Source organism: Lissotriton vulgaris, chromosome 10 (genome assembly GCF_964263255.1).
Source record: "Lissotriton vulgaris chromosome 10, aLisVul1.2, whole genome shotgun sequence".
Classification (NCBI taxonomy): domain Eukaryota; kingdom Metazoa; phylum Chordata; class Amphibia; order Caudata; family Salamandridae; genus Lissotriton; species Lissotriton vulgaris.
The window spans coordinates 57,564,855-57,701,962 of NC_141698.1; the positions used below are offsets into that span (position 1 = coordinate 57,564,855).

A 137,108-nucleotide genomic window follows, 5' to 3' on the forward strand; every position below is an offset into this window, starting at 1 on the left:
CTTTCATGCTGACTTGCATCTGAAACTCAGCCATAGTAATGTCTACATCATGTTTATTACTTGTTTTATTTGAGAAAATATTATTTTAGTTTCTGCGATACTTCCTGGTAGTTATAGTATGACTGAAATTGTATTAAATTGTGGATTTAAGGTGGTAACCTAAAAAAAGAAGCCAATTCTGTACACATGGTAAGTCAGTGGCCACAATTATATAATACGATGGCTATAATAAAACACCAGCCTGGGTCAAGGCAGTTTATCTTTTCTTTATTCACAACATAATAAATTGCGTTTATACAGGGTTGGATTGGTAAGGTGGGCACTCGGGCAATGCTCGAGGGGTCGGTATCCGAGTTCCAGCTGTGGGCTGCTTTATTGGGCAGCCTGTGGGGCCGATTTGAGCGGTGTCTGTGTTGCTCATATGCCGCCAGCGGCCCAGTGGGTGTCTGAGTGGCATTTCTGGAGGCAGAGGGGCGTCCTTACCTCCCTTTTATGAAGGTGCAGAGGTGTAACTCCCTTTCTCTCGCTGGGCCGGCCCATTAATGGATGCATATTGAGCCGGGGCAGGGGGCCTGAGCAGAAGTGGCCTCACTTGTTTTCAGGTGGGTTTCACCAGTGTGAACTAATCTGTGCATTATTTTGAAATCTAAGTAAAGTTAAGAAAACATGCCTCTGTCAGAGGGATCACTGATATAATATTGATTACACTAATATGGAATTATACAAATATCGAGGATAAAATATTGAATACAAAAATATCGAATTCCTATCTACAAACAGGTAAGTACAAAAATATTGAATCAAAAATATAGTTAAAAAAATATAGTTAGTCAAAATATCGAATTTTTGTAAATGTCTTAAAAATAATTTAAAATTAATTAAATATTAAAAATAATTAACTAAAATATACTTAAAAATACTTAAATAACCTTAAAATTATAAAATAATTAATTTAAGTTATAAAAAACCATACATTTTTATATTTCAAAACATATACATCTATTAACATAATATTAATAAAGAAATATACAATATTTTTACCGTAGGACAGCGGGAGGGTAAAATTTACTATTACCACTCCAGTGAGTACAACAGTAGGGAAAGCGTTGGATAGCGTAGGGGTAAAAATTACTATTCCCACTCCAGTGAGTGCAACAGTAGGGAAAGCGTTGGATAGCGTAGGGGTAAAAATTACTATTCCCACTCCAGAGAGTACAACAGTAGGGAAAGCGCTGGATAGCGTAGGGGTAAAAATTACTATTCCCACTCCAGAGAGTGCAACAGTAGGGAAAGCGTTTCATAGCGTAAGGGTAAAAATTACTATTCCCACTCCAGTGAGTGCAACAGTAGGGAAAGCGTTGGATAGCGTAGGGGTACAAATTACTATTCCCACTCCAGAGAGTGCAACAGTAGGGAAAGCATTGGATAGTGTAGGGGTAAAAATTACTATTCCCTCTCCAGAGAGTGCAACAGTAGGGAAAGCGTTGGATAGCGTAGGGGTAAAAATTACTATTCCCACTCCAGAGAGTGCAACAGTAGGGAAAGCTTTGGATAGCGTAGGGGTAAAAATTACTATTCCCACTCCAGTGAGTGCAACAGTAGGGAAAGCGTTGGATAGCGTAGGGGTAAAAATTACTATTCCCACTCCAGTGAGTGCAACAGTAGGGAAAGCATTGGATAGCGTAGTGGTAAAAATTACTATTCCCACTCCAGTGAGTGCAACAGTAGGGAAAGTAAATACTTCATATATTATTAAAAAAAATATATATATATCTATATATATATATATATATCTATATATATATATATATATATATATATATATATATATATATATATATATATATTAATACCAATAAAAAATTAATTAAAAGTAATTACCAATTTAATATAATATAATAATTAATAAATTAAAAATACAAACAAAAATGAAGTATTAAAATTCAGTAACTATTAATGCAAATTAATAACCAATTAATAATTAATTAATTAGCAATTAAAAATTAATTAACAATTAATTCACAATAAATACCAATAAATAAATTACAATATTTAATTAATGACAATTAAATTACTTCCCACCCTATTCCCCTATAAACCCACAACCTGCTATGGGAAATACATTTATAAAATTAACATAATTATCAATTAATCAATTAATAAAAATGTATTACCAATTCAAATGTAATTAATTACCAATTAAAAATTAATTAACAATTAATTCAAGATAAATACCAATAAATCAATAAAAATATTTAATTAATTATAATTAAAGTACTTCCCACCCTATTCCCCTATAAACCCACAACCCGCTACGGAAAATAAATTAATAAAATTAACATAATTATCAACTAATCAATTAAGTCAAATTAATTGCCAATTAAAATTAATTAATTACCAAATAAAATTAATTAACAATTAATTCAAAATAAATACCAATAAATAAATTTAAAGATTTAATTAACTATAATTAAATTACTTCCCACCCTATAAACCCACAACCTGCTACAGAATTAAATTACGCAAAAATTAAATAATATAAAATTCATTACTTAAAATAAATTATAAAATAAATATACACTTTTCACACATATACTAACATACAAAGCACTTTAAAAAAATCGATATTATTAAAAATTCGATATATTTAATAACTATATTATATATTTTTACGTTCTATATTTATGAAATTCGATATTGTATTACTTACCTTAAATTCGATTTTTTTGTTGACTATATTCTATCCATTCGATATTTTGTCCATTCTATATTTTGAAGTCGATATTTATGTAAGTCGATATTTTTTACTCGATATTTTGTGTAGTTACCTGTCAGAGACCCCTCCCCGCACCACCCCCCTTCTTTTGATAAAACTTTGCTGAAGCAGTGTTTTGTAGAAAAGCAATATGCAAATGTGGGCCACTTTTTTTTAGCGTGCCCGGGCCGATTTTTAATCCCAATCCAACCCTGCTTTGAAGGATGCCATCATGCTCCTTGTCAAAGAGGAATCGAGTGGCCTGGGGCACCAGCCAACCTCTGGAAATTGTTGAACAATCTGAAGAAGCAGATGGAACGCCTGTTCTTTGGTTCTCTAATGCAAACGTATTTAATTATTTTGAGTCTCTTGTAGGCATGAGTATGTAGCGAGAATTTTTTTTAAAAAATTGAACACTGTGTAGCCTACTTGGTTAAGTGGTATGATTTTTCTGAGACCGTCTACTTAACTCTGATAGAGCCTTGCTGTTCAAGAGAGAATATACTCTACATAGACAAAAACAACATGAACCATATATACTGTGCATATTATGCAAATGCTGAAGTAGTACTCTTTATCCTAGACAATGCAAGAATCAAAACGACATGCACCATAACATCAGTGCATATAATGCCAGTTAGGTTTGAGGAAACACCAACCATCACCACAGTATCACCATAAGCACATGGGTACATAGGTCACAAAACATCAACATAATCACATCAATAGTAGTGAAGAAACATGGATCCAGGAACACCTGCACCCCTACTAAACAGTATGTGATTATTAAGCATCCCCACGCAGGGCACAGGAGCACCTGTGCATCTACTATAGGTAAGAGGGTAATTCATTGGGTTCCAATAGCAACAACTTCCCCGGGGAAATTGTGGTCTCTGTCGAGGATCTGCCCGTAATGGGGAATCACAGGACAAGTGCCCCACAGAGCAAGTGTCCCAAGGTATGTTCCAATGGGGTGGGGGAGGCACCAAAGCTTGTGTTGCTCCCTGCAGCAAATGTTAGCCCTCACCACATGCTGATTAGGATTGCAGCGCCCGTAATTCCACAATTCTCCCCATAGCACAGGGAGTTATGCAAGCAGCACTGTGCATCGGTTTCACCTTCTGATGATTAATCCTCCCGTGCTGGCCAGCCCCCCCCCCCCCATGCTGGGGTCACCAGTCACAGAGTCCCACGGCAGGGGGCAGGCAGGGAGAAATCTTTATGTGGAACTGTGATTCCAGAGAACAGGGAGGGGGGAGATGTCAGCCAACAAGCCCCTTGAAAACACTGAGGGCACACGGGGAGCAGCAGGCAGGCAGGCCAGCACATACAGTGAACTTGAGCACAGTGGCAGTCTCTCCAGCAGCCCAGCAGGCAAGCAGGTCAGCACAACAAAGCAAGTAATTCCAATGATGGTTTCGCCTGGCAGCACGCAGTGTCTACAAACACGGGGTCATAGCCAAAAATGCCTTTGTTCAAGGGGTGACTTGAAAAGAACCCTTTCAAGTGTGCAACAGTCCCTTTCAACCCAGCCCTGGCTCCAGACGACAGTAGAGGGTAAATCAGCCCTTTTTGTAAGGGCAGGACAAAACCTATACAACTGTAAAGTGTGACCAACCTTTTATCACCGTTTATCTCCTAGCCCAGGAAGAATATCAGTATGCAGATGTAACCCCTGTCATGCACAACCCTTCCTGTGTTGTGGCTGGTTGGAAGGTATACACCAAGTGTAGCTGTCACCCAGGCTTAGATGTGGATTTTAGGCTGCAAAGCACAGAGTCATAAGCACAGAGGAAAGCCCACTTTATAAAAGTGGCATGTCTAAAATAATAATGTAAAATCCAACTACACCAGTAAGCAGGATTCGTCACCACTATTCTAAACATACCAAACATGGCAACACCACTCCTTTATGATAAGGAATTACCACTTAAAAATATGTAAGGGACTTTCCAATGCTAGCCTATGAGAGGAGTAGGCCTAACAGCAGTGAGAAACAAAATAGGCTGTTTGTCACTACCAGGACATGCCACACAATAAATGAGCATGTCCTACCTTTTGCTCCAAAGCACCCTGCCCTTAGGGCTACCAAGGCCCTACCTTACAGGTGACCTATGTGTAATAAAATGGGAGTTTAAGACTTAGCAAGTAGTTTTAAATGCCAAGTTAACGTGGCAGTAAACTGCATTTGCAGTGCGTGTAGTGGCAGGCATTTGACAGATTTGAAAGGCTACTTTTGTGGGTGGCACAAGCAGTGCTGCAGGCTCACCAGTAACATTTAATTTACAGGTCCTGGGTATCTGTTATACCATTGTAAAAGGGACTTAAAAGTAAATTATATATGGGAAACAGGTGTAAACCAATGATGCCATGTTTAAAGGGGAAAGCACATGTGCTTTAGCACTGATTAGCAGTGGTAAAGTGCCCAGAGTCCTAAAGACAACAAAAAGAAGGTCAGAAAAATAGGCGGAGGAAGACAAAAAGTTTGGGGATGATCCTGCAGAAAGGGCCAGGTGCAACATGGGTTAAAATAATTGGTTTTCTTTTACAACTCGTCTTGTTCTGAAAGCTAAGACTGTGATCTCAGCACAGCAGCCTTTTAGTTGCTGTAGTGTTTAGGAAAAAAACATACACCTTCTTCAGGGTCGTAGCTTCAGGGGGGTGTTTGGGGTGTTACACCCCTCCAGTAAATGTATTTCAGAGTGCCCTTGACCTTCTCTCCTTTGCAAGGTAACTGAGACCCCTGAGGTGGACCCCAACATGGCTACATTTTCTAAAACAATTGCTAAAGATCCAAAGAAGGGGCTGGACAGGGCCTGGCACGGGTGTCAGGACAAACATTTTGATGTGTCGGGTCCCCTCACCATAAATATAGATCAAGCTGTCAGGGCTAAACATACCACATCCCAAATCGGCCCGACTGAGATTCTCGAATGGGCGCAAAGAGCCCTGTTTTTTAGGCAATGATAACTGCACCTTTTCTACCGAGAGACACAAATCCTTTCTCAGGAGGATCAATCCGCAGTTGGCGGATTTAGCTTCCACTGAGGCAGGCGCTCTAGCCAACAGTCTTGTTTGGCATCAAATTTGTTAAGAACTTAGGAAAATATGTGTCTACATTCTCTGCTCTAGACAAATCCTAGACCTCTTGGAAGAAGGTTTTTCAGAGTGGCCTTTTTGTCTGCACTGGACGCTTTCGGGGTCAGGCACCTGGCCAGGGATTCTATCAGGCCTCAAGAGAATATGTGCCCAGAAGACGTGTTGGAACCTCACGATCCAACTTCTAACCCATCCGTGACCGAGGTGGCAGGGGTCGCACTGGATGTTACACAAGAGGCTACAAGAGAGGTGACACCTCCTATTCATTTAAAAGTTTTTCCAATTTCGGAAATTATGGTGGGAGGAAGGATAAGGTTATACCTGCACAATTGGGAAATCCTTACTCAACATCCATGAGTGCTTCAGGTGGTTCAAGGTTTTTACCTGGAGTTTTACTCTTCCTCATCCCACTGGCAATGACCAGGAACCTCTCCATTGTTGCCAAACAGAGAGCAATTTTATAGACGACGAGCTGTCGTCTCTAGTGCAGAATGGGGCAGTAACATAATTGATTCTGCACACTCATGGGTTTGTCAGCACAATATTTTTGGTCCCCAAAAAGGATCACTGGTTTCAGATGGTTCTCAATCTCAAGGACTTCAGTTCACGGATTGTGTGTGGCCACTTCAAGATGTAGTATTTATGAAAAAAAAGTGCTGACCATACGACAATGCTCTCCTTCTTTGGAGTGACAAATGAAGAATATTTCAAAATTTGTCTGGTATTATTTATTTTATACCTTTTTACTTCTCATTTTTTGTATTTGGCAATTCATTTGTACGAAAAAGACATACCAAGTCCGTTTGACATACACTTATTCAAAAACATACATACAAATAACATATCTCATATAAAAGACAGAACACTTATCTGAAATTTTTCATATATACATTAACACAAACATGTGCATCAACATCATTATTCATTATTTGCACTATCTTTCTCAAAATAAGGAAGAAATCAGATGGAGAAAACAATGGATGTAAAATTGATAATACAAGTATGACTGATGGAATAAATCACAACTTCAGTCCTAGAAAAACAACTTATTTTAACAGTTGTTATATACTTGTCTCCATTTGGCCAAATGGAGACAAGTATATAACAACTGTTAAAATAAGTCGTACAAATGAATTGCCAAATACAAAAAATGAGAAGTAAAAAGGTATAAAATAAATAATACCAGACAAATTTTGAAATATTCTTCATTTGTCACTCCAAAGAAGGAGAGCATTGTCGTATGGTCAGCACTTGTTTTTTTCATAAATATTATATATGGTCCAGCTGACCTCACGCCCCAAAAGGACCTATCTCCCTGTCATACAAACTTCAAGATGTAGGGCATACATCTGTTGAGAGATTTGTCACAAGAGGGAGACTGGATGATTCGTCTTGACCTCAAAAATGCTTATTTGGCAGTCCCTATCTTTCCTCCCCATTGGAGGTATCTGTAGTGTCAGTGGCGTCTTCGGTGTTTCGAGTTTACCACCATGCCATTCAGCCTATCCTTGCTCCTTGGTGCTTCACCAAGCTGCTCCGACCAGCAGTACAATATCTCAGAGAAAGAGGAGTACGGCTGATTATATATTTAGAAGATATTCTGGTCATGGCACAGAGCTAAGACTTGGTCCTGCTTCATCTCTCTTGGATGACTCAGCTCCTTCAGGATCTGGGGTTTGTCTTCAATGAAGACAAGTCTATCATGATTCCCTCTCAAATGGTAGAGTTTTGGTGGGGCTTCAAGTGGATTCAATCTTAACCCAACTGTTGTTACAGTTGAAAAAGTGGATCTGTATCAAGGTGTTGAGAAGAGCACTTGCCTCTCCGACTATATCACTGAGAATTTTGGCTCGCCTGGTGGGTCTATTGGCCTCCTCCATTCAGGCAATATTTTCGGGTCCACTTAACTATCGGGCCCATATCAGTAACGGCGGGAATATATTTTGGGCAGTTCCAGTGTGGTGATAGACTGGAACTCGCATTTCCTTTGGGATTCTAGCGATTGGAGGCTTCACCCCTGGGTCTTTCAACGTCTGGATTTGAAATGGGGCCCTTGCACGATCAACCTTTTTTTGTCCCGCCCGAACGCACAATTGCCTCCCTTTTATTGCTGGAGACGAGATCCACGAGCGATCAGCTCGGAAGCATTCCTACAGTCTTGGCCGACAGGTCTGCATTATGCTTTTCCACTGTTTGCCATAATTCAGCGAATACTTGCACAGGTGCGTAAGCAAAGGGCAGAGGTAATTTAGATAACTCCATATTGGAAAGCACAGTCCTGGTTCCCAGGAACGCTAGCCCTGTCTTGTGAACCTCCAGTGCATCATCCCTTGTTCCAGGATCTTCTTGCAAATCTGTTGGGATTACCACATCCATTGGTGATGCAGGGGTTGTTGCCCCTCGTGGCCTGGAGACTTTTCAGGCGAAAATGGCAGGTGCCTGGAGTTTCGCAGGATGCAATGTTTTTCCTGTCTCAGTCCTGGGCTACCTCTTTGCACAAGCGTTATGAATTAGTTTGGCATAGATGGGTTTGTTGGTGTTGGTGTGGTGACAATTTGTGGAGCTCCTGGGATCAGGTACCCATATGATTGTAAATGTCCTGTCTGATATTACAAGTCAGGGCCTGGCCTATAGGACGGTGAATAATTTCTGTTTGGCTGTTTCAGCAGGTCACCCCTATCTGGACAGTGTTTAGTTCTATGAAGGACACAGTGATAACTGTGATTGTTTTCCAACCACATTTGCGGTCGCATAACAATCGTACATACCGGTGCGAATTGCTATTAGGAAGGGACGCCCTTGGCACACCCCTTGCTAATAGCAACTCGCAAACCCTTTTTTTCGAGTTGGTATTAATTACTGACTTGCAAAATAGGGTTTGTTCATGCTACAACCCTTTTTAAGCAGTCACAAACTGCCCAATTTTACGTTTGCGACTGCGATAAATGGTCGTACATCTGACCCTATGTTACTGTAACAACATTTCACATGGCATCATTCGGGATTCAGTTCAAGTTGTGTGCTACACACTTAACAAATGTTGACATGCCTAAACTGTTATCATTCATGCATCTTTTAATCACCTCTAGTAAGCCACTGGCTGTCTGACCTTCCACCTCCAAAAAGCCCGGGAAAGACTCATGTATATTTGTGTCTTGGAGTTGCACTTTCATCTTCGTCAGTTGATCATTTCACTGAGCTGATCCACCTTATGAGCAGGGTTCATAATCATTTAAAAGAATGATGCTATGTTAACATCATCAACAATGTCTTTTTGGAGATATCAATCAATTAATTCTTAATATCTTGCCATTGTTCCAGAATCTTCACTGGAGGAAGGGAACTGAATTTACTCGGATGGTGCCTCTTGCTTGTTGACCCCACCCGCAAAGCCAGAGCCCACAGTATATGTTTCCTTACTAGAAAAGAGCCAGCATGCCTGAAGGTAAACGCTAGATTTGGCGAGTAGCAAAGAGAAGCATGTTGTAGTTTAACACCAGCTTGATGTACTTTCTCCTAATAGGTATTTCAACAGCATTTTGTTTTATAATGGACCACTTACAAATGGGCCTGAGGCCTGCCATGGACTATATGATACTATGAATTGCTTATCTTGATTACCAAGGGTATAACTGAAGTGTGTTATGTCATTGGGGCACTTTGAAGTGGCTACTTGTGCAGAATTCTGGTCACTAGTACTTTGCCCGCCTATGAATTTTCCATTGTTTCCTGATTCATTGCTTGTAAAAGCGCTATTCTATTTTCATCAAAATACCTAAGAGTGTCTTGATTTTTCCATTGGCTACTGGCAGATCCATTTATTTTGCATGTGGCTCGATGGATATCTTGGATAGCATCCTTGCAAAACTTCTCTCAATTCCATTGATTTTTCTCTGATTCAATAACAATCTAGAAATCTTTTGCATTTTTCTCATTTCTTCACCAATTTCTTTGTTGGGCTTTTGCTTAGCAGTGCCACAGAGTCTTGGATGAAGTGTGTATGGATACTCCTATGGTGTGTCCTTCTTGAGGCGAGACGCTGAGATAACTCAATAATCCAAGAGTCCTGGGCTACCTGGAGTACATATTCCAATGTGTCTGTATTTCCCATTGCCAGTCAGTTCAAGAGACATGTATGGTGTTTGTCATCAGACAGGTGTGGAGTCCTTTTCATCTCCCTTCTTAACAAGCCCTCCATATTGAAAATGCAATATAATGTGAAAGAGAAACCTCTTTTCATTGCTTGAAACACAAAACATATTACTGGAACTGGAAAATAAATAAATATACATTGATTGTAAACTAAATGCCTTATCAGTTCTTTGAAACTACAGTACTAGAGATTAATCTTGGGTCCCACATAACCGGAGGCCATGCTGCAGATTCATGGGGAGGCTGTCCAACGAAGCGGGCCTCACAGCGAAAGAAAACAATTATATTGTGTTCTTCAGTACAGTATAGTGATTTCTTCTGCAAAATCTACATTTTTAAACCTACCAAAAAAATGAAGCCTTCTTTATTATTCAAAATATGACCCGATTCTTTAACCTTCAAAAAATGCAGCAATTAGTCCCATTGCTTCTTAAAAAGAAGTTTAATTTTATAGCTAATGTCCATTCATTACAATGCTACAGATCACATATGGCACTGTATATTTAGAAAACTGAGAATATAATGTGTTAAGCTGCACTGACACAGGTCCTGCGTTCTACCTGGTTACTGTATTGTATGATGAATTTTGGAGCACATGACACATCCAAAGCAGCATGTGTTAAACAAACAGCGTCATACCATACTCCTATCTTATCGTATCGTCATAGCCCTGAAGTCAGGTGGCCCTGATTGAAAGAACTGATCCTCCTTTTACAATCAGTTGGCCCATAACTCTACTCAACAAAGGCCGGATTCTACATTCTTACCTTGATTTTTCTAAATCAATGATCAACAAGGAAAAGAGCTGGTGCTCCTCTAAACCCTGCACCTAGGAGACCTCAGTAATCATTAGAATCATCCCAAACAAGGGCTTATTGCCTGTGATTCCACTTTTGTTGAGGGTGTCGATGCAACTCATGGAGTAAGAGAATCCTAAGGGTGGGTGTTTCCTACTCCGAGAACATAGGAATCCCTGGGTTTCTCCCCCACTTTGCCATGCATGCACTGTGTGGGGAAGCTTACAGATACATGTAGGGCAGTTACAAGTTGATAGGAACTACCAACTTAGATGTAGACCAGTTCTCTGCAACTTACAGATTAACCACCTAAACTGTTTTACCAGACAGCATAGTTTTCTTGAACTCCTTTAGAGGATGCCCCTTTCCAGTTAATCGTTTAAGGAATCTAGGCATGATTATAAATTCCTATATTGTGATTTCTCAGCATTCACTAGTAAAGCCTGTTTTGCCATCTCAGATTTCTGTGGAGAGTCTTTACTTTTCAGACTTCTATCAGAGTTTTGATCTCCAATGTGCATTTGACGCTTCATTTTGAAAAGTTATTATACCAAGGATGGTCTAAAAAGCAAATTGCAAAGTTGTTGCAGATTTAAAACACTGCAATGAGGTCTTTATTTAGTTTGAAGAGTTTTGATTGTGTTTCTGATGCACTTTGCGAGCTTCACTGCTTGGCTCTATGCAAGTCAATTTATTGTAAGTCCAGCTGTCTTATGCACCGAGAGTTCTATGCCCAAAAACCCACCATGCTGGGTAAATGATTTTCAAGGTGTGTTCTTCAAAGGGCTTGGCGATCCACCAAGCATCACCTGTTTAAGGTACTCAGTTGTAGACTCAGGAGAGCAGGTGACAGAGTCTTTCAAGTACATGGTGTCCTGGAATTGAACTATTTTTCTTTCTACATCTATAGGGAACATGCCTCATGAATTTTCATAAACTGTTGAAGACTTTGCTCCTCACACTGTAATTTGATATCGCACATCTTTGGGGGTCATTAGGATGGCGGGAGGACTTTGCCCGCCTGCCATCCTCCCGGAGATTAGGACCGGCCGCCATAAGGGCGGGGGTCCCGTGGGGGGAATTAGGATGCGCCCGCCACAGTGGCTGGCGCATCCCGCATTTTTAACATTGCGGCAGGCGGTGCTGAAAGCACCGCCCGCCTCAATGTTAAAAATGCATGGCATGTATTTGCATACACAAAGCGGCAGGCACCGCGCAGTGCCTGCCGCATTGCGTATGCAAATGCAGGGGGGTACCACAGGTACCCCCCATGTGCACCCCCCAACTCGCCTTCACCATGGGGGCCCGCTGGGGGCCCCCAAAATAAAGACCGCCTGCCTTTCCGTGGCTGCATTGCCGCCACGGAAAGGCATCTCCCACAGCCCAGGGTAATATGGCTGGCGGTGTCTGATAGACTCCGCCACCATATAAACCCTTTTCCGCCCCGGCCGCAAGGCGACCGGGGCGGAAAAGCGGCAGATGGTGTTTCCGTCCGCCGCGGTCCCCCCCTGCCATAATAATATGGCGGGGGGAAATGGGTGGCGGGCGGGCAAGGATGTCGGGCGGATCGCCACCGCCCGCATGGTGGTGGCGATCCGCCCGACATCCTAATGGGCCCCTTTGTGTCTAAAATAAATATTGTGGCAAAAGTAAAATTCAGTGTGAACGTTGTGCTCTACATAATACCTAAATTTTCTTAATTATTATGAATCTGACCACCTAATGTAGGGTATATTATTTTTTCAAAAGCACTTGTTGGGACGACAGTGACGTCAAGAGACTGCCAAAAAACATGTGGAAAGGTCTCAACACTTTTAGTCTATCATGTACACACAGGACAATGTGTTAAACCCTTAATTTTAAAAAGAAAGGATGTGTGGACAATGTGACAGAGGTAATGATCTAGTAACTATGCTAACAACGTAAAGACTGGTGCCAGAATCTCTGCATCCCCACCTAACCAGACTGTGTTATCCTGGGCAAACTGTTTGATCTTCTGACTGAGAGACTGTAGGTAAGTAGGATCTGCTTTCATGGTCACCCACACTTTTTGCTGGTGTCATTATGTTTTACTGACTAGTCTGACTGGGATCCTTCTAATCAGGACTCCAGTCTCTGTGTATCTTCCCTAAATTGGACATGGTGAGTACTTAGGTAGGGGGGCGTGGCTTGGATGCCGAGGAGGTAGGCAGCGTGAGCCCGGAGCTCCGTGCCCGATCCCCGAAAATATCCTGAAAATCCATTCGAACCCCAAGATAAAGGACATAATCCGGTACTAGACGATGCTGCGGAGGGTCCGGGACCCGCGGAAGACGACACCGAGCATTCCCGCAGCAGTATCGTAACTTCGAAAGCTGAACTCGGCCGAGAAGTCGCGGACCCCAAAATGGCGGCGATGGCATGAGAGCGCTGGTGACGGAGACATCTGCCCGGAGACCCACTGAAGTTCGCTCCTGGACACGCTAGAGGTGTTGGCGGCCGTGTCGCGCCTCTCCCCCGGCACTGGCAGAACTTTTGGAGCACCCTTGGGCGGTGGTTGAGGACCGTCTCCTGACTGGGGCGACAACGGAGCGACAGTGCCTCGGAGACGAGACCCCGGATCTCGGGCGCAACTGGCGCTGGCCGAGCCACGACCGCTCGGTGCTTCCTGCCTATCGGTGACACTTCGAGACCTGAGAACCCGGCCGGAGGACGGTGCCCGGCGTCGCTTGGAGGGCGACCAGGAACGTATTCTGAGGACCGCCGCCCATCCCGGCCCAGATGGGGAAACCGAAGGGGAAGGGAGATGGCGCGACCGACACTGAGGCGGCGGAAGGAGCGGAGAGGGATCAGGCGGCGTTACAACGGATGCAGGATCGTATCCTGGAAGCCATCGCCACCACAAAGGATGCCCTGCAGCAAGATATAGCTCAGGTGGCGACGGGCTTGGGCCTCCTGAAGGCCGATCACGACAAACTGAAGGACAGGGTGAAATCCGTGGAGACCACGGTTAAGGATTTAGCCCCGGCCCAGGCAACGGTGAAGGCCCAGATGGCCGATGTGATGGACCGTCTGAAGTTACTGGAAAGGAGGGCCGAGGATGCAGAAAACAGGAACAGGCGCAACAACGTGCGCCTAGTGGGCCTGCCGGAGAAAATTGAAGGCGACGACATGGTGGGCTACTTGGATAACTGGCTGCGGACGGAGGTGGCACCTGAAGGTCTGTCCCCCTTCTTCTCCCTGGAGCGGGCGCATAGAGTTCCGGCGCGTCCGCCAGCTTTGGGCCTTCCTCCTCGCCCGGTGGTGTTCAAGTTGCTCCATTACCGGGACAGAGACTGGCTTTTGCAGAGGGCGAGAGAGGCAGGGCCCTTTCAGGTGGAAAACAACAGAGTCACCATGTTCCCGGACTACACGTTTGAGACTCAGCGACTTCGGGCAAACTTCTTGTCCCTCAAGCGAGAGCTCCTCCAGGAAGGCATCAAGTACTCCCTGTTGTTTCCTGCCAAACTACGAGTGGTGGTGGACGAAAAGTCTTTATTCTTCACGACTTCCGCGGATGCATGGGACTGGTGGGACAATTATAAGGCAGGAACGGACGGTGCCAAGGTCAGGGAGGAAGAGGCCAAGGCGGATAGGCCGATCAGACAGTCCCAACGGATCAGGAAGAATCGCAAGAGGACCGGGAAACCCTCGATGTCACAGACGGAGGCGGAGAGGCAGGCGGCCCTACAGGCGGTGGTGGACTTATCTAAAGCCGCCAGGACTCAATCTGGGAAGGGCACGGATTCGGAGGCCCCGGGAACGGGCTCAGTGACAGGACAATCGGAGTTTGGTGGAGCCCGGGGCCCTATTGTGACGCCGCAGACCTCGGGAGAGATACTGGAGGCGTGCTGAACTGGTTTGGCAGAATGGACCCGCTGGTTGGACACCGGGGCGATGGAACCACGGCAGTGGAAAGACATTGATTGAGGTTTTGGGGAACTGTAATGTGGGGATTGTGGGATGGAGCACGCGGGGCTGATTCGTTGGAGGTCTTATAGCATTGAGCCGCGCCTTGCTGGCCCCTAAGGTCATCGCAGTGGGGACTGCGAATATTATCACCTTTCATTGAGGGGTGGTCGGGAGTGTTGGTTTGGATGGGGGCACTTCCAGTTGCGGGGGGGCCTGTCCTGGGGGGGTGGGAGTTGCGGGCCGTTGGGGTTGCTCGAGGGGTTGTAGCTGTTGGAGGGGTTTGGCTTCCTGTTTGGAGAGGGTGGGGGGGAGGGCCCGTGGTCGCGGGACTTAGGCGAACACTGTTCTTCGTTGTGTGGTCCGGTTGTGTAGGAGGGAATGGCTAGTACTGGAGCATTGAAATGTGTTACCTGGAATGTGCGGGGCATGCAGTCCATGACACGCAGACATAAGGTTCAGGCATACCTCAAGCGTAGGGGGGTTCACATAGCGTTCCTGCAGGAGACGCACCTAAATAAGCAGGAAGGGGCGGCTCTACAAAGGCGCTGGAGGGGGCAGTTATTCTACACGACATTTTCAGCATTTGCGAGGGGGACACTGATCTGGATACGGGCGGGGGTCCCCTTCCAAGTCTCGAAGTCGTCGGTAGACCCAGAGGGCAGATATGTGGCTGTGGAAGGAAGGCTGAGAGGCAGGATGATATCGCTATGCAATGTGTATGCTCCTAATGTAGACCTGCCCGCTTTCTTATCTAACGTTTCGGGCAAATTGGCGGGTTACTTGGCAGGGCCGGTCCTCCTGGGGGGGGACTTCAACTCGGTTGAGGATGTACTACTAGATAGGTCCCATCCCCCGCTTCGCGCATCCCCAGCACATAGGATCGCCAAGCGTAGATTGGAATGGCAGGAGAGCTGGGCCCTCACGGATGCGTGGAGGGCGTTACACCCCACCACTAGGGATTACTCCTTTCACTCACACCTGCATGATTTACATGTGAGGCTGGATGCGTTTCTTTGTTCGGAATGTGTGCTCCCTGCGGTGGGTGGGGCGGAATACTTGGCAAGGACGATATCGGATCACAACCCCTTGTTGATGTCTCTGGAATGGATGGTGACTGTTAACAGCGTACCAACATGGCGCCTGCAACCTGACACCCTGGACGACTTGTTGTTCAGGGAGGCCCTGAGTGACCGTATTGAGAGATATTTTGAGGAGAACAGTGGCTCGGCTTCCACGAGGGCGGTTGAATGGGATGCTTTCAAGGTGGTGGTGCGGGGACACTGTATTGGGCACACGGCAGGGGCACGGAAGACTTTGTTGGATGACTTAGATAAGGCTGAGACGCGGCTGAGGGATCTTGAGAAGAGACGCCCGAATCACCCAGAATTGCAGGAGGGGCTTAGCGGGGCGCGGGAGGGGCTGGCGGTAGAGCTAGAGCGGCTGCGTAGCTTCGACCACAAGGCGTACGTGACGAGGGCGCATGCGGAAGGTGATAAGGCGGGGGCGATGTTGGCTTGGCTTGCTAACCCTATCCGGGGGGGAGGGCCGATCATGAGGATCCAGGTGCCAGGGGAGGAGCCTTGCCACTCCCAACCCGGGATCCTGAACAAGTTCCGAGCCTATTATGAAGGGCTCTATCTGAGTGGTGATACTGGAGGGACGGAGGAGCTTGAGGAGTTCTTGGACGGGCTGGAGTTGCCGCGAGTGGAGGACTCGGAGGCAGAGGAGTTGGGGCGGCCCATCTCCCTCGGAGAAATAGGTTGCGCTGTGAAACAGATGGCTAGAAACAAGACCCCGGGCCTTGACGGTCTACCGATCGAATTTTATGGCAAATACCTGGAGCATCTTGCTCCACGGCTACGCGAGGTATACAATGAGGCACAGGAGAAGGGCCGACTCCCGGGCTCCATGTGCGAGGCCCTTATGATCCCACTCTTGAAGCCGGGCAGGGAGGGTACGGCGCTGTCCTCGTACCGCCCGTTGTCTATGTTGACGACGGATTACAAAATCCTCAGTAAAATTCTAGCCAACAGATTGCTAGTGCATATGACAAGCCTGGTTCATGGTGACCAGTGCGGTTTCATACCGACACGCAACACCACTCATAATATCCGCAGACTCACGAGACTGATGGGTGTGGACTGGCCAGACACCATCTCCCCCTTTGTCCTGTCCATCGACATTGAAAAGGCGTTTGACAGCCTCGAATGGGGATACCTGTATGAGGTGATGCGTCGCTTCGGACTGGGAGACGGATATATACGATGGACCAAGGTCCTCTACACGGAGGCGGTAGCAAGGGTCCGGGTAGGTGCGCTGATCTCGAGACAATACTCGATCAGGCGTGGCACTAGACAGGGTTGTTCCCTATCCCCGCTATTGTTTGCGTTAGCAATGGAACCCTTCGCTGCGGTAGCCAGAATGGGCCGCCACTACGCAGGTTTGCCTTTTAGAGGGAGGCCACACCTCATCTCACTTTATGCGGATGACCTGTTAATGTTTTTGGCTGATGCCGGCGCTGAACTCCAGGGGGCACGGAGGCTACTGGAGCAGTTCGGTAGGTTATCGGGCCTGAGGGTCAACTGGCCCAAATCCTGTCTGTTCCCCCTGAGGCCGGGAGTGCCTTGCCCACTTACTGCTCAGGAACTCCGGTGGGAGCCGCGCTGCCTACATTATCTAGGAGTTTACATCTACCACACCTCATCCGACCTGCTGGATGGCAACGTAACTCGCTGTATTAACGCCCTGCGTGGATCTATGGACTTCTGGGCGACTCTACCGCTCTCTCTGGCTGGTAGAATTTCCCTGCTTAAAATGATAGCCCTGCCTAGGCTTTTGTACTATTTCCGGACACTGCCGGTATGGATCCCGAGTTCGATTTTCAAACGCCTGAGGTCACTGATCATACTGTTCCTGTGGGGCACGGGCAGGAGACGCATAGCGCTCGACACGCTGTTACGCCCCAAGGATGAGGGAGGTATGGCAGTGCCGGACTTCGAAGGATATTACCTCGCTGCCCAGCTGCAGACTTTTACTCAGGAGGTGGCGAGGGTGTATAGAGGTCCCGAGGGCGCAAGAGCCGAAGGCACCCCGCGACACGTTCTGGCGTATATCACGCTGCACCAGAAACTCCGAGTGGGAGACCTGACGGTTGAGGAGCAGACTTTCCGTCTATGTTGGGACCGGGCCCGTAAGCGGGCGGGTGTCCGCCTTATGTACGCCCCCGAAATACCGCTGGGTATGATCACTGCCCTCCCACATGGAGGTGACTGGTCGCGCCTGCTCGGGTGGGAGGAGGCGGGAGTACACGTGCTGGGTGACCTCTACGAAGATGGGGTGTTGCTGCCGTTTCGGGACCTACAAGAGAGATTTGACCTACCGAGGGGTGACTATCTGCTGCACGCGGCAGTCACAGGCGCCATGCGAGCCCATTGGGGGGAAGGGCAGCAGGAACCGGGTACCTCAATGGCATGCCAGTACGCCATGATGGCGGCGGGAACCTTTAAGGCCGTCACGTGCTTGTACTCGAGAATGCAGCGGGAGGCCTTGCAACCTTTGGCAGCCCTGAAGGCCAAGTGGGAGTTGGACCTCCAGGTGGAGATACCAGACACGACCTGGGGCCAACTGCTGAGGAGGGCGCGGAAGAGCTCGAGGAATGCCAGGTTCCAATTGATCCACTTTTATGTTGTCCACAGGGCATACCTCACACCCGGGAAAATCCAACAATACTTTGGGGCGGCCGACGCTGCTTGCCCTAGATGTAGTACAGCGGGGGCGGATCTTTGTCATATGCTGTGGGATTGCCCCTCTCTGGGCGACTATTGGCAGGAAGTTGGGCGGGCCCTTAACGAGGCGACGGATAGGGATATTCAGTATACTAAGGCAGTTGGCATCCTCCACTGGTTCCCACATACACCTAGAAATACGATGACGAGTAAATTTATAGATTTAGGGCTTATCTTGGCCAAGCGGGAGATCACACGAAATTGGAAGTCCAGAGTGGGGCCCACGTATAAAAGATGGTATGGGGAGTGTCTGAGATGGGCCGCGTGTGATAGCACCCTGCGATATCAGATGGCCTGGAGGTCGAATGACGAGAAAGCACTGGAAAGGGCGACTGCATGGGAGATGATGGTGCAGGCGCTCAGGGATGTGGGCGATGAGGAGCAGGAAGGCGAGAGCGAACTAGCAGGAGCAGACCCCAACACTATACAGGAGAACACACCTTAGCGATTGTTTGCTTCCTCCTGCAACACACCAGACACTGACACATGGTTACTCAAGCGCAACGCGACCACAGGGGAGGGTGGGTAGGAAGCTGATTTGGAGGGATGTTGGGGCACCAAAATTTGGGGAGGGGGAGGGGCGTAAACCAAAAAAGCATTCCAGGGTTATGTGCACGATGAAGTAGTCAGACAATGTAAGAAGCACGAGACCAAGATGGAAGACGAAGCTGCCAGCATCACAAGCGGGGAGAGACCCCCGGAAGGAAGACACAGAACTCCTCAATTGCCTTGGTCCATGTTCATACTGATGTTGATGAATATCTTGTCTGTACTTTTATGTTGGTGATGCAATAAAAATGATGTTAAAAAAAAATGGTGAGTACTTAGGTACACTCCAGATTGGATACTGCTGTACCCTGATATTTCCCTAGTATATGGCACTAAGGTACCGCGGGCATGGGTACACCAGGGATCTCCCATGGGCTGAAGCATGTATTATGCCACACATGAGAGACTCCTCAAATTGTGACTAGAGGCCTGCCATAGCAGCCTGTGTAAGCAGATCACTGCACTTAAAACCTATAAGTCACCCCTAAGACAGGCCATTCAATCCTGAAGGCAGGGTGCTTGGTTCTAAGTGTGAGAGTGTCCCTGCATGAGCAGGACACCCCTACAACCATCGGAGTCCATTCTCCCGGGTTGTAGGTGCATCAGCCATTAAGAAACATGAAGTGGCCAAGCTTCATTACGCGATGACCATCTCTAAGCTGGCTGTAATCGTGTTTGGTATCAAACATTTTGGAATCATAACCCCTGTAAAGATCCTCCGGGAGGCCCTCAGTGCTCCCAGTACCAGTCTTTTAGATCCGGACAACAAACTTTGGCTGCTGCGGAAACAGAGACATGATTCTGCCCTCCTGATGTTAAGCCACGCTCAAATAGAGAAAGGCTGGACAATAGGTATCCTGTCACAGGGAGGTGTGACCACCTCCCAGACAGGACTGTATTGGGACAGGGTGGGGGTGCATGCCAGCACCACTCAGACTGCTTGAAGGGCACATTTGGTGCCCTCCTTGCATACTCCAGTTCAGGGAGCCGTTTGCTGCTTCTCTGGCGTGAAACTGGACAAAGGACATGAGAGTATCACCCCACTGTCCAGCCCCTCCTCTGGGAGGGACCCCTGAATCGTTCCAATCCTTTCCTTAGAGTACGTAAGGGCTTACCTGAGGGTGGGTGGGTCCCTAGATTCATTGTGGGACAAGATTCAGATCACATACCACTTCAACTTCAGAAGTCTGGGCACTCTGGACCGCGCTGCACTTCGCGTGGGGATCAGAAACTGCAACTGGGAAAACTCCTGCTGCTCCTGGTCTCATCGTCCTGCAAGTCTGCTGCAACGTCTGTGCCTGTGCTACATAGAGGTTCTTCACAAGTCCTGTGGACATCCAAGACACCTGAATAAATCTCCCTTAGAGTGAAGGAGTCACTCCCCTGCATCTGCAGGCAACACAGCGCAGCTGACCGGTCTGCTGATCCTAGACTCCCACGGATTACGGAAGGCTCAGCAACACAGGTGGTCATTCTGCAACACCCACAAGGCCTGCACTGTCTTCACACTGAGGATGAGGGCAGTAGCCCGCGTCTGAACTGTTGGAACAGAACCCCTCTGCACCGCATCGACTTGCTGTTGCCAAGGCCTGTTGACTCTCTCCTCCAAAGATCTTCGGGCTCTAAGAAACTCCATCCTCAAGTATCTCCTGCAGCCAAGATCTTCCCCTGCATCACATCCTTTGTACCGTGGACCTGCATCCTTTGGTGAGCTGCTCGAGGTCCTCTTGCGACTCCTGTGCCTTCGATCTGTGGGTCCTCTCGAGCGTCTTCTTTGGCTCCAGTGGGCTCCTCTGCTTGCCCGGGCTTGCTCTGACTTACCTGCTCATGGTGAGTCACTTGGACCTTGCTGGTCTAAACACTGCACCTTTTTCTTCACTTACGTTGGTTGCTGTTGCTAAGGCTTGTTGTTACCCCTGCCGGACACTGACCCCTTGGCTCTTGACATCTGACGTGGGACAGTTTGTGCACAGCTCCTGGTCCTCCTCTGCATTACCTGGTCCATACAGCTGAAACTTCAAAGGCACAGTCAACTCTCCTGCATCTCCGACATCGGTGGGCATGCATCTCCTGTGCCCCCTGGTCACTCCTGAGTGGCATGGACCCTGTCCCCTCTACTTGGGGGGGTACCTCTCCCCTGGAATCCACCTTTGATCATTTACACCTTCTTCGCCAACTGCTTCTTTTCCGAAGTCCTCCATTGTGGTCTACGGCTGTTTCCAACGTCACTTCACATCTATGCACCTGGCTTCCCTAGAGTAGGTATCCTGGGGTATCCACGGCTGGGGTGACACTCCAACCTTCCATCTTTCACAGGGTTTCTTCGGGGTCCGCTGGGAAGGGTCCTTCTTCTTTAAAATTGCACTCGTGACTTACCTGTTGACCAACATTGAGCATGCAGTTGTGTTCCCACTCTGCACAGGACTTCTGTGGGGTACCTAGATACTCACCTTGGGTGGTTCCTTCGGTCCCCGGCTCTTCTACGTGTTCTGGGTCCATTCTCGACTTCGGTCGTGGTTCACATTCCACTATTTTAGTATATGCTTTGGTTTCCCCCTGGCGACCACTGTGTATTCTGTGCTATTTACGAATTCTATTGTCAAAGTATTGTGTGTATTGTGTTGTATCTCCGGGTAGAAGATTATATATTGTGTTAGTGAGTGTTAATAATAAATACCTTTTTTTTTATAACTACACTGCTTTACACTCTTTCTGGACTAAGCCTGAATGCTGTGCTCCATATCTACCACTTAGAGAGCTTTCTAAGATTGTCTAAGACCACTAAAATCAGCATAAGGGTTGTCTGGATTAGTCCAGGGTGCTACACTTACATAAGTGAGCACCATATACTAAGCCAGTCTCTCACAGAGACCCATTGTGTGACTTATTTAAGAGAATTAATTTAGAAAATATGCAACTGACACAACAGCATGTGCAAGAAGAAAGTCAGTAGGGGTCATTAGCAGGTAGTTTGCAATTGTTGACCTGCATTATGGTCTTATCTGACAGCTCTAATATGTGTACTTGACAAAAGGTTTTCGTTATTTAGTAGAGTACTTCAATAAAAGTATGTTGATTTGCCATGTTTTAACCCCAGATCATGTTGATAGTAAAACATAATTTGATGCCACATTTTGTTATAGTTCAGTAGTATTTAAACACTATTAGACAAAGATCCCCAAGCAACATATTTTCAGATTGGTTTCAGTAAACTTTGGAAATGGGGGCCGAAGGTGAGGTGAATGGTGTTGAGAGTTATTGTTCGGGATTGTATAGGGGTAGAAGGAGTATCAGGCAGTGTGCACGTTTGTTACTCCTTCCATATTTTCCATGTATTCCTTCCTGCTCATTGCTCCTCTCTCTCTCTCTAGGTAATGTCACTCTAGGCTCTCTTTCGCGTCTCAGGCTATACTAGCATAACTGCAGCCCTCGTCTAATTACTGCCTACATCACAGGCCAGGTTTACTGTCACTGTCCCCTCTACTCTCTTTCACTTCACACTCCTCCCACCTCCCTCCTTTGAAGTCCTCCTTTTCCCTACTTCTCTCTAATCTCTCACTGTACATGGCTTGCTTTAGTCAGTAAAAGGATTGAGCTGCAACAATTCAGGTGCGACCTCTTCCAGATGACGTGTGGTTTGAATTTATGGTGGACTGTTGTCAGATTTACGGGTAAGTTCAGTAAATATGGAGGCCCATCTTGTTACTCCACCCGTTTTCTCTGCCTTGCACATAAGGCGCTGCAGATGTCCTCTTCAGCTGGTCTACTGGAGGAATTATAGCAGTGGCAGTATAGGCTAGGGTACTCTGCCACTGGTGAATCGTCAGGGCAGGGGCCCTTAAATATTGGCTTCCTGCACCTACAGTGATGACATATCTCAAACGTTTGCGTATCTCTTCTGTCTGTGGTCTTTTTGCTATGTTCATTAATGGCGTTAACCCCTGAAATACAATAGGATGAATGCTTGATAGGGAAAGGAAGTATACAAATAATAATCATGCCTGTCTGGCAGATAGTTGAAGACTTGGTGAATTTTCACCTCCACAAGCTTGACATGGGGGTGTCTCTCATCATTAAGAGGCAAGTGTAGAGACGGACGGAGATCAACAGAACAAGGCTGCCCAATGGCTGGTGTATTATGCATGGTGGTCTGTAACATCACCCATGCGCGCATGTCCTACCCATGGGAGCACCCGTTTCTTACTTGACGTCTACTTGTATCACTTCCATGGAGCCTATGCTGGTTGAGATCCTCACAGCTGCTCAAGCGATAGGGGTCCATGGCTCTGGGCCAGGGGTGTTAGTATGTAGTCTGGGCTGTGAGTGCAGGACACTACTCTGGGACCAGGACATATCCCTGCCTGGCAACCCGAGAATCGGACTGGTAGGAACGCACAGTGATGTCTGCATGAGCTAAGCACGTGGAGTCATGAGGCATGCATACCCAATCAATGCCAAAAGCAGCTCAAGGGGGCGGGGGGGGAGGCACCACAGGCTTGCTCCAGGGTGTCTGTACTGAGAGTCCAGTTGGAGCCCTCAGCAAATTCCAGCTGGACTGGCCATGTAAGACTCTCCTGACTTGGCTGAACTAAAACATGTGTCCTCTGCTGTAGCTCCAGGCTCCATAGGACTTTAAATGTCAGTGTGTCCCTTCTGGGCCAGCGTCACGAGTGCTAAAACGTGAGCATTCATGGAGGCAGACTGATGGATCCTAGTTGTGTGGCACACTGGATTCTTGTAGTGATGAAGGAAAACTAATGAAATGCGTTATATTAGTGTGAGAGTAACTTTCCCCCAGAGCCAGAAATCCACTTTGAGTCACATGAACGTCCCACTTGGGTACTGTCTGAAGAGCAGTGTCTGCCTGACTTTTTATGATTAACATACCTGCAGAAGAAGTTAAGTGCAGCCGCTCTCAGGTGCGATAGTATCAATGACGAAATTATGCAAGACTAAAGCTCAGTTTCTGAATCCTCACTGCAGATTGGCTGCTGGCTCCAAGCAATACAGCCTATCTTTGACAAACAGCAGCAGGAATCGGGTACAGGCCAGAATGGAGGCGTTTGGATAGCTCTGTTTAAGATCGTAGAACGGATCAGTTTGAAGCCTGAAATGAGCCTATTAGCAGTATTGCTCTTCCTATATTAGTCATGCAAAAACGAAAGCAGCAAGGTGCAAACAAATCCGCTGGAGTGTCGAGACAAACACGTGCAATCCCAACCCACCAGAATGAGTGGGATATTAAAGGGCTTGCCAGCATCACAGTATGCAACCCTCTCACTGCTTTAACCTGTGTTGCTGCAGATGAAGCCATGCTGAACCTCGATCATTAGTCACAGATCACATAAACACCACCAGAGCCTAGTTGCATATGCTGCAAAATATGCACAAGGCACGACCTTTGACTCTTAGCTTTAACTGGGTGGACTCTCATCTTACGCTTGCCATTGCATATAGCTGGAGACACCATAACTGACAACTGAGTCCCAAAAGATTGCCGGCCTACTGGGCAGAAGAAACAGCACAACAATCACGGAACTCCAAGGTCAGCTCAACTTTTCAGAGAGTCATTATTGATCCACCAGGCTCTGGGGCAGGGCATGGGTTAATCAGCAAAATCCATGTACTGAAATCCTGCAAGAGCCATGTTTTAGGTGAGCTACAAACTTGATCGTAGTACAACGCACAGATGTGATAATTTAACGAATAATTAATCTAACATTAAATGTATGCCTGCTATTTGCACATAACAAGTGGAATAGTTTGTGTCACTAAATACTAAACATTTCCACATACATCTTTGAAAGCTGCTGCCTCATACCTTACCGGGGTCAAGGTCACTCATGATATGTCAGTCACAACCCGGGCGAAGTCCCAGAAATGTGGGCAGCAGCCAGCAAGACTTGCCTGGTAAGCCATAGGGCCCTTGTGATCAAGGTCCGACAATCTCTCAATCTCACCATCAAAGAGCAAAGCGAGTAGAATCTAACAGGACCACTAATGGGACTGGAATTTACAAACTTTCTTATTAAGGCAAATCAGTTCACCTACTTTATATTAAAAAGGTTTTCTTTAACTGCAGAATACTTGAACAGCTCCAGTTTGTTAATTCACTGCAAAGCCTGTGCTGGGACATAAAACAAGCATTTGCAATGCAATTGGTCTCGCATTTCTGAAAGTTAGAACTTTTAGCATTGAAAATTATGGTTTTTACTTATACAGTGGAGTGATGCTATTTGTATAGTGCTATTGCCATTGGTATGACCTTGCAGTGCTGGCGAACCAGAAAACAGGAAATAGATGATGAGAAATGGGAGATAAGAGTAATATGCTGGCTAAAAACAAAAGTGCTGGAATAAGAAAACACTCATAGGGATTGCTGCACTTCACCACCTTGGGGAAACAATGTTGTTTCAAGAAAGAAGAGAAAACAGAAGTAGAACTTGAATGGCAGACTCTGTAAAGTATCGCTAATCTATAACGCAACACTGGGTCAGAGTAGTGTGCCCTAAAGTGGGTGTTGAAGTATGTCAAGGTTCACAGCGAACTTATTAAAAACTAGACCAGCTAATCTGAGCGCAGTAAAGTGAGAACACCGAAATGCAGTGACGAATGCAGTGCAAAGAAAACCAGGAAAGACAGCAGCAATGATGGGAGGGACGGGGTGCATCTGTGATCGAGGAGGCACAGGACTATTCGGCAGCAATGACAGGAGGGAGGGGGTGCATCTGTGAGCAAGAGGCACAGGACTATTCAGCAGCAATGACAGGATAGAGGGGATCCGTCTGTGAGAGAGGAGGCACAGGACTATTTGGCAGCAATGACGGGAGGGAGGGCGGTACGTCTGAGATCGAGGAGGCACAGGGCTATTAAAAGCTATAATGGCTAATCCGAGCGCAGTGAAGTGGGAACACCGGAACCAACATTATCATAGAGAATGCAGTGACGAAAGCACTGCAAAAAAAAAAATCAGGAAGGATGGCAGGAATAACGGTAGGGAGGGTGGGTGTCTGTCTGCAAGCGAGGAGGCAGCAGATGGCCAACCATAAGAAACAATTGTCGATGTCCCCTGGGAGGGAACCAAGCCCCCAATGGCGGAACAGATGGACACTATTGACCAACCACAGATTAAGGAGTTTTCAAAAGGCATGCCAACTAACCTACCCCAGGCACTGGGCGGAGCTTAAAGGCCAAGTTCTGAAAACATGTCTCTAAGAGACAGCACAAGCGCTGCCTAGGCAAGGCCTAAAAATGGGTCTTTCCAAAAGCATGACACCTAAATCCAAGTCTGGATTTTTTTGCTAACAGCACTTTGCAATCAAGGACTTGTACTTTTTGCTTTTAGATTCGGACTGATAGTACTGCTATTTGCATGCTATTGTTAACAACTTTTATATATATATGTACATGAACTGTGGGCTTTGGTTAAACCCAAAGGAGAAGTTTTCTCCAGCTACTGTCAGACTGGTGTATCATTTCAAAATTTGCAAACATTCGTGACAAGAATTTTCAATTCTATTAAGGACAAGGAGGCGAGGATTATGCTTTCTCATTTCTTTAATGAAATGCTCAGCAGCCAATCAAAAAACAGAACTACAAATCCCATGAACACTTGGGAATGACCCTAGAGGAAACACTATATAAGGTCCATAAATCAGTCTTTCTTCCTCTTTCTTTGGGTAATAAGTTCGACATCAAAAAACAATCCAAGGTAAAGCAACAGCATCAGCTCCAAGCAAGCCGCCGAAATCCACAGGATCTTGTAGACAAAGATGGAAGTATCCGGGATCCGTGCGCAAGGAGACAGAGGAGGCTCACGAGGCGTATCAACCATATCACTTCTGGTCAGAACCTGAAACAGAGACAGAGCCATAATATCCCAATCATCGAGAAAATAAGATATACAGGGGAGGGAAAACAGAAAATTTCACAACTGTAACAGTATGCAATTTTATACAGTACATGATAATATCAAATAAGTATAATCCGGGTGGGATAATCCTCGCCTCCTTGTCCTTAATAGAATTGAAAATTCTTGTCACGAATGTTTGCAAATTTTGAATTCTATGTCAGGACAGGAGGCTCCGATTATGCTTGTTCAAAGCTCGTCTACCACTACAGAGGCAACACTAACAATAGGTTTATAATAGAATTGCTTGAAAACAGAGTCCGAAGACCAGTCTGCAGCCTTCATGATGTCAAACAAAGTTACACCCATGGAGAAGGCTTTGGAGGCCATTGCTCCCCTAGCAGAATGCGCCCCAAACACAGAAACATCAATGCCTGCCTCGGACATAAGCCAGCGCACCCAGCGAGCTAAGGTAGCTGGTGCTACAGGACGAAAAGGCTTCTGCAAAGCAATCAACAGCTGACCTTGCATATCTGCGCGCAAAGAAGCGGTACTCACCTCGTAATCCTTCAAACATTGCACAACACACAGATTGGGGTGATCCGGGAAGGAAGGATACGTTATGGATGAGGTGTTGGTTTTAGTCCTTCTAGAGAGAGTGAAAGTAACACCTTCGGGAGTGAAGGAGCGGCCCGCCAGGTCTAAAGCCCGAATATCCGAAACACGTTTGCAAGAAACTAAGCATAATAACATTGTTAGTTTTGCAGACAACTGTTTCCGGGACAATAGAAGATTAGAAGGCCAGGCCTCCAAGTATCTCAGGACAATCGAAACATCCCACAAAGACACGTACTTCGGAGTGGGAGGTTTCGCAAGGCGAATTCCTTTCAACAGTTTGGAAAGCAAATGATGTTCCCCAACAGGTTTACCATCAACGTGGACATGACCCGCCGAAATGGCCGACCGAAAACCATTAACAGTCCGGTATGCAAGACCAGACGTGGCCAAGGAAGTCAAGAAATTTATGACTAGACTGATATCCGCCGAAACGGGATCAACCTCCCGTTGAACACACCAATCACTCCAGCGTTTCCATGCTCCTCGATACCGCTTGTGGGTATTGGGAGACCAGGCGTTACTGATGAAGTTGGTAGCTTCGCTAGAAATGCCTGGGACCGACCAACGATCCCCGAAATTCGCCACGCTAGTAACTGGAGAGTGCCGGCGAGAATGAGGGGATGCGGATATCCGAGAGGATCCAGCAACAGATTCCGTTTCTGGGGAAGAAGGAGAGGAGGCGCGCAGCACATTTCCAGGAGAACCGGGAACCATGCCTGAGCTTTCCACAAGGGAGCAATCAGAATCAGCTCCGCTCGAAAGCGTTTGGTGTAAGCCAGGACTCTGGGAAGCATCATAAACGGGGGAAATGCATAGCAAAGAGTCGAGGGCCACTGTTGGAGAAAAGCATCCGTGGCCAGAGCTGATGGGTCCGGTCTCCAGCTGTAAAACTGGGGAAGCTGCGTATTGAGGCGAGATGCAAAAAGGTCTAGGTGACACTGGCCCCATTGATGAAGAATGGTGCGGAAGACTCGAGGGTGAAGTCTCCAGTCGCTGTAGTCCCGAAGATGACGGGAGTGCCAGTCCGCTACCTGATTGTTGCGGCCCGGAAGATACTCGGCAATAACTGTGATCTTCCGGTGAAGGCAAAAATGCCAAAAATCTTTGGCAATCTCCGCTAAAATCTTGGACCGTGTCCCACCCAGCTTGTTCACATAGCGGACTGCAGATACGTTGTCCATTCGGAGAAGAATGCAACAGTTCGCCTGCAGGGGGGAAAAACACCGAATCGCAAAGGAACCCGCCAGGAGTTCCAGGCAATTGATATGAAGAGATAATTCCTGGGGCGACCAACGACCCCCCGTCGAGACGGACCCGCAACGGGCTCCCCAGCCCCATTGACTGGCATCCGATTCGATCACCAGTTCCGGAGAAGACCCGAACAGGGCTCGACCGTTCCAGGCCTCCATGTGGTCTAGCCACCATTGCATCTCCATCCGCACTTCCTCCGAAAGAGGAACTTGATCTGAATACCGGAGACCCTTTCGGAGATGTTGGATTTTCAAGCGTTGCATCGCCCGGTAATGTAAGGGACCCGGGAAGATCGCCTGAATGGAGGACGCCAGAAGGCCCACTACACGCGCCAACGACCTCAACGACACAGTCTGTCTGGAAATAACAGACGTCAACTCTCTCCTGATGTAACGGAGTTTCTGGTTGGGTAAGAGTAGTTGGCAAGTCAACGAATCTATCCGAAAACCCAGAAAATCGATAGACTGAGCGGGAACCAAAACCGATTTGGGAACATTGACTAGAAAACCCAGAGATTGTAAAAGGGTGATGGACCACTCCAGATGCTGTAGGAGCTTGAGAGGACAATCTGCCATAAAAAGAATGTCGTCCAGGTAAATAATCAGTCTGACCCCCCGGGAACGAAGATGCTCCACAACCGGCCTCAGCAATTTCGTGAAGCACCACGGTGCTGACGAAAGACCGAACGGGAGAACTTGATATTCGTACCACTGACCCAGCCATTGAAACTGTAGAAACCTGCGATGGGGGCTGTATATCGGGATGGATAAATAGGCATCTTTCAGGTCCAGACGGACCATCCAATCCCCTTCCCGAAGGAGATCCCGCAGAAGATGGATGCCCTCCATCTTGAAATGCCTGTACACAACCCCGCTGTTGAAGTCTTTCAGGTTGAGAACCAGGCGAGATCCGCCTCCCTTTTTCTCGACCAGAAAGACTGAGCTGACAAAGCCCTGAGGATGGCGTACTGTTGGAACAATCGCCCCTTTGCTGAGGAGCACCTTTATCTCCTCCGACATACAAGCTTGAGAGTGACTTGAAAAAAGCATAGGGGTCGGCAGACAGGTTTGATGAATTGGGTGATAGAACTCGATCTTGAACCCTTGAACGGTGTCCAGCACCCAAGCATCGCTGGAGATTAAGCGCCAATTGTTCAGAAAAAACTTTATCCTGCCCCCCAGCATTACATCGCATGCTTGAATCAGGCTCACCTGTAGCTCCGGAATCCTGATATTGTCCCTGGTGGCCACCAGATCTTCCTTTGCCGTACTGGCCTTTTCCTTTCCGGGAAGGATAGAAGTTTGCGCGGGTGGAGTAACCGGAGTCGTACTGACCACCGCGCTGCTGTGAAGAACCTCTGTGGGACTGCTGCTGCGACCCGCGGCCGAACGACCGTCCCCGTCGTCCGGCCTTGCTGAAAACCGGACGCATGGCCCGGCGCAAAGATGCCTGCGCCTTGTCAATGCCGCTGAAGGCGGAAACAAATTTAGTCAATTCCTTGAGGAAGGATTGACCGAAAAGAAGGCCCTGAGCCTCCGGACCGGCTTCAGATGTAGCTAATTCGGCCAATTTTGGGTCTAGTTTGAGGAGAATAGACCGTCGCCTTTCAGCAGAAATGGCGCAGTTCACATTGCCAAACATGCAGACAGCTCTTTGAGCCCATTCAATGAGCTCGTCAGGATTGACGGTCGCTGAAGCCTCTTTTGCCTTGTAGCCCAAATCCAGGATCTTTGAGAGGGGGCCCAACATGTCCATTAACTTGTCTTGACAGGACCGCCACGAGCGGTCGAGGCCTTTTTAGGGTCCTTTGAGTACTTCTTGAGGTAGGTCACCATCATGGGGTCCACCTCTGGGGTTTCGGCAATGTGGTCCGCAAGGTCCGGTCTCGGACACTCCCAGCGCAGACGAGCCCTGACCGGCGCCTCAAAGGGATGGCGAACATGCGCCTCAAGATATGCGGCCACTGCCGGAGCTGGCAACCAGGACGTGGAATTAGGATGGATAATATCCTCCGGTTCAAAATTCAAGAGTAGGGGACGCTCAGGAGCGTCAACGAAACGCTCCTTGCGGAGACGCTTCTTTGGAGGCGAAGAGTCGTGCTCGGAAGAGGCCTGAGCCTGGTCCGACTCATCCACAGTATGTGACGCAGAAGTCTTGGGCTTGTCGGAAGACAAGGCCCTTGCCAGCCTTTGAAAGTCCGATTTGTGCGGGTTGTGAGGAGATTTCGCGGCCTTTTGAGAAGGCGGTAACCACCCTTGCTGAACAGCATAGTCATTGAGATGACGTTTTAGAGGGGTAATGGCTCTAACCAAGGCCTTGTTTACCGAAAACTGAACACCCTTGTCCAATTCCTCGACCAGGTTGTACTCCATGGAGTCATCCTCCTCCTCATCATAATAACAGTCATCATCTGCGTCGTAATATTCAGACATTGTATCAAGGTACAAAAATGAATGCCCACTAGATGACTGACCAAAATATTGAGTATCAGTGATACCAGTAAGGGGGAGTGATAACCCCAAAGCAGGCCCGAGAGAGGTTGGTAAAATACCAAACTCCAGAAAAAACTATAGAACGTGGAGGGAGAGAGCCTGCCAACAAAAAACCACTCTAGGCAGAGCCTATGCAACAATTATCAGCCAAAACACTTCACTGTGCTCCGGCGTAGACGGGGTCGAAAGTTCAGGGCTGTGGGCGTGAGCGCTGGTGAGAAGCGTTCCTTCACTCGACCGGCGTGAGGCGAACAGCCAGAAACCGGAAACAAGCAACGCGCATGCGCGACGTTACTGCCGCTGAAACACCGGCTCGAGAGCGCTTGCGCTCTCCCAAGAAGCCGACGACCCCTGCTCCCACTCCACCAAAGCAACCGGGCACAAGGACGCGGCCAGGCGCAGGGAGGTGAACACACGCTCCCAGGAAGACACGCCGCTAACGGACGCAGAAAATATCGGCAATGAAACCGAAAAAAGAGTACACAAGCGACGCGCACTAAAGTACAAGCAGTGCAATATAAGGCAAGTGTACACAACCAAAGCAGAGCAATAACAAGTAAAGCAATGCAAGTAAGGTAAAAGTGACTTAACTGGCTGCGGAGCAGCAAAGAAAGAGGAAGAAAGACTGATTTATGGACCTTATATAGTGTTTCCTCTAGGGTCATTCCCAAGTGTTCATGGGATTTGTAGTTCTGTTTTTTGATTGGCTGCTGAGCATTTCATTAAAGAAATGAGAAAGCATAATCGGAGCCTCCTGTCCTGACATAGAATTCTATGTCAGTCCACGGAGGCTCAGATTATGCTTCTCTTCACTTTACTGACATAAACAGCAGCCAATAAAAACAAAACTTTAAACTGGCATGACCCCGGAAGGACAACCCCCTCCAACAGTATGCACCAATCATTATCAAGTCCACTGTATAACTGTCCATGTTTATCAATACGACCTCCTCTTTCTTTGCTGCTGCAGCAGCGAGTTAAGTGCCCTTTACGTTTTTCTACTTATTGGTGGTTAATTGTGTTAAGGGCGGTGGTTCTTACCGGCGCGTTATCGTGCCCTTGACTTTATTGTGCCTAAGGTGTTCTTTATGACTTCGCATTTATTGATGTGTTTTTCGTATGTTATGGGCTTCGCCCCACACGTTTAGTTCCTGTTGCCGATGTGTGCTTAGGCTTCGGCTTCCTTGCCGGTCTTTCTTTCCCCGTTGCTTAATTGCCCGTTGAGGAATTTGCCACGCGTTTGTTTTGTTTGGTGTAGGCGCGAGTCGGCAGGGCGCGTGGTTCGCTCGGTAGGGGGCGGTGGAGCAGGAGGAGACAGGCGCGAGTCTCTCGCGCTCAGGAGGCAGTCGAGTTCGGCCCCCACACGCGGCGCGCATGCGCGAGGAGCCGACTTTCATTTTCAGTGATACCGGCTCCTCGCACATCGCACGTCTTTCAAGGCTGCATAAATCCTGGTCTCACAGAACGCCTACCGGAGCGTGTCCGGATTAGAGCTTTGCTCTAGGGGAGCTTTGTGTGCACAAAGGGGTCTCCTTCCACCTCAATCTCAGCCTCAGAGTGGTGATTCTTTCGGACTACAGTGTGTGTGTGTGTGTGTACTGAGGCACCCCTGGGCTGCTCCCCCCTGTTGAAGTTCCTCCACACCTCCCTGCTTTAAAGCTATGGCGTACTACGCCGAGGAGGATACCCAATGGGCAGAATATAATGAATACGATGAGTATGAGCCACAGGAAGAGCAATTGGAGGAAAATTTGGTTGAGGCTCTGGATACCCATGTCCAAGGGTCGGTGAATAAGGCATTGATCAAGGCTCTCAAGCCTTTTACTCACACCCTTCATAAATATGGCAAGAGGAAGTTTAAGTCAGCCCGGCAGAGTGATACCTCTCCTCAAGCCTCGGCCCAGGTGTTAGCACAGATGGCCAGGAATGTGATGAAGGATCATGGCTCAATGGTTATGGATACGTCTGGGGATTCGTCCCCGTCCCCACCTGTCACCTCTGATTCTGAGGTGGACTCGGTGATGTCCAGGAAGAGATCGAAGAAGGTCAAACACACCGCCCATAAGGCTGATGATAGTCAGGCGCCGAAGAATCTTCTGTTTGATCCAAACAACATTGTACACCCTAGGTCCACGGAATGGGTGCCGTGCCCGGAGGTGGCACACTATGTGGGTAATAACCTGCGACAGGGTTTCGACAATAGTGTCAGGGCCACGCTCAGATCTGAATGTCCCAGGCCATCCTTGACAGGGAAGGTGGCAGATACGCCGGACTTGGACCCCACAATGGCGGCCTTTATGAGAAAGTTTGCGAAAGATCCGAAAAAGGGATTAGATAGGGCCTGGCGAGGGTGTCAGGACAAAATGTTGGACGTAGCTGGACCCCTCACAAAGATTCTGGACGCAGCTGTCAAGGCAAAGGATAGGAAGGTGCCACTGGATGTGTCAGAGATCCTCGAATGGGCACAACGTGCCATGTGCTTTTTAGGGAACGCAAATGTGGCCCTGTCTACGGAGCGGAGACGCTCCTTTCTTATGAGAATCGACTCCCAGCTGGCGGAAATGGCCCCTACCGAACCTGGTTCCCTCGCCAATGGTATGCTTTTTGGAGACAAATTTGTTAGAGAAATGGGCAAGTACGTTGCCACCTTCTCCGCGCTGGACCGGGCGCAATCAAATATCAAGAAGGTTTTCCACACTGGTGTTTTTGATAGTGCCGGACGCCCACGAGGTCGAGGGTCCGGCCGAGGTTATGCACAGACCTCACGTGGAGCAGATCAGAGAGGCAGAGGCAACAGACGCTCCAACTTCTACCCCTCCCGCGATAGAGGAGGCAGGGGCAAAGGACAGAGAGGATCCTATCGTGGCCAGCAGAATGGTTCTGGAGACAACTCCTACTCAGGTACGACTTTTGTGTCCGTCAGAACATATGGTGGGAGGCAGACTGTCTCTTTTTCTCCACAGGTGGCGCACGCTCACGAGCGACCCTTGGGTGTTGCAGACAGTACAGGGATTTCACATAGAGTTCTATGCCTCCCCGAGCCAACGGCGGAGACCGAATGCCCTGCATTTTTCCCAGACAGAGCAGAGTTTCATCGACGCAGAGATATGCTCCTTACTCCAGAAGGGCGCGATTGTGGAGGCCGTTCCGCACGCCCTGGGCTTCGTGAGCACTGTCTTCGTGGTCCCCAAAAAGGACCAGGGGTATCGGTTAGTGTTGAACCTCAGGGAATTCAACGGCTGGGTGGTGTATCGACACTTCAAAATGGAAGGTATACACCTGTTACGCGACATCCTCCTAGAACAAGATTGGATGGTACGCCTGGACTTAAAAGACGCCTACCTGGCGGTGTCCATTTACCCCCCGCACCGGCGTTTTCTACAGTTTCAGTGGCGCGACCAGTGGTTCGAGTTTTCGGCCATGCCCTTTGGGCTGTCGTCCGCCCCATGGTGTTTCACCAAGTTGATGAGACCTGTGGTACAGAACTTGAGGGAACGGGGCGTTCGCCTCATCATTTACCTCGACGACATACTGATTTTAGGTCGGTCGCCGGAGATGGTTTCACTCCATCTGTCCTGGATGATTCAACTTCTTCAGGACTTGGGTTTCCTTCTGAATTTGCAGAAGTCCATCTTGCAACCTTCTCAGGTGATGGAATTCCTGGGTTTCCAGGTCGACTCTGTGAAAGCTCAACTACTCTTACCCCTCAAGAAGAGAGTGGCTATCAGGAAGGAGTTGAGGAGAGCGCTTGCCTCTCCGACAATCTCCTTGAGGATTTTGGCGCGTCTGGTCGGACTTCTAGCGTCATCTATCCAGGCGATATTTCCGGGCCCTTTACATTACAGGGCCTTGCAGCGTTTGAAGGCATTGCACTTGCGCAAAGGTCTGACTTACGCTCAACACGTTTCCCTTTCGCCAGAGGCTGGTACGGAGATGAACTGGTGGTTAGAGCATATGGATGCGTGGAATGGCAGAGCCATTTTCGCGGCCACCCCGGAAGTGGTGATAGAGTCGGATGCCAGCCGCTGGGGCTGGGGAGGCCGTTGCGGCTCGGTGGAGACGGGGGGTCGATGGTCCAGCGACGAGCTGAGTCTCCACATCAATTGCCTGGAACTTCTGGCGGGTTCCTTTGCGATTCGCACCCTGTCCCCTCAGAAAGTGTCATGCTGCATTCTCCTACGCATGGACAATGTGTCCGCGGTGCGATACATAAATCGCCTGGGAGGGACCAGGTCTCGCCTCCTGGCAGAGATAGCGAAGGATTTCTGGCACTATTGCCTGGCCCATCAAATTTCGGTGACGGCGGAATATATTCCGGGGTCTGCCAACGTGACGGCGGATTGGAACTCTCGATACTTGAGGGATGCGAGCGATTGGAGACTGCACCCTCGAATCTTCAGGGCATTGAACCACAAATGGGGTCCGTGTGTGGTAGACCTTTTTGCCTCTCGGCTCAACAGGCAACTCCCCCAGTTTTACAGCTGGCGACCGGATCCCTTGGCGATCAGCTCGGACGCCTTCCTTCAATCGTGGACGACGGGCATTCTGTATGCGTTTCCTCCTTTTATCATGATCCCGAGAGTTCTGGCTCAGGTTCGGAGGCAGAAAGCGGAGTTGGTCTTGGTCTCACCGTGCTGGAAAGCACAAGCGTGGTTCCCGGTGGCAATGAGTCTCACCTGTGCGGCGCCAGTGCAAATTTCGACGTTCCCGGATCTTCTCACGGACCCGGTGGGTCTTCCCCACCCGCTGGTCCTTCAGAATCAGTTGTCCCTCATGGCGTGGAGACTTTCCGGCGACGCTGGCAAATGCCGGGAGTTTCAGAGGACACTCTCTTTTTCCTATCTCAGGCATGGGCACCTTCCACCCACAAGCGATATGAGTCAGCTTGGAGACGATGGGTTGGTTGGTGTAACGAACGGCAGGGGGATCCGATGGGATCCGATATTACTGTCATAGCGAATTTCTTATCGGAACTGGCGCGGTCTGGTCTGGCTTATCGAACAGTGAATAACTTCCGATCGGCGATCTCCGCGGGGCACCCGCATGTTGACGGTAAGCCCGTTGGGGAACACCCTTTGGTGTGCAGAGTAGTCAGGGGAGTCCGCTTAGTGAAGCCCCCTCAACCCAGGTATACTGAACTCTGGGACGTGTCAGTGGTCCTACGTTTTTTGGCGGCCTGGCCGGCTAATGAGGGTCTGTCTCGCAAACAGCTCTCAGCTAAACTTACACTTCTCCTCTGCCTGGTCTCATGCAGGCGAGTGTCGGATATTCGGGCCTTGGATTTATCAGGTAGAGTATTCACTCCCACGGGGGTTTCTTTTACGATCTCTAGGCGTACAAAAACGCTTACAAAATGTATTGCATATCCTGCATTTCCTCATCACAGTAAATTATGTGTGGTCAAATGTTTGAAGGTATATGAGGATTGTACTAGGGAATTTAGAACTGGTTTTGGTCAACTGTTGATTTCGTTACAGAAACCTTTCCGCCCAGTCACCAGTGCAACTCTGGCCAGGTGGGTTACCTGGTTGTTGGGCCTGGCGGGTATTGATACCTCTAAATTTGGGGCTCATTCTGTGAGAGGGGCTATGGCCTCAAAATCCTTTGGTGCCGGCTCTCGGCTTCAAGATATCATGACTGCGGCAGATTGGTCTTCTGATTCCACCTTTAAAGTGTTTTATCATAAGCCTATTGTGGATGTGGCCTCGGTGGTGGTGGACAAACTTTAAACTAGCATAATCTGAGCCTCCGTGGACTGACATAGAATGAAAAATTGTCTAGCAGACGCGACAAAGAATTTTCAATTCTATTAAGGACACGGAGGCGAGGATTATCCCACCCGGGCTTGCAGGATTGTATTTCATGCAATGTTGTATGGTTGATGAATTCTTGTACCCACCCGAATGATTGTTATTGGCTTGTTGTATTTCCAAGTTTGGGAATGGCCATTACGACTTATGTTCTTGTTTCAGGAGATCAGCACAAGCAGACATGAGGTGACCAGTCTGTGCTCTGGAAATCTGTGACGTGGTGCAGGAGGTGCCTTCCTCGACGATGGATGCGATGGTTGCCACGTTGGCCTCCGGTCTTGTTGGACTGATGATGTGTCGCAAAGAAAGAGGAGGTCGTATTGATAAACATGGACAGTTATACAGTGGACTTGATAATGATTGGTGCATACTGTTGGAGGGGGTTGTCCTTCCGGGGTCATGCCAGTTTAAAGTTTTGTTTTTATTGGCTGCTGTTTATGTCAGTAAAGTGAAGAGAAGCATAATCCTCGCCTCCGTGTCCTTAATAGAATTGAAAATTCTTTGTCGCGTCTGCTAGACAATTTTTCATTCACCTACCATTAAAGTGATAAAACGCTTGCACTACAAGGAATAGGTAGCTGTTTTACATTTTAAAAGTACACTGAAGCATCATACTATACTTCACCTCGTACTTTTTAAATAGGATTCATGGAATATAGGAGACCTATTGGCTCTGTTTCTGTTTTACAGCTAGCTATCTGTCTGTCGCCGAAAACTTAGGCGCATGCTATTTCTAACAAACACAGTTGCCACACGTTTTAGTTAACTAAGGTTCAAACTGCTGCCAACACTCTGCACAGCCGCATTCTCCGCCTCGATACATCCAGAACGGGAGATAGCAGAAGCAAGCACGAGCACGGCCTATAATAAGGCTGCGACGAGCTGTCATCTCCAGGCCCGTAACTAACTCGGGATACCCCACAATGCGTGGCATCTAGCGACTGGCGAAGGACAGCTCCGTCATTGTTTACACGCAGCATGCATGTGCTAACTCCACAGCCAATCAGCTCCTTGGAATCCCATGCGAACAATATGATTGGCTGACGTGCCGACAATGTTCCTATCCCAGGCCATTTTACATATTACAAGTCCCGCCTACTGCAGAAAACTTCTAGAATATGTTCAGTCAGTGGATTGGCTGTAATACGACCCGGAAGTGCTGACTTTACGGACAAGTGTGTTCCGTAGAAAGATCAATAACGGACAACTGACGTTGGCTTGAATACGGACGGGCAGTGTAAGTAGTGGACGGGTACTTCTAATGCCATTGGCACGAGTGAAGTGTTGTCAGTCTCTTCGATCAGCCCCATGTGTTTCCAGAGATGTTGTTGTTGTCATACTGTTGCTTATCGTTTGAATCAGTTCTTTTTTCGATCTGAAACAAGGAATCGGCATTTTGTGTCTGTTGGTGCTTGACGGCTGTCATCAGTAATCATTGATCACAGATGAAGTAATAGTTGGTTACATTAGTAAGCTTGACTCTTGCACTAAGCCGAAGGCGAGACATTTCGGAAATGCACCAATGTATAAAGGTGTTGGGAGAATGCATGTTTCAGGATAAGGAAGATGGCAGGGATTGCGACAGACCACCTCTAAATTAAATAACATTTTCTATGGGCTGTATTGCTGACTCATAATTCCTCTGCATACTCAGGAAAAGCGCTACCACTCTGTCCTTCTATATGTGTTTCTGGTCTATCTTTTGATTTTCCAAATGTGAGCTCGTCAACCCATCTATATCTTTTTTTTCTGTTCATCAGCAGAGTCTAATTCTCCTGATCGCTGTCACTCAAAGTGAAGCTCCGAACCTTAGTAACAGCGTCACTGTCCCCATCATGCCCCCTACTTGGCAATTGGTACAGGTCTTTTTATTTGTAACCTCCATGGGGACAGTCTTCAAGCTCTCCCCATAAAAAGCCTTCCTCCTAGTTAAGGTTCCCCTGTCTGTCTTCATTTGTGTATAGTGTATGTATTGTGTCGGTGTTTCTTTCACCAAAATACTAATTAACTAACCGTTGTCTTCATTTGGGGCACTGTATATGATGGGACAACATGTATCTCCGCAAGCTGTACGTTGTTCCTAGTGGAGAAGGCAACCTCGCAGGTGCCAGTGTCAATCCTCCGCCCCACCCCCAACGCAGACTAGGTTTCAACATGCAACAGTTAAGCACGCTCCCTTCTTCGAGTGTTGCTGGCTGTTTCCTTGGAATCTCAACCCTTCTGATGGCCCTTGTATGAAGGGAATCCAATCCACATATGCACTTTAACTAATTAGAAAGGTCTGATCTTCGATATTCCGATCTGGTGGCCGACGACAATTAACATGCAAAGAACAGGATGCTACTCTAAAGGATAAGAGAAACTTGTACACTTCTGAAAAGAAACCATTTGGTTTGGTCAACCATCCCTCCTGAGCTCCCAAAGTGATGTATGTATTTTCCGTTGGGGCCAATAAATTGAACTTCTCCATGGTTTTCTGTATACCAGCGCAAAGCAGGCATGTTGCCTGGCACTAAACATCTGCTAGATAGGAACTCTCCTTTGGAGGCTGGAAATAAATCTGACTTTTTAGAGGAAGCTGCTATCTGCCGAGAGAGGCGATACTAACTTTCATTTTGAGAAAACAAGCTGGATTGCCATTGAGAGGAGTTGTCTAAATCCAAGGACCGCAGCTGACAGGAGAATCCGAGTAGAGAACATCTTAATGTATCAAGAGTGCACATAAAGCCATAAGACTCCTAAAGTCTAACTGGACAACGGAACCAAGAACGACTGCATAAGACTCCTACAGTCTAACTGGACAACGGAAGCAAGAAAGACTGCAACAACCATCACCTGGATTATGGAGCTGCGCAGTCCTTTTGTCTTGCTGAGTTGGTGAACCAGCTTCATCTCCAACTGACCCGAACCTCAAGGGTGTCCATATCTCTTAGCCCAGCCCTGGAAGGACAAAAATGTCTTCTTTCCTGCACACCCTCAGAGTAGAGTCTAGTTTTGTTGACTGGGATAGGTAATCCTGATTAGAGAACAATTTAAACCATTGCTCTATCTTTTATGCCTTTAGAGATATAATTTGTAGGCATGATTAATCTCCAAAGTCCAATACACAGTGGAAAATGGAAAAAGTTTGGCATGTGCCGGGTGCTACCGCCAATTGAAATTTGACCGCGTCATGAAGACACAGGGCCACCTAAATATGGGTACCCGAGACGGCATAAAAATGGAGATGACCTGCTGGTATATCCACCCCATGCTCTAAAGACTAAATGTCAGTTGGGGTTTTAACTGGTTTTTGAAGGAGCACTGAACTGCACCATTGGCTTCACTGGGTTGATGACGTTTTTTTTCAAGGACGTTATTTTTCTACTTTTGCCACTAAATCTTAGCAGATGAGGCTTCAGCTCCCTTAGTGGATCTCACCTTGTGCCCAGAGCCACTGAAACAGAACACAGGACGTATCATAGCAATAATACTACACGTATCCTTTTATGTTTGTCGTTGCTGTCCCTCTAACTTGAAACAACAAAACATTATTTGTAAACCATGCTGAAAGACCTGACGAGTCCCTTAGTTACCCCAGTCAATTCAAACACCAGACCATCAGATCAAAGGTCTTTAAAAGCTAGCAAGTCCATTTTACACTAAAGAACAATGATTGCGGTAGTTCATACTTCCCGTTTTCAAATGTATCATACTGGCTGGGCATTCAGTTAATGGAATGTTTTTTACTGGCAAGATCTATCTCTTGATGTCTGATATTCTTTCATATTACCAAGGCTCCCATCTTCTGGTCTTGAATGAGTGGTGGTATGGAGACAGGGGGGACCCGGCATACGCCCTGGAGCGCTGCCTTATGGGGTCCAACACTCTGCACACTATTTATTACTCGGCGCAGTTGAGGAAGTTGCTACCACCGGCCATTCAGGTGGTATTCCAGATTTGGAGACTGGCCCTGCGCCGCATGGGATGGTGGAACACAATAACTAGGGAAACCCCCCTGTGGCGTAATGGGCGTTTGCCTGGACTGGCGACACTGCAGGGGTTCCGGGGATGGGATAACATCGGAACACCCGACGCTTGGAAACGTGCTGTCAGGAGTGACACTTAGGTCTTTTCAGGATCTGAGCCGGGAATATGGCATGCCTCGGTCACAATTTTTTAGATACCTCCAGTTCCGTCATGCCCTTGCCCCGAGCTTGGAGAGCCTCGACTCACTTCCTGAGCTCAGCCCGCTGGAGGCGAAGGTGTTTATGGGAGATCTGGAGACAAAAAAAATATCTTGCATTTACCAGTCTTTAATTACACACTGTTCCTCATCGCTGCAGAAATTATGGGAGTCTTGAGAAAGGGACGTAGGAAGATTTGAGGGAGGCGTTGGCATCCCCCAGAGGCGCTGCAATAGCGATGCGCCTGCGACTTATCCAGTTCAAGTTCCTGCATCGGGTGTACTTCACCAGAGAGAGATTGTGGCGGGCTGGTCTGATTGCATCCCCAGACTGTCTCCGATGTGGCCAGGAAGTGGGACTTTTTTACACACGGTATGGAGTTGTAGCTCTCTGGATAGGTTCTGGAAGAGGGTGTGGGGTTGTATGTCCTGAGATCCTGGGGTGGGAACTCCCCCGTACACTGCAACTGGGTTTACTACATGTGATGGAAGGGGTGGGGGTAATATTTATAAGAGACATTTATTGTTGCTGGGTCTCACGCTGGCCAAGAGAGACGTGGCCAAAGCATGGAAGGATACACGGGCCCCCTCAGTGATTTCGTGGAAGAGAGAGCTAGATTTTTGTATGGGAATGGAGCAACCGATCTTTGTGGCCCGAGGATGCCCACGCAAGCACTATAGGATTTGGAAACATTGGGCTGAATTTCGGGGCCTGTGGCTGGAGCCCCCAGCGGAACGGGAGGACTACTCTGAGGTGGCATAAAGGGGCTAGGATGGAGAGTGCATACATGTTGTCAGTTCAGCATATAATGTATTTGAGACAAGTGACGGATTTGTGCGACTGGGGTGGGTCTGATACTGGGAGGGGGGAGTTTGGGGTGAGGGACGGTTAGGGGGGCCTAGAATTGTTATGTTTGATTCTTATATATAATCTAATAGAAAAGTAGATTGCCAACCAATTGATGATGTATATTTGACCCGCCGTTATCTCTGGTATGCAGAGCACTGCGAAATGTGTGCAATCTGTCAATAACATTTGTAAAAAGAAAAATCGATCTCCTTTTCTAACCCGTAACGCCTCCTAGGTAAACGTAGGAAAGTCAAGTCCCTAAAGAGTGTACTATGGTTATCCAATAAGATTGAACTTTTATTGGTCGGTTTGAGACCTCTTTTGTAAGCCACAGGATACTATCCAGTGATCATCGACTTCGCAAAGACCACAAGAAAATGCTTCATACTTGTGTCAGTAGTTTTTTTTAACTGCTCAAGTTGGCTTTGATGCCCAGCTCTAGATGACAGTGAGTTCAGTCTGAGGAAAAGGAACGTCTGCTGGTACTAGTGGAGCTCTTCCATGCCTGCATGCATGTGATGGCTGTTTTTGTCTTGGGAACCAGTTCTGCTTAAACTCTTCTCTGGCACCACAGTCCTCCTTCAAGCATGTGACACTCTGGTCAGTATTTCATAAAAAATCTTGCCTGACGAGAAAAACTCACTGCTAACCACAGATCTAATAATTATGTTTTTTGTTTATCATCAACCTTCATTTAAAAAAGAAAATAAAAAATTACATGATCACCTTACTGGTCGCAGTATAGAGCGAGTAGTGTGGTATGTTTATTTCATGCTTTTAGTGCATATTATTAGAGCGAACAACATGGATATTTCATCTTAAATTTTTTTTTTATTTTAGCCAGAAAGTGCATTTCTTTGTGTTTTGATACATTGCCAATTGGCTAGTGCACCTGGGATTTTTCAGTCCATTAAGAGGGGCACAGAATACTCCAATTAATCCAGATTTATTCAAAACTAATCTTGCTTGTCCCTCCAGTAGAAAAAAATCTCTTGCCCAATTTGGAAATGTCTACCAGGAAGTGCTATTGCCCTGGCTCGGAGTCCTTAAAGTTTTAATGAAACGCTATGGGTGCACAACAGAAAGGAACACTTAATCGAAGGGCATATTTGTGTATACGTTTCTAGATCCGAGGCGTTGGAACTGAGAGGCCTCATATGCCAATACAAGAGCATTTCTGTAACTCATTGTCAGCCTAGTCCTATGTGTCACCACGCAGAGTTTATGAATATTAGCACGTTTTCGTGGCTTTTATCTCACTGTGATATACAAATAGTTTGATTACTTTTTTACCGGCCACGACTGTGATAACACTTGAGTTTCACTGAGTCATGCACTGTATACATTTGACAGCACACTATCCATCTATTTTGAGGCCACATTTTGTCACTGAGCTTGGTGTGTTTGGGTTTGTTATTATACAATGAAATGTTAATATTAGCAGAAGTACAGGTTCTTGAGATGCCAGCCATATTAGTGTTTAGCCCATGATGACGCGACCCAAAAGGAAATCTATTGAACCATCCCTCACGCATTTAATCATGTGGAACTTTGAGCAGAGGGTCCTTGTTGGTCTGTATTTGGTGACCTTGTTAATCAAGTACTCGAAAGCCTTATGTTAGATGTGTAAAGTCTACACTGGCATCGGGGCTGTTTTAAAGAGTTATGCTTGGTTTCCTAGCTCCAACTAAAAGTTCTGCTAGCATGTAGGAGAGTTTTGTATTGATGTGGTCTAGTACTTAAATCCTTTAGTGTCACATGGCTAAGCTAGGTCTGGCCAGAAACACTGCTATTTTACATGAACACGTTTCTTAAATTTGACTTCTTTACCACATGATGACTTTTGGCACACATTTGCTTGCGTGACAGTGCAGGATTAGTTTCCCTGAAATCACATTGCTTATGATTCCTCTGAGTAAGTATACTATCACAAATTTTTTAATGTTTAGTACAAGGTCTGAACACACATTGTGCAAATGTTGTTGCATGCTCTTCATTCATGAGGTGACATGGCATTCAAAGGAGAATGAACAATGTCAGCTTGGCTGAAGCCTCGACACAAAGCATGGATACTGTTATTATAAATACACACACATTTCTATGTTAAGACCAGAGGAGCATTCTGCTGTCATTGCGAGGTTGCTATTGTCAGAGTCTCAGCCCAGCTGATTCCTGTTTACCCTCTGCGAGAAGGGATGTCCAACTAGTGACCAATACAGGGGGCCTACATACACTCACATTCAGGTAATGGGGAGTTGGATCATCCAGTAGGGGATTCATGTGGAACATCCGCCCTAGGCCACTAGGCTAGGGATCTCACTTTCCTCATATTGCTAATCACTTTCAACTGCTTCTGTCTATTAATCATTGCAGCCCATACATTCTATACAAAAATCACAATGGTTCAATAAATATTGAAAAGCTCCTTTGTGTATGTCTTGTATATCTTCCTGTGTATGCACGAGTGACTGAGCAAAATGGTTCTAGATCTGTTACCACAATTCTTTGGGTAGTCAGGGTTGTCATGTTATGAGGTAGCCCAAACCATTGATTACTTACTAGTTTTAGGGGTGATCAGGTGGGCACTGTGAGCTAGTAGGACTATCGGCCAACATATCCAGAGGGTGTGCATGGAATCAGTCTAGCACCATCTCCACGTTTTTGTTGTTCAAACAAACTGACAGTTCCTGCTGAGAAAATGGAAACCATCCAACATTAGTAAGGCCATTGTACATACCATGAATGTAGTCTGCCCTGCTGCCATAGGTTTAATTTGGTAGCAGGGGCCTGGTAATTGTCCGTTTGAGAGTGTTCATGATTTTTAAAAGTCATAACTTTCGGGGGTAAGGTATCGTTGAGTCGGCACAGACTTCTAAAATGTACTCCAAGAGAAAAGGTTACATGCAGCAATGTGTCCGAACACGTGGTAAAGGTGGGGCTCAATTGGTAGTAGTTTGTAAACCGTCCTTTGACTGTTGTATATCCCTCCTCGATCCATTCAGAATGTGATGGCATATATGTCTCCCCAGTCCTGATCTCCAAATGTTTGTTTCTTGGCAGACAGTGAAGAGCTGGGAATGGAAGCTGATGCAGAGAAGGACAAGCACTGCTGTGGGGAGATCGGAGACTGCAATACTCCGCTCACGGAGGTCGCACAGGCCCAGGCGGATGGCGAGAGCTCCCAGGCCTCAGTCAGTAATGGTGGAGACACTGAGGGCGACAAGGAACTTGTTGAATTCAAGATTATTTGGAACAAAAATAAATATGATGTTAAACTTCCGATGGACAGCACAGGAGCAAGCCTGAAGCAGAAGATCCATTCTCTCACAGGTAAAGATGCATCCAATCCTCTTTCTGTGATTTCTTACCTTACACTTTTATACTGCTGTTGTTGCGCCTCCCATTTCTGCTAAGGTGGCTCATGCCATGATATTGCAGTACTAACCTCTGTAGACTGTATGCTCTTTTACTTGTGTCCGACTGTCTACCTTTCCTTGACATCCCCCTTCTCCGACCTCTTCGGTGCTTTTTCACTGCACTATTGTTTTACTTTTCTCCTGCAGCCTACCTCTGATGATTTTCCAGTGTACTAATGTTGCTGTTTTGCTGTACCTCACTCATGTACTGCAGCCTGCCTCTTCCATTACATTGACCTATGTAATGCACGGCACGCCTCTTTTGAAGCCTGCTTCCCATAATCTTTAATTATATTGAGTTGTGTAGTGTACCACGCTCTTCTTTTGAGTCTTGCCTTTCATGATATTACTGTACAGCATAATTCACAAACTAAATTGTTGGAAATGTGGCACTCTATTATAATCCTGCCCTGGACGAAACGTGCGTTTGCATCTCAAATAAAGTTGAAACCACATTTGTAAAGTATCACTCAATGCAGAGTTCTAAAAATTACTTCTGAATACCCAGATCACCGAACATGTAGTGAAAGGCAACCACTAAAACAATTGAATGTGTTTTTCAGATTGCTTGTTTTGGAGAAACAGTCAGTCCACATTTTAAGATGACTAGGACAATTTCGGAGTTGTACACTTGGAAAAACTGGCTATGTGTGCAATTTAATGTTGACTCCATCAATTGGTGGAATTAGATCACTAATTCTATCAGAAAGAAAAGAATGACGGTGTCACTCTCTTTATCGTTCCTCGTCTCATTGAATGTCATGGCCCCTGTGTATATGAGTTATCTGTAATGTACAGTTTACTAGACTGTCTTATTATAACTGTTACTTTTCCAGTGCTTAAACTATAGGGATTTCTTTTATGCATCATGGGTCAGTATTGGGACGAAATTTCTCTGCAATGTTTGGAAGAGATGGTCACCCATGCTGTTATATGGTTTGTTTTCCTATTGAAGCCTTGTTTGCCACCACCATACTCTACAAATTGTGAAAGTCCACTGGGCATGATACATCTATTTCTTTAAATTTGGCCATCGTAGCTGAGGCAGGACAGGAAGGTGGACATCCACTGTGTGGGTTATTACCACTACATTGGCCTGTGCTTAAGGTGGACTGCTGTTGTAATACGAGGCACACACCTTTGTACCTGAACCCATGTGGCTGTACAGCTTACTGGTTGTCCTTTGTTAACCCCTTCAGTGCTGATGACAAAGCCAGCTCGTCATGGGTGTTACCTGCCCTGTGCTTATGACGAGCTGGCTTTGTCATGAACAATGTATATCCAGGATCTTCAGCACCCAGCGGGAAAACCCATAGCACCCAAGGTGTTAAAGGCCAGTCCAGTGCCCATAACTTTGGTCTCTTGCCTTCCTTGTGTGTAAGGCATGGGGAAGCTGCATTTTCAAGTGTTCTGTTCATATCTATCTCCCCCGGGCCTGAGTGAGAGATGGGGACGCATATGGTTGCTGCACATGATGTTGGTTGTCCTTCATGGAGGTTTTCTGTGTCCTGCGTGGAGATGTTAGCATGCACATACTTCTCCATAGAATTTCCTCATGAAACCAGTGGAGAAGGCAGCCAGCCTGCTTACTTTAGATATAGCAGATGTCATGTGGCTCGAATTAATCCTTCCCTTCTGCCCCTTCTCATCTGTTTATGTTGGTCAGTGCTTCAGCAGTTGCCTGTGCTGGGCGGTGGTTCATCCCAAAAAAACAGTCACCTTGACTCGTCTAAACTTATCTGACCTATGATTGCTTGCCCCAGATCCCTGGGACACCTGGGCATAAATAAATGATGCAGGTCTCCAGGGCTGTAGAAGTGTTTGAAGTTTTGAAAAATGCAGTTGAATGGTTGACTTAGGCTTTCTTCCTTGACTGTTAAGTTACGATGACCTCTGGGGACTTAAGTTAGTGTGTTTTAAAGATTTCGACTTTGTCAAAGATTTGAAGCTTAAAGTAGAGCTGGGGTGTTCCTGCTAGAATGAAGGCCTCTCTTTTCCCACAAAAACCTAGGGGTGGGAAAACCCAATAAACCCTTGTGGGCTTGGGCAATATCAATAACGGTAAACAGTCATAATATCGATTCCAAAATATAGAATGGACATAATATCGAAGTAAAAATATAGAATGGACAAAATATCGAATGGACACAATATAGTGGTTAAAAATATCGAATTTAAGGTAAGTAATATCGATTTTCTAAATATAGAAGTCAAAATATCGAAGTATACAATATAGGCATTAAATATATCGATTTTTTAATAATATCAATTTTTTTAAAGTGATTTGTATGTTAGTATATGTGTGAAAAGTGTATATTAATTTTTGTAATGTATGTTTAATGTATTTTAAGTAATTAATTTTATGTTATTTAATTTTTGCGTAATTTAATTCTGTAGCGGGTTGTGGGTTTATAGGGGAATAGGGTGGGAAGTAATTTAATTATATTAAATTAAATATTATTTTTTAGCAATTATTATTCAATTTTAATTACATTTTGCTTTTTAGTTCTGTAGCGGGTTGTGGGTTTATAGGGGAATAGGGTGGGAAGTAATTTAATTGTAATTAATTAAATATTTATATTTATTTATTGGCATTCATTTTGAATTTATTGTTGTTTTTTAATTGGTAATTAATTTGTATTAGTTGCCAATTAATTTGTATTAATTGATTAATTGTTAATTATGTTAATTTTCTAAATTTATTTTCTGTAGCGGGTTGTGGGTTTATAGGGGAATAGGGTGGGAAGTAATTTAATTGTAATGAAGTAAATAATTTTTTTCATTCATTGGTATTGATTTTAAATTTATTGTTAAATAATTTTTAATTGGTAATTAATTTCTATTGGCAATTAATTTTTATTAATTGGTAATTATTTTGTATTGAATAAATATTTGATAATTATGATAATTGTATTAATGTATTTTCTGTAGTGAGATGTGGGTTTATAGGGGAATAGGGTGGGAAGTAATGTAATTGTAATTAATTACATGTTAAAAATACTTTTTGTGTATTGATAATTAATTTACTGTTAATTTTTAATTGGTATTTTGTATTATTAATTAGTTTTTGTTATTGAAAATTAATTAGTTGTTAAATAATTATGAATAGGTTATTAACTTTTAATAACTAATATGTAGTTGTCTTTCGAATTAATTATTACATAATATTAAATTGGTTAATAATTTCAATTAATGTTTTATTGGGATTGATATTTAATTTATTTTTAATAATATATTAAATCATTACTTTCCCTACTGTTAAACTCACTGGAGTGGGAATAGTAATTTTCACCCTCCGGCTATCCAACGCTTTCCCTACTGTTGCACTCTCTGGAGTGGGAATAGTATTTTTTACCCCTACGCTATCCAACGCTTTCCCTACTGTTGCACGCTCTGGAGTTGGAATAGTAATTTTTACCCTCCTGCTATCCAACGCTTTCCCTACTGTTGCACTCTCTGGAGTGGGAATAGTAATTTTTACTCTTGTGCTATTCAACGCTTTCCCTACTGTTGCACTCACTGGAGTGGGAATAGTATTTTTTACCCCAACGCTATCCAACGCCTTCCCTACTGTTGCACTCTCTGGAGTGGGAATATTAATTTTTACCCCTACGCTATCCAACGCATTCCCTACTGTTGGACTTTCTGGAGTGGGAATAGTATTATTTACCCCTACGCTATCCAACGCTTTCCCTATGTTGCACTCTCTTGAGTGGGAATAGTATTTTTTACCCCTACGCTATCCAATGCTTTCCCTACTGTTGCACTCACTGGAGTGGGAATAGTATTTTTTACCCCTACGCTATCCAACGCTTTCCTTACTGTTGCACTCACTGGAGTGGTAATATTAAATGTTACCTTCCTGCTATCCTACGGTAAAATATTGTAAATTTTTTATTAATAACTTAAATTAATTATATCAATTTTAAAGTTATTTGAGTATTTTTAAGTATGTTTTAGTTAATTATACTTATTATTTCATTAATTTTAAATTACTTTTAAGACATTTAAAAAAATTCGATATTTTGACTGACTATATTTTTTACAGACTATATTTTGGATTCAATATTTTTGTACTTACCTGTTTGTAGATAGGAATTCGATATTTTGGCATTCTATATTTTGGTGACTATATTTCGGTAAGTCTATATTTTGTCATTCTATATTATGTCAGTGATCCATCAGCAATATTAAGTATAGGGTGCCTGCAAAGGATTTTGTTCAGGTGAATTCTTTTCAGTTTCAAAATTGAATTTCAATTCCTACAAACTTTGAATCAATCCAATTTCATTCCACTTTAAATTTGATCAAATTATTATGTTCTAATAATCAATACTAACAACAGCTATTCAAGAGATATAATCAAAATAAAGATATGTCAACACTTGATAATCTTGTGAGAAAATATTTTTCTTATTTATATTTTTCATAAGTTCATGGGGTACATTTTAACAGCTCAAGTTGATTTCAATGCTTACAAATGAACAAGGAGTTTGAAAATTCTTCATATAATGCATCTGCAAAAAAGTCCAATCCAAATAAAAACAGAAAGGGACCTATATCTTTCTTAAATAAAACAGTCACTTAAAGTACATTAACATATGAAGATATGGACCATGTAGTCAACTTTTCGGTCTTCTATTGTTTTAATCCTTCAGACCATCTTCAGGACAACAAAGTGTGCATATGACAGTGACCCCTAAAACAACATAATGCAGTATATTACACTTATGTCAGTTTATATCTAAATATTTACAAAGTTATAGATCACCTGTGTGACAAAGAACAACCTTCTTGATCAAAGGTACCTTATTATCCCATTGGCTCTTTAAAGCTTAAACTAACCTAAAAGGCCTATTTTGCTGTATATACAAAGAAAGAATATATATACACTTGTAATTAATTTTAATATACATGATTCAATTGGTTTCCTAGAGCTTACTTTTTTGTAAGCTCTAGGACGGTCCAATTACTTTTTGTTGGTGGTCCTGGTCTTTATCTAGAACCAAGGTTAGGCACATCAGTTCACCATATTCGATTATTACATTCATAGTGAATTTATTCAGACTTATATTTGATGGAAAGTTTTTACCTGGTATTTTTTTTGTCCCCAGAGTTAATTAAACATTTGTTCATTCGTGTACCAGTCGTCTTCCTTTCTCTTTTGTTAGCAGTTAATGCTTCAAATCTGAGGAAATAACCGTATGCATTCTCAATAATCTGACAATGTCGTATGGCATTTCAATCATATCATAAACCTCTTTAGTGCTTGGAACCATCAAAAATAAGTCTGAATAAATTCACCATGAATGTAATAATCGAATATGGTGAACTGATGTGCCTTTAGCTTGAATCCATAGCACAACATGGAATCCCTTTTGAGTTTAAGTTTTTCTACTGGGATGACATCAATCAACATCTGAAGATCCCCAGGGTGCAATGAGTCCAGACTCATAAGGTCATACTGGTTATAGGGTCCAATTTCTACAAAATGTAACATTACAGAGCGGGAAAAAAATATGGGGCTTTCTTCCGTCCCTAGACAATGATGGATTTTTTGTTTTCTTGAAGGTGTTGTTTACTTTTGTTTGACTGAATAAGATAATTTCTTCTGTGAAGGTATTACGCCATCTGAGTATTGATGTCATTAAGTGCTATTTACTTTGTTTTGTTCCATGTGAGTTTCTAACTCCCGCCTCCCCTTCATTATTAAACCTGGACTTTTTCCCCACAATACTGAGATTAAAGTGCATAAAGGGAGTAAGTGACCTAGCTATCCAATCTGAGTAGAGTTGTTCTATTGATCTAGGGCATAGTTGACTAATGACAGTCCTTACACTAGATACTGCCCAGTAACTACTGAGTCTATGAATTAACCTCTGATCTGGATTTTCTGTATGCTCCCAGTGCCAACGCTGTTTTGTCTTCTTTAGGTCTTCCGCCTGCCATGCAGAAAGTTATGTTTAAGGGGCTAGTTTCAGAAGAAAAAACTCTAAGAGAGCTCAAAGTGACCAATGGAGCAAAGGTGATGGTCGTGGGTTCCACCATAAACGACGTTCTAGCTGTAAACACGCCCAAAGAGACCATTCAAGAGGAGGTGAAGGCCGAAGAGAGCAAGAAGGAGCCCATCTGTAGACAGAAGGTGAGCTTTCCTTGCTGATTGCTCCACTTCCTCTAGCGTCTCAGACAATATCTGAAGGTCTGATGGTCTTGAGATGAGCAGTGGCTTCAAACTCTGATGCAGTCCCATGATCTTTTCGCATTTTAAGCATCTGGAGTGTAGAACACAATGCTCTGCTTCTGTTGTGTCAATAGATGATCATAAGAGTTATTGGGGTAACACATAAACATTGATGACCACTTTGTTGTAATATATGGGGGCCTTTCTGTTCCCAGTTTTATGCTTCTGTTTTTCAGGTGATTTCTGAGAGTAGCAATATAGGCTGATAAAAATTATAACATGGAATAATTCTGAGTCACTACTTTGTATATTTCCACGTGAATCGGAAACCCAGCCCCAACTATCACCGCTGATGTTTATCATCATTTCTTTTAAACCACCATTAGTGTAGATACTAGTTGCCTGTTCAAATCCTGAAAATCCCTTTCACTTCACCCATGTGTTTAATAGAGACCTTTGTGCCTTTTCTTCCAAGATTTTTCTTTCATAGACTTAAATTGGATTCTTCTTTCTTTCACCACTCTCTAGTTCCTCACTATTCTTTCCCTCTTGGCTCTTTATGCATGTTTGTCTTGTGGTATTACATTTTGCTGGGTATGAGAGGTACAGAGGCAGCTGTTAATCATAAGCTCTTTCTGGCTTTTCCATACTAAAATGGTATGAAGCAGCATGGGTTGATCACAGCCAGTGTAGGGAAGTAGGATCTGCTTTTATGGGTACCCCCACTTTCTGCCTGGTGTTATGCTGTTTCTGATTTGTCTGACTGGAATCCTGTTAATTAGGACCCCTGTCTCTGTGCTTTTTCCCCTAAATTGGTTTGGTAAGTATTGAGGTATGTCCCAGGTTGGACACTTGTGCACCCTTATCAGTCCCTAGTATATGGTACCGAGGTACACAAGGCATAGGTACACCATGGGCTGAAGCATGTATTATGCCACCCATGAGGGACCACTCAAACTGTAACTACTGGCCTACCATTGCAGCCTGTGTAAGCTGATGCTAGAGCCACTTAAGAAAGATATAGGTTTCCCTCTATCTAAGGTCACTGCACTTAAAACCTATAAGTCACCCCTAAATCAGACCTTTCAATCCTGAAGGGAGGGTGCTCAGTTCTAAGTGTGAGGGTGCCCCTGAATGAGCAGGTCACCCCTACAACCTCCGGAGTCCATTCTCCTGTTTTGTATGTGCATTAGCCATTAGAATACATAGAGTGACCATGCGTCATTATGCGATGACCATTTCTAAACTGTCTGGAACGGACCCTATCATGTTTGGTATCAAACATGTTGGAATCATACCCCCACACCGGAGGTATGATTCCATGCCCTGTAAAGCTCCTCCGGGAGGCCCTCCGTGCTCCTGATACCAGTCTTCTAGACCCAGACAACACAGCATGGCTGCTGCTGACCAGAGACACGATTCTGCCCTCCTGCTGCTGAGCCAAGCTCGAGCAGGGGAAGGCCGAACAATAGCTATACTTTCACAGGGAGCTGTGACCATCTCCCAGACAGGGTTTAGTGTATTGGGGTCGGTAGGGGTGCTTGCCAGCGTCGCTCAGCCTGCTTGAAGGGCACATTTGGTGCCCCCCTTGCATAGTCCAGTTCAAACCAGCTCAGGGAGCCGTTGGCTCCCGCTCTGGCGTGAGACTGGACAAAGGACATTGGGGTATCCTCCCACTGTCCGACCCCTCCCCTGGGAGGGAACCCTGAATTGTCCCAACCCTTTCCTTAGCGTACTTAAGGGCTTATCTGTAGGTGGATCCCTAGATTAGTCGTGAGACCAGATTCATTTCAAGACACCACTTCTTCGACCGTCTGGGTACTCCGGACTTCGCTCTGGGCCTCAGGACTGCAACTAGGAAGACTCCTGCTGCGCCTGGTCTCGTCGCCCTGCTCGTCTGCTGCAAAGTCTGTGCCTGTGATCCATACAGGAACCTTCCCAGGCCTGTGGACATCCAAGACACCTGAAGGAATCTCACTTGAAGTGAAGGAGTCCCTTCCCTGCTTCTGCAGGCACTGCAACTAAGCTGACCGGTCTGCTGATCCTGGGTTCCCACGCACTCCGAAAGGCTCAACAACACAGGTGGTGGTTCTTCACATCCCTCAAGGCCTGCCCTGTCCTCTCTCACCAAATTTGAGGCCAGTATCCCTTGTCGGAGCCGCAGGAACCGAACCCCTGTGCACCGCATCAACTTGCTGTTGCAAAGGCTTGTTGGCTTCCTTCCTCCAAGATCTTCGGGGTCCAAGTAGCCCCCACCTCCAGCATCTCCTGCGACCAAGATCTTCATCCTCACCACATCACTTGCTCCGTGGGCCTACATCTTTGGTCCTCTTGCGACTCCAGTGCCTCCAGCCTGTGGGTCCTGTTGAGGCTCTTCTTTGATTTCTGTGGGCTCCCCTGATTGCTCAGGCTGTGCCCTGAATCCCCTGCTTGTGGTGAGTCACCTGGACCTTGCTGGTCCCGACACTGCACCACCTTCGCTTGCCACGCTGTTTGTAGTTGCCAAGGCTTGTTGATGCTCCCGACTGACAACGACCCCTCAACTCTCGACATTCGACGTGGGACAGCTGGTGAGCGTCTCTTGGTCTTCCACAGCATCGCCTGGTCCTCACAGCTGCAGCTCCAAGGTCGCCGCCATCTCCCTTGCAACACCCAACTTCGGTGGGCATTCGTCTTCCGTGCCTCCTGGTCACTCCTAAGTGGCATAGACTCTATCCCCTCAGCTTGCAGGTACTTCTCACCTTGAATCCACCTTTGGATTCCACTTGACACTTTCACCTTCCCCAGCAGTGGCATCTCCCTGAAGTCTTCCATTTGAGTTTGACTGTGGTTTCCGATGCCACTTCACACCTATGCAGATGGCTTCCCTGGTGTAGGTATCCTGATTCCTAGGGTATCCACTAGTGGGGTGCCTCTTCAACCTTCTGTCTTCCACTGGGTTTCTTCAGGGTCCACTGCGAAGTGTCCTCCTCCTTTAAAATTGCTACCGCAACTTACCCGTTGACTTGTATTAAGAACACAGTCGTGTTCCCCCACTGCACACAACCTCTGTGGGGTTCCTAGATACTCACCTTGGGTCCCGGCACTTATACGTCTTCTGGGTGCAGTCAACTATTTTAGTATATGGTTTGGTCTCCCCCTGGCGACCCCTGTGCATTCGTGCTACTTACCTGTTTTATTGCAAAGTATTGTGTGCATTGTGTATATCTCCGGCTAGGAGATATCTGTATATGTTAGTGAGTGTCTTATAATAAATACCTATTTTTATAAATACACTGTGTGGTTCTTTTTCACTTAATCTATACCTATAAGATTATGTTCTGGAAAAATAAGCTGCTTTACACTCCATATGGACTAAGCCTGAAGGATGCTCTCCACAGCTACCACTTAGAGAGCTCTATAAGGTTTTCTAAGACCACTAAAATCACCATAAAGGTAGTCTGGATTGGTGCAGGGTGCCCACTTAAATAAGTGTGCATCATATACCAAGCCAGCTTCTCACAGCCAGGAAATAGAATACCAATCAATGGTACCCTCCTTTAAGGTTGACCTCAACCAAATCTTAACAGATATATAACCCCTGTACTCAAAGTTAACAGGTGTGTCTAACCCGTACTTACGTTTTCAGGGGCTCTGGAGTTTGCTGTGGGCTGGGCGAGGGGCTCCCGCGATCGCGGGCGCCATCTTGGCTTGGGTTGAAAGCCGAGTTGACTTGGTAGCCACTCCCCCCACGCTGCTCCCTACTTAGCTGCAGTTCCGGCCCCCGGCAAGGTGATAGCAATTGACCCAGTGGCAGAGGGTCTTACCTGGCACTGCCGAGGAGCTGTGGACACAGTTTCCGCTTTTTAACTTCATGCGCTGCTGACTACGAGTTGCTGCATTGTTTTTTAACTGTTACCTGTACATTTATTGTCTAGCCCCTGTACTCAAAGTTAACAGGTGTGTCTAACCCGTACTTACGTTTTCAGGGGCTCTGGAGTTTGCTGTGGGCTGGGCGAGGGGCTCCCGCGATCGCGGGCGCCATCTTGGCTTGGGTTGAAAGCCGAGTTGACTTGGTAGCCACTCCCCCCACGCTGCTCCCTACTTATACGGGCAGCATGTGTCAGCGCAGCGGACGAGCGCAGCGGGAGCGACGAAGGCGCGCCGGAGTTGCGCCTGAGTTAAGCCCGTCTGCGCCCGTCCGCGGCTGGCCGGGGCTAGGGGCCCGCCACTCTGCCCCACCACTCATCAGATACCCCCCGGCGGCCATGCTCTCCCTCTGGCACTTGTGTCCTCCACCCTCTCTAGTGCTAGAGCGCATCGCCTCTCTCGGGCTATGCAGCTTTCCCTCTGCATATTCACGTCCTGATTTGTTAATACACCAGCGGCCTCATGCCCCACCACCCCTTGCTCATCCAGCACCTACTCTCGATTACACCCCTCCGTGCACCCCCTGTAGCCCCCAGCATACCACCACCGCGATCCTCCTCAACACCAGGTCAGCGGTCGGGCATCAGCTTGAGCTATTCCACCTACTCGACTCTCGTCATCCTGACCTATTGTTTCTCACGGAAACTTGGTTCAGGGATGATTCCCTTCCGAGCCTTCTAGCCATGCTGCCCCCGACCTACTCGGCCATTAGAATGGATCGCTCTGGGGGAAAGACAGGAGGAGGTGTCGCCCTGATAACCCGCACTGATTTTCACTTCCAGACACTACCTTCCTCCCCTATTCCCGCTGTAGACTGTCTAGTAGTCCGTTCCACCTCATTTGGGATTCCCCTGACCTGTGTACTCATTTATCGTCCCCCCTCAGTCCACTCCCCAATTTCTCACTTCCATTGAGGACCTTTTGGCCACTTTAGTAGTGAACAATTCAGCAGTCCTGGTTCTCGGAGATCTAAACTATTGGCCTAATGACCCGGCGGAGGACGCCAGATCTAAGGAGTTCACAGCCCTGCTTGTTAGCCTCAACTTCCTTCCCCAGCTTGCTACACCAACTCACATCCAAGGTCATCAGCTTGACCAAATATGGACCCTCAATATCCCAACCAACTCTCCTATCATCTCGCCCTGTCCCTGGTCAGACCACTCCCTTATCTCCTTTGCACTAAACCTCGGACAGTCGCCTAAACCTCCTTTGCCCAAAAACATCTGGGTTAGAAAGTGGGACAAGGCTGCTCTTCCCTTGCGGCATCCAGCCCTGAGCTTAATGATCTATCTCTCCCCACTCAGCTCACAGCCATCAACAACTGGCTGTTAAAGGCATGCAACAGCGTTGTTCCCCTTAAGAGAGTGGCTATTAAACGCGCCCACGCTGCCAACAGGTGGTTCACTCCTCTCCTCAGGGACAAGAAGTTGGCGGCACGCAGAGCAGAACGAGCATGGCGACGCACCTACTGCCCCCTTCTTAGAGCAAAGTACTGCCTGGTACTCAATGAATATAAAAGGGACATACTAAAAGCTAAAACTGAGTACTTTTCTGGTAGAATTCTGGCAGCGGAAAATCAATCTAAGGAAATATTCGCCACGGTACACGAGCTCGCTGCCTCCGACAGGGTGATTTCTAAAATTCCTCCGTCTCAATCACTCTGCAATTCCCTCAACTCCTTCTTTATCGCGAAGGTAGCTCTCATTAAAGCCAACATCCCTCCCTCACTCCCGACACCGTCCACCGCTTCCCCGCCTCCCGCTGCTCCACTCCTCACTCAGCTTCCCCTTTTGACACGAGAAACCCTTCTCCCCTTACTGGCTCGGGTAAAATCGGGCTCTCCCCAGGACATCGGCCCGGCTTTTGCCCTGAAAGAGATCTTCTCCAGCTGTTATTCCCCTCCACTCACATTAATTAATCACTCCCTTAAAACTGGCATCGTCCCAAACGCCCATAAATCAGCAGTTATCATTCCGATTCTGAAAAAGGCAGGTGCCGATCCATCTCTGCCCGCTAACTATCGTCCCATTTCCCTTCTCCCTTACTTAGCAAAGGTCTCAGAGGCTCATGTTACCGGGACCCTGAGCTCCTTTGTGGAGTCCACTGGCCGCCTCTCCTCCTGTCAGGCAGGTTTTCGCCCGCTGCACTCAACCGAGAAGGTGGTAGTTTCGGTGATGGACAAACTGAGGGAGGGCATTGACATCTGCCTCCCTCAGGCCCTGGTCCTCTTAGATCTGTCCGCCGCGTTCGACACGGTGGACCATGACATCCTGCTGACCCGTGTCGAGGCGGCGGGCATTGGGGGCACGGCTCACGCCTGGCTCCGGTCCTTCCTAACGGACCGGGAGCAGGCTGTCCATCTGGCCGACTTCGCTGCCCCTCCTCGTAGAGTGACATGCGGCGTTCCCCAGGGCTCCTCTTTGTCCCCCCTGCTATTTAATTTATACATCTCACCCCTTATTTTTTCTTTACAGCAGATGGAGGTCTCGGTGTTCAATTACGCCGACGACCTCCAACTTATTTTTAACCTGTCCCATTCTTCCTCCTCTGCCCAGAATTTCCAGAGGGTGATGCTCTTCATCCAAGATTGGATGAACTGCAACCACCTCAAACTAAATCCCGACAAAACTGAACTGGTTTTGACCGGGAGTGGTTGCAGTCTCTGGTCCCCGTCTTTTTGGCCCGACTCACTTGGTTCCCCTCCCCTTCCGGTTCCAAAGGTCAAAACCCTGGGCATCTTTATCAATTCCCAGCTCTCCCTTCACACGCAGGTTCACTCAGTGGTGTCCTCTTGTTTCTTTTCACTTCGCACTATTCGCAAGGTGTCCCGTTTTTTTTCTGTTCCCGCCCTTAAGCTTATCCTCATGGCCATGGTGCTATCGCGCCTTGACTATGGGAATGTGGTCTACAATGGCGCCCCAGACTACCTGATCCGTCGCCTTCAACAGATTCAAAATCAGGCTGCCCGCCTGATCTACGGACTCCCTAAATTTCACCATGCTACCCCGCTGCTGCAATCTTTGCATTGGTTACCGGTGAAGGAGCGGGCTCTCTTCAAGTTGGGCTGCATGACTTATCAGGCTAGGTCAGGGACTGCCCCTGCCTTCCTCTGTGATGTCATATCACCCTACCTTCCGGCCAGAGAGCTCCGCTCATCTCACCAGGCCCTCCTGACAATTCCCCGCTTCAGGAAGAAGAGGTCCGGGGGGACAAGATTTGCGGTCCTAGCTCCATCCTTTTGGAACTCTCTCCCTTCTGCCCTCAGAGCCTCTACCTCCTATGCGGAATTCCGCAAACATCTCAAGACCTTTTTGTTCTCCAGATCCCTAGCAGTCTAGTCTCTGTCCCTATGTCCACTGGTTCACCGCTACCTAGCGCCATGAAACCGTCCCGGTATAAGCGCGCTCTACAAATATGTTAAAATTCAAATTCAATTCAAATTCAGATATTTGAAGTCTAGCCAGGTTATTTAATAAAATGAGGTGAAGACCAATACATTTTGAAAGAGTTGTGTCCTCTATGGGAAGAACCTCGGGCTAAAGAGGTATTTCTTGCAGTCCAATTGTATATAAAGTCAATGTTTCAACCCCCAAAAAAATGATGACTGGAACAAAGTCTTCATCGGGACAAGAAAATTAACAGAAATCAAAGGGTGGCATCCTGAAAAGAGTAAAAAGATTTTTTTTTAAAGTGTCACCTTTTGATTGCCATTAACTTTCCTGACCGGATGAAGACTCTTACTGTCCTCATGTTATAAATTAACAGTTAAGCTATTAGGTATTGTGCTTTATTGTTATTTCTACACTTAAACATCTGCAATGCACTAAACAACATACTGTCACTCAACTCTTTTTGTGGCATATTACTCATATGTGTAGCGTGAATAAAACAAAAAATATTTCGGCCTTATTATTCATGCCATTTCATCCATGCTCTATAATTGTAATTTGTTAATGTTATCTGAGGTGAGTGTCTGAAAAGTTTCTGTACTCCAACCATCATCTCCTTGTGTTTGCTTTGATCGCTGGCAGGGTATGCCCAGACGTGGGTCCCTTGCTCACTTTGCCACTGGATTCAAGCTAGCCTGGCTGATGAGGGGTGTTACCCTGAAACCGGTCCCAGGATGCTAGTTTCCAGTCCAGGGAAGACATGGCTTGGCAGTTCGGGCCGGACTGTTCCCATGAGCCACAGGGTCAAGACTGATTTGCATATGGCTGGATCAGAACTGGGGTGGCCGAGTGAGCCAAAGAATGATGATGGATTGAACCCAGATCTGTGAGTGGGGGTGAGTGTCTGAAAAGTTTCAGCTCTCCGTCCATCATCTCCTTGTTTTTGCTTTGGAGTATTTTATATTGTGCATAAACATTTAATATAAACGCGTGTAAAATTACTGCTGTGAAGAAATGTAGCTCCTAGTTAGTGGGCCCAGACGTTCAATTATTGAATTAGTTCCCCTTAAGAACTGCCTCTAAAAGCTATGTTTCTCAGCCAGAATATTTAGAACTATTTAAGACTCCCACATCATCTTAGTGTGGGTCCGGTTGCGAATGGCTCTGTGAACATGGAGCTGAAATGAACACAATACCAGGCCTGGTTATGGTATGTTATGTATGTATGCATAGCGGGCGACTCACCCGGGACGGTATCCTGGGTATTTTGATGAACCATCCAGAGCTAGTTTTAAGTAACTGGGCAGAATTACAAAAAGAATGTAAAATAAACTGAAGCGGGCATCATGCTGATGCAAAGCAGGGAAAGGAACGCCAATGATGGCATCGTGATTACAGAAAAGTTTGGCAGAAAGCCCAGTGTTTCTTCATCAGCATATGCCCAATTTGCCCTTTAACATTCATCTTGAAATCAAATTTGCATTTTCAAACAAATAAATTAAAAAGAAACAGAAACTGCGGGTCCACTCCATAGAAAATGAAACTGACATCCTCAAAATTCTTGTAATAAATTACATTACACAGGCAGTGTTACTTGGCCATAGCTACTGTATGTATAAGACATACATAACTATTGTTTTTTAAACCAAAGCGATTTCCGGCATGTATTTCATGGCATTACATCATTAAGAAATATATGGAAGCAGTACCTAGCAAGGATTCCGTGACCCTGTTCAAGCAAGGAAAAAGGATCCTTAGACAGTTGTTGAGGGTGGTATAAAACCCAGCATTGTCATGGTTGAATGGGCCCCTCAAGGTTCCGGGTCCCCACCTGCTGCTCCAATAGTAGCTATGCCCCACTGCAAACAAATTGTGTGTGCACAGCCGTGAAAATGCCCATGACACGCCCACGGAGATTCACTTAAGTAAAAAGAGGCGACACTGAAAACTGTCTCTTGCAAGTTAGTAGGTAAAATATATACCATGCTCATCGGCAGTCCTGTCCACTTGCCTCTTCAGACCCTCTCTCTCTGGCAGTACGACCCCACCCCCACCCCCACCGGCAGTCAAGGTACACTGTGAGAAGTTGGCCTGATATATGATGTTTCCAATTCTGGAACCACCTTGTATCAGTCCAAACAATCCCTTATGGTGTCTGGTTGTAAGTCAACCTTATAGACAAGCTATCCTAGTGGTAGCATGGACTAAGCAGCCTTAAAGGCTAAACTCAAGAGGTTGTGTTAAGCGAGCTGTTTTACCAATCACAATCCTGTAATATCAAATGAAAGGACACCACACAAGTATATATTATAAAAATATATGTGTTTATTTCTAAAATAATCCCCAGTACTCTTTATGAGCAAAGGGGCTCAAGCGTTAAATCAAAAGCACAGTATAACATATGAAAGTTGCACAATTATGGATGAGGGCGGGTGGCCACTCAAACCATATATTAAGAAAGTGGTATAAGAGATACCAATCGAACAGTGGTTAGGCCCAGGGTCTAGGGAATCGCTGGGAGCAGTCAGGACAAGCAATGCTGAAGTCGGGAAAAGCCCGCGGGATTCGGGTGCAGTGCTGAAAGTACACGCACGCACCAATGCAAAGTCAATGGTGCGTAAAAGTTACACAAATAGAGTTTAAGGATACTTCCGCTGAACCTAGAGACACAAAACTTTAGACACAGACCCTAGAGGTGTGTACCAGTGTGGGAATACCTGCGTTGCTGCGTTACCTCACCCACAGGAAGCGGGTGCATAGGGTCGAAGTGGCGTCGGGTTTCGTCACGAAGGTTGTTGGTGCTTGGAGCTGAAGATGCTGCAGGCGGTGTGAAGGAGAAGTGTCTGGTGCGATCCAAGGGTGGATGGGAGTAGAAAAGTACCTGAAAGCAGAGGGGACAGAGTCTGGGTCACTCCGCAGTGACCAGGGTGGAACCAGGACGGAACCAGGCAATGTCGGGCGCAATCAGGTGGTTGTCGAGGAGCTTTTCTCCGCTGCCACGTGGGCTCTGGGGCATCTGCGACGTCCAGGAGCGGGTCATGAGCTGTCCTACGCAGGCTCTCACCGTCGGCGCTGTCGGCTTCAAGATCGGAGTCAACAACACTTGGCAAGAGCAATCCACGCGGGATTGGAAGATTGCTTCTCACTCTGACCAGGAGGGTCAGATCGGGTGCTCCTTTTCAGAGGAGCTGGTGCAAGTCTGGAGCAACCAGAATCGCAAGTCGGTTTTAGGTTTTCGCCGGCACAGGGGCCACAAGCCAGCTGGCAAGTGACCGGGCCAACGCGTTGAGCCAAAGAAAGCAGAAGGGCCCCACGCAGCACTCGTCGAGTGTGGAGAGGTAAGCTTCGGTGCAAAAGTGCCTCAGGGCTGGGGCTTCTCAAACCCCGGTGTACAGCTTCGAGGGTCACTCGTGGGCTGCACGGTCAGCGTCTCGTGGTCTTTTCAAGATGGCGTGCCCCACGCTTCCGGTCGCCTCCACGGGTCTCAGCTCTGCAGGGACTGTGGATCGGGCTGTAAGAAGTCAGGCAAGCTTGATCTCGTCTATCTCTGTCGCTCGAGTTCCGGCGGGAACTGCAACAAAACAGACGTCGAGGTGCTGGATGGTGCCTGTTTGCACAGGGTGGTCACTCCTTGACCACAAGGGAGATTCTTCAGTCTTCTACGTCGAGTAGGATGTCGAAGGGTCCAGAGTTTCGTTTCAAATGTTTCATCAGGATAATCTGAGTGCGTTGGCACTGCTCCCATTCTTATACCAATCTAGGGGGCTGGATTACCTGCTAGGTCCCCTCCTATGGGTGGAACCCAGGAAGGGGGTGGATACACCCCTTTCCTTTGATCCAGGCCGCGCTGGGACAGGGGCTGGTGTGCCCCAGAACCGGTTTGGCCGGATTATGCAAGGGGCAGCCTTGTGCGCCCCAGGCAGTGTCTGGTTTCTTTCAAACCTCCCCGCTACAATCCACTATCTCCTGTCTGGGGTGGTGTAACAACTCCCTGTGACAGGAAAGCCTTTTTAACAGGCCTCCTGTGCTGAGTTTCGGCCGGCAGCCGGAGGTCAAACTTGTGTCTGTGGCAGAAGCATCCATTTTGTGGATCTGAGGCTCTTTTAAAATCAACCGCGTTTTAGCAAAGTAACATGACGTCTCCCTCTAGAGGGGTGGAATGCTACCCCCGTCGCCAGGACTGGCGACGGGGTAGTATTCCAAATCGTATGACACCTTACACGACATGTTTTGATAAAGCCAAACCAAAGTTAACATATAACCGCGAGGATTATAATGCACTTAAGAGTATATGGTATGACATTATCCCGGAACAGCTTAGGGAATTGGTCCCGACAGCTGCAGACAGGCTCAGCTCATGCTAGAGCACCATCTCACATAAAACCAAGCACTCTGCCTCCAGGATTGTTAAGGCCTGCCATAGGAGTGACTGATACTTATATATGTGTCCAGTTAGGTTTAGATATAGGCATACTATATCTAAGCAAGGGGTGGTTACACCACCTTGCCCCAGCTGAGTGATCAGCCAGTTATGTCAATTTTAGATAGCCAGCCAGGGGTGGCAAAAGATATGCTGCAGCCCCTGGTAGGCCTTGGATGCATCTATGCCCTGGGCACCTATAGTGCTCTGTACAGGGGCTGATAAGGTGACCTAAGCCAATCTAGTTATGCACCTAGGGTACATGGAATCCATTTTACAGAGAGAGCAGATAGCCTGGGGCCCTGATTAGCAGGGAACCAGGCCAACTAAGTCGAAAACCAGCTAAACACAAGGAAAAAAATCTGAGGTAACCATAGTCAGGTAGCCACCTTCCTACATACACCGATGGTGACGGGAGCACATTTTTGTTCCTTAATATTATGTGAAACAGTTGTCAATTACCTGCAGCTGAACAGCGTCCCAGATGCATACATTAGCCGCGTGCATTGTTTTGGTGGTGTGAGACCGGAAATCTTTAGGCGTGGGCTAGAAGTCAATCATTAGGAGGTGCTAGACCAAGAATGCCACCGGCTTCCCTGAGATCCCAGATGTTACTTACTAGGCTGCTGTACACCACGCTAGTATTCTCATTTCTACTGTGCCCAGCCAGTTCGCTGCTACCATAAATCTTTTCCTGCGATAGAACACCCAGGCAGGGGTTGACAAGACCGTTTCGTCAGAGGTCTTCAAACTTTTGGATGCCGAGGCTCCCCTGTCAACATTTTCAGGCGTAAGGACCCCCTCCTGACAAAAATTTCTAAACCCTGTGTGAGTGACAAGAGTACCCAAGTGACTGCACGGTGAGCGATGTAACAGTGTGAGAGTAGGGTAAAAGGAGTGACTGCAGGGTGAGTGAGGTGACTATATGAATTTGGGTTCGGCTGTAAGTGCAGAGTGGGACGAATTAATGCATGGTTAGCTACCCTACCCCCCTCCTACGTGGCCTTACGTGCCGACCGTCCAGCAGGCAGGGTTGGTGGTGGGGTCGCCTTAATCGCTCGGTCGGAATTAAACTTTCAATCACTTCCCTTTCCCCCCATCCCCCCTGCTGACTTTCTGGTAGTCCGTTCTCTTTCATCCTCCCCCCCCCCCCCCCCCCCCATTACTTGCCTCTTAATGTACCGCCCTCCTCAGTCTTCGCCCTCATTCCTACCGGCATTTCAAGACCTGCTGGCCAACTTGGTGGTCAACTACGCCTCGGTTTTGGTGCTAGGGGACTTCAATTACTGGCCCTCAGACCCACATGAGTGTACGGCCTCAAAAGAATTCACAGAATCCCTTTTGTCCCTCAACTTTGTACCGCATATAACTGTCCCCACTCACTCTCACGGGCACATACTTGACCAGGTCTGGTCCCTCAACCTCCCAGTGGCTTCGGCGGCTGTTTCTCCCTGCCCCTGGTCCGACCATGCCCTCATCTCCTTCTCCATTCCCCGCAACCCGGTATCCAAAACTCCGCATGCCAAAAATACCTGGGCGCGGAATTGGAACAGACTGGATTTTCCCTCCTTGACCTCCCTGCTTCGAAACTCCACTCCCACCCTTTCTGGCTTATCATCTGCCTCTCAAGCCAAGGCCATTAACACCTGGCTGGCTGGAGGCTGTGATTCAGTGGCTCCCCTATGTCGCATTTCCATCCGTCGACCTAAGGATTCCAACAGATGGTTTAACGACCACCTGAAAGAGCTTAAACTGAGCGCCCGACGGGCGGAGAGGCAATGGAGGAAAAATTACTGTCCCGTATCAAAAACCCACTTTCTCACATCACTGGCCAAATACAAAACAGCAATCCTCGCCGCAAAAACCACCCACTTCTCAACAAAAATAACGTCTGCTGAAAATAAACCCAGGGAAATCTTTGGCATAGTGAATGACCTGGCATTCTCAGACCGAACCTCACCCCAAATCCCTCCCTCCCAGCTTCTTTGTGATCAACTCAACACCTATTTCTTGGACAAGATCGTTACCATCAAGGCCAACATTCCACCACCCTCGTCTGCTTTTGCTGATCCCTCCCCCCCCACCGTTCAATGCCTTCTCACCTCCATTCCCCCCCTCACTCAGGAATCATTTCTGGAGATACTTCCCAAAGTGAAGTCGGGGTCTCCGGCGGATGTCTGCCCGGCACGAATCCTGCTGCAAATTTACTCCTGCTGTCCTGAACCCCCCATCGCCTTCCTCAATAGCTCCCTAGCACAGGGTGTAGTGACCCCTGCGCTAAAGGCAGCCACCATAGTACCCATCTTGAAGAAACCTGGCGCGGACCCTTCCATCTCGGCCAACTACCGCCCCATCTCCCTGCTGCCCTTTCTGGGCAAGGTGATGGAACGCCACGTCACCGCGGTACTCAGCGCCCATATTGAGGCTAATGGGGGGCTGGCATCCCGCCAGGCCGGCTTCCGTCCCAGACATTCGACCGAATCGGTTGTGGTCTCAGTCTTAGACAACCTCAGAAAGGGTATGGATGATAACAAACACCAGGCACTGGTCCTCCTTGACCTTTCCGCCGCCTTTGACACGGTGGACCATACCATCTTACTTTCCTGTGTCAAGGCGGCCGGAATCGGGGGATCAGCTCTGGTTTGGCTCTCCTCCTTTCTGAGGGACCGCACCCAGGCGGTCCGGCTAGGCGACTTCACTACCACTCCTCTCCCTGTCACTTGTGGTGTTCCCCAGGGATCCTCTCTCTCTCCCTTACTTTTCAATCTTTATATCTTTCCTCTTATCTTCGCGCTCCAGCAGCTGGAGGTCACCGTGTACAATTACGCGGATGATCTAACGCTCATCTTTGACCTGTCCTCTTCTTCCCTCTCTGTCTCTAACTTCCAGTCAACAATGACATTCATCAGGGACTGGATGAACCACAACCATCTTAAGCTGAACCCGGACAAAACCGAATTTGTTCTCACCGGTGGTTCATCCAACCCCTGGAACTCCCTCTTCTGGCCCCCCTCTCTTGGTCCCGCACCCTCCCCCTCAACCACGGTCAAAACACTGGGTGTCAAAATGAATAATCGGCTCACCCTCCATTCACAAATCAGCTCCGTGGTCTCCTCTTGTTTCCTCACTCTCCGAACCATCCGCTCTGTCTCCCGCTTCTTCTCCCCTCAGGCACTTAAGATTATCATGGCCGCCCTGGTGATATCGCGGCTGGACTATGCCAACGCCCTCTATCATGGCATCCCAGCATACAGCCTGCGAAGACTCCAGACGATCCAGAACCAGGCGGCCCGGCTGGTCTATGGCCTCCCACGCTATCACCACTCCACCCCCCTTCTCAGGGAGCTTCACTGGCTTCCCGTAAAGGAACGTTCCCTTTTCAAGACCGGCTGCATGGTCTTCCAGGCCCGCCAGGGCACTGCCCCCGCCTTCATCTCTTCATTAATAAAACCTTATGTTCCTGCAAGAGAGCTCCGGTCTTCCTCTAAGTCCCTTCTTCAGATCCCACGCTTCACACGCAAAAAGTGGGGTGGGTCCAACTTTTCCACCCTGGCCCCAACATTTTGGAACTCCCTCCCTGACCATCTCCGTTCTGCTACCCAGTATCTCTCCTTTCGCAAAGATCTAAAAACTTTCCTCTTCAATCAGGCCTTCCCCGCTTAGTTCTCCATACCTTTCCCTCTTGTCTTTTCCCTCAGCTGCCGAACCCCCCACTAGCGCCAAGAAACTGCATGGTGTACGCTGCGCTCTAGAAATGTTTTAAATTAGAAATTAGTGATGGCCTTGTTTGAGTGAGCTACAGATTGAGCAGTGAGGGGGGACAGGTGAGTGAAGTGTCACATGAGTGCCGGGTGAGTAGTATGCTCGTGTGACTGCAGGGTGAGGTACAGGGTGAACAACACAAGCGCATTGTTAGTGCAGAGTGATCACTGTGAGTGCAGGGTGAGCGGGTGAATGTTGTGAGTGCATGGTGATCAGTGTGAGTGCATTGTGATCACTGTGAGTTCAGGGTGAGCGGGTGAATTGTGTGAGTGCATGGTGATCACTTTTAGTGCAGGGTGAGCGGGTGAATGGTGTGAGTGCTTTGTGATCAGTGTGAGTGCTTTGTGATCAGTGTGAGTGCTTTGTGATCAGTGTGAGTGCATTGTGATCAGTGTGAGTGCATTGTGATCAGTGTGAGTGCAGGGTGAGCGGGTGAATGGTGTGAGTGCATTGTGATCAGTGTGAGTGCATTGTGATCAGTGTGAGTGCATTGTGATCAGTGTGAGTGCATTGTGATCAGTGTGAGTGCATTGTGATCAGTGCGAGTGCATTGTGATCAGTGTGAGTGCAGGGTGAATGGTGTGAGTGCAGGGTGAATGGTGTGAGTGCATGGTGATCGCCGTGAGTGCATGGTGATCGCCGTGAGTGCATGGTGATCGCCGTGAGTGCATGGTGATCGCTGTGAGTGCATGGTGATCGCTGTGAGTGCATGGTGATCGCTGTGAGTGCATTGTGATCATTATTAGTGCATGGTGATCAGTGTGAGTGCAGGGCGAGCGTGAAAGTGAAGGCGAGAATGAGGAGTGAGTTGTCTGAATGCAGGGTGCATTCCCAGAAACTTGAAGAGTAGTGTTTCAGATATAAGTTAAACTATTGCTATAATGGCATTAATCAGGGATCGAGGGTGGAGGAAATAATGTGCCGATACAACTCATTATTTTGATGGCCCAGAAATAAGCAGTCACCTAAAGCTGTATGTTTAGCACTTATCTGTGAATACTTAGAACAGCAAAAATAAATAGAAAGCACTTTTAATTGTGTTCTAGGGCTGCCTCAATGATCCATGACTGATAATTAAAGAGAACAAAGACAGAAAAGTCACATAGCTAATTAATACATACTTTTTTATTTATAACTCTATTTAGTGTGAAGAGCAGGTCTCTGCGGGCTCTTTAAACAACACACGGCAGGCATTTTTCTTTTGGCTACCCAACTTTATATTTCTTTTCATTAAATGCATTCTCACACTACAGCAGTAAGTGTAAAAATAGAAAGGTAAGGAATGGGCAGAGTAGGACCCAAGGGGTACTGGAACCATTAAAAAAATTAAGCCTAGGTAACCAGTGAACAAAGGCATGTAATTCTGCAAATGGTCTTTAAAGACCTGTGAAAAGCTCAGGCGGCCGGAGATAAGACTCCAGACACCTCCCAGCCGAGCCCTCAGCAACGCGAGCTGCACTGCAGCAGCCCGGGCTGAGAGACACTACGGGGAAGGAGGGGGGCTGAAGCTATGGGCCTGGGCAGAAGTGTGAATGGAATGCGCGACCACCTTCCTATCACTCCACGGCCCCCCTGGGGGTCGTGCCCCACAGTTTGAAGACACCTGGTATACTTGCTTCTCAAGCTGTATATCTTGCTGTGGCTCCTCAATCAGCCAATGAGAAACCTATAAACATGCTTATACACTTGTATCCATGAAGTAGAGCTCAAATTACCAGCCATCTGATTGGCTGATTGCAATGCAGCTCGGTATACGGAGGCTTAGTTGCAGTCAGCCAATGAACTCCTTTGCTATCTCATTTTCCCATGCTGCCCCCTAGAGCCTCGTACTGGCACTGCACCAAACTCTGATTACCTCAGCAGCAGAGCTCACTCGCCAGGCCGGTCAAGTAGTCCTGAAAACTGGCTCACCCTAAAGGAAATCATCTCGCAATAGTGAGTGGGCGAGTACATTTTTCGATCCCTGGCACTACCCTCAGCTTTGTGACGGTCAGTTGAAACACTTGCATCTTATTGTGTAGGGACACCTAGTGAACTCCTGAGGTACTTAAGCTCATTGGATGAATTTCAAGGGTTTGGCATCTGACGCTAGAGAGAACACCAGTAACGATTTGATGTACTGCAGGTTCAGGTTTGCGAATTTCCTAGCATCCTCAAGAAATATCTATAGTGGAATATATATTTATAATCTATCAATGCACTTGTTGGCACACAAGTAAAGTGCCACTCAAAAAATGGTTTGCTGAAAATACGGTTGAAGGCACTTGATTTAAATAGGGACTGCAACTTTGTGTGTATACTAGGATGTCATCACAAGTGTTGCACAGTAATCAAAACATTTATGGAAGTTGCAATATTGACTGCTCATCATAACCCAGCTTTGGCATACTTGGCCTATAGAAGACCAATACAATGTAGTAGAGTGGCAAGTGTGTTTGTACATGTTTATGCTGAAGTTGTGCCCTTTAGCTTTATTTAGTTTATTAGAAGCACTTGCATCTGACTTGACAGCAACCTCTAGTAATATCTTGACGTACTGTGGCTTGTTCGAGAATTCATGCAGTTGGATCTTACTTTAGAGGGACACCTAGAAACCACTTGAGTACTGTAACTTTGTGAAAGAGTTTTCAGGCTTTAGCAATTGGACATGAGGAGTGCCTAGTAACAACTTGAGATATTGCAGGTATTGCTGATAGTAAAAATACATTGATAGATTTGACTAAAAGTCGCATTTTTTTATTGGTTTGCTCAACTGATATTGACGTTTCACTTCTTCATATCAGAATACACCTCATAAGACAATAGATCAGCACAATTCAGTCATAGGCCAACTTTATTATAACCAACTGCAGTTTAGTGACACATGCTTAGTACCTGTCAAAACCCAGTTTGCTAAGGATAATGGTTAAGGCACTTGATCTTCCCAATGACTGCTAGTACCACTGTTTATTAGTTTGTCATCAAGTATGTCCCATAGAAATAATGACATTTATTGAAAGTTGTAATATTAAACATCGTTAAAATCCATCTTAGACATATTTACTTATCCTAGCACCGTTTATTAGGGCAGCCAAAGTGTATATGTAAATGTGCATGTTGAAGCCACACTCCCTCAGCTTTGTGAAAGACATTTGAAGCTGTTGAATCCAACTTGAGACCTCTAGTAATGACACGTGACACTGCAGCCTTGTGAAAGGCCTAGTCTATTGTCTTTGCCAATGCTTGTTTCCTTTATTGTATTTGTCAGACCAGTCTCCCAAGAATCGTGTCCCTTTCACATTGTCTCTCTGTTGTTACCACAATCATAGCAGGTATGTGCAGTCCTTCAATCCAGGCTGTCACTGAGTAGATGTACTTGCGTTGGTGTAGCACTGCTGATGGACAGCTCAACAGGGCACTTGCAGATATTAAGGTGGCTTTTCACCTCCAGACAATGTTTCTATGTAGTGCTGCTAAGGGATATATATGTTAAAATGGAAAGAAACAATAGCAAGCAATGTGGTAATCCTGAATATCAGACTTTACTATGTTGGTCCTTACCCTGCATACCTTCTCCCTGCGGGCATTACAACGCATTGACCTTTAGAACGCCCAATACCACACAGGGCATCACAACGCATGCCTTTACCCCACAAAGTTGTTGTAATCTCTGATATTCATATATATGCCTCAAACCGACATGTACCTCTGCTCGCTCCAGAACCCTAAAAAAAAACCTTACCTCCCTTTACCTGAACCCTAGAAACCTGCCCTGGAACCCTATGAACCCTTTACGTTCCTCTGCACCCTAAAAAAACTCTCATCTCTACATGCCCCTGAGTTCTAAAGAAAAAAAAAATCCTTACCTTTCTTTACTTCTACCTGCCCCTGATTCTTTAAAAAACCCTACTTCCGTTTACCTTTACTCCCAAACACAAAAAATCCCTTACTTCTCTTTACCTCCCCTAACTTCCCAAAAACACAATACCTTCAGTTTTCCTCTACTATCCCCTCCCCATAAAAATAATTTCATATTTGTCATAAAAAATATACCCACCTCCATAGTAAAGTACCAACAAAAAGGGGCCTTTGTGCTACTTACTTGCGTGGTAACGTCATGCGAAGTAACGTCCTGTAAGGTAAAAACAGCATACTGGAAATCGTATTTGTCATGTCCTGCATTGCACACCTTTTGCATGGCACATTCATACTCTGGCCTTTTGCTTCAGACAGTTTGAAGAGTGGAAGGAAAGTGTAATTGGGGCTTAGTAGCTGGTACAGGAGGTAGATAGAATGAAGCAACCTAGGAACCTAGTGATCCTTGTTGCAAATGTAGATAAACAGCGAAAGTGTGATTCCGAATTAATGTCTTGCAGTAGGCAAAATGAGTCGCATGTGTTTTTTAGAAGAACGCTCACTCACCAACCTAGTTGTTGGCATGCTTCATCATAGGGTTCCCACCCGAGGGGCCGAGTGCCTCTTGGGTGTGCTACGACGCCTGATTACAGCAGAGCAGGTTTTTGACTGAAAAGTGAAGAGTGAGTGAACAGTAACACTGTGGATATTAAGATTGCCTTTACTTAACCTAAATCATTTTTAATGATGGGGAAAGTCGGGCAAGATTAAAAGAGGTGAAAGTGGATGTCTTTATGGGTTAAATTGACCAATGACATCCCTATGTGAAATTTGTGATAGTTGCCTCGATCCACGCCTCTAGAATCCCAGGTTTGGAGGTGACCACCGCTATATTCATCTTCAGTGTGGCCACTTCGGACTGAAACTCAGCAATGGCGCCCTCTGCCACTCAAACCATGTCCGACACTTTCCTAAGGTCAGCACTGAGGAGATTAACTTCTAGCTCCACTTTCTCTATTTCCCCTTAAGAGCCACTCTGGACTGCTGTATGGCTGCAAGCACCTCCGCACGGGACAACTCTTCAGCCAATCTACCCTGACCAGGATCCTCCCTCTGACCAGCCTGACCTATCTGCTGCTGTGGGAAGGGGGTCGCGGTGGTGTACTGCTCCATAGTATTCCGCTCGGGCAGCCGGCTGCTTATTTATCTCCATGGGGAACCCCACATGCACCCTACACCAGTGAATGGGCCAGGCGCTCAGCATGTTCCCCGTTCGACCCAGACACAGTAGGATCTACTTGTGCGCCACCTCAACCCCCAAACCCTGTCGCAGTGATATGAGGAACAAAGCTGCCACGTCCAATATAAGAGAGGCAACACATGGGATCAAGTGCACCAAGGGCCACAGTGGCACTCACGCACAAGGCATCGGGGACTGTATCTCCAGGGTGCAGCTGGCAGACTGGGAGCCTTCACCAGCGACCCCAATGTCTGTTTATGCGTGCCCCGGGGGAAGGGGTGGAGGGGGGTGAGAATCAGGGCATCACTGAACGATCTCTCCTACCAATCACAGTTTCGCCCCTCCCACCCAACCCCCGTCCGCTCAGTCCACCAGTTGAGCCTCTGTAACACACCAGGGACACCCAAGTCACAGCAGGAAGTTCCCAGGCCCCCGCCACGCTCCACAAAATCGGGTCACAGCCAGTACTCCAGCACTCCTCAGGCACCTTGCACAGGGAGGCCAACAGTCACTGAGGGTGAGGGAATGAGGCTGGGCGATCACGCCGACCAAGCCTACCTCGTAAGCTGTCCTCCACACGCCGACAAGTCTCCAGATGGGTAGGATCTCTGGTGCAGCCACATGGACGACACGGAAGCCCCAAGCCTTGAGGGTGGCTCCCCAGGCTGCAGCATTCGTACTGTGTCCTCCTGCTCCCCAGGCTGTAGCGCTTTTATTAGGCCCGCCACGGGCTGCACCACACCAGTCCCGGTATCCACCTTGTGCTCCCACAGTGCACACAGCCTCCTCACCGGCCGGGAACTGGTCCGGGCTGTGTGCCACTCACTGGGAGGGGCGAGTGGGACAGAGGAACAACCGCACGAGTCAACTTGACTCATCCTTGGGCCCCCTATTTTTACTCTAAACTGTCTTTTCCACCAAGCTTGAGACTCTCTTCCTGCTTATGACCTAATTCCTCCTTTCTGGTTTCCTACCTATCTTCTTGAAAAACCTTCTACCTTGTGGCAGCACCTCACTTTCACCATATCCACTAAACCAGGCCATTCCTTCTTAAGGCCTCCTACCATCATTCAGGTTCCGCCGCCAACCTCCTAATTGACATGTTCCTCTCTTTCCTGGGCTCACATGTCCCCTGTGAACCGAACAACACATCTCCAAAACACACTCCTTGTCTACTAGAATTACCTTCTTTGCCCATCCAGCAACAGCCTGATGGCCTTTCTTTTTAAATATATCTTGCGACAGAGCAACTTCTGTTTTCTTTAATTTCTTGAATAGTAAAGCTCTAAGCTTAGATGTTATATATTACTGTATTTATCAGGTTAGAAAATGAAACTCCGTGAAATGGAGAATGATTATATGAAATATTTAAGTACTCGAAGCTTAACCCCTTCACTGCGGCGGCTATTCCGCCGCAGTGTTAAGGGGGCGGGTGGCCGCATGCTGGTGACGGAACCGCTCCGTCACCAGCCTCGGTTGAGCTGTGCTCATGACGGAGCTGTTCCGTCATGGCCCGTCCCGCTCAGTAGAACGCTCAGCGCAGGCGCGGAATTCGCGCAGCGCAGGCGTTCCGAGCGGGCCATGACGGAACCGCTCCTTCATCAGCACAGTGCACCCGCAGCTGATGACGGAGCGGTTCCGTCATCAGCGTCCAAGGGGTTAAAGACCCTGCCCTGATCTTGTACCCAATTTGCACAATTCATGCACCATAACTGATTGTGGATGCAAATAGTCATAAGTAAGTAAGGAAGTAGTTTGAGGAGGTTATGATATATTGTGTTGGTTAGTGAAAGTAATTTGCGTTTGCTCCAAAATTAAATGATGTTCTAGGACCACAGAAAGCCTTTTTTTCTGATAGAAATAAACTGAACTAATCTTGCAGCTTTTGTCCTGGTCGAAGAAGAAAGTGGTTTTCTGAAGGGAGTGGTAAAAAGCATTAATGCAAAGGTCTCATATTCCAGTGGGCACTAATCTGTTGTGGAAATATGGCGGCCTGAAAACTACTTTTTAGGTTTCGCCTGTCGAAAGCTGCGCAAGCAGCTTTTCGCGCAGGCGAAATCCTTTGTTTTGCAGTATGTGGGCTTTGTCCCGCCTCAGTCTTCCATTGGCTAGCTCCATAAATGGAGGCTAGCCATTGGAAGACCGAGGCGCCCGTCATTCTGTGAGGCGACTCGTGGGCGCTCCTGAGATTTTTTTCTCATCCAGCCCCTTTGTGACGTCATTCCGGCGGTGGGCGGATGTTGGTTTTTTTTTTTTTGTATCGGCATGTTGGTTTCATTTCCAACGTGCGCCTTGCAGGGGTGGGCTGCGCGATTGAGTTGCTAGCAGGTAAGCGGCATATTTTACTCATGTTCCCGCCCCCCCTCCCGCTGTCCGTGTGCCCGTCCCCCTCCCGCTGTCTGTGTGCCGTCCCCCCCCCCTCCTGCTGTCCGTGAGCCCGTCCCCCCTCCCGCTGTCCGTGAGCCCGTCCCCCCCTCCCGCTGTCCACTCTCGTTTCTATTTCTTTCATCCCACGGTCAGGCGGGTCCGAAACAACACCCCCTCTGCCCACATCCTAGTCGGATCTCCCACCCGTCCATCATTCTCTAGAAAGCTTGCTTGCGGCCTGACAGAAAGCCTGATGACATGGTGGCGCTCTACGATAAAACCCGGAAAGACGAAAATGGGTCATTCGAGGCATGCTACGAATTCAATCAATGGAAGTGCAGCGGTATTCTCGTTTAAATAACCCGCACTGCAAGAGAAAAACAAAGCACACCGTTTCATAATGCCGTAACTGGTTCAAACAATGTGTACATCCAAACACACGTGAACAAACCCTTTTAAAGCAGAAAACCTGGGTACTCTTAAAGCACACAAGGGTCTAAAAAACAGTTCCGGGAACTAAGCAAGGCCGCCACAAATCTATGTATTTCAGTTTGCATATCACTATTTATATGGTAGACTGTCACTCTAAAGTGCAATACTGTTTTTTTTTTTTTTTTCAAAACGGGAAAATCAGCCGTTCATTAGGAAATTTGCATAATGTTTCACTTTCGCAGCTCACAATCTAAATGTAGCGCTATGTTACCAGCTCAGGCGCTGGCCGCAGCCTGTACTGACCTGCTGCACAGCCGAGAGCCACTGGGGCAATAAAATAAGCACAGGCAGCAGTTACCTCTCTCACCTCTGCCCCCAGCATAGAAACAAACCTTTGACAAATAACACGTTAATAAACAAGGAGGGCAGATGAGGCCATGTGCATCCTTTGAGCTGTTCTAGCTGCAGAGTAATGGCCCGCGCGGGCGCCCCGCATCACTTGGGCTGTGTTGTACCCCCATAACTAGGAGTGGAAATGCAATAGGTCTCGCATTTGCGAGAGATTAAGCTATTGGCATTGTAAATGACAATGCCATTTATTTATCTGCTTTCAAAACCAACACATTAATAAAAACATCATTTACAATGCCAATAGCTCTAACTTTCCCAAAGACGAAACCATTGCATTGTAAATGCTTGTTTCAATTTGAGTGCAAATCTGCCAGGCGGTAGCTGATAATAGGGAAGACCTGAGTCTGTTTGTTTAAAGCCAGCTAATTCTAACAAGAAATGTTCTAACTTTAATGCAAGAATATTGTAAATTGCTATTTGTTTTGTTATCTTACAGCAACACAGAAAAGTGTTAGATAAAGGCAAACCGGATGATGTGATGCCAGCCATTAAAGGTGCACCGGTGAGTAAATTGTGCCTTTAAGAGGTCTGTTCAAAGTAGCGGGTAACAGAATAAGCACGTGGCATTCAAACTTGCATTGTGTGTGCCTCTCCTGGATTGTGTTATTTCCTTAAGAGTGCTAATAGATTCTTTTTACACTGCGATGGAACTTTCTTGCACATTCCTATGCTTAACTCCCCAAATCTTTCACTGTTCTTGCTTCCTTGTAAATCACAGTATTCTACCTCACCATTTGTATGTAATTTCTTCTCCACCCTGCCTTCATGCTTCTATTCTATTTCTCTTTAGCAATAAATGGCATGTTGGTTTGTTTTACATGATGTAATTAGGTCCGTATACCTAGCTTAATAATACAGGATGCAAGTGTCCCAGAGACTATACGTGCTTCCTACCACCGTACCCTTCCGATATGTTCAGTGCAGGTTTAGGAGCAGTTATGTGCCACAAGACATCACTGTTGTACTTTTGCTACCAGATCTGATTTAAATAGAAATGTTACAAGGAACCCGTAAGTTACAGCAGAAATGCCAATTTTAATAATCTCACTATATTTTGGTCATGTAAAGATTATCCCGCATGGAATGTGCAATGTTTTTTTTTCTGTTTAAAAATAATTTTACTGCCGTCTTCCAAAACTAGATATTAAAATACGCTTATTTCATCACTTTTTCTGGAGTCCAACTCGCTCCTTTTTTTTTTTTTTCCTCTGTTTTGACTGATACATGTCCTGGTGTGGAGAAAACAAGTATCACACAAGCCCAGTGAGTGTGGCAAGTCACTACCCCTTGCTGAAGACTGTATGTTATATAGACAAAATAAGTGACAGGAAAACCTAGTCCCTATGCCACCGTACATTCGTTTGATTATAGTTCCTTTCGTAGCAGTTCTGCATAGCAGGGGGTGATATTAGATCGTCCCTTGTTGGCATAGAGAGCATTTTCATTCTAGTAAATTGAGAATGCACAGTTCAGCATCTGCAGAGTCACAGAACAAACTTTGTTATGGAGTATTTATAATGTAACAGCAGAAACATCACACCATTTTATATGTGAGAAGGGAGGCAAGCTCATAGTTATATTCCATTGTCTTTTTCCTGATTTCACTTTGCTTAAGATTAAAAGATAATTACGTTTTTTCCTTACACCTCCACCTTTCTCTTCAAAGGGAGCCTGTTGTCCTGTGGTTTGGGCCAAATGACAGTTTGTGGCTTTCTCCTCTGTAATCACTTCTTTCCTCCTCTGTAATCACTCATTGTGTTTTTGTTTAGGAACGTTTGCCCACAGTACCCTTAGCTGGCATGTACAACAAGTCAGGTGGCAAAGTCCGGCTCACCTTTAAATTGGAACAAGATCAGCTTTGGATCGGAACAAAAGGTGAATGAACAGGGCATGGCAGCAGTTGATAAATGGGACTCTAAAATATATGTTTCTTTCTGATCATGGGTGCCTATCTGTGAGGCATGGTGAAGGAAATGGTTGTCTGGGAATGTAGTGTTATGGATGGTGTAACAATACCGCAGACTATTAGCAACGCGGGGACCCAGGCATAGATCGGTCTGACATTTGCCTTTACCTAAGTGATGCTTCAGGCATTGCCCCTAAATGTTATTCCTCTTAAACTTCAACCAATCGAATACATTGTATTTATCATTCAAAAGACTAAATATTCTCAGTCTTTTATGTTTGTCCTTCCGTATACCAGGCATTCCTTTACAGCTGTATCTGTAGCCTGCTTCAATGTCAACATTAAGCCAAAAAGTTTGATAACTATTAGTATTCTCATCTTTGGATATTCTGACATCTTAAACTGCATAGTTGCCTCTTCGAATGAAGTTCTTTTCTATAGAGAACCTTTAAAGAACCATGAGGTATTGGTTTGTTCATATTAATGCACTAATTATTTCGAAGTACTTTGCCTGCATTAACCTTGATTTTCTGACATTCTTGTGAACTTCAGTTTGTGTAGAGCACATTCTTTTTCTCAGTGGCTCAACAGTCCTGCACTCTCATTCCTCTTACAATTCGGCCATTTATAGGGATAACTGGGTAGTTTCTTAAATTAATTAGAAGTTGAGCCATGGTGCTCCAATGAGTCACAGAGACATCCAGAGGCACAAGTGGTGGCTGTGCCTGTGTCCACACCACTGTTGTTAGGACAGTGCAGGGTTCACTGGAGCAGTTCCAACATTTGCTGCTCTCACACAAGTTTGAATTCTGAAAATTTTGCAAATGACGTAAGCGTTTTTGGTTGCTGTTAGAAGCGCAAAGAGATTTTATTTCAAATGGACACTCGTGTCCACTCTGTGGTGTGCTTGGAAGTCTACCATAATGTACTGTCATTGCAACACAGATTTCAGCCTACTGGCTAAGACCAGCTACTCAAGGGAAAAGAAATATTGTGACTGTATCACGTGGCTAGTTTGCTATTAAACACGGATACCTCATTTCTGAGACTAGGAGTTTGTTGATGGGACTCATACCAAAAATATAAAGCACAATAGAAAAACTGTACCATTACCGATAGGTAGAATTTCTACAGTGTATACAAAGCAAATGTAAAACACATAACATTATTGGATGTATTTATAATTTTATAATGTTAATCCTGGTTCTGGAGCATATTGTTCAATTTTTCATAGAGAAAAAAACAAGTGTAATTACATATATAATCTTTCCATCATGGCGGATTCCCAAATCTTGGTTATTAATTTGGATGCTGACCGATTTTTGATAAAGAGCAGGCAGCCTATACTGTGACTGTGATGGGTAGGTTGGGATTAAGCCCCATTAATATAGGGGACTTGAGCTGTCTACGAGGCTCAAAACTCTCCAATGTTTTTCAGTGATAGACTGCTTCCCTTATTTAATATCCTAGTGATCCAAAACATGGAGCACCCCTTTTCACATAATATTTTCTTGGTTATGGATCCTCATCTTTAGATAATAAATACTGCAGAAACAACTAGCATTAATTAGAAATTGGTCAAAACACTGGTATTGGCAAACATTGATAATTTAATACGCCTCTGACAGAACATTAAGCAGATGATTGGCATAAATAATAATCAACAATAGAGTGGTTTTCCAAGGTTTTGGGATTTAAATTTGATCTAGGTTAGACAAGAAATGTACTGCAGCAGTGAGTTTTATACATCTTTATCATCACAGAATTTCTTTTTTGAGGCATATTGGCCCCAAGTAAAAATTGTCAAATTTGGTAGATACAAAGACTTCTTATTAATTTAACTATTAGGCGAGGAGTAATTGTCTGGATGAACTTAAAGGCTGGGCCGCACCTGACTGTTTTTATTTTGCTTTACTTTTGAGCTTTGGCTTAATTCATGCACATTGTTGCACTATGTTTCCGATTGGACATCTCTTCCATGAAGCAATGCTGGCTCCTTTTATAAAAGAGAAAACTCATTATTTCAGTTTACCCTACTTAAGTGTTGGTTTAATAAAAAGTATTTTAAGTCGTTCATACGATATAACTGAACTTGGTACAAAATCAGCAAAAATGCAAGCCCAAATGTGGATATTTTACACTCCCTGAAATTCGCATTTATTGGATTTATGATCATGTGGACTGCGACTTAAGACAGCTGGAGAGTTTTTGTGTGACATGATGATATTGTTGGACGTGTACCCCACAATGAGATCCCCAGGCTTTACTACACCACAGTTACTAATGCCCTAATGGGAACTGTTAATGTCAAGACAAGTTATTATTCCACTTTAGGAGATACATTATTTAACCATGATAATTGCTTCAAATAAAGGGATTTCAAAGTTACAACTAGTTATGTTGGGATATTGGCAATATCTCAGAAGGTGGAGAAGTCCTATATGAAAAACGATGCTCTGGTCTTTCATAGGCTGTCTTCTTGGGAACAGGTGACCAAAACTATGCATGGCACTCCGATTCCAGCTAGGTCATTAAGGTCTTGTCACTGTATCAAATATAGAGTGGTGTAAGAAAGTTGATCATATAGCTTCGGACCAGTCAGTAAATAAAAGCTGCTGGGTGACTGGACTTGTATGTTCGTCCACCTCTCCTATTGTTATGGGAAGAAGCCTTAAAGAAAATCTCAGATGTTTTAGAATTCAAACTACCCAGTATAATCATATTTTTCATATTTGTTATATGAAATGATGTGCAGGATACGGGTGTGGGGGGTTACATTTATCTAATTTAGGTTCCGATAACAGTTGCTGGACATCTCGTAATACATTATTAGTGTTTGAAGGGCATCCTCCTACTACAACAAAAGGGGTGCGGAGACTCTGACTGCACTGAATAATTGAGGTATTGGCCAAACGGGCAGAAAAGAAAATATAAAAGGATGTGGGCTCACGAGGATGATTATGAAACCACAGATGACACTGTGTGACACGTTGAGTGTGGATATATAACCTGGACATTAACACATTAATCTCTTAGACAGCTTAGTAAGTTAGCTATCTATTTGTGAACGTTTGTGTATTTTTATAGTCTTCTGATCGAACTATAAGTGGGACATATACTGCAATATGCTTGATTTTCTGATCCCTGCTAGACATAATAGGTCTTTGCTCAATAGAAAGCAGAGGATGTGGTATCCTACCCCATAATTGCAGGCCTCGTAACTACATTCCATCTTTACCTTTGGTGTTTTACCAGCAGCCTATTTAAGAGGAGGGTGATGTGAGGGGGACAGGGACAGGGTATCCGATGTTCTCAGAGAATGGTGTGTTCCACAGCGGAAGGGCTAACTATGCATGACTGCTTTTAGTCGGTTGTTGTTGTGATCCAACCATGAGTGGTAGCAAAACTTCGAGTGGTATCATTCTTAGCCTGTCTTCCATACTGTCAAAACCTATTCACAATGCATCCATCATATCTTTTGGGGGGGAGGCATCTCACGGTCTTAATTCCAAGGGGTAATCTTTACCAGTTAATGTGGTACCTGGCTTAATGACTTGTTGTATCCAAAGTATGACAGGAGAAGGAGATACACTTAAGGATTAAGTTTAATCAGGAAACTCAAGTACAGCATAAGATCTATCAGAGTGCACATCCAAGAAGCTCTCATGGAGGAAGGTAAAAAAATTGAAAGATCAATGATGAGCATCTGAAGTCTGATGAGATCTGTTTAAAATTAAACAAAAAAGGTCTCTGTTTCCAGATACCTAAGAGCCTTGCTAAAAAATTCAGCCAGCACACACTGGGGTTGACTGTGAGAATTATGTTTAATGTGTATAAAAAAGGAAAAATTGTTCCTTTTTTTAGGTGTCCCCTCACTCACCGGGGTTGCCCCACGGTGACATGCTTCATCATTGGGGCCATCCCAGTCCTCTACGGGCTGGGGCGTGCTACGACTTGCGAAGTTACGTAGGAGCACTTTTAAGGACTATGTGTGGTGCATGTGTATTTGTGGGGAGTGGACTATGTGATGTAGGTTAAAAATACCTGCCCAGTAGGTTTTCAATAAACTTTATTCTGACCTCTAGGTGGTAACATTAAAAACGGGGTGGGGAGATAGGCTGCCCTAAACTTAATGTGTCCAGATGTACCTATCAACTCCTAAGTCGACATGTTTCGTGCATACCCCAAGCACTTCTTCGGGACTACACAGGGACCAGCCCTGTGTTCGCCACTCCTTAGCTCTTTCAATGAGATTTTATAGAAATTGACTTTCAACTGCAGCAAACTCTACTAAGTGCATGCAATAATACCTACGTATTTTGTTCCAAAAAACACGTGGTTCTTTTCAAGAGACCTAACTGGGCCCCATGGAGTCGGAGGGGTATCGGTATCCTAGCAACTTTGTGCTCCGGATACCTCCTGCATTTAGGCACCTACTTGTGTCCCTCCGGTCCGGATGGACACAAGTAGGTGCCTAAATGCAGGAGGTATCCGGAGCACAAAGTTGCTAGGATACCGATACCCCTCCGACTCCATGGGGCCCAGTTAGGTCTCTTGAAAAGAACCACGTGTTTTTTGGAACAAAATACGTAGGTATTATTGCATGCACTTAGTAGAGTTTGCTGCAGTTGAAAGTCAATTTCTATAAAATCTCATTGAAAGAGCTAAGGAGTGGCGAACACAGGGCTGGTCCCTGTGTAGTCCCGAAGAAGTGCTTGGGGTATGCACGAAACATGTCGACTTAGGAGTTGATAGGTACATCTGGACACATTAAGTTTAGGGCAGCCTATCTCCCCACCCCGTTTTTAATGTTACCACCTAGAGGTCAGAATAAAGTTTATTGAAAACCTACTGGGCAGGTATTTTTAACCTACATCACATAGTCCACTCCCCACAAATACACATGCACCACACATAGTCCTTAAAAGTGCTCCTACGTAACTTCGCAAGTCGTAGCACGCCCCAGCCCGTAGAGGACTGGGATGGCCCCAATGATGAAGCATGTCACCGTGGGGCAACCCCGGTGAGTGAGGGGACACCTAAAAAAAGGAACAATTTTTCCTTTTTTATACACATTAAACATAATTCTCACAGTCAACCCCAGTGTGTGCTGGCTGAATTTTTTAGCAAGGCTCTTAGGTATCTGGAAACAGAGACCTTTTTTGTTTGACTTAATTCTTGGAGGGCGAGCCTAGCTAATAATCCTCTAACTCCCTTTCTTATTTGTTGATCTGTTTAAAATTGAAATTTTGGGCGTAGGTTCGTAGATAATGCTGACTTATCCCATCCTCGTCGCCAATTTATGTTGTATCCAAAGTATGACAGGAGAAGGAGATAAACTTAAGGATTAAGTTTAATCAGGAAACTCAAGTACAGCATAAGATCTATCAGAGTGCACATCCAAGAAGCTCCAGTCTTCAACTGAAGATCAGGAGTAGAACATTCCACAATAACCTACCAACCCAGGTGCTAGGATGCAAATACATGAAACAGCATGAGCAATGAAGAAAGATAGGATATAACATGACTATAATCGGGGATACTCAGCAGCTTGCTGGCTAGGTTAGAGGTGTTTTAGGCTAGCTGGCTTTTGCTGAGTATGTTAGGGATCTTAATCTGTGATACAGTCCCATCTGTGACACCGGACTGAAACTATGTATGTATGGCTTACAGGCTGTGATGCATCTTGTGAGGAGCTTGTTGCTTGCTTTGCTTGATGTTGTTTTGCCCACCTTGTATCGGCCAAAATGAAGGGCAGAGTCCAGTACATATTGTCTACATGTTACCCTCCTACTGCTGCTCTTGGAATTCTGTGCTGAAGTTCAGCTTTTGCTGTGTGTATCTTGCTGTGCCCCTGTATGTGTGCTGTGTACTGATCCGGCCTTCTTAATTGTTTGTTTGATACAGAAAGAACAGAGAAAATACCCATGGGGTCTATTAAAAATGTGATCACAGAAGTAATTGAAGGACATGAAGATTATTACATGATGGTAAGTAATTCGTTATTAAACAGGAGCTTGCATGATGCGCACAGCTAGTGTAGGTACACATAGTATAGGAAACCAGTGGCTCCAACAGGCCAGTACCTCTCCATTGATTTGTCTGTGGTGAGAAACATTATCTCACACATTCCTGCCGAATACATTTTGATCTACAGCATGTCATCAACACACAGCATTGGTAAGATAAGGTAAGCAAAAAGGCAGCAAAAAAACCATCTGACTTTAACTATTGTATTGTATTGTAGCATGTGTGTAGCACTTTCCTACCTTGATGAGGCTTCACAGCTCATTCTGGATGGTCGTGTAAGTAGCTGCTCAGTTTGTTATTCATAGTTGAAAGACTGTTGGCTATATTTTTGCCTCAGAATAGTATATTTTGTGTCACACATCCGCTTCAGAGGTTCTTCAAGTGTCTTGAGGCAACTTTGATCTAATAAATGTTTAATAACTATTTTTAGTTCGGGTGGCATTTGTTTGAAACTTTACACATTACCATTGTGTCCGGTGTTGCAGATGTTTACTTATATTATGGTAGTTTGCCATGAAAATGATTGAGCATCTTGAACATTGGAATGTATGTGTATCTTCATAATGAGGTACGAGAGAAGTAAAGGGGGACGGCATAGTTATCTGTGTCACTATGAAAAAGCCGATCTAACATAATGATTTAATTTACAATAATTTGTAGTCTGAACAGGACAATTACTATGATGGAGAGTGAGCATAAGTCAGCTGACAGGGATTTTGAGTGGACAGGCAGTCTGTTGATTTCATAGTGGGACATGGCTTGTTAGGTCATTTAGGAAAGTCTTTAGCATGCAACAGTGATTCTTAAGGCAGGGTACAGTTCTCAGGTTGGAGGATCACTATAAAGGTACATTTCACAGGGATACTGATAACTGGGTACATGGACTACCAGTGTTTCAGATCACTGCGTTCAAGGTGCCGGAAGCACAGTGGGACAGGAGTCCAGGGTATATAGTACTCGGTGTACTGGGGAGGAACATGGATATTGTTCTGTCGGACACAGGTTACAAAGTACTGGAGTGGTACACAAGTATGTGGATAAAAGGTAGCATGTATTGCCCATATGTGTAAATACTTGGGAGTTTTGGTTCATGCTAATTTTTGGCAATTAATTGCTCCCAGGACCAGCATGATCTCTTTCAGTCATACTAGGCGCCTCCTCGACTCTGGCTCTTAATAAAAAAGCTAAACGAAAATGAGGTTGGCTAGGTTATCCCTCCCCCTCCCACCCCCATCCTTCCTCTGTCCTTCAGTATTCTGTGTCGAGCACAAGATAACACCATCTGGTGTGCCAACTGCTCACAGCCTATGATCTTCCTGGAATCACTCGCTGCCTCATAGCATAAAGGCAATTTAGTGTCTTTGAATGGAGGGTAGGCTTTTAATTGTGAATAGCCTTGGCCCTTTGCTACATGATAACGACTAATAAATGGGTTGAACCCCATTTCATGATAACAGTTGACATTTTAATGAATCTGGTCCGTGTCAGAAGGCTAAAAGGGGGGGGGGGGTGCGGGGGGTAGGCTATCGAAGAGCATACTTGCCAATACCTCAGTCTTTCAAATTTCAATGAGGGAAGGGGGCGGCAGGCGAGTGGAGATGGCAAAACTATCCCAGCACCCTGGATCTTTCTGCAAAGGAATTGTCTGCATTGGATGTTGATGTTGGACCTCCAGAGATATACAACTCTGAATACAGGACAGTTAATTATACATTTTGTACCCAAAAACAATGTTCTGTTTGCTCAGATGAGCTTTTAATGTAAACTTTGTCCATATGGATCCTTCCCATAACTTTCATTGTTTGGCCATTTCCTCTTCTCGATGTGTAAGGACATATGTAGTTACTGGAATGTTCTGGTATCCTCACCCTCTGTGCAGAAAAGCAATCTTAACAATGGAATTGATGCCCGTACACCTTTCCAGCTAAGAGAAGAGTCCTTATACCTCGTGATTCAAAATACTTCTTTGAACAAAAACAAGTTATATATGTCCAAGCCCAACCCTAGATAGCAGGAGTATGCACCGCATGTGAATCTACAACACTATATACCACAATCAGATGCTTACAGGGTAAGTAACATTTTCCATTTATTTGCACACACACACACCAAGGTTCTGTACCATAGATTGGACATTTTGCCCCTCTTAATGTATTTAGACTCATCTGGAGTTTCATACATACAAACAGGCGTGGAGGGCTCTAAAATAGTACACCGACCTTGCAGGAACTAGTGCAGAAACAGCATTCAATTTGAGCTTCAAGTGGAAGATCTTACACAGTTGCGGTTTGGTTGAAACTTTGTGGTTGGATTTGAAAATACATCAATGTCTCCATGTACAAATTAATGATGAATGAACAAAAAAATTGAAGTTGTTTCAACACCCTTAAACACTGTCACTCACTGTGAGTTTTGCCTGAATCCCATACTTCCCTCCTTTACAGGGAGAGCAACCTGAGTCACTGGAGAATGCAATATACTTGTTCTGGCAAAAAGAAATTAAGTGATTATTGCAGTGTTAAATTTGAATCTGATTGACACCAAAGGGAATGTGTGCCAAGGGAACAACTTAAAAGTTAAACTACTCAAAAAGGATTTATTTAGTAGGATATGATGATCATATTGATGTATTAGGAGTAGGGCTTCATCCTTCCATTTTCTTTGGTGATGATGATGCTATGCTGGACCCTCTGTCTTTGGGGATGAAAGCCGGTACAATCTGTGAGGGGGCAAAGTGATTTTTACTTATCTAGGGTTTCCCTGCTAGATCACTGAACATATTTTTCTAAAGGTATCATGAAAGAGCTTCCCTTATGTTTATTATTTTGAAAATTTGCCTCCTCAGGATTAGGCATACTGTTGTACAACTAATGTGTAATGCTGTTGCTCATCTTTGAACTAGCACTGTTGTTAAAGCATTTCCTACAAAGCCATCATGAAAGTGCATTGCCTCTGAACCAGATTCTGGATATGTACATAAATACATATACACACACTCACTTTGATTTTGAAATATTCAATTTGTGGAGATCTCTTCAATTCTGATCACAGGATGAGGAAGCTGTGCCATATTGGCAAGTATGTTTCAACAACATAACTATATCTACATGCACTGTAAGTTCCTCAGTGACCTTAAGTAGATTAGATGGGTATAACTGGGACCAGAAGCAGACGATGGGTCAAAGCAAAGGGTTCAAATTCTTTATTGGTGTACGCAATTTTAAAAGCAATACGAACCAGTCCATGAGTTATTCAGATTTTGAGGTAAATGCTAAGAAGCTTCTGGATCCAACTATAGCCCAACCAAAAAGCAGTGATCCCATCTGCTTCTCTATCACTGAGTAGAAGGGTACAAAAATACATGTAGTTTGCATCTGGGAAGAAATTTGCACACTAATCTGGGGATTGTGGCTCTAGGTCACAGCTCTCAGTCTTTGAAAAAAAGAAACCAAGTTTTCCACTGCAAAGGATGCATGCTCACAAAGCATTTGCATATTTTGCACCATGATGTGATGGTTGTCATCCTTGGAAAAATAGCAAATGCTCCACACAAACTAGTTGACGAAAGGGAATCTGTTCTAGAATTTTCTGGTAGACAAGACATGTAAGCAAGAATAATTAATAGCCCAGCAAAGACTGAAACGTTTTACAAAAGCAGTTTTGAGAAATTTGAGGAACCCAGATTATGAAGCAGGTTAATTATGTTCTCCATTCAATTGTTACCTTATGGCCTCCTAGCCTACTGCATCTTTCTGGTCAACTACACCAATTTGCACATAGGGAACTCTGCGTTGGAATCTGAAGTTCCAGTGGGCCCCCCACCAAAAATGTAGGTGATTGTTGCTCTAATGCAATTGGTCCACCAGCAGACCCCTCTCACTTCCCCACCCAGAGGTGACGAACGGATCACTACTGGGATGAGGAATTTATAGAACTCTGGTCTCCAACGGAAGCCTGGCTCCTATCAATCTTTTAAGCTGGAAGCCATTTGTCTGGCATTGAAGAGCTTCCTGGCATCCAAAAAGGAGAGGCTGGTGAAGATTTGTTTGGACAAGACCACAGACATGTGGTATTGCAACAAGCAAGGCAGAGTGGGGTCATAAAGCCTGTGCCAGGAGGCTTTGCACCTGTGTAGTTGGTTGGCTAATAAGGGCATTTCCCGGATCACTAGCCAACAGGGGGGAGATGTTTGAACATCTGAGCGGATGAGCTAAGCAGGCAGCATCTGGTAGATTGCGAATGGCATCTACATTCTGAATTTTTGAGCATGACTGCTGTCACCAATAAGGCTCCCACTCTGTCCCTCACCCAAACGTGCACTGTCTACACCTCCATGCTTGGAGATTGAGCTGCAGCAGTTGACTGCATTTAATCTGCCTTTGGAAATTATGTATCTCATCCTCCTCGCCAAATGCCTGAGCACATAGTCCCTTTATGTCAGGTGCTAGGACAGATTTGTGACCTGGTGTGGTATCCGCAAGGTAGACCCTCAATAAGCCAAGCTAGCGAACATTTTTTTATTGTGTCTTTGGATTACCAAGTCCTTCTAGTGGGCACTATAAAAGGCTATTTGTCAGACATTTCAGCCTCTCGATGTTGTCTGGATCAACCCCGTCGTTTCATTGTTGTGATGAGGTTTATACAGGTTTGGCAGACATTTCCTCCTAAATCAGTTGTGATGCTACAGTGTGGGGTTAATCTGGTCTTAACGTTACTCATGTACGCTCCCTTAGAGCCAATGCATAGCTGCTCTCTGTGCTCGCGCCAGGATACTCTCAAGTAACGGAGCGCGTTACAAAACGGTTTATACATACATACATACATACATACATGTCTCTTGACTTTGAAGACTATCTTCCTCATTGAGATTACTTCATCTCAACTTGTGAGAGAGCTTCAGGTACTCTCAGTGCAACTTCCCTAAACCACATTTTTTCCCCAGATAAATTGCTGGTTGAGAACTCCGGCGTTCTTGCCTGAAGTTAGGACTCCTTGCCTCGTTGGACAATATATCACTCTTTATTCCTGTTTTGCTTCCCTCACCCCTCAAAAGAGAAGGAGAGGCTTCATCAGTTAGATTCCAAAAGGGGTTTAGGCTTGTACATTGATCATACCAAAGAACACTGTGTAGAAGATAAGTGTTTCTGGAGATCTCCAAGCACAGTAAGGGAAGGCTGTTAAGAAGAGGACCTGCTGCGGTGGATTGTCCTCTGTATCAAGATCTGCCTCACAGTAGTAAAAAAAAAGACTCTCCAGAAGGTCTGAGAGCCCATTCCATCCTGGCCAGGGATGCTACCACTGTGTTTGGCTGGCAGGGTACCTGTCCTTGACATCTGCCTGGCTGTGACATGGGCATCAGTGCTCATGTTCACAAAGCACTACTGCCTTGAAAGCGGAGTCTAGCTGGAAGGGCTTTGCGCCCATTTGGTCCTGCAAGACTTTTTCACCTGCACCGAAGCCCAGACCCTTTACTGTGGGCAAGTACATATTTGGTATCTATTCTAAGCGGAGGAATCTGCAGTTAGAAGTAGCTGTCAGAAGATCAATTTCTTCATTAATCTCTTCTTGTAAGGTACTACATCTGCCCACATAGTCCTCATTGCCCTCCCACCTCCGCGTTAGGTGGTGTGGCCTCTTTTCAACCCCTACAAAGGTCCCAAGTTGGGAATCCGCACACTGGTACCAACAATTCTTCAGCTCCATATCTGTGAGAACCAAAAGAGAAACTGACATCAGCATGCAGGGTTAGTGCTTTGTGGCTTCAGTTAGTCTCTTCAGGAGGACGGGTTGGAACCAGTGCAGTGCCATACGGTGCTGCCAGGCAGCGTGCAGGAGCATTGTTAGTAAGCCTGCAGATTCAGCCCAGCGCCTGAGAAGTATTCTGAGGTGCGGAATCTGTGGTTCGAAAAGAGTATCCTTAAAAAAAAAAAAAAGTGTTACTGAGTGTAAGTAATATGTTTGGAATAAAATTGATGGAAAAACATATTAAACATGTGTATGGCACTGGTGCTCTCTTTTTGCGGTGCCATGGTTTGTCAGTTCAGCCTTACTTGTATGAGTAACTGATCAATGTTCCTTCTTATGGCCTAGCTTGGAGTGCAGTTCAAAATACACTGTTGATTCTTTCGTCTTTGAGTGATGCCCCGAAATATGAAAACAAATCCACTTTGAATCCCTCCAAACATTGGGTTTTCTTGGGGGCAAGGATTGTTGCGGACAAAATTAAGAACAGAAAGAATCTCCTGCTTCAACAGCTGGCTATTAGTTCATTTTCAAAACTTGGTGACAGTAAGGAAGTTGAAGCTATTGCTATAGCATATATCGTGCATCATGTTGGTTCCACGATGTCGTTTAGGAATGAGGCCAGTCAGGAACAGCTTAAATACACAGTGGTGTCAGGAATACTGAGACTATTTTGACGGTCAATGTGAGACAGAGAATGAAAAATTGCTAATTTGGTGAAAAATAATAGACCACTTACTGGCTGGCCATTCTTTGGTTCCCTTGAACCCCCAAGTATTCTTATCAAGAATGTCTTTAAACTTGGATGGGGAGCTCATTTGAGCCACACTCATAAAAGGGGAAAATTGGTTATTATTGGAATGGAAATTTAATGTAAATCTTCCAGAACCCATGGCAGTGAGATTGGCTCTCAAATACATTCTGTTCTGAGTAAGGGATTCCGAAGTACACGTTTGAACAGAAAAGTGGTTCAACGATGTACTACAGCCACAAACCGGGGGCAATAGATCGCTCTGTATGTTTTTTAGGCCCAGAAACTCTGGTTGTGGGCCATGGAGAACAATGGATCCATATGCACAACATGTATGAGATGTGGACATTTTTGTGTGGATGTTCCCAGCTGATTTTTGAAGTTTTGGAGACCACTGAGTGGGAATTGGACAGCAGGCAACTCAATCTTATATTGCTCGCTTGCGGAAACCAACGTGGGATATGTTAACTGTGGACCACAACTTCAAAATATGTCTTTCACAAGCAGATGGCACTGTCTGTTATCCCAAAGGTAGTCTTCTCAGTCACTTTACAGGTTCATATACTCCTTCTCTGTGATTCTTCTGGTTTCCAGAGTGCTCTGCAAAATGAGAGCACTGTCTTGCAAAATAATCTTGCAATCTCCAGCCTGGCCAAGGCTACACGGTTTCCAGAGCTTTGAAAGATACCTTTTCAGACACCCGACAATTTTAAACAGATCCACTTCTCCTGTCATTGCACAATGCTCAGAATATATCACAATCTTTCCTTCCTGCCTCTCACAGTTTGCCTCCTCAGGAATTCAAATTTGGTGCTTTAGATCTTCTGGATGACACACAAGATTAGCAGTGGCTAAAGCACCTTCTATTTTGAGTTCCTATGGAATGAACTGGAAAAGCTTTTACATTTAGGTAGACATCTTGATCCAGATAATAGATCATCTCATTAGTTTGTAACTTATCTTTTTTAGCTGACTCAATGAGGAACTCTGTATTCTTAAGTTAATGTTCATTTTTCAACCTTTTCTTATGATCTAAGAGGCCTGACCAGCCTTCGTTGTTTTAATCAAGTATTTCTGCACAACTAGAAACATGTATATGTTTTTGTAAAGACCATGTGCAAACTAATCCTACATTTATCCCAAAGGTGCAGCTGTTTCATTTACATTAGCAGGTGCCTTTGCCGACGTGTTTTCCACAACATTGGCCATGAGATCATTCCACTCTGTTTGCAAGAACTGTCTAAAGTTTTCTCTTCCGATAACTGTCACCTGATACATCAGCTCCTTGTAACATTTGGACATATAAGTAAGGAAAATCTCCTGTCTCAACTAGATCTCCCCCTAAAGATTGTCTTGTGCATGACACATGGTCACATCACTGTGAACAGGCTTATTGTAGGGCGAGTATGAGCTTGCTCTACCAGAGGGATTGCAGTGACACGTGTAGTGCTGCAACATAGAAGTTCACACATGTATTTGCTAGACATTACTGAGATGAATTTGAAGTCCGAAATGATAGTGGGACAGACTTTTCCTCGGAATCTTGTTTCCATAAGGTGAGCTTCATTCCTACCTTCTACATGGACATTTGTGTATTACTGTGATGATGACTCTTTTAAACTCCAAACTCAAGCATGTGAAACTTTGTAAGGCCAATTCTGAAAAAGAAGAAAAATAATTTCTTGTAACTGCAGTTCTTCAAGCATTCAGTAGGTTTCATAGATTTCAGGTTAGCGCCCTTTTCACCTGTTTTTTGATGAGGCTCGTGTTTATTCTTTAATTTCTGATGATCTCAGAAAAATCTAGTAGTTGCAGCCTGTAAAGGCTATAGAGATTGGTGCCCGCCCTTCTGACTGGGTGAAACTTGGGCCATAAAATGAGCTGGATTGGTTGTATGTTGTCTATGGCTTTTCCAGTGTTTTGTGTATAGGTGCACTGCTATTAAACCTTGGTTAGGGAGGGATCCCTGCCTGACATCTTGGCAGTATTCAAGCATGTGAACAATGAAAGACACCAATGAGAACTGCAGTTACAGATAAGTAACTTTTTCTTTCTTAGACATGAAGACACAAGGCAATACATTTCTGAATGTTCCAATTGGTATGGTTGCTTTTGTGATCCTTTCAATCTCCTTTATTCATCATGAGCATTTGTTGCCTATTTTTCTTTCACCAAAATGATGCTTCCCCCTCTCCGCGCTCCACTCCCCATTGCCCATGTAATCCCAATGTCACATTAGGTTAGTGTGGACGTGAAGAACTGTAGTCTGCTAGAAAACCTTGGGGTGGTCCTCATATAATAGAGAAAGCCGCATCCGTTCCTTGCATGGTGTCCACTATTGGGTCTAGTCTCAAAATGAACCACACATTTTCTAGACCATTTCTGATTGTTAGGGGGCAAGGTCAGTTTGACTGAGAAAAATAGTCATTTAATCAAAGATTGACAACACCTTCCCTTTTTGGTCCAGAAGTGCTTTTCTTGCATCCATCCCATTAAAATACTTTTAGAGGTTTCGGTGACCTTTAAGACTATAATTACCCGTATGTTGGAAATACCGACTAAGGGGTGAACTTCTATTAAACACATAACAACATTAGAGTGATAGGGCTGAATAAAATTCATTGAAAAGCCGCATTTAGCTATTGTTTCTAAAGATCAAGAAATTTGAATGTGATCTGATCAAGCGCATTTCAGATTTTAATGGCACATTGATAAAATGTACCTGTCACCCAGGCAAGCTTTATTATTATTATTATTATTATTATTATTATTTGTATTTATTTTTTTATTTTAAACAGTTGCCAGGCAGGCGGAAGCAGAATGAATGTTGGATAGTAAGTAATGTTAGAGGAGATCTTATATCAGAAGCCCTTTATCTGGGAGAGCTCGATGATGGATACAAAGAACCTTAAAATACATCTCTTTCGCACCCGAGGCCAGTGCAGAGCATGCAAATGTGTAGATAGTGAATGATACCTGGGGATTGCTAATAGCAATCTTTTAGCATTGTTTTGGATACGCTGCAGTTTTTTCAGCATTGCAGCAGATAAAGCAATATAAAGACTATTACCGTAGTCCAGGCACAACATGATTACCACCTGCATGACCGTTTTATTGTTCCACTATGGCATTTACATAAAAGCAGAAAATTAATTAAAAAGTAATTAGTTACTTTATTCATTTGAAAAAGTCTGCTTGTGTATATAATATATTGGTACAGTCCTACAGTGTGTGAGAAATAGTACCTATCTGGCCACATCTGCAACATTGGTTCATTCTCTTTGTGTCGGTTGCCTGTTGCCAAGGCAAACTCCAGTGCTAGGTTTGATAAAGATTCAAGGACAACAACTACATAGAGAGACAGGTTAAGGTCATCTGGCCCAAGTTTCACCTGTGCAATGTCTCTTACTTTGCGGACCCTATTCATGAAGGTCTTGAGGTAAAGTGCAAAAAGTAAACACGACAAAGCACAGCTCTTTCTCGTGCCCTGCTCTATAACGACCCTGTGTTAATATCTGTTGTATACTCTTATATGTGTGCAGTTTATCCTGCTAGAACCATACTCTAGAAAGTAAGGGCCAAAACCCCACACCAAAAGTGGCTCCCTGAAACTGGCCCACTTCATTCTATCAACTGCTTTCTCGGCATCCAAGACCATTGTGCTCTTCCTATGCTTTTTTGCTATATCTGTTAGGTGAACCACTTTCCCCATTGTCCCCAACTGATCTTTTCAGTATGAATGCCTCTATGTTCAGCTGGACATTAATTAATTTGTACAAAGTTCCAGAAATTTCTCAAATGTTTTAGCTTTGACATTTATGAAGTAAATTGGACAGTATTAACTGCATTCCTCCAGGGTTCTTGCCCAATTTTAGTAATGCCAACACCATCACCTCGGTCATTGAAATAGTCACCACACCTACGTCTGCATTTGTGTTAAATAGATGGGCATTAGTCCTTTTAGGTTCAGCTTCATCTAGAAAGACTTGTGGAAGGCGGGCCAACGCCATTAGATGCCAGGGCCCTTAATTGTTTAAGCTCTTTCTCACTTCCAAAGCGATCTGTTGCACTAGTTTGTCCCTTTGCATTTCAGTCAGGGTGTCACGGCTACCCCATGAATGTATTCTGTGATAGCCCCTGCATCAGTGACTTGTTTGTGTATAGTTTCAGATCATGTTGCCTGAACACTCTTAACGTGCTCTTCCTCTTATGTCCATCTACTCCCCTTAACTGCCCATATAGGTTTTAGCTTGTTTCTTTCTAATTGTAGCGTCTAACCACTACCCAGTTTTGCTTCCTCCTTCAAAGATCATTTAATTATGCACCGGATCACTAAGGCTTTATGCCATAATTTCTGGAAATTTCATTCCTTCTAATACCTGGCTTTCTCCCAGAAAGCCCTGTTGTGTTAGTTCCCTGTTCTTCTTTTGTCTAGCCATCTATGCGATACACATGCCCAGTACAGCTACCTTGAAGGAGTCCCAGATCTTGGGTAGCTCACGTTCCCCAGTGTTATTACAGCAGACTAACTCTAATTTAGGAATGAACAGCTTCTTTTGCTGAGGGTTCTTTAAGTAAACAATCACTGAACCGCTATCCCAGATCGTTTATGATTGTCGCTGCTCTCACCTCTTCACGTCAGGGATTGAGTCATTGGAGCGCAATAATACAGCATCAACCCCAAAGGGTCACCTCATCCAGATGGGGGCTCGCGTTTGATGCATCTTAACTATTTCTGGCATAAGACTTAAAAGAAGGTTAACGTGTATAATCTAGCTCTTCCCCTTCTCTCATCCTCGAGGCTTATACTAGGCCAAAATCTGTTTCCTTCTCTGAGTGTGCTCCACTCCTTTCCAACGTGATCAGTCCAGTGGGACATCCATCCTTAGATTCCCATCTCCTTTACCACCAAGGGGCCTTTTCACTCCAGTTGGCAGCTTCTGGAACGTATGCTTCTCCTGATTCATTGCACAGACCACTATCAGCAAGATTGCTCTGTGCCACATCTGCCTATTCAGTAGAAGTTAGCGACCCTCCTTGTCTGATACAGGTTAATGTAGGGGGAGTATAAGTGGGAAACAAATAATATACCCACCCTTTCTTTATTTTTGCTGAAGAGAAGTATAACTTAGGGGGAAGCTTTTGATTTCATTCTCCATATATCCCCAAAATGTGTGCAAGGACTACTACCAAGGAAAAGCCAAAGAGGAGTTAAGTGGAGAATAGACTAATTTTGGTGAGGGCTGTTTCATGGTGGGGATTTAATGGTAGTAGCTATTTAGAAGACCTGATTTCCCATCAGGGCTTTTCTGAATTTAGGGACTTTTACACAGTGATGAAGGCTGAAATGACCAGTCTTTGAGCTGATATAGAAGGAAATAAGGGTGGCTGTGTAGTTGTTAGAAGAAAGACTCTAGAGAACTTTGTGACAAAAATGCACGGCCATAAAGGAACCGCACATGTGCATAGGAATCCAATGTCCTCAAGGAAGATGGGCAGAGACACTGATCTTACTGCGCACAACAAGAAATAAACAGGCAGATGCCTTCTGGATAAGTTGTTAAGTGCAGAATAAACTATATTTCAAACGACCAAAAAGCTAATTACAATAATCTAACCTAAAGTTTTCTCTGCATAATTTTTACGGATGTATGACATTACAACGCATGCCTTTACATCGCAGTTTTTACAACGCATGCTGGTACAGCATTAAGGGGTACTGGATAGTGAATAGTTTAATTTACAATTCCAACTCCAGTCCCCGTGGATAGTAGGGAAGGTGTTGGTTAGTAAATTAAATCTATTCCCTACCCTAGATCGCCCTCCAGCGCTATGTGTTGAATGACATGCGTTGTAATAGTTGCGTCGTAAAGGCACTGCGTGGTAAAAGTTGCGTTGAAAAGGATGTTTCCCAATTTTTACTTATCATACAACATAAACAAACAATTGGAGGTGAGTTTATCAATGTGTGCCCAAAAGACTTTTTTTATCGAAGATGATGCCCAGATAGCATGACTTAGGAGTAGGAGGCGATCCGAAGAGAAGCCAGCCAACAATTTGAGGTTTAGACTGAAGTATTTTCGTAGACCATGAACTCTGTTTTGTCTGTGTTGGGTCTGAGGGAAATAGAATCAATCCGATTAGCCACTGAACATAGGGACCTTTTGACATGGTCCGGCCAACAATCCATGTCTCTGTTGGGTTAAAGCACAATCTGGATATCAACCTGGGCAGTTCCTCGATAAAGCGCATGTCCACTTCCGCTTAATTATGTCCCCTAAGGGTCATAATTTGTTTGCTCCGATTGAGTGGTCTCACATTACAAAAGAGACCTTATATATTTACCTATTGTCACACACTATTTTGTGGCTGTCTAGAGTGCAATCCCTCTACCTACTACTGCGCTGAAAGCGTTCGATTGTATTATGTCTAGTGTTCCACTTTCTGTCTTTCTGTAGGGCTTTCGCTCCCCTAGGTCATTTTGTTTCAGTCTCTGGTATTGTTTGTGAGAGGCTGGGATACCCCATGCCTGCTTGGCAAAGTCTCGCATTTAGTAAGTTTTACTGCATCTGCTAGTTTTTTATGCATCTGTTGTTTTTTTCTTTAAAATTGTGTTCTCGCCCTTTTCGGGAGCACAGCATTGCTAGACCTTCTGCTTTGTTGTATGGTAGCTGCCCTTCTACTGAGTAGTGCCTTGGTATTTTGTTCTGTATTTTTCCTGTTTGGCGCCTGCAAGCTTTCACAATGATTCCAGCCCCTTGCGTCCGAGTTGGTTACCTGGGATTGCTTGTTGGGCTAAAAAATACTGGCATTGTGACTGGTAACTTACTTTCATAGGAATTAACAAAATTGGGGTTTGAAAACTGTAATGCCAAATGTGTTATTTTCCTGTAACACTACCCTTGGATGTGAACATGTGTCAATGTACCCACTCTATTTTCAACTCCTAGAATACTTTTAGTACGAGTTGTGTGAGCGCAGCCTGCTTTTCTACCAAAGTCGCACCTTCGAGCAAGCCAACTTCAAAGATTGTTGCACTTTGAGTTCATTGCAAAAAGTAGAAACATGGGAATAAAGAGTGGTTATTATAAAGTGAAAAAAGTTTTAATTGTGGGAATATTAATTGATGTGCGCACACATTACTGCTTAAATACTGTCTTGTTTTGATGTCCTCAGGCGTTCCAGCTGGGTCCAACGGAAGCCTCCTATTATTGGGTTTATTGGGTACCAACGCAGTATGTGGACGCTATCAAGGACACCGTCCTGGGCAAGTGGCAGTATTTTTGAAGTCATGTTCACCTCTGGCGCAGGAGACGGACCCTAAACAACAGGACATTAGGAGGGGACGACCTGCCATCACCTGGTCCTTGAGGATCCAGGCACTGTTTGCCATAGAACTCTGACACTGTTGACCCTTCACACGACATCGATGGGAGCCAGAGGTGACGTCCGGCCACTCTTAGTTCATTTTTTAACTTAAAAACAAATGTTCTGCAGTCCGCTTCAGGTGTATTCAGAGACAAAGGAAACCCGTCTTTATCCAGAAAATGTTATTCATGAGAAAATAAGAATCTTCTGCCAAAACATATATAAGAAATAGCTCTTCCAGGAAGTTTTGACACAAAAAATTACAAAAATATATTTTTTTTTAACTGGATTTGAAAAGAAGACAAATATTTTCTTAGTTGCACTGCAAGTTGTTTCACTTAATTTGGCACTTTCCATATTAACAAAATGTTTTTTTTAAATACCTTGATCTTTCACAAGCCATAGTAATTTTTCTGGCCAAGTGGCTGCTTATGTAGCAAAAAGTTTTGTGAACTAATTACTATGCTTTTTAATCCCAAAGATTTTTGGTTTTGCTTCTTTCTGTCCTTCGGCGACAGTGGGTAGAGGTTTTGCATTTGAACAGTTGAATAGTGCCACAGCTTTCTTTCTGAGGAGCACCTGAGTTTGCAGTTTGTGGTTTAATTTTGCTGGGATGTTTGATAGGAAGATCTCTTTTCCATTTTTGCCTTAACATCCTCTTCCCCCTAAAGAGCCGAAGCAGACCTGCTAAAGTTTGATTCAGGGCAGCGCTTGTTATCCAATGTCCCTGATGGGCATCTCGCTTGATTAGAGGGTGGGGGTGTAGAGAGTGTCCATGTCTGTCCCTTGCTGACTCTTTGAACACATATCCAGTGAAATCTCCAAATATCATTGTACTTAATGTGAAGCAGAGTTCCTAACTGAAATAAGGCAAAAGGTTGATGAATGTGCCATCTTAGAAGCACGTTAGCTGTGAATATCCAGTGGCTTTTCACTGTGACACGTTTTTGTGTTATTTTACCTCTGGTGATTACTATTGGCTTTATAGTATACGCACAGATCTTTTCACACTGGCGAGTCTTCATTGAGAACACTGTTTGAGACTAGCAGCTGCCCTCCCTGCTTTCTGTGCTTCCAGAGTAACCTTTAGGCAATGGGTGGTAAGTGTTTGAAACACCAGATGCTGTTGGATATTGTCCCTACGTGTGAAGGTGGTGGAACCACCTGGTATTCAGGGCTAATGGTGACCCTACTGTTGTCTTTAAGCGTTAATATTTCTCACTTTCTTAAATGTGCCTATGGATGGTTAAAAACAAATCAGATCTAATATAAGACTAAAAAAGATTTGAAAAATGTCTGCAAGATCTGCATGGTTGATTCACAGAACTCCTGTAACAACTGTGAGCACATGGTCGATGTAATTGGCACAGGATTTAAGAGCCTGGGATCCATTGGACAGAAATTCGCTTTTGATTGCTGCAGCCTTCCTGTTTTGGGGCTACAGTGCTTATGGAATTGTCTCGAGTATGCAGATTTTCACGGTTCTGAATGAATCAAGCATTGCAGCAGCTTCACGTTGTAATTCATCTCTTTCACTGGATGGCTCAGTATTGGTATTATGTTCCCGAGTATTAATTATTTCATTGATCTGTTTCTATGAATATGTCCTCAGGCCCAGACAAGTGCCAGGCAGAGTTCATACGATCATAGGACTCTGTATGAAAGATTAGTGATGAGTAACTTGGTTACCACACATCGGTATCTTCCACAGAGACGACCCTTCACCTCTAGAACCAGGTGGCAAGTGGCAAGGGGTTGGTACAGTGTATGGGAACTTAATGCTTCTGTAAGTGGTGTGCTAAAAGTTGGCTCACTTTCACAAATCGTTTACTATCTAGTATTTATTGGCAGAAAGATTGGCATAGGCACGGAGTATAATTATTTTTTAAGACTGTATGGATCGGGTGAGATTGTCATAAACATGTTAAATATATAAACTTTAAGACTGAATGGCAAAAGTGACTGAACATTGCCCGCTCCATGTTTTAATAACTTAAATGGTTATTATAAATACTGAGCCTTCTAAGTTTATCCTTGGGAGCCGAGAGCCTTTAGATTCAAACCTGGGTATAAACCTTTGACCTTTGGAGCTGGATGGCTTGGAGCATTCTACTCTAGGATTGATAGGCTCACAAGTCTGTAGAGGGAAATGGCCTTCCACCGCCAGAACCGGTAATTGAGTGATGCAAGGGGATACTGAGCCCCTGGTACAAATAAATCACTTTGGTACTGCGAGAGTACAAACAATCTTGAATTTAGGATAGATTGGAATGGAGATGCGTATCCCATAACATTTGTGATCGAATGGCCCTAGTGCTGATAACTGGATTGCATCAAGGACTGAATTGCTGTCTACAGTAAGTGTGGTGTACAAGTTTACGACTGGCTTTTTTAAGGACACTATAATCTGGCTGCTGAAGGGTATCATTTCCTTGTGAGTGAAGGGCCATTACAAGTTTCACCCTTTGTTTTTTACTTTTCAATATTGAAAGAGGTATGTCCGTATTTTCAATTGTAGCTACTGATAGCATGAAGGGTACGCAAACTTACAATTGCAAGTCCTTGGTCAAATGTTTTAAGGATGTGGAACACATTAGTTATTGGTTACTCACAGTTGAAAGCCAATCAGGTTCTAATATAGAGCCTTTCACCTCTTAGAACGATGGAGCTCCCATTTTTGGTCCAAGTTTACCGAGCCATTCAACTGTTAGGTTATGTGAAGGTGGGGTGGGCACGGTTTTTCATTTCTGGATCTTGATAGTTTGAGGGATTGGTACAGCCAGTACACATTACCCAAGTTGAATACCTTGCTTGGGGTACAATTACCCAATCAGGCTGTATGGGAGTAGGTAAGTCTGTAGGAAAGAGAGCAGATATCAAGAACTTTTCATTTAAATGTGAAGGGATCTGCAGATTGAAAGATTCATGCAGAACCTTTCACTTCTAGGTGTTTTACACAACAATTATTTTTTCAGCCTTGGGATTAAGTTGTTTGTGAAATTCATGTCTATCAGTAGAGCCTTCCAACTGAAGGATAGATACATGAGGGAGTATTATGAGACTGCCATCACAACATTTAAGGACAAGGAGCTTTGACAGAATAGTAAATTGTGTTTAACTTCTAGGATTGGATATGAGGAATATATGCAACATGGGTGATTTTGGACAAGGTAGGAAATTAAAACATGAGAGCATCTTTTACCTCTAACTGAATAGGGGATGGTACAGATATGCAGAGCCTTTTCTTGTTTTGGTTGGACCTATACAGTATCTTTCTTTAGGCTCTCATTCGTTCCTAACTCAGGTTAGTAGTGACCGAAAGTCATTAACATTTGTGGCCACACAGTGACCCCATGTGAGATGAGTTGGTGGTCTCAGTACAGTTACAAATGGACATGTGTCCATATCAAAACCACTGTCACTGTTTGCACTATTGGCACTCAAGTTGTCGGTCTTGCAATGAGGTCAAGGATTGAATGGATATTGACACTGAACTCCCTACACAAGCTTTTGGTGATCCTATCAGAAGAAGGCTAGTTAATAAATGGAGGACATGGCCAAATACTCTCCTACCCTGGCCGGAAAGCCTTTCCAGAGCTGGGTGGTATGCCATATCTCTTCTGTGGATCTAAGGAGGACTTCAGTTTGCTATCTTTGCCAGTCCAGCATCTTTCAAAGGCATGACAGTCACGAGAGAATTTGTAACACATAATAAAAGAGCATTTAACCAAACAGCTACTTGTTTCCATTGGACATATCCTATATGTGGTTTCCCAGTGCTGCTGCGTGTTCAGTGTGTGGTTTCTGGCAGTGTGTTACTTTATGTACCCGTCTGTGTTTTAACAGCATAATCACAGCTAGTTGAGTTTTCCTAGAATGACATGGTGTGAACAGTGAACTTCAGTGAAGTAAGTAGACAAAAATGAGACATTGTTCATATTATGTTGTCAATTCATTCATACTACTAAGGTGGGTACACTCCGTAATTGATGGAACCAAAGCATTTGCCTTGCCAGCTACAGACCTCCCCAGATTTAATGATCTACCACGAACACTTCATATCATCTGCATTATGCTGCTCCATTTATCTACTACTCCGAGAGGAAAAACGTGATTTGACTGCTATATCCACATTGCATATTTTGTTCACATTTCTCCATCATGGGATTCTTTAAAATACAGAAGAATGTCTCAATGCATGTTCACCATACAAGAACACATTTTCGGATGCATACAATTTGAAATACTTTTTTCATAGTCAAAAAGCTTTATAGGAATGAACATTTTCTGTTTTTTTAAAATACATATACACTATGCAAGTTAAACTACTCAGTAAAAAATAAGATACATTGGAAACAAACATTACTCTGCTGAAAGAATAACAAAGGCAGAGCAGTAACTCGTTGTCTGCGTAGGTTTTTATGACAGTAAAATTGGACCCTACTCTAAGATTTCAAGTAGTTGCTGCACTCACTGCCTTGTACAACTGAGTCTGAGAGGTAATTTATGTCCACTTACGGAACCAGGAATTTTCAGAATACTATTATCCATTTAAAGGTAGTTGGACTGAAAAGTCCTTTCTTTGAAGAATTTTATTTCCTTGCTCAACAGCGTAGAATGTTTGTTGCTTTTTCAAGCGGGAAGGAGCATTTTTCCTGACACTTTTGTTGAGGTGTTTTCATCTTCTTCGTGTGTTTCAGTCCACATACTTGCTGTTTTCAACATCTAGCTATCTGTTGTGGAAGGCATCGAAGGACGACCAGGTGCCTTCTGACTTACCATATTATTAACAGTTGTGATGTTGGTAAGAAGAGGTCTTTCAGCTGGCTGATTAACTTGAAGGGATGGTGCCTCAGAGCTCTGCGAAATGAGGTGAAATATGTAGATCTCTTTGCTCTGTCAGTGCTCTTGAAAGGGCCTTCCCTGGTAGCTGCTGATGAGGGTTTTTGTTTTGCTTCACTTTGCGACAGTTCCTGTACCCAAAAGTAGTCAAACGAGAAATATGTATTTGCTTTCGCTAGATGTCATTCACTACGCTAACATAACATCCTTCTCTGCCAGTGCACATCCTGACAATGCCAAGCTTAGTGGAGGCCTACTTCCTACCTCATGGCTGTTTACCTGGTTGGGAAGGGTGGGGAGGGAAATGGGCTGGGAAGAGGAAGAAAAAGTCTTGGTGTAATGAATATTACTGGTAAGTAATGTTGACATTACCTCCTCATCTCTTTTCTTTGCCTCAGTCTTTACATTACACACACATTCGATGTTTGCCGCAGGGGAAAATTGTAAGTTTTAGGAACATGACTGCACGACAGAATGATTGTTAAGCCATCAGGAAGTCCTGCAGCGTAAAGGGGACATGGTTCTGCGTGCACATGCTCGCCTTTTAGAATCTATGGTTCTCTTGATCAGACCGCCGCATGCTGTGAACTTGCTGTCTCAGTTGTATGCTTGCTACCACAGCCATTATCCTTGACTTCCCACTGGCAGAGCAGGTTAGTTTTGGATTCTACTTGGGGTTTGTGTGTTTGGACAATTCAAGTAAGGACTTTTTGAGCTACTTGTTAATTGCTTACTGTTTTTCTGGCATTTATTTCCCAAGACATTTTTGTGTTGAGGATTGTCTTTATGGAGGACACTAATTTAGATGCAAGTCTGTGCGATGGATGGTTTTCCTGGGACATTGCTTGCCTCGCCAAACCAGCTGGCATATGGGCAGCCACATTAAAAGTTACTTTGTTTGTCATTTCCAATAATGTTTCAGTGAGATTACATTTTGTGATGTAATGGTGACAATTACTTCAATGTAATCTTTTCTTTCTTTATAAGCCCAAGTACAGACATGTCACTGATTAGCTTATGGGAATACAGTCAGTGCTTTAAATGTAAATATAGAAGTGCTGGCACTTACTATTCAGAGTACCTGTTTTCTCATGAGCAGTGCCAGTAAATGTATTGAAGCTATGCAAAAAAATTGAGGGTACTCCGTACCGGACAGTACCTGCCGATTTAAAGCACTGGGTCCAGTCAACTATAATACTTACTCTTCCTTTTAGTGAATGAATTGTAAATTGCTCTGTGACTTACACTCTACACCTGTGCTTATTTAATACTAACAAGCTCATTGAGTCCAAGTGATTTAACCTTTTTTGGAAGATTTATAATAATTACATTTGGAATGAAGTTCGATACTGATTAAAATTGTCAATCAGCTAAAAAAAATGTCTCAATTTATTTAGGAAGTGGCAACCAGAAGAGTGAGTGCTTTACCTAATGTCTCAGGCAATCCATGTTGAATCTCTCATGGGGTCCAGTGTTCTCTTTTTCTATATTGTCCGATATTCTTGTTCCTACCTGTTTGATAGCGCTTATCAGTACATACAGTTGTGAAGGCGAGGCGGACACTGCTGGGTGTGCTGATTGTGCTGGCTCAAGGAATCTGTATTGTGTCTTCGGGACTTGTATACTTCTATACATATATATATAAAAGTGTCAGTTGTGACGGGCTGGATGGTGGCCTTGGACTTACAGGACATGTGTTATTGTACACATGTGCTGCAGTTTCTACAGATGTTGCCTGTGGTTTATGGTGGGATCCGAACACTTATAATTGGCTGTTCTAACTTTTGGCCTCCACTCTGTCCCTCTGGTCTTTATGAAAGTGATGGCAGTGGTCGCATCCCTTTTTCAGCTGTAAGGGATATATGTATTCTTGTACCTCAGCAACTGCCTGCTAAAGACTGGCTCACCGCAGTCCTTCACTGTAAACCTCCGGACGATGGTCGCCCTCTTGACATCCTTGAGCAAACCAAAGATCAACCTGGTGCATAGGCAGAGGATACTCTTTATAGGGGTTATCCTGGCATACAGTGCATTCAAGGCCTTCCCATAACTGCAGTGAGTTTGGGACATTTAGGATGTGTCGGGCTCAATCCTGGGTCTTGGTGAGGATGGTTCTGTGGCTTCTTGGGCTCGTATTCTTGTGCATCCTCCTTGTTCCATGTGCCAAATGTAATGGTGTTTTGTAAAGTGCATGTATCACCCCGCCATGGGGTATCTCAGCGCTGTAGACCGCTAGGGAAAATGCGTCTATCAAGATGGTAAGTCATGTGTATAAAACTGTGGTATGTCCTGGCCAAGAATAAACCCTTTGCGCCTACAGGCTATTTTTGTAAGAGCTAAGGCTGCCACAACTGCATTAGAGATGGGTATCCTTATGTGAGACATCTACCAGGCTGCAAAATGAAGGTCAGTAGACACCATTCACTACTGCCTTGATAGTCCGGTCCATAGAGAGGGTGATTGAGCCTGCTCAGCCAAGCAGATAACTTTTGTTTGTGTCCACTCTTCAGACACTCCACCTTTTGGGAGGCACAACTTATTTACCTTTGGCAACATTCTTTCTGTTTAACTCTCTATTATCACAGATGTTTCACTGCCCTACCATCTCCCCATTGTGTAGCATAGATATTTGTGCATTTAAAAAAAGGCCTTAAGTTAGGATTCGGCACTCTGTCACCTGCAATTTGTCTCAGTTGATCCTCGTCAGAGTGTGCCGAAAAAGAACAATGCAGAAGCTGGCATCAGTGTGCCGGGGTACCATCTATGTAAGGTTCCGCTTCCGTCACTACTAGGGCAGTGCAGGTTCACTCCAGAGCCACGTGGAGTCACCTGGCAGCCCGCAGGAGCTATTGTTTGAAAATCTCTGACGGAGTCCGGTGCCTGGGAGAATACTTAAGGTACGATATATGCAGTTAGATAGTGTCCACCGGAAAGTTACCAAAGTAAGTAGATTCTTTGTTATTTTTTCCTCTCTCTTTTATTTTTTAAGCTTCGGGAGCTGATTCTGAAACCCTTCAGCTTCATGTCAATGGCTGTTTGCGGATTCTGGCTTGGATAAACTCTGTGGGGGAGATTTACTAAGCTTTTGCGCCACGTTGCATCTCAAAAGTGACGCAAAATGACGCCAAATCTTTTTTCTGTCATTTACTTTCCAGCGCTAAAGTTGTTTAGCGCTGAAAATAACGTAAAAGTAATGCGAAGCAGCGCATTGCACTGCTTCGCTTTACTTTGCGCCATGGGACCGTACCAAGGTGGTGCATGGGCATTCCAATGCAACCACCCAAGGTTTCTCACACCAAACCCAATTTACTAAGCAAAGTAGATTAGGTTTAGCGTGAGAAAACTGCGCCCTTTTAAACTAGGCGCAAGGAAGGAGAAATGCTTTAATTTCTTCTTCCTTTTCCGACTTTGCATGCGTGCTGCACTGCAGCATGCATAGAAGGTGGGAAAAGCTTTCCCTTGTGTCGAGCATAGTATTTTGTACAGGAAGGGTACCCTTCTTGTACAAAGCCTATGCTGGACTCATGCACACACCCTAGCGCTGCGGTGCTAAGATGTGTGCCTGGCGAACGGCAGCTGTAATCTGCGCTGGCGCAAGGGAAAGGGGAGGATATAGCCATATCTTTGAAGATATGGCGCTCTCCTGGTCCCTCTTTGTCGCGCAATACAGCGCGGCCTCGTGGGGGGCTGTGCTGTGTTGAGCAACTTTTTCGTAAATCTCCCCCTGTGTCTCTTGTCCAGGCAATCCGTTATCCAGTGCTGACCTGTACCTTTGTACAACTGGAACTGTATTCGCAGTTAGATTGTGCCTATCTCAAAGGAAACATTGAATTTTATTAATACAAGAATCCAGAGCAGAATGCCAGATCTCGGCCACCAGGCACCATTTGCATTGCACATCGTGGAGGCAATACTCGCTGGCCCCAAGTCTAGATAAATTAGTGACCCTGGGAAAGGTGAAAGGATCAAGTTGTAATGACCAATACATTTCAGCCAAATCCAGTTGACGAAGAGGCAGCAAACGCCCAGGATCTTAGGGAACACTTCCTCAATCAATGCTGTTGCACAGTTAGGTCAAGCCTAACTTCCCATCTGGGGGGTCCCAAAACACCACTGCATTTTGGATTTTGAACGTCGGCTTCTGGACACGGTGCTGCAAGCCTGCTGCACAAAGAGTTCATACACGTCTCACTCTCTAGGCAATGATAAGGGGACTCTTTGTGGGAGGTTTCTGCTGAGGCCAGAAACCTAACTACTACTTTAGGCACTCTCCCTGAGAGGACCGATCTAACGAGGCCAGTCAGTCTCCTGACTTCTTCTCCCACCTTGCTGTTTAGACCTGTACCATTTCTCAAGAAACAAATGGTTGAAAAAGATGTAAAACTCCTGAGAACCATGGACCCCCACCAAACACATTCCTCAGGTTAGCTATCCATATAGGGCTTGTGGGGGCCACTTTGACACTGACATAGGAAGTACACTGGACACAAGAGTGTGTTCCTTGCTGTCCTCAATACAAAGTCAGTTTGGAGCAGTAGAACCTTGAACTGGGTTCTTGGCACAGTAATGTGCTCAAGTCTCCCAGGAAACCAGCTAGTATACGTGACCCCTCTCATCAAGGCTCAATTGCTTTTAGATTCTCTTCAAAAAATCTCATAGTTGCTCCCTTCAGTAAAGCCACATGAGGTGGAAAACGTTTCTTCAGATCTACTGCTGTACTCTGGAATCCCTTGCTTTGGGAACTTAAAACCTCCCCCTCTTCACAGAATTTTAGGAGATCCTTTATAACCTGTCTCTTTGTCGCAAGCAAGGAAACATTTCAGGTTTCACCTTCTAACTGGTCTCTACAGCGCCAGGATGCCTCCGGGCAATAGTTCGCACTTAATAAATACATTTCATTCATTTATTCTTGCTGCCTCCTTTTCAGGGTAGGTGGATACATGGCAAATACATCAGATATGCCTAATCACTCGGATCAGAAGCAGCTGTATCTCCAGCTGCCTCATCACTCCCACCTCCTCTGGTACTCAATCATAGGCTTGGTGCTTCTGTGGACTTCCATCCTTCCTTGATTGTTCTCACTCCCTCTCAGTTTCCGATGCTTACTGTGCAGCTTTTAGTACCCTTGGTGAAGCTCCTACTGTCCGAAGTTAAAGAACAGCCCTGGTCCCACCTGGCTGCAGGCAACACGCATTTCCTGGATGCAACTTTGGGGCTATCGGGGTTGGCGTGGTGCACGTGGATCCCATCCCCTGTCCTACTGTTAAGTTGATTCAATATGTGTATCCAGATACCCATCTTGATGCCAGTACTTAATACCATGAATACCTGTATCCAAATACCACTGAACTACCTATTAAGATACTAAAACTCCTGCTAAAAAAATGAAGACGTCTACGATCTTCTGCTGCCTTCTTTCCTCCACCAAAGATAGTTTCAGCCACAAGGCACCAGGTCTTCAAGCTACCTCAGGTGATTTAGAGTAGGCCAAGTCAATGCTTATAGCCCTAGAGATCTTGAACATAAGTATTGAATTCCAAAGGCAGTCCGGTAGTTCTCTGGGACCCCCAGAACCATCTGCTGTAGTGATGGCTGCTTCCCTCTAGGTGAACACGTTATCCTCCCACATGGACAAGAATGGTAAATGCCTTTATGTCTGTGTCAACATTGTTCCAGCCTGGTGTCTTCTTCCTATTGCTTTCTACAAGGTAGACCTTCATTACAAGTTTGATGGGTAGGCCTCTTCACTCACAGGCTATGCTCAGGAAAACTATACGTTTACACTGAGCCTGAGCTAACAAGCAGCTGTCCCCAGACCATGCACACTAGTCTTTCCAGGAAGAGGCAAGCTCGGCTCAAATCTTTGGTACTGAAGCCCAACATGCACGAGAAAGCCATTGAACAGCCTTGATTCCTCCACTGATAAGGTCCTCTAGAAGCAGATGGAGACAAAGTGAAGACCAAATTGCTGAATGCCAAACTAGTGGTACCTCAAAGACAACTGATTTCCTTCCATCCAGCGACACCTCTTTTTAGTATTTAAGGTGAAGACCATCCTCTTGCTCCAACTCTCCACTCGACCCCTCCTCTTTCTCAGGCTTCACTCATGAATCTAAGAGGAGATGCCTTATGGAGAAGAACAAATCTGTGTACCCAACGCTAAGAGGTCAAGATGCCTCAATAACTTCTGCAGGTGTCTGCTGGCAGTCTGTGGATTATTTCATTGACTACTTTTCTTTCCAGTATTATCACTAGATCTAAATTGCCACAGATGCATGGGTTCTATCAGTTTTGTGGAACACGACCAATAATGGATGTTGACATTCGGTTTCTGTGTGGAATCAATTTCTTCACAAAGATCCTCACCATGACTGCTGTCTTTCTTCAGCTGCAAAAACATTTCTGGCTCATCAGAGTAGTGTCAGTGAAGGCAGTAGAGTCACTCTGCCAAGACCCTCAGGACCGTATTCAGTCTTCAGTTTGTCAGTTAACCACCCTAATAGTTTTTGGAGCTTTCCAAAAGGATTAATTTTACTGAGGCAGTTCTGGGGATGAGCCAGGAAAATGACTTTTCTCTGTTCAAGAGGATAGTGTCCATGAGTCAGACTGTGGACCTTATCTTGAACAATGAGACTATGTCACCCTAGCACTGTGTGGGATCTGGTTCAGGGATCCCATAGCAAATAAGGGCTCCTACCCACCAATTGTCTCAATTATGGCCTTTTACATGTGATGTCCTGCAGCTTGAGCAACTGATGGGTCCAAAGCTACCTCAAGCACTTGCATCACATGGTAGGAAAGGAGTGCAGTCCAAGGCTTACTCTGGAAGGTGGTGTGGGTTTAGAGAGACAGAACTAAGAGGAACAAATAATAGCATGCAATATACCAATGTACAGCCATTACTTTATCTTCAAAAAATATATATACTTTCTTCTGCTAATAGCTCAGTATTATGGATACATTATCATAGATATGGTATCTACCCAATTTCCTCCGGGTAGTCAGAAGACTGTGACATGTTGTAATGGTATATTCTTGATGCTTTTAAGGGGTCCCTGCTCTGTATACAAGTCCACTCCCATAGTATATCTATTGGTTTTCAGCAGAGCTACCTGTAGTACACTGTTGGCCTAGTAGACCAGGTGATTCTTACTACTTATCAGTTTGTATCCACTACTAGTGGTATCCCATCCATGGAAGGTCAGTAAACTGGTTCCCATCTTGTTGCAGCCATAATGGGAGGAAGTGGTGGATGGAATAGCTCCTTCGTCTGTTTGGCCCATTAAGGGTCGCACGCCCTCAATCCCTGAGCAGTGCCATTTTCTATGCCTCTTCAGTGAGGTCACAGAACCAGAACAAACTTTGAACCAAAAAGGGTTGAGAAAGTCCAGCCCTACCTGTGTGTCAACTCTGGATTGTCGGGGATAAGGTTTACATGAGTCTGATGGAAGACTATCAATTGTCACAGGTTGCCCACCCACCTACCCAGAGGTATGGCCAGGGTAATAATAAGTGACCACTCAAAACTGAGAGCTAATGTAAATTAGCTCCCAGCACCTTCAGGGTAAAGATAGCTTTCCAAAAGTTAAATTTCCAATATGTTTAATACAAGTCCACTTAACCAGTAGATTGGATTATTGATCGATATAAAAATAAGTATTTGACTGGAATCTGTAGCTGATACTGGTCAAAAGTTATAGCTTAAGGTGTATAATCTATAGTTTGATTTTTCCTATGTGCCAGGTATGGCCTGTCCAGCGACAGTGTCATTTTGGGCTTGATCTCTGGGGTAACATATTATTTCTAAGGTCGCACATTCCACTCCTTGAGGGCAGCAAGATCTGCATTGGGGTGACTTGGTTAATATTTCAAATCAGATTTGCCTAAGTGTTAGAAGGAGGATTTTGACATTTCTGTACACTAGCTACAGCTGTTAGGCTACACAGAGTTAGCTTGAAGCCATGTTTTCACTGTAGTGGATGGCACAATAGGAGCTGAAGTCTATAGGGGGCATTTAACTTTCCATGCCAGGGGTGTATTTCTACACCATATACTATGGCCTATAAGAAAATTAAATACATTGATTACGGTTAATCTAATGTAACCATTTTTAAAGGGGGAGCACATGCATTTCACTCCTGTTTGACAGGATAACAGTACACAATATTCTAAGACCAGCAAAAATAGTGTCTAGAAATAGGGGGAAAATCTGAGGTGACCATGCAGAAGAGGTAGATTTCCTACATAGACTATGTACAAAACATTATGGTAAGTCTTTTTCAAATTGTATCACAATGTTATCAACAACATCCGTTTCCTTGAGAATTTTGTCTTCATCCTTTCCTAGGTCATGTTTAACACGTTTCATTTTCAAATGGAAACAGAACTTTCACAGCTGAGAAGTGATTGAAGGGATACCTTTCTGCACCTTTGCCTGCCGAAATGTACCTGTGCCAAGCGCTGGAGGACTGATATAGCGCTCTGTGTTCCTGCCGAAGCGCTTTTGAAAGCGCTACTTTTCGCCGGACCCGCTCCGCGGGTCCCGCTTCACCGGAGCAGCTCCTTGCTGTAATTGACATCTCTGGATTAAGGGCTTGAGGCACTCAGGGCTGCGAGCGAGCAGACTGCTGGACTCCAACTCCCAAGAGTCCCAGCAGCTGCCTCACCGATCCCACCTGGTGACGCTCTCCCTCAAGGCCACGCCCCCTTCTTTCCTGCAAAAGGGGCCGGATTTTCACCAACAGCGGATACCTTTCTGCACCTTTGCCTGCCGAACTGTACCTGTGCCAAGCGCTGGAGGACTGATATAGCGCTCTGTGTTCCTGCCGAAGCGCTTTTGAAAGAGCTACTTTTCGCCGGACCCGCTCCGCGGGTCCCGCTTCACCGGAGCAGCTCCTTGCTGTAATTGACATCTCTGGATTAAGGGCTTGAGGCACTCAGGGCTGCGAGCGAGCAGACTGCTGGACTCTAACTCCCAAGAGTCCCAGCAGCTGCCTCACCGATCCCACCTGGTGACGCTCTCCCTCAAGGCCACGCCCCCTTCTTTCCTGCAAAAGGGGCCGGATTTTCACCAACAGCGGATACCTTTCTGCACCTTTGCCTGCCGAACTGTACCTGTGCCAAGCGCTGGAGGACTGATATAGCGCTCTGTGTTCCTGCCGAAGCGCTTTTGAAAGCGCTACTTTTCGCCGGACCCGCTCCGCGGGTCCCGCTTCACCGGAGCAGCTCCTTGCTGTAATTGACATCTCTGGATTAAGGGCTTGAGGCACTCAGGGCTGCGAGCGAGCAGACTGCTGGACTCCAACTCCCAAGAGTCCCAGCAGCTGCCTCACCGATTCCACCTGGTGACGCTCTCCCTCAAGGCCATGCCCCCTCCTAAGGTCAGTCAATAAATAGAGTCTCTGTACTCCGCTGCGCGGGTAGCGCCCGGGAGAAGCCCGGGACAAGGGCGGGCCCTCTGAGGCCCTCAGAGGCACGAGAAGGCCAGGCTAGGCCCACCCCCTTAGGCCCAGTATGTCATACCTTATCTCAAACTACCTGTGAGACTGCACCTAAAGCTAGTCTGCAGCCGGGTAGGCATTCACGCTCCTTTCCCTAGAAACATTTACCTGCAGTGTAATCTCAGAGTCCCCTATCGACATTGAACACGTTCATTTACAGCGCATTCACGATAGTGTTCCCCAGTCACGATGACAAAGAAACTAAGATCTGGTAAAATAATAGTAGGAAGATCCAGCTCCAAAACAAAATCAAATCCCCTTCGAAACAAACATAGCCAATCTACCAACATGAAAAGTACGTGTCAGCTTTTCAACTTCTGGGAAAAGGGTAAAAACAAAGCCTTAGGGGTGGACAATAAAGCAGCGGACCCAAAGGACCCCGGAGTTATCCACTTAGACTCTGCCCCAAATGATGTTCAAGAAAACCCTGAAATTAAAAAAGCAAGGGCAGACTCAGGTCCAGCTGGGACGCTACTATCCCCCCCCAAGAGCGAGTTCTCACCCCCCCTGTTTTCTACTCTGAAAAATAATATCGACCTAGCACCAGAGGTAATCATAAAAACAAAAAAAGACATAGAGCAAGATAATTTAAACATCATGGCAATTCCCCTCGATTAAGCTACTCAGCCTGCAAACAGTTCACTAATCAAAATGTCATTTCACAACGGTTTGTCCCCAATGATTCTAGATGAAGTCCTATGTCAACGGTATTTAGAATCTGATCCCACAACAGTTGAGTTACCCCAGAACACCCCGCTAATGTCAAACCATGCCGGCCTACAACTTTACAGCAGTACCCCTTCCAAAACCTCACACTCTCACTTTTCCTCTAGCCCAAATTTAAATTTGACCGGAATAAATTCCTTCCAATGTAAGGGGCCCGACCAACCGCTTTCTGACTCCCTCCACATCTTAGAACATTTATTGGCCTCTATCTTACACTTATTGGAAAAATGTGTGGGGGGATCTGATTGTGTGCTTGATACAGTGACCCAAATTCTAAAAGTCCTGCTGAGGTCCCAAAAAGAGAAGGAAGCGGACGGGAAGGGGCCCTCCTCCCCTCCCACGGCCTCAGATCAGATTGGTATAAATGGGCAACCCCCAGTAGCTACAACTACATCAAAAATAGCGCAAGAGAAAACAGGTGCTTCCCAGCCATTATCCAATTTAAATGGCTCAGTAAATCACGATTTTGTAATAAAACCTCATGGGGAAACCCCGCTAAAAACTGGAAATGATTTATTCCCAATTTTTAAGAAACAGAAGGGGGACGGGGAAACAGAGGAGGAAGCTATTCAGGGGGAAACTGATAATAGAGGGAAAATTGTGCCAATAAAAAAGAACGGAAAGCACAAGAGGAAACTGTTAAGACGGATAGATAAAAATAGGCGGAGGAAAATTTTATTCAGGAAACACTTAAACTCTCCCCTACTGGAAGCGTCACCCCAAGCACAGATGGCAGTGGGAAATAACAAAAACCCTGTCAATATGTCAGCCAAAGAAAACATTCCCTTAACATCCAAGGCAAAATCACCCTTCTTACCTACCCATACATCCCCTTTGTCAGCAATTACTAACATATTTACCTTTGGCCAACAAAGCAATAATACTAGGGATATAAAAGTGGCACACAAATCGACCTCCCCAGGTCAGGTTCTAAAGCCACTTACCCAAGCAACCACGGCACTCAATCCCTTCGCATCTGTCTTCCAGGGTGTAACAGCTCAGGGTGCTCCTCCCCAAGGCTCTATGAACCAAGAAGCAGATAAACCAACTCCATTAGGGCAAGAGCATAATCATCCCGCCCAAAAAATGTCTTCATTCAATCCCTTTGTAATTGCACCCATGGAAGCTCCTGCAAAGGTTAACACGGGCAAAGAATACATGGAAAATAATATAGATACTGTATGGGTAGATTTCTTTCCCCTTTTTGAACCTGACTGCATTTTGAACAGGTCCCTCTTGTTGAAATACTTTCAAGAATCTGCCAATCTGAAACTTATTCAATCAGCCGACCTAGACATAGTTCTGCAACAAAAGTCTGAAGTGGGGACGGTTACGAGGGTGAAGTTTCACTCCAAACTAGTAGCTAACCTCATCCTACAACGGGCTGAAGACCTCCAGAGTAGGGGAATAGATGTAATTCCTGTATTAATGCCCTCCAGTCGGAATAATGCTGTTAAAACGCTAAACCAACGGAATCCACCCTCTTCCCTGCTGCTAACCGCAGCAGGCAATATAAATAACTTGGGTGAAATCAAAGAATTAAAAATAAGCAAGTCTAGTGACTCTCGTGTGGTATCATATGCTCAATCCTCTTTTTTAACTTATCAAACTTCCCCCAGAGAGGAAAAGGATCACTGGAATTGGCTTCCCAAAGTATTAGCCGACAAATCTTCGGGAAAACCATTATCTAATCAGTTCCTTTAGCACGGATCTATCCATAATATCGTGGAATTCAGCAGGCCTAAAAAATAATACGGAGAAAATACAATTTTTCCTATCCCTAGAGGCAAATATCATATGCCTCCAGGAGACATGGTGCAATGAAAATATCCAAATAGGGAAGGACTATATTGTTCTAGAAGGCAGCGCCACTGCGAATAAAAAAGGCCACGCCAGTGGGGGCATAGCCTGCCTACTATCCAACCGTATAAACTGGGACTACAACCACTTCCTGGACCCGAGTAAACTTTTCCAGGTAGTTACCTTGTTTGGGTCAGGCAACCTTTTAGCTGGAACCCGCCTGGCCTTGATAAATGCTTACATCCCTCCTGAAACGGGTTTTAATACAATTTTAAATAAAATCTTCCTCCATATACAGAGCATTAAGGAGAAAGATCCTGGAACGGTTATTATCCTAACCGGGGACTTGAATTGTAAAATCTCCAACTTTAGCTTAAATCTATTTTCTGACAAAATAAGAGAAGAAACACTCCATATTCCTCGGGCAACGTTCCCTGAAAGTATATTAACAAATAAACGGGGTAAACTATTACTAAACGAGTTGGCAGAAATCGATGGGATAATTGCAAACGGGCGTCTCCCCTCGGACTCTCCAGCAAACTTTACCCACAGATCGTATCAAGGGGAATCGATTCTTGATTATGTTATAATAGGGTCTCATTCATTTGAGTTATTAAAGGATATCGCTGTAATCGATACCATTTTCAGCGATCATAAAATCATTTCCATCTCAATGAACGTTCATCCACCTAAATGTGACCAATGGTCCTTGAACAGTAACCAAATACATTTTGGTAACAGTTCGGGAAGTGCAGTGGGCCGCCCCAACGTGGCACAAGTGAAATGGCTTCGTTTTTGAGCGGCCCCATTTGGCAGCGGGTCGCTCCACCGATCTTGGGGGCATGTATAGCCTAACGCCAGAATTGTTAAGAGGGGCCACATTTTGTTGTTTAGGCGGGGGGGGGGCGATGTCGGGGCACGTTGTCGGTACCCGCCCTCCCTCGTACCCATAACAGGGCAGTGCCCGTTTTCAGAGCAGCCCCGATGGCAGCAGGCTGCTCCAGCCTACGGGGGCACATTTGTTTCAGAGCCACATGGCTCCAATGCTTGGGGACAACTTTTATTTACAGAGCCCTGTGTGGCCCTAGCCTGCCCCAGTCGTTTTAGAGCCACAGAGCTCCAGTTTTGGGGGCACTTTGTATTTGTTTAGAGAGCCTGTGTGGCTCCGGCTGGGCGCACAATTAATTCAGGAGCTGGAATGCTCCTAGTGGCATATTTTTATTTCCAGAGCCTGTGTGGCCCCAGCATTTGGCGCAGTGTCGTTCCAGGGCTAGTGAGAGCCCATGCCACAGTTGTGACTGTCCCAGCTGCCCAGCAAGTAGTGGGCAGCTGCACCGTTTAGGCGCCAAGGGAGAGAGAGAGTCCCTGTGTGGGACGGAGATGGCACAGAGGTGCCAGGCCTGCTGCGCAGCCCTTAGTGCCAGCTGCAACGTTTAGGCCATGTTGTTGTTCTCAGCTGCCCAGCAATTGGTGGGCAGATGCAACGTTTAGGTTTGCGCCGGTGGCGCACCCCTGACTGGCGCTGCGTTGGCAGCGCGCCCTGACATTCTGGACACAGGGCATTTGAGCCTCTTCTTGGGATGGCCAGTTGGCCAGGGGGGCTGGTATGTGGGTAGGGCGCAAGGCCCTAATGTGATTTCTGCGCAATGTGATTTTACTATGTTTAGAATGGTAATTGCCTAATGTGATTTTTGCGCAATGGGATGTTACTATGATTGTGAGGTTATTTTACCTTTGTAGGTTTGTTAGTGAGAGTTTACTTCACTGTGAGTTACACCCCTAAATGTGAGTTATGCTTAGGGGGAGAGTCTAATGTGTTTAGACTAGTGAGAGATGGCCTACTGTAGTTATACTGTTTAGGCCTAAATGTGATTGCTGCGTAATGTGCTTTGCCTTTATGCTTGCGTTATACTTCTAAAGGTGCTCATGCTTAGAAGTTTGCTTAGCCTAGTATGTTATACTAGAGAGGTTATGTGTCCATGCGTGATCTAGGCCTATGGTTATTAGTATTGCGTAGTGTGTACCTACCTGTTACCAGTGGTTACTGGTTGTGACCTATAATTGCTATTTTGAGCTACACTTATTCTAAGTTCTAGAAGTGCTATTTCTGCTAAGTGTTGAATCTGACAGTGGCCCATGTGACCCTGTCCTGGTGTAAAAAATGCCATGTGAATAATGCTGTGCCAGTTGGCACCATGTATATGTGTGATTTTATCTGATGTGTTTTGACAATACAAAAGTTAGTTTTATATAACCTTGTGTGGAGTTCCTTTTGTGGTGTGCCTAGGATGTTGTTGCTGTTGTGTGCGTGCACAAATGCTTTACACATTGCTTCCGGGATAAGCCTGTCTGCTTGTGCCAAGCTACCAAGGGGGTGAGCAGGGGTTATCTTGGCGTGTGACTCCCTTGCCCTGACTAGAATGGTGGTTTCTGCCTGGCTTTGGCGTAAGCCTTAGCCAACCAGAAATCCCAGTTCTAACAGTAACGATGTAAATGGACAAGACCACTTACTACATTACAACACAGCATTCAAGAAATCTTATGTCCAGTGTGACTCCTTCAGACATTGTTGGATTTGTAGCCAGCAAAATATTTAATTTTGGGATTAGCAGTCGCTAGGTACAAGGTTTTTAAAAATCTACAAGTCGCAGTGTGTAAATCTTAGGTGCCTGGAAAGCCATGACTGGACTGAATGTGTCACAAAAGACAATGGGCATGTCAAAGAGTTTAAAAAAATTAAGTTTCAGGTTTTGATTTTCTTTGAAACAATCAGATTAATCAATCAAGCAGTGAAATGTCAGTGCCTGTATTTTACGCGCAGATGTTCGAATACCAGTGATAATCGGTAGACATTCAGTTTTCTAAAACAATGGAGCATGTTCAAAACGTTACTACTTATTACAATAAAAACACTCATATTGTGTGCACCCTATGTCATAACACATCTGCAATCTCACTTTCTCAGTTGCCCCGTTGTATAGCAGCAGCAACTATCTGTTCTGAATTGCTAAGAAAGTCTCACTGTTGGCACCTCTGTTGCCTTGAAGGACCTGGAGTTTGGTGCACTTTTATAAGCCCCTGAGCTGAAATGTTGCTGGTGCTCGAGGGCTCGTGCACATAAGTTGTCGCACATGACTGGTACAATACTGTGACTCCAGTCATGAGGCAATAATCCTAGCTGAAGACGGCCGATAGCCAGAAACTGGTCCTAGGATGCTTGATTCTGGTCCAGGAAAGACATGGCTTGGCAGTTCGGGATGGACTGTTCCCATGAGGCACAGGGTCAAGGCTGATTTGCATATGGCCATGTCTGGACTGGGGTGGTGTGGAGTGCAAAAAAACGATGGATTTATGCCCAGATCTCTGTACTGGGGTGAATGTATTACATTGTTCTGCATTCTGTCCATCAACTGTGGTTTTTGCATTCGTCACCCCGAGTGGGATGGGTATGCTCAGACGTGAGTCCCATGCTCTCCACACCACTGGAGTCAAGCTATCCTGGCTGAAGACTGCTGATAGCCAGAAACCGGTCCTAGGATGCTTGATTCCGGTCCAGGAAAGACATGGCTTGGCAGTTCGGGCTGGACTGTTCCCATGAGGCACAGGGTCAAGGCTGATTTGCATATGGCCATGTCTGAACTGGGGTGGTGTGGAGTGCAAAGAAACGATGGATTTAGGCCCAGATCTCTGTACTGGGGTGAATTGATGACATTGTTCTGCATTCTGTCCATCAACTGTGGTTTTTGCATGAGGCAATACCACTACACTAATGCAGTCAGAAACAACTGACTCCTGCGAGAGATGGCCTTAATGCAGTCAGGAAAAACTGACTTAATGCATTCAGAAACAACTGCCTCCTGCGTGGGAGGGACTTAATGCAGTCAGAAACAACTGACCAAATTCAGTCAGAAACAACTGACTCCTGCGAGGGAGGGACTTAATGCAGTCAGAAACAACTGACTACTGCGAGGGTGGGACTTAATGCAGTCAGAAACAACTGACTTAATGCAATCAGACACAACTGACTCATGCGAGGGAGGGACTTAATGCAGTCAGAAACATCTGACTCCTGCAAGGGAGGGTGGGCCATGCAACTAACTACTATGCTAGACTACTACTTGCCATTGTGCAACACTAAATGTGTATTTGTTTCTCTTTACTTTTTTTTACATCACAGGTAACTGCTGTTTTTAATTCTTTGTGTGTATGGATTCAGCTTTGATGGCACACAGAAGCCAAATAAAAGTTACACTCATTTTGGGTTCGATGGTCCAAAAGGGCCTCAAGCTGAGCCAGAGCAAGGTACCAGCTTTCAGCGACTTGCTCGGCTCTTCTGAAATGTATTCTGATGCAACTGGAAATACAAGATCGATCACTTACATCAGCCTCAAATTTTTCAAACCGAGAATCAAGAACGGAAACTAGATTGGGCAGAACTGGGTGCTGGCTCTAAGCCTCTCTAACTCAGCCCCAAGTAAAACACACTCCCGCAGGAGACTGAAGAGTGAAGGAACAAACGCCTTTTGGGAATATTATACAAGTTTTTGGACCCAGTTATTGGGTTTGTCTCATGCTGGATTGAAGGCATCAGCCCCGTCATTCATCTTCTTTATGCGGTGCTGCCTCTATCTCGGCAATAATACTGTCTCCTCCCCAGCCCCTCCCCGCTCTCACCCAGAGCAAAGAATCAACTGCAATATCAACCAGGGGTGGGCAAGAGCTCACCTTGGCAATGTTACTGAGGAAATAGCAGGCATAGGCGGCTCCGAAGCCCAGCACCAAGGACTAGCTCACCCCAGAGCCGAAAAGCCCAGACTGGACTTGCTGCTTCAGATAGAGGGAGAAGTCCTGTCCCAGCAACTTGTTATATTGTATTAGAATGTTATATGTGAGGTTGGGCTGTGTCATCTATGTAATGTAATGTAATGTAAGTGATTTATATCGCGCAGCAATCGCTCCAAGGAGCATCTAGGCGCCAGATACTGATCCAGAGATGTAGGAAACAGGTTGGTAGTAGGTGAAAACTCATCCAACTGTTACACTAGTGCTCTAGCGCAGGTGTCCTGTAACTTAAAGACCCAGGTTTTCAATCCCTTTCTGAAGTCTTTTTCCTTGTCTAATGCACGTAGAAAAGGAGGGAGAGTATTCCAGGCTTTTGCTCCAAGGACTGGGAGTGATTTGCCGCCTCTAGTGCTAAGCCTGAAAGTAGGGACCGACAATAAGTTCGCACTAGACTATCGAAGAGTGCGTGTTGGATGGTATCTGGCAAATCTCCGCTGTAAGTATTTTGGTCCTAGGGCGTGGATGGCTCTAAAGGTAATGATCAGTATTTTGAAAAGGACCCTCTTGGTTATTGGTAACCAATGCAGTGTGTTTAGTGCCGATGTTGCTGATGATTTCTTCGGCCATTTAAGGACTAGCCTGGCTGCTGCATTTTGCACCATTTGAAGCTTATGGGTGATAGTTTTGTTGGTCCCTGCATATAGACTGTTGTAATAGTCTATCCTAGATGTCACTAAGGCAACTGTTACCGTTTTTCTGGCCTCCAACGGAAGTAGATCAAAAAACTTCCTGAGTCCTTTGATGATGGCAAAGCAGGTCCCTGCGACCTTCAGAGCTTGCTGCTTAAAAGACAGATTGCTGTCGAACGTGATCCCTAGATTCCGTGCCGACTCGGTTGTGTGGGGCGGGATTTCTGCTCTTTCCGGCCACCATGTTTTGGGAACAAAGTTGTTATTTAGGCCCATTGGCACAATCTCCGTCTGGCCCGTGTTACATTTTAGATGGTTAGACTTCATCCAATTGAATGTAGCAGTAAGGCAACACTTGAGCTTTTCTTCCCATTCCTGTGTATCTTTGTCCAGGACCAGTATCAGTTGAGTGTCGTCGGCATATGCCACTACATCAATTCCAAATGTCGATATTAACTTGACCAAAGGAGCAGTGTAAACATTAAACAATGTCGGGCTGAGGCTCGACCCTTGCGGCACTCCCATCTAAATTTGCTTCTCCTTAGATCGAAATTCGCCCAAGGTGACTACTTGTCTCCTGCCACTCAGGAAGTTCTTAATCCAACCTAACACTGTGCCGGAGATGCCAGATGTTTTCAACCTATTGATCAGGATGGCATGCGAGACCGTGTCGAAGGCCGCCGACAAGTCTAACAAAATCAGGACGGCCTTCTTACCCTGGTCCAGTGCCATACAAATGGTATCCGTGGTGAACAGGAGGGCAGATTCAGTAGAATGTTGTGCCCTGAAGCCTGATTGATTGGGATGCCATGCTTCATTATCTTCCAAAAACTTGGTGATCTGTTTATTTACACAGGCCTCTGTGATCTTACATAGCACTGGAAGTAGTGATATTGGTCGAAGATTTGATAACGTGGTGGGGTCGGGCAGTTGCTTTTTTTGTAGTGGTTTGACTGCGGCTAGTTTCCATTCTGATGGAATATTTGCCGTGACCAAGGAAGAATTTACAATTCCATTAATCACCGGGTTAGCTACCTCAACAATCATGTGTAGCAGTGCTGGGGGACATGGGTCAAAAGGAGAGCCTGACTTGGCAGCTAAAATTGCCTTAGATGTCTCCTCCATGCTAATTGGGTGAAAGGTCTCCAACTAGTTCCTTACCCTGTTTTCTACCATAACTTCGGGAGTAGTGAATTCCTTCGTAAGGCCCAGCACTTTATCCTCAAAGTAGTCTGCAATAATGTTACACAGACTCTCCGAGAGCGGGATTTTCTGTTCTAATGTTTTGGGCTTGTTAAAGCAGTTTACAATTTTGAAGATGGTTTTTTGTTTATTACTGGCGTTTTCTATTTCTGCAGTATAAAAATTCGTCTTTGCTTGTTTAATCAGTGCATGATATGCACTTCTAGCTGTTTTATAATTATTGCGGTCATCATTGCAGTAGTTTTTCCTCCACCTACGCTCAGCTCTTCGTACCTCTCCTTGTTTGATTTTTTACATGGGGTTGAACCATGGTGCTGATTGTTTCTTTCCAGCTGACCTAGGTTTACGACTTCCCGGAGCTGCTTTCTCTTTCAGCTCTGACATCCATTTCCTAAAGATGTCATTGTCCACGTCCGGTTGTCCTGACCACAATGGCTCATGTTCCTTCGCCATATTAATTAATTCAGGGTGTTTTATGACAGCTTTCCATTCTCCCTGACTGCAATGGGTTATTTTCCCTGCCAGTTTGTTTTTTCTGATCGTTTTTAATGGTAGGACAAAAGGTATTAAAGCATGGTCTGTCCATATTTGGACTATGGGGCATTTGATTTGTAGTTCTTATAGGTTGGTCGATATGCAATCAATTGTGTGTCCTGACTCGTGCGTGGGCTGCGTGATGCATATATTAAGGCCTAACACATCCATTGTGTCCCTGAAGGAAATTGCTGAAGCATCAGTTTTGGACTCAAGATGTATATTGATGTCACCAAGTAATGTAAAATTGGAGAAACGAAGTGCCAGAGAGCTCAGCGCCTCCCCAATACTTTCCAGGAAGCTTTTGCATGGGCCTGGGGGGCGATAAATCAGAGCCCCTGCAAACGTAAAGGAATCATTAAGCTTAAGTAAAATGCCCATCCCTTCCGCTTCCTTAAGCTCCTGTAGTTTTATTATAGTACAGTTAAGTGGCTCTCTGTATATAATTGCTATTCCCCACCCCGGTTTTCCTCCCTATCCATCCTCTGAATCCGATATCCCAGAGGGAGGGCATGCACTATGTCTGGTGTGGACCATGATTTGAGCCACGTTTCCGTAACGAACAGGCAATCTAAATTCCCTTCTGATATTACATCATAGATGCCTAGTGTGTGTTTCGGTGGTGATCTGGCGTTAATCAGGGCTCCTTTTAGTTCTGTATCATTTGTAGTGTATGTGGCGGTTTGAGTCCAGTGGAAGACTGTATGACATCCTCTGCAACTCATCGGGCCCTTCAGTATTGAGATGTCTTGTTTACAACTACAGGTGGTAGAGGTGGCCTGAATAGCCATGAGCTCCTGTCTATTGTAAGTAATGAGAGGCATGGTAATGGCAGTATTTCCTGCCCTATACCCGGCACGAGCGCGGACGCGCGCCGTCGGCACGCCCGCTGCGCCCGTCCGCTGCGCTCCCTGGTAGAGGGATCCATTTTGTAGCTGCGAGGGCGGGAGGGGCCGAGCACTAGACCGCTCGCCTACTCCTTCCCTCACCTAAGATGGCGGCCCCTAAACGCGGTACCCCAGGTAGCACCGAAATCGGCTACAAAGGGCAGCGCTCGATCGGGGAGGCTGATAGAGGGTGTAAGTGATCCCTTATCTGCCAGGAGCACTATGCCCCAAATTAACAACCAGTGAAAAGTATTAAAATACGGACGCAGTGACAGGTTAAATAAGCATTGGAAATGCAATAGGTCTCGCATTAGAAAAGTTGAAGCTATTGGTCTTGTAAATGACAAATATTTTATTTATTTGTTGATTTTTAAAATAGCTAATTTGATAGCTTTGTCATTTACAATGCCAATAGTTATAACTTTTGCAAATGTGACACCTATAGCATTTGGAATGCAACATGTTTTGTATTTATGTGACTTAGATGGCAGCTCTGGTCGTTAGGCCACATCTCTAGAGAGCAGGAGAGTGCAGCAGGGGAGAGAAGCACAGCAATGCAATAGGTCTCGCATTAGGAAAGTTTGAGCTATTGGTATTGTAAAGGACACTTTTTTTTATTTATGTGCTTGTTTTGAAAATAGCGAAATTAATAGCTTTGTTATTTACAATGCCAATAGTTTTATCTTTCGCAAATGTGACACCTATTGTAACACAATATGTGTTGTAGCACTGAGTGGTGTGAGGGTGAGGGGTGTGAGGGTGAGGGGTGTGAGGGTGAGGGGTGTGAGGGTGAGGGGGTGTGAGGGTGAGGGTGAGTGAGGGTGAGGGTTTGTGAGGGTGAGGGTTTGTGAGGGTGAGAGGATGTGAGGGTGTGTGAGGGGGAGGGTGTGTGAGGGGGAGGGTGGGTGAGGGTGTGAGGCTGAGTGAGGGTGAGAGGGTTGTGAGGGGGGTGAGGATGTGAGGGTGTGTGAGGATGAGGGGGTGAGGATGAGTGAGGGTGTGAGGGTGAGGGTGGGTGAGGGTGAGGGTTTGTGAGGGTGAGAGGATGTGAGGGTGTGTGATGGTGAGGAAGTGTGAGGGTGACAGGGTGTGTGAGGGTGAGGGTGTGTGAGGGTGAGTGGGTGTGTGAGGGGGTGTGAAGGTGTGTGAGGGTGTGTGAGGGGTGTGAGGGTGAGTGAGGGGGTGTGAGGGTGAGTGAGGGGTGTGAGGGTGAGGGGGTAAGGGTGGTGAGGGTGAGGGGGTGTGAGGGTGAGGGTGTCAGGGTGACAGGGTGTGTGCACTGACTGCTGGTGGTGTGTGTGGCTGGTGAAAGCGTGCACTAACGTCTGGTGGTGTGTGCCTGGTGGAAGCGTGCACTGACAGCTGGTGGTTATTGTGCCCGGTGAAAGCGTGCACGGATGGCTGGTGGTGTTTGTGCCCGGTGAAAGCATGCACTGACGACTGTGTGGTTGTGTGTGTGGTTGTGTGTGTTTATGTGTGGTTGGTGTTGCATGTGTGTGGTTGGTGTTGCATGTGTGGTTGTGTGTGGTTGTGTGTGTGTGGTTGTGTGTGGTTGTGTGTGGTTGTATGTGTGTGTGGTTGTGTGTGTGTGGTTGTGTGTGTGTGGTTGTGGGTGCGGGTGCGGTTGCGGGTGTGGTTGTGTGTGTGGATGTGTGCTTGGGTGTGGTTGTGTGTGTGTGGTTGTGGTTGTAGTTGTGTGTGGGTGCATTTGTGGGTGCAGTTGTGGGTGTGTGTGTGGATGTGTTGTTGGGTGTGTGGTTGTGTGTGTGTGGTTTTGTGTGTGTGAGGTTTTCTGTGTGTGTGGTTTGTGTGGTTGTGTGTGTGGTTATGTGTGTGTTGTTGTGTGTTTGGTTGTGTGTGTGGTTGTACTCACAAACATATTGTGACTATTCACAGCAGTGTTTCGGTGCTCCAAGAGAGAGCAGTGAAGGTGTTCAGATTAGGCACTGCCACGCTCGCGAATGCCTTACCATGCATAGCAGAAGTCAAAAGTGCTTCGGCATTGCACACTGCCACCACCACACCACCACACCACCAGTGTTGGAGGCCTGAAAGGGAGAAAAGGGGTCCTTGTATCATACCACAGTCAAGCTAAAAGAACCAGTGAAGGTCTTACTGTAAACAGCAGGAGTCAATGGTGCTTCGGCACTGCACACCACGCACTACCCCCACCACGCCACCAGTTCTGGAGGCCTGGCAGTGTGGGTGAGTGTGTGTATGTCTGTGTGTGAGAGAGGGAGAGAGAGCGTGCATGTGTGCGTGTGGTTGTGTGTGGGTGCGGTTGTGGGTGTGGTTGTGTGTGTGGATGTGTGGTTGGGTGTGGTTGTGTGTGTGTGGTTGTGGTTGTAGTTGTGTGTGGGTGCATTTGTGGGTGCAGTTGTGGGTGTGTGTGTGGATGTGTTGTTGTGTGTGTGTGTGAGGTTTTCTGTGTGTGTGGTTTGTGTGTGTGTGGTTGTGTGTGTGGTTATGTGTGTGTTGTTGTGTGTTTGGTTGTGTGTGTGGTTGTACTCACGAACATATTGTGACTATTCACAGCAGTGTTTCGGTGCTCCAAGAGAGAGCAGTGAAGGTGTTCAGATTAGGCACTGCCACGCTCGCGAATGCCTTACCATGCATAGCAGAAGTCAAAAGTGCTTCGGCATTGCACACTGCCACCACCACACCACCACACCACCAGTGTTGGAGGCCTGAAAGGGAGAAAAGGGGTCCTTGTATCATACCACAATCAAGCTAAAAGAACCAGTGAAGGTCTTACTGTAAACAGCAGGAGTCAATGGTGCTTCGGCACTGCACACCACGCACTACCCCCACCACAGTTCTGGAGGCCTGGCAGTGTGGGTGAGTGTGTGTATGTCTGTGTGTGAGAGAGGGAGAGAGAGCGTGCATGTGTGCGTGCATGCATGTGAGAGAGCGAGAGCGCTCATGTGTCCGTGCGTGGGTGTGTGTGAAAGAGAGAGAGAGTGCATGTGTTTGTGCGTGTGTGTGTGTGAGAGAGAGAATGTGCATGTGTGCATGCCTGTGTGTGTGAGAGAGAGAGAGAGAGAGAGAGAGTGCATGTGTATGTGAGGGGGAGAGACAGAGAGCAGAGCCTGCATGTGTGAGTATGCGTGTGTGTGTGAGTGCGAGAGAGCGTGCATGTGTGCCTGTGTGTGGAGGGCTCAGGCGTGCAACTGCTTATCAACGCGTCCACAGTAGTGGCACACACCTGCTTTAGTTCTTTCTATTCCTGGTGGATGCCATTTCAACAAGTTAACCCCTTCAAATTCAACTGGGTTGGGGCCCTTGAAAAAACCTTTTTTTAATGAATTGGTTGATCCCCAGGTCCATTTTTTTTCTTGATGCTGCCGAACAAATAAGGTAGAGCCATCAGGCGTGAGAAATAATTGGCTACCTTGGATGGGTCATCTCAACTATGTTTTGATGGTAGAGTGTCAGGTGTCCCTGGCAGTGTAGTAGTTCCATATAGTAAATGTATATGTTATGAATTGGAAGCTGTTGCGCTGAAAACTAAAACCATAATTTTTTTTTAAAACTTGTATACGCACTTCAGGTCATACATTTGTACAGAAGTCTTTATGAATCGGGCCATTAATGTGTTTCATGTGACGCTGTTAATGGTTTCTGCTTGTTAGTGACAATGGTATTTTTACTGGGGATCATTGTTTAATGGGGTTTTTATCTGCGATACGTAAACCAGCTGATTGAATCAATTGCTAAATTAAGGGTTTGTTGTACTTTTTTGGCCAAAAAGGAAGGTTGCGCTAACATCTGCTCGCCAAGTCTAAGCAGCGCTCGGTAACAGTCCACGTCATCAACATAAGGTGCTACTAAGCAGTTTTGATGTATGAGAATGTGTAGCAGAAAAATATATTCACTAACACGGCTTACATCTCCATTCAGATTTCAAAGAGACACATTTACCATAAAGTTCACAGCCACAAAATGTGTTGATAAAGTATATGTACCTCGACATGATGCGCTGTGTCAGGCTTGTGCATATTATGTGGAATGTGTGCCATCTTGTTGTAACAGCTGTCCAAGGGATAGTGTTTTCAACAAGCAAGTAATGCTACATCTGTACTAACAAGGCGCTACCGGTCTGGTTATAAGTGCCTGTTAAATTGTGAACACTAGGCAAGCACCTATTTGCACAGGGGTTGTAATTAGAATAGGAAGGATGATTATCGCATCGGGTAATTACCAGGCGCAGTAAAGTTTGCAACCCTGCTAACCATTAAATATCAGTAGGTCAAACCTGCCGAACTGCATTAGGTAAAGTGATTAAGCTGTCTGAAACCACGAAGAGACAAGAATTTAATTCTGGCTTCTCACTTGGGGAAAGTGTGTGATCCTGGGAAAATCGCTTTCACCTTCCGCCTAAATCACCTAATCTGCTGAAACACGGGAGGCTGTGAACCTGACTAAACCGCATACGACCTATATAAACTACTCCTGTATGCTTGATTTAATTCACAGGCAACATACCACGTGCAGCGTTACCCTGCCAAAAAGCATGGTTATGGGGCAGTCGCTACCCCTCTGTGTTATGCGTCTCCTGTAGGATATGCAGGTGTGAAGGGGTATTCAGAAACCATCACCAGGGGTCTGTGGATGAGCCCGTAGGTGTTTGACTCCCTGGCGCCAGGGACGGAGGGGAAGCTTGTTGATCAAACAGCCCCCTCTTTATTGTGCAAATGGTGCTCGACTGAAGGGGACAATAGCCGCCCGGGTAGGTGAGCCAGTCGGAGGAGTGATATCAGAGCCCACTTCCTGTTAGGAGCATTTAATGTGTTCATCAACCCACACCTTCAAAGCTCCCCCGCCCCAAAGCCGGGCACCTTTCCCAGGCCGAAGCCGGCCCGCAGGATGGCATTTATAAAAGTGCAGATTTTCACATCAAAAGTGTATTTGTCCACTGGGGGCGCGACCGGGTTCACAAAATGCAACAGCTGACTACCACACCACTTTAATTTAACGGTGACGCCTGGGGGAGGGTGTGGAAAAAGAGTGTCAACATCCTAGAGAACAGCGCTACAGTCTCTTCCAACGAAGGATAATAACAGGTTGGTTGCAATGCTGGTCTCAAATGATGTTATTATTGCTCGTTCAGACAGAACGAGACTGCTGCAGCTGGCGGAATAATGCGCGAGAGCGCCGGGGAAGCCTTGAGGAGACAGAGAGAGCAAAAATAAAGGCGAGACGGGGGCACGCTGTGGGCAGGGAGAGAAGTGCATCGGAGGACTTGAGGAGAGAGAGAGAGCAAAACAAGCACGGCAGAAACGAGAGTCACGGCCGGCCGTGAAAAAGCCTTTGATGCAGCAGGGGGCGGAGCGGGAAGAGCTGCTGGCGGCACCAAGCTGACGATTTGATGCTGTGCACGCGCATTTTAACTCATTGCGCTTGCGCAATGAGTTAAAAAGCACATGCACTGCAAGGAATCGCCAGTAGTTAAACTCTGTTTAAGTCCCTATAGAGCTTCGCCAGCTATGCGCAAGAGTGCATCAGCAGGCGAGCCCTAAAAACGAGTTGTTAATTAATCAATAAGTACAGGCAAGTAGTCTACATGTACATACAATTTCAAAGTCCCGGCTTTCCGCCTCAGGACACCATGAGCACTCAATCTATGATGCATTGGGGTTCTATCTTGAAACTAACTGTGGAGTGCAGCAGTGACAGTTTAACCAGCTGCGTCTGGTAAGGGGTTTCTGGGTTTCTCCTTGGAATAAATCTCACTCGAGATAAACAAAGATCTTGGTGTTTATTACAACATTTTTGGCGATGTCCAGACGTGACTGGGAGGAGAACCAGGATAACTCAGAAAACAAAGACGAATCAGAGCGTGCAGAGAGTTGTACTCAGGCAAGCAACTAGAGTAGAAAACAAACCAAGGAAAAGAGCGCACCGTGAGTAATTTTTATGACTTACTCTGCAAAGTGAGAGAGGAATCACACTGTAAAACGGATAGTAAAATATGCGGTGTTTGAATTCACCAACATTCCACGCTGAGAAAAGACAGAGACGCGCGTTGACAGTTTCACTTTAAAGACTTGATTTTAAATGCCAAATAATGTTGAAGCTGGAAAGCGCAATTGAATATTAAATCCAACGTGTGTGAAAGAAGTTATAAATCGAGTGATTAATAGAGGAAATATCCCTGTATATTGAAGTACATGACAACGGCTGTTTGTCGAGTCAAGCGCGAAGAGATTCCATGTTGCGCACACACTGACACGCGAGCTGGAAGATTTATGTTTAAAGCTCCGTGTTACCGGCGAGTCACAGATAAGCAGAGACACGATTAATTAAAAGCGCATTGCGGTAAAAAGAATTAAATTGAGTGTCTGCACATTAAATATGAAATATTAAACGGACGTACAAGGAGTAAAGAGTGAAAATAAACGAGATGAAATAGTGTTCGTTTATGGCATGAACAAACAGAAAAGATAGTGTGGCACATGTAAAGAGGAAATATTTTTAAGAAAGAAGCGCTTATAAGCAAAACGAATAACTTACCAAGAAGCAGATTCTCTGTCCACGAGATTAACTGGCGAGGGCAGCTGAAGCAAACTAACAGCTTATTGGTGGTGGATGTCAAGAGAGAAAGAAATGATCTGATTGGTTGAAATAACGCTGAAGAAAACACTACAGACTTCTTACTGGAGTACACTGCCACCTAGTGGTGAAATTTAAAATATTAATACTTTGTACTTCACATCATAAAGAGCAAGCTTTAGTGAATTTGCTGACAATTAGGAAGAAAGTCGAGAATGGAAGTCAGCAACGCCATTGCAGTACCACCTCCTTTTCTTATGGCACCTAGTGAGCCGTCAATAGAATGGGAGGTGTGGATAGAGAGTTTTGAAAATTATTTAATAGCATTGGATGGCACGAAATTTCCTCCAATTAGAAAGAAGGCCTTGTTGTTAGGGTCTTTAGGAAAAGAAGGACAACATATTTTCAAGTATTTACCACCAGAAGGAAATGCTCAAGGAGGAGCAATGGAAGATGTATATAAAGAGGCTGTGTTGAGATTACAAAAGAAATTTTCGAGACACGTAAATGTAGTAATGAGGAGACACAAATTTTATACACAGCCACAACGTGCCAATGAATCTATTGATGGCTTTGTTGTCAGGCTAAGGGAGCTTTCAGCGAAGTGTGAGTTTGGTCAAGTGCAGGAGGAAATGATAAGGGACCAATTAATTGTACAATGTGCTTGTAAGAAGACTCAAGAAAGGCTATGGGCCGCAAGTAATCCTACATTAAAGGATGCCATATCAATCGCAAAAGTAGTGGAGGAGTCGGAAAAATGCATGAGGGAGATGAAAATGTCTTCGAATAAAATAAAAGAAGATGATGTAGCAGTCTTAGATGATGGCAGTGATGCAGTTAATGCTGTAAAGGGTAGACATCAGTCAAGAGCTGTTGCAGGTGCAAAGAATCGTTTTCAGAAGCAATGGGGAAAAGTGCCTGGAAAAGGTGTTGTAAAACAATGCACAAGATGCGGAAGTACTTACCATCAAGCCGATTCAAAATTGTGTTTTGCAGTAGGAAAAGACTGTTTAAAATGTGGGAAGAGAGGACACTTGGCGAGAATGTGTAAAATGCAAGGAAATAAAGTTAATGCTGTGGAAGAAGCACAAAGTTCTTATAGAGTTATAGTGGTCGATGGTGGACAAGACGTTGCAGGAGTAGAAGGTGACGAGCGCAGAAGAGTGCGACCGAAAGCTGATTTTAAAATCAATGATAAGACAGTGTCACTAATGGTGGATACAGGATCACTCTATACTATTTTTCCACAAGTTTTGTTTAATGACACTTGGCCAGGAGTTACCTTATCAAAAACGGATGTAGCATTGAAATCTTATCAGGGAAATGATATAAGTGTACTAGGATGGGTAGATGCTAACATCTGTTTCAAAGGAAGAGTCACACAAGGGAAGATGTAGGTAGCCGAAGAAGGTCCGCCTATATTGGGTTGGCCACATCAATTTGACCTTGGTATAAAAGTTGACCCAACTTTAGAGTTTCCAGTGTTGGCCGTTGAAGATCTAAGTTTGGAGGATATTTTGGAAAATAAATGGGGTCAGTTCAAAGGTTATGAACATGAAATAAAGTTGAGGAAGAATTCAGTTCCTGTGAAGCATGAGGCGAGAAGAGTTCCTATGGCGGCAAGAGGAAAAGTGAAAGAAATAATCCAACAGATGTTGGATGACAAAGTAATTGAACCAGTTGAGGCAACAGATTGGTTGTCCTCAGTAGTGATCACAAAGAAGCCTGATGGTTCACTAAGATTCTGTGTGGACTTAAGAAGTTTAAATCAAAATGTTATCATGGACAGATTTCCTCTGCCTAACATTAATGAGTTAGTGTTGATGTTGAGTGGTGCAAAGTTTTTTACAAAACTAGATATGCGAAGTGCTTATCATCAAGTCACCTTAAAATCACAGTCTAGACATTTGACATCTTTCATTATTGGTGAGGGAACATTCCAATTTTGTAGGCTTCCGTTTGGGCTATGCTCAGCAGCTAGCGTATTTCAACGGTTGATGAGCACGATTCTTGCAGGTGTGAAGAAAGCAGTAGTATTTCAAGATGATGTGTTGGTGTTTGGGGCGACTGAAGAGGAACATAATCTGTCTTTGGGAAAAGTTCTAGGATGCATGGATAAGGCGGGTTTGACACTACGCAGGGAGAAATGTAAGATTTTGACAGGTGAAGTTGAGTATCTGGGTCATTTGGTCACAAGTGATGGAATCTAACCAAAGGAGAATTTAGTGAGTGCCATTGTCAATGCAAGAGCTCCGCATGATAGGGATTCATTGAGATCCTTTATGGGTGTGGTGGAATATTATGCCAAGTTCGTGTTGGATTTTGCACAGAAGACGGAGCCGTTAAGAGAATTGTTGAGACGTGGAAGGAAGTTTGTATGGAAAGAAGAGCAGAAAAAAGCTTTTGATTTGGTTAAGAATGACATTACACATGCGGGAGTATTGACTCCATTTAAGTCTGATTTAGAGTGTGTTGTGACAGTAGACGCCAGTGGTGTGGGGATTGGAGCATTTTTTGCACAAAAACATGGAAGAGAGGAAAAGACGGTTGCATTTGCTTCTAGATCTTTGTCAGAAGTAGAAAGAAATTACGCAGTGATTGAACGGGAGGCATTGGCTGCGGAGTGGGCAACAAACTATTTTAGGGTATTTTTATGGGGCAGCCCGTTTACACTTCACACAGATCATAAGCCATTGCTGAAAGTTTTGGGTCCAGGTGGAATTAAGAATTGTTCAGGGCGTCTAGCTCGGTAAGCAGTCAAGTTACAAGAGTTTGATTGTAAATTGGAGTATCTGCCTGGTTGGCGGAATAGAGTGGCTGACTGTTTGTCACATTTACCGGACAGAAATTGTGAGGTATTGGATTTACAGACCGAAGAGGTTGTAGCGAATGTGGATGATGCTTTGGAGACATGTGTGAATGTTATTGAAAGGAAAATGTGGCATAAGCATATGCAGGAAGATGTTTTGACAGGTGTAGTGAGAATGATCAAGGATGGATCTAGGAGAGAAGGTGTGTTACCAGTAGCGATAAGACCCTTTGTGAAAGTTGTGGATGAGTTGTCAGTCACTCCGGATGGTACCATCATGAGGAACGACAAGTTTGTTCCTCCGTGTGCTCTACGTAGTAAGCTAATCAGTTTTGCACATGAAGGGCATTTGGGGCAAACAATGACAGTGAAAAGGTTGAGGGAGAACTATTGGTGGCCGAACATGGCTGTTGAAGTAAAAGAATGGGTTGAGAGGTGTTTGGCATGTAAGGAGTCAGAAAAGAGGTTAAAGGTAGGTTTAGGCATTTCTAAAGAGACTCAACATATTACTTCAGCAGAGAGAGTTTGGGAGAAAGTTTGTATAGACTTTATTGGCCCATTTTCATTTTTGCCATAAAGTCAGAGATTTGCCTTGGTGCTGGTGGATCTAAAGTCAAAGTGGATTGAGGTGGCTTTTATGAGTTTGATTACCACTGCGGCTACTATTGGAGTTTTGACGGAGATTTTTAAAAGGGAAGGTTTTCCATCAATTATTCTCTCAGATAATGGCACACAGTTGATGTCGTGTGAGATGGAACAGTTTTTGAATTCTGTTGGGGTAAAACATTCTTGTTGTGCATTGTACAACCCACAAGGTAATGGCTTGGTAGAGCGCCTGAATAGAATGGTGAAGGGTACCATGCAGTTAGCATACAATTCTCGTTTGAATGTTGTTGATTCAGTTACTGAGATATTGTGGCATACAGGACAACTGTTAATAGTAGTCTAAGTGTGAGTCCTTTTGAGATGATCCGTGGTAGGGTAGCAGGGACAAAAATTGCTTCCAGCTTGGATGCGTTTTAGTACGGTCACAAAAAAAGTAGAAAACTCATTGTCAGATGGGAAAACAGATAGGATGTTCATCAATATTGGTGATTGGGTTAAGGTCAAACCTGGTCTTAACACTAATTTTCTGAACAAGTTCAGAGGTCCGTTTAAGGTGAAGGCAGTTTGTGGTAATTGGGTAAAGTTAATGAATGGACAGATGTGGAATTTAAGGAGAGTGGCGTTGTATCAAAGGAAAAATGGAAAGTACAAGATGGATTTTCAGATGGAAGATGGATGTGAAGGAGTGTCGCCTTGGATGATGATGGCTGATGGTGAATTTATGACTAAAAATGACAGAGGAGGTTACAGAAGGGATGTGTCTGATGAGGTTGCGAGAGGAAGTGATGATGGAAGAGGGGGAGATGGATTGTTGACTTCTTCTCGTGTTTTGAGACAGGTGGGAGAAAGAAGAGCTCCTGAATATCTTAGAGATTATGTTGTTTCTGCTTGAAACATTTTTAATGTTCATCTGGGAAGTTTATTTATATGCTCATTTTCTTTCTTTTGTTTTTCTTTTCTTTGTTTTTCTTTATTTTATTTAGTGTAAGGTGGGAGATATGTTATATTGTATTAGAATGTTATATGTGAGGTTGGGCTATGTCATCTATGATGCATTGGGGTTCTATCTTGGAGCTCACTGTGGAGTGCAGCAGTGACAGTTTAACCAGCTGCGTCTGGTAAGGGGTTTCTGGGTTTCTCCTTGGAATAAATCTCACTCGAGATAAACAAAGATCTTGGTGTTTATTACAACACAACTGTAAGTTCATGTCCATCCTGATCATCCTATGCCTCGATGTCTGAATGGAGGAGTCATTACATAACGTTTTGATACCAAGTTTTTCCCGCTGTAACTATCACAGTGGCCACCTTCAAGAAAAAGAAGTGTTGGCTACTTACTGGGCTCCAATTAAAGTTACTGCCTTTAGAGGTCTACTCCTGGACATACTGCTTCAAATGATAGTAGTGTTGCGCTGAACTGCCAGGGCGTGCTTTGTGACTCATGTGTGTGCCTCCTGAATAATGATATGGCGGGCAGACAGTCCAGCAAGGCGTGGAAGGTTACGCACGTGGCTGCGCAGTACAGACCCACAGTCAGGACCAAATCCAGCCCAATCAGTGGCCCGCCCAACGGCAGTACTAACTGAAGGGCAGGCATGCATTTATTATTAGCTCAGCACTCTTCACCGTAGAGAGTGGAGACAGAATGTACAGCCCATTATTTGTTTGTGGCATACGTTCTGCAGTCGTTGATGTAATTTGGCACTCCGGTCTAGACCCGGCCCTGATGAATAAGTGCTGGTGCTAAGCACCGGAAAGCACCGGCACAAATTAAGCACTGGTGGATGGTTGTCCTCCATGAAATCGGCCCATTGGCTGGCAGCCGAATGTGCACTTTGCTAATCCATCCGTGGCTGCTGCCAACATTACTAACCTTGATTTCCAACGGCTGTGCTACAGTTTCACTATGACCACCTTTCTCCTCAATCTGACTTCAAACAAGTGCAGCCGTACTCTGCTATGCCAGCAGGAATCCTTCTCTTAGATTTCCCACAGTGACGATATGCCTATTAGCAGGCCCTGCTCACACACCTACAGTGATATTGACTCCACAGGCCTTGAGTGTCAAATATCATAGTTTGACTCCGGCCCCTCCCAAACTTCCTGTCCGCTCCGAATAAATGCATATGGCCCACCCCACAGTTAGAACACTGAGGGCAGATTAGCACTCAACTATTAGAAGTGCTTTCACGAAAATGGACTGGCTCGTCAGGTCAGCAGACCACCATGTCTGTGATGGCTTTTAAATAAATCAACTTTTTTTTTCTTGAATGCAGCCCATTTTCCGAGATGCATTTAGAAAAAATTTTAAATTATAGAAACCTTTTTAGGAGTAGATTGTTGTGCCATGAAACACTACCTACTCCCAAACACTTTTTGTCAATATTCACCAAGGAGCATGCGTCCCGTGGGACTGGATTACCACTTCCTTTGAGTCAATGGTAAAACATTAATGTTTTGCAACCGGATTTCTGTTGCAAAACATTAATAAATACCATAAGTATTCGGTATTTGAACGGGCGTCCTAAACACCCCCTTCCAAATACTGATTCCTTATTGTTTCTTAAACCCGTTTAACAATTCGGAATACCTTGTCCAAATTGTTAATTGTTTGGTACATTTCAAAAAGTGTTTAGCTGTTGCAAATATTTACCGAATCTGACGGTTTGTGACTGGTAAAACTCTTTGTGCAGTGGTGCTTTGTCCCAGTTATGCAGTGTTGATGAGTCAAGTACAGTCCAGAAGATGCCCCATCGTGGGGGCTACCCACATCATGGAAGCATCATTGGATTAGGGTATGGCCCAATTGCCTGATACTTTTGTGGTGTGTCAATGCTACAAAACCACGGTGTTGTTGCTTTGAATACTTGTTCAAAACTCTCCAGTAGGATGTTTCAGGCAGTGTGAACCACCGAAAATACTTCTTGTAACTTCTAAAGCTACATGGAACAGACCAATGTAAGTCATCCCACCTTGGAGTGGGGAAACTATGAGCTGTGCACACACGATATATTCGTTTTATCTGTTTGGCATGTTTTCGTCCATGATGTTATCATCAAAGTACAGACTGAATTCTATGCTGTGGGGTGTGCCTTTTATTAAACTAGGTTCTTATGCCTTGTGTTCCACTGGTTCACAAGGAAAGCAGGGAACATCAGGGCGCACCTTCCTGTGTTTGCAGTTATTTGAAAGCTGCAAAAATAATAAAAAATAAAAATAAATGTTCGAACGAAAAGGCAAGAATGAAATGCTCAAGTCTGGTGCCAGCCCCTGCGTTCTTTCTCCTCAGGATTCCACAGCGCGAGAGAGGCGGGAAAATACTTTTCTTCTGAGTTGGAGCCACTTGAGTAAGCAAGCACAGACTTCCTCTTGGTTAATGAATAAATGAAGGAACAGATGTTGCTGAGCACATGTGCCCTCACCAAGCCCTTGTGCCGAGAAGGGAGTGCCCAGGCGCCTGAGGGAGGCAATCTCTCTCCTTGCACCTGTTCCTTGTACATTTGGGTGTTCCTGAACAGATTCTAAGCACAAGGCAGTCTGCAGATGTCTGAGGCGCTCCAAGCACCCCTGCCATGGTTCAGCTTCAGGGAGACGCAGTGAATGTATAAACAACCCCCCCTCACTACAGTGTATAAGGATTGCATGGGACACTGCCAGGTTTACGTACCCGTAATCGTCATTGTACTGAGTGTGTTTGTTCCTAGTCCTTGCAATGAATGTGCGACTGTGACCCATCCCTGGACATAAACATCCCCTAAAAAAAACAAGCATTTGCAATGCAATAGGTCTCGCATTAGGAAAGTTTGAGCTATTGGTATTGTAAATGACAATTTTTTTTATTTATGTGTTGGTTTTGAAAATAGCTAAATTAATAGCTTTGTCATTTACAATGCCAATAGTTTTAACTTTCTCAAATGTGACACCTATAGCATTTGTGATGCAATAGGTGTTGTATTTACGTGACTTAGATGTATTGATATTACAAATAACAATGTCTTTTATTTTTTTTTAATAATTACAACTTAAATAAAAGTTATTGTAATTTATAATGGCAATAGCTTAAACTTTTGTAAATAACTTTTGTGAAGATTATGTTCAGTGTATTTTATTGTGACGAAAATCCAACAACAGAAGTGAAATATAAAAAATTTTTGGTGACATTTGTAATAAAGCTTGAAACATTGAGAGAACATATTTGAACCAGTTGTTTTTGAATGGTTGCACAGATTGATGCTGTGGTGGCGCTGAGTGATGTTGTGGTGGCGACGAATGATGCTGTGCCGTTCAGTGATGCTGTGGTAACGCATAGTGATGTTGTGGTGCCCCTGAGTGATGTTGTGGTGCCCCTGAGTGATGCTGTGGTGGTGCTGAGTGTTGCTGTGGTGATGCGACAGATAGATAGAGTGAGTGCGATAGATAGATAGATAGATAGAGTGCGATAGATAGATAGATAGATAGAGTGCGATAGATAGATAGATAGATAGAGTGCGATAGATAGATAGATAGATAGATAGATAGATAGATAGAGTGAGGGCGATAGATAGATAGATAGATAGATAGGATAGATAGATAGAGTGAGGGCGATAGATAGATAGATAGATAGATAGATAGATAGAGTGAGGGCGATCAATAGATAGATAGATAGATAGAGTGAGGGCGATATAGATAGATAGATAGATAGATAGATAGAGTGAGGGCTATAGATAGATAGAGTGAGGGAGATAGATAGATAGATAGATAGATAGATAGATAGAGTAAGGGCGATCGATAGATAGATAGATAGATAGATAGATAGAGTGAGGGCGATAGATAGATAGATAGATAGATAGATAGATAGAGTGAGGGCGATAGATAGATAGATAGATAGATAGATAGATAGATATATAGAGTGAGGGCGATAGATAGATATATAGAGTGA

General features: G+C 45.2%; 1 protein-coding gene and 1 long non-coding RNA gene across 3 annotated transcripts; one reads left to right on the top strand and one right to left on the bottom strand.

Moving 5' to 3' along the window:
- Positions 1-26,606: 26,606 nt before the first annotated feature.
- LOC147684607 (uncharacterized) lies at positions 26,607-37,393 on the bottom strand. Its single transcript, XR_015300738.1, has 2 exons — positions 37,177-37,393; positions 26,607-26,919 (listed from the first exon to the last, which is right to left on the bottom strand). It is a non-coding gene; the product is annotated as an uncharacterized LOC147684607 (long non-coding RNA).
- An 875-nt stretch (positions 37,394-38,268) lies between these two features.
- On the top strand, positions 38,269-100,992 carry UBFD1 (ubiquitin family domain containing 1). 2 transcript variants are annotated; one of them, XM_086940448.1, is made up of 7 exons: positions 38,269-38,324; positions 45,163-45,432; positions 51,452-51,660; positions 75,900-75,965; positions 77,233-77,338; positions 83,277-83,359; positions 97,069-100,992. In XM_086940448.1, exons 2-7 carry the CDS (start codon positions 45,180-45,182, stop codon positions 97,177-97,179), a joined length of 828 nt encoding a protein of 275 aa, XP_086796574.1. In that variant the 5' UTR covers positions 38,269-38,324; positions 45,163-45,179; the 3' UTR covers positions 97,180-100,992. The 2 variants fall into 2 exon arrangements, with proteins under 2 accessions (XP_086796574.1, XP_086796573.1); XM_086940447.1 differs by having other exon boundaries at positions 45,167-45,432.
- Positions 100,993-137,108: the final 36,116 nt, after the last annotated feature.

Excerpts from the sequence above, each read along its gene's own strand:
- UBFD1 (XM_086940448.1), top strand. The coding sequence starts at position 45,180 with ATGGAAGCTGATGCAGAGAAGGACAAGCACTGCTGTGGGGAGATCGGA. Across the intron at positions 45,433-51,451 it reads GAAGATCCATTCTCTCACAG|GTCTTCCGCCTGCCATGCAG; the intron begins GTAAAGATGCAT and ends TGTCTTCTTTAG. Across the intron at positions 77,339-83,276 it reads GCTTTGGATCGGAACAAAAG|AAAGAACAGAGAAAATACCC; the intron begins GTGAATGAACAG and ends TGTTTGATACAG.